This window comes from Lycorma delicatula, chromosome 2, assembly GCF_047948215.1.
Source record: "Lycorma delicatula isolate Av1 chromosome 2, ASM4794821v1, whole genome shotgun sequence".
NCBI lineage: Eukaryota > Metazoa > Arthropoda > Insecta > Hemiptera > Fulgoridae > Lycorma > Lycorma delicatula.
The window spans coordinates 124,076,781-124,198,676 of record NC_134456.1 but is presented as its reverse complement, the minus strand read 5'-3'; the positions used below and the strand labels follow the sequence as shown (position 1 = coordinate 124,198,676).

The following is a 121,896-nucleotide window of genomic DNA, read 5'->3' as shown; positions in this document are numbered from 1 at the left end:
AAAGCATTTTTTTAATTTATGAAAATACTTACTTTTTCATGGATATAAACTGAATAAAATAAATAATTTAATAGATAATAAAGAATTAATAATTAGGAACAAGTGTTTACTCAGAGGCAAACATAATAAAAAGTAATGTGACTAAATTTCTTATTTATTCAATAATCAAATTGAAACTGAAACAATTGTCATGCTTGAAATTGAAAGTAAATACAATTTTTTTTCCTCTGCTGGTTGTCATATGATATGCATTTTTGATCTGAATGATAACTACAAATTTAAAAAGAATCTGAACCTCAGTCAGTAGTACTCATCATATTTACAGCAGCGACTGCTCAGCTGAAATCAACAAATCTTGCTTCACTTCTCATAACAAATTCCCCCCCCCCCCATTAAAAAAGTAACAAAAATGCATGCAAGACATTCCATTAAAAATCAGGTACCAGATTTGGCATACGCATACAACCTGCAACTGCACATGGGAATCTTAATTTGGGAGATATGGTTATTAATCTTTCAACCCCAAATTTCATGAAAAGCTAAATCAAGCAATGTTGTATTCTTTCTTCCAGTTACTTCTACTATTGATTTATCTACCCTCTTGACATAGACTCCTAAGGTCATAAGCCACAAATAAATCCTTACAATGAAAATGCATTTGGCATTGTTTAATGACAATCTAAAGAAACCAGTTTTAATTATGAATGCTGGTCATCAGCATTTTGTCCTTGATTCACAATATCCAGGATGTTACTTCCAGAGACAATTCAGGAATAGTGGAGTAATCGTGATCATGATTGAAGATACATTTTTATAATCTGATCATATATTTTTTGATTACATAAAATAAAAGAGGAAAATAATGTAATCATTTTTACCCACCATAAAGAATTTCATTTAACATTTAAAAAATTAGTAAAACTGTGCTTCGAAACAATATTTCAGTTATGAACGTAGGTGGATTACTACAGTATATTTTATTATCATTTTGTGTATACATTGTTGGTAATTTCATATGTTTTGATCATATTAGTGTCTATAAATTCAAAAAGCTTTTGCAACAAGATGAAAAATGTTTTTCTTTTTTGTGTAAGGTGATTTGCAAAGGTTGATTCTGGTGTTTTCTACGTCTGTGGGTACAGTTTGCACGATGTATTTCTTCCAGTGAGTGCAGTTTAATTTATATACTGTTTTGGCTTGTACGATCACTATTAATTTCGTTTTTAAATCTACAAATAATATTATTAATAGTATCAGAAAATTTTCACGCAGGACACTGTCAACAATATTTTGTTTAATTTGACAAACAGTTCAATTTGAAACAAACCTAAAACAACACTGAGGAATTCTCTTCTAGGAGTGATAGTGAATAAGTCAATATTCAAGTTAGATAGCAGGTATGAATGAATCTAATTAGTATTAAATAAATAGTAGTAAATTGTCATCTGGCAGGCTTTGAACATCATTCTGCTGTAAAGGATTAGAAAGTAAAAGTATAGGTATAAAGAAAACATAAATTAATGGGTTATTACATTAACATTAAATTATCTAAAAAGATATTTTTAATTTTATCTTACAAGTAACTGCAGTTGACTAATTTTTATTTTTAACACGAAAGTAAACTTTCACAGGATCCAGCATCCTCAGTAATGACTGAAATGCTTAATTAAACTGCATATTAAAATAATGAAAATTACATATTTATTATATGGATGCTGCTATCTGTTGCAGCTTTCATAAGACTGTCTGATGTTATATAATTGAAATTATGTTGTATTTATATATGGAATATTTGTCACCTTTATTACTTTCTAAATTTGTGTTATATCAGAAATAGAATGTTTATTGTTTATTAGTGGTCTGCCATAGTAGGTAAACCTAATTTATTAGTTTTATAATTTTTATCATTTTAAAGAATCTATTTTTTTATCCTATATCATCACATTTTAATTTTATAAATTCCACACATTTAAAAAAAAATCTTATGAGGTTATTAGGTTTGTATGCTGGTTTAATATTTCTTTATTGTAAGTTTTAGTAATGTTTTCAATGATATTATTATTAGTGTAATATTTTTGCCTTATGTATTGGTTGTAAGGTAAGTTATATTTATTTCATATTTTACATAGTTCCTGATGTATTTAAGTATACCTAGGTTTAACCAAATTTTGTTCATACTTGCACCAATCAAACTTAATTTTTATCACAACACAAATGTTGTGTTTTTTCATATAATATATGACACTATAATATCAAAAAGAAAATATCTTTTTGACACTATAGTGTCAGAAATTTATTTAAAATTTAATTTTATTTATTTATCCAAAATTGTTTATTTCTATATTGTGGCCACACTACTTGACCATATCAATCCTTTAAGTTCCCTTTGCAAGGAGAAGTTTAATTTAATAAGTTTAAAGTTTAATAAGGTTTTGTGAAAATTTATTTCATTTTTTATTACAAGATCATATTTTTGTTCTGTCTTGAGTATATAATAATGACATAAATCCAAGAAAGTGTTTCTTTCTGAATATAAGAGCCCTTGTTATTACTTTCAGCAGATGGTAAGTTGAAAAATGATTGATTCCCACAAGGCAAATGTGAGTGTTCCAACATCAACGCTATACTGCCAAAAAAATGGAAAAATATTTTACAAAGTAGTACAATGACCAAGTAACTCCTCAGACTGAAACCAAATTGAACATTTTTTGAGCAATAGTCACAAAATGACTCTCAAAAATGAATTGTACCATAAAAATGACCTTATTAAAGCAATAATATTATGGTTTTAAAGCAATAATAACAGCTTTCTTTATTATGATACACTGCTATTTCATATCTACAAAATATAATATAAACCCCTAGTTTACAAACTTTATCTTAATTTCAGTGGATAGAGTTTAAAATTCAAGGATTCAAAAGCTTTATTTAATTCTGGAGGAAATTATATATATTTCTTTCTAAATTCATTGCATCTAACACCTTTACAGGCAAAACATACAGGTCTAAAATGATGTACCTAGTATAATTTTACAATTACTTATAATAGTAAACATAGATTTACACCAGGGATTGGCAACCTACAACACACATGCCATATATATAAAGAAAATTGGACAAAATATCATTTGAGAAAAATGAAGTCCTCAAAAAAGCTATTTCTGGTTTCAATAAACAAACTGGTATTTTGAGCCAAGCAGTTGGAACAACTGAAAAATAGATCAATGTGTGGCCTTAAAAGGTAAACCTTTCACAGATTGAGAATATATCAAAGAAACCTTTTTGAGCAGTGCTGAAGTTTTGTTTGGTGATATAACAAATAAGAACATTATACTCTCTCGAATTAAGAGAAATACCAGTTTCTGCAAGATCAATTGAGAGGCGCATAATTGGATTAAAACAATTCTAAGTATTTAGTGTTGCTCTTGATGAAAACACTGATTTAAATAAATGATTTGTCACGCCTAGCTGTAGTTGCGAGATATGAGAATAATCACATTTATGAAGAGTTGTTTTGCTTATTATCCCTTCATGGTACAACCAAAGCAGAAGATATTTTGACTGCATTTATTAATTATTTTGGTAAACATGACATCAACTTGAACAAATTAGTCTGTTTGACAACTGATGCTGTAATGGTTGGCAAGAAGAAAGGATTTGTAAAACTTTTTGAAAATCATTAACTGCAAATTGTTACATTTTTATTGTATAATTCACCAGGAGAGCTTATGTGTTTCTCATTCTTCACTGGTTTACAGGCCTCTTCTACAAGAAATGTGAATATAAAGATCTGTTATACAGCAATGTTTGATAGCTTAGTCGAGGTAGTTTCAACTAGATTTGTCTGTTGTCTTGAAGCTATTAAGATGTTTCTTGGCTAAAAACAGCAACATTTTCCTGAATTGAAAGATAAAAACTAGCTGTTAAAAGTTGATGTTTCTGACCTGATATAAACACACATTTAAATGAGCGGAATTTGAAATTACAAGGACAGGATCAAACAGTACTTGATCTTCTTTTCTTGATTGGAAAGCATTTATAATGAAACTCAACATTTTTTCACATGACATCAACATAAAAGCATTTCAAGTACTTTCCAAATGTGAAAATCATTCAAATCAATTTGGAGTGAACATAGATAAGCACTCAAAACAAAATTTAATAAACAAAGTAACAAAGCATGTTGCTGTTATTGAGCAACTGGCTAAGACCATGCAAGGCTCTCATTAATAATAAAAACTTAATATTATTGTATTATATTACTGTACAAAATATAGTGTAGAACAGGATATTGACCTTGACTTGTATAAAAATGTTGTTGGCACAGCGAATGATTTTAAACCCTTAGTTGGCACACTGTTAGCAAAAGGTTTCCAACCTCTGATTTACAGTATTTATTTTCATTATTACAGTATTTATTATTATTGAGAGCAAAAAAAAATTAAAGAACAAAATTATTTATTAATTATAAATATTTAAAAACTTTTTTCATATCAATAAATCAATTCAAATCCACATATCATGACTGTATTGCTTGCTCCAAATCATCACTTCAGTAGATCATCTTTGAGGTTAAGTAAATACTAGAAATTTCTGACAATGGAAAAAGGATGGATAAGGAGGTAAATTTCAATTTTCAAAGGCAGTATGAGGGTGAATCAAATAATTTTTTTTAATAAATTTACTGTTTAATAATATGCACTAATATAATAAATATGCATGTCATTAACAAATTGCGCATGCGTTCCTTGTTTTCGAATCATTTCCTTCCAAGCAATTATTTCAAGGGTACAAACAAAAAATAGGGACAAACCTGGACTGTAGAAGGGTGGTTGAGGGTTTCCCAGTGCATTTTTCCAATTTACCCCTTGTCAAAATCGTGGTGTGCGGCCTGGATTGTCATGTAGACGGACAATATCTCTGATGGGCATACCCTGTCTTTTGTTGACTGTAGCAACTGGCAACAGTATACTGCATTTCACAGTTCATTTATTGTGGAGAAAATCAACGAGTAAAATTCCCCAGCTGAAAGACAGCTTTTGGCCTTCACTGGGCAGCCCTCAGCTGCCACTGATTATTCGCCATTTTTGACTTGGGAATATAATGATGGACCCATGTCACATCACACATGTGATGTGACCCTTTGCTGCAAAAACTCAAAGATCTCCAACCTGACCTCTATTTGATTTTCGGTTAACAACCTTGGAACCCATCTAACACAATTTTCTAAAGCCAAGATGATCAGTGATAATTGACTGAGCACTCGCATAGTTGATACCCACTTCTGACGCAATTTCTTCAACAGTGAACTGGCGATCACCTTTAATAAACTTTCCAACAGCATGGATGTTGTCAGTTGTTAGACTTGACCTAGAGTATTGATCATGACTTTTGTTTTCTACACTTTCTTGATCACCCTATATATACTTGGTTTTGAGACAGGAGACAGTATAGTGCTCCCCAAACTGTACCTTTAAACGAGTTAAATTTTCCATTAAATTTTAGAAAATAAATTTTTTTTTAGACGACAGAACCTCTTCCTCATTCATGGCAGAACAGAGTAGAGGAGCTAATGAAGCTGGTTCCCCCTCTAACACACCAAACATTAATCCTTCAATCCCCCATCCAGCTTGGAACTGCTTGCTGTGTAGAATAGCAAAATTGTTGTTTAAATTTGATTCATCCTCATGCTACTTGCTGCACATGAAGTTTAGCAATATTATACTGTAGCAGCACTTTTTTTTTAAATTAGAATTTTTTTTGTACAGGGGATTTTTTAACAACTTTTAGAATTTTTAAGTCAGATTTTTCATTTTTCAATTGAGTCCTTCTTTAGTCTTTCTTCTTGAAACAACTGGTGTATATGTATTAGTTTTCCAGCTCTACCTATATTTTTCTTTGGCATATAACAGAACTTCACAAATTCAGAATGTCATTTCCCTTATTTATGAACTCAAAAAAGATACGTGCATGCTTCATGAACAGTTGTCATCAAGTTCTGTTAAAAAAGCAAATAATTTACTTTTCTTGATCAAAGGGTAAAATTGAACTATTTATGACTTGCAGAGCATTCAAAACTTTGATGATAATCTATATCAGCAAATATACTTTAGATGTTCTGCATGATTAATAGCTAGATTTTACACAGAATTTGATGCCCATTCAATATTGATATCTCATCATGAATTGCATCAAAAGCTGAGTTACATGATTATGATTTTATTGGGATAAAGAATGAACCTTAAACTATTTAATATCTTTATTACTTAGACAAAGATTGATTTTATGCAACAATGCAAAACCTAATTCAACAAAACAACAGCAGTAAAAATATAAAAGTAGTTTTTTTTCAATAAAAGTACAATATTTCACAATTTTATTAATATTAATTATACTTATTTTATACATTTTTTACTCTTAAATTTATATAAACTGTCTGGTTAATTTTATAATTATGTCCTTTGTTAATGCATAAAAGATTCACAGATTCCACATAAAAGGCATGATGCTACCATTCTGACATGGAGTAGAGTGGTCCCACTCTACCAAACATTGTGGCAGAGAGGTAGTGAAATGTGTTATTAGGTTATCTACTTATTGCCGGTGTTAATAATAACATATTATATTCAATACATATATATTCCTATATAAAATAAAGTATATTTATTTATTTTTAAAAAAATAATTAATATAAATAGAATTAATTATTAACAAATAATTTTTGTTAAATGTTAAGTCATATACCATGTAGAACAGTGTTGCTAATTCACATAAAGTCTAACTCTTATCTTTTGAGCTATAAATAATATTCAGTGACTAGAATAACATAATATTCCAATATATTTTTTTATAACTAAAAAAAATCCTAATAACAAATTCAAGCTATATTAAAAAAAAGTGCACCATAAAATATATTGCTGTATCATGCTAAATCTTAAAAACTAATACGGTACAAAGCTACCGTCCAATAATATTTTTTATAATAGCTCTATTACTGAAGCAATAACATGAATATCATAAAAAATATATCTAAAATTAATAAATTTTAATTGCAAAGCACAACTTTTTTTATTTAAAAAAAGTTATTATGGCACTTACTCATTTTAGAAATTAAATAGTAAACACTTTAAAAACATAAAAACTTTAAATTTAATTACAATAAGAATATACAATAAATTGACATTTGTTTTGTTGCATCATCAATTTGAAACACCATCCACAGCCAAATAAATCACTTTAAGCTTAAAAATATATCAGTTTAAGACAGACTGATTTTATAATATGTCAATAAAAACCTTAAGCAATTAAAAATAAATTTTAGTTGTAAAATTAAGTTATTACTATTAACAATTTTTATTTTTTCAGACTTAAAAAAATGTACAAACAGCTTATTACATCAAATTTTCAAACCTCACAGATGTTTAAATTTTAAATATTAAAATAGAGATTCAATATTAAAATCATTAACAAAGTATAAAGCAATAACCACCAAAATAGATGAGAGACTAAAGCAAAAGTTAAGTGAGAATTAAACAGCAAAAACTAAGAAGAAAATAGTTGTCTCTGTACTCACTAGAACTTAAATTACTACATTTTTAATGTTTGTAGTACATCTATTTTTGGACTAAACAAGTAATTTTTTTGTCAAATCTCTGCAAACCTATAAAATTGAGAGCTGAATTCATAAGTCGTCAAGCACAAGTTTTAATTACATAGTAAACATCTGATTAAAACTACAATTAAACTACAATACAGATCTATATTTACGCACACAAAGAATGAACAAATACTAATTTATATTATGTTTAGAATTAATTAGAACTAATAAAATTATTGTAGTAAACGTTTATCTTATTATAAAAAATGTATCAAAATAATTACTTTTTACTGACCAACTACTACCAAATTATTAGTTATGGTAAGTTTATAAATTAAACAATGAAATTATTACATGAATTACTTTATGAGTATGCAATAATGCCATATACATTAATAACCTTTCTTCATCCAAAGCAGTGTAGTGAGTGTATAAAAAAAGAATATCATGGTTTTAATTTGAGTATCTCTTGGATTTAAGGCTAGAACCAAATCGCAAAACAAACAGTTTTAATAGCATTCATGGCTATAGACTGATTCCATATCTTTCAGACACATAGTGTCACTAGCAAGGATGGTGACTCTTTAACAGAAAGCCTTTTTGTGTTTTACAGTTTGCTAAATGTGATCGACGTTCAATGTGCATTCTGTAGAAAGGTTAACTGTGATCCTCCAAGTGACAATAACATAATTATTAGTTTGAAATGACTGGATGTCTGAAAGTTTCCTGCACAGTCTTAAAAAGTATGAAAACACTTACATATGATCTATGTTTATTATGGCTGTAACAAGATTTCTTTCTTTCTCCTGTTTAGCCTCCGGTAACTACCGTTTAGATAATTCTTCAGAGGATGATATGTATGAGTGTAGTCTTGTACATTCTCAGTTCGACCATTCCTGAGATGTGTGGTTAATTGAAACCCAACCACCAAAGAACACCGGTATACACGATCTAGTATTCAAATCCGTGTAAAAATAACTGGCTAGGACTTAATATACTAGTATAATAATATACTAGGACTTGAACGCTGCAACTCTCGACTTCCAAATCAGCTGATTTGAGAAGACACGTTAACCACTAGACCAACCCGGTGGGTTTGTAACAAGATTTGAAGCCTATCAACCATACGTGCATGCAAACTTTGCAGTCGAAATGTTACAGTAATAAAATTTTTTTCTTGTTTGTATTCGTTTAGTAATAATGTCTATCCGGGAAGGGTCAGAAAATCCCCATGAACTCTTATAATGTGAAAGGGACTTGCCAAAGTTAAGCTTTGTCAGTGCAATATTCCAGTGGCAAGTTTATGGCAACTACAAGATGGGCTAGAAAATTTTATTTGGCCAAGAAGATGGTACCGTCACTGACAAAACTGTAATGGATTGGTTGAATGATGTTTATCCCAATCGCTGGATTGGTCAGCACAATCCTGATGATATAGTTAGTTTGTGGCCACCTCCAAGGTCACCTGATCAGACTCGTGTGATTTTTTCCTTTGGGGTTTTATAGTTGTGTACGTGCCTCTGATATGTAGTGATTTATCTGATTTGAGACAAAGGTTTAAAGCAGCTGGTATGTGATAAGAGATGCTCACAATGAATAGTTGTCAGGAAAACTATAAAAGTTACTCTTTCATTTTATTTGTGAATCATTGTTGTAAGTCAAAGTTGAGAGATATTAAATTAGCTTTAAAACCCTAATACTATTTTTTGTACACCGTATATGCATAATATAGGTGAAACTATATTTAGAAAAATTCACATTTTTCTAAAAGATAAATTATGTTTGTTAAACAAATAATGAGCACATCTCAAGGCCTTTAACTTCCATTTTTAGTTGGTTACTTCAATAATTATCTAAATTGATAATCTTTAATATATATGCAGTTTTGTTTACGAAGGTTTTTTATTTTGTTTACATGAATAGTAATAAAATGGAAAAATACTAATTCTATAAATTCTAATACAGAAAAATCTATGCCATAAAAATGGAAATACACTTATTATTACCATCATTACAATGGTAAAAAATGGCAACAAATATATGTATAAGCCAAGATGTTTGGTTTTAACCTAAGTTTTCCAAATGCATAAGAAGGGTCTGCAATTTTTTTAATAATTTCAGTTATCATAAAAAAATAATGGTAATAAAACAATAAATTTTTATTAGAAAAGTAAATAATTGTATACAAACAAATTTCATTAATAATAGTAAAATTATGTAAAAAAACTAACATAAAAAAAAGATGAGCAGAAAAATGCCCTCTACTCTCTTCCAGATTCCTAGACCATTTAAAGTCACAGCTTTCACTAATGAATTTGTATAACATATTTTCTTTGAAAAACTTGAAATCATTGAATGTACTGAGCTATGGCTTTCTGAATCTTCTTTCAAAGGATCCACAGGGCAAGTAATGAGAAGAAAAATAGCTATCTAGATAGAGATAAATTAGAAAAAAACTCTTTCATGGTTTTAAAAATTTAGAACTGCTGTGTAAATTGACAAATAAAGAAAAATAAATTGAGTCGGCCAAACTCAAATGTAATATAGGTGGCATGTTCATCATAGGTTGAAGTATGGATCATGACATGTTCCATGACATAATTTTGTTAATCTTTAACAATTCTTTTACGTAATACCTTTTCTTTATATAATTACAACTGAATAATGGAGATTTCTGCTTCTTCAGTATGGTCTTTTTATGAGCTTAATTAAAATTTAAAAAAGAATAGATATTTGTTTGCCATCTGAGTTATTGAAATGAAGGACAATAAAAATTCTAGAAGCATACAGTAAACAATTTGTTAAAAAGAAAGAAAAGATTACAATTTATTACATATGTGTAATAACAAAATACAAAATTAATCTATTAATATAATAATTTATACGGTATACTTTTGTTTTTAGTATTTACTTTTTATTTTTTGATGATTATAACTATTTATTACAAAAATAAGTCTGGACATTAGAACCTTGTTGTTGGCGATATGATGAAAACTGTCATGTATGACTGAAATTTTCAACATGACGATTTACAGATAGGATATGTTTTTCAGCATGATATGTTTTGAAAATTTGATTAAGCACAGGAGCAGCATCTGTGTCGTGAAGCCACATGTTTGCAGCCTGAGGATTTTCCAGAATCGAGAGAAAGGCTAAAACATATAAATACATTAAATATAATTAAACTGTACAAATTCTAAAAAACTGCCAAATTCAATTTAAAGAGGCAAAACCACAACTACATCTTTCAGAATTTTAATACATTACTTAAAAAATCTTAAAAAAATATAGTACAACTTTGTAATATTTTCTTTATATTTAAAAGTGCCAAATTAAAAACAACTAGCAACTTTGGTGCAATTTCAAAAAATAGACATTTAAAAAGCAACTGAGAAAGCTATATTTTTTTATAAAGGTCGATCAGTAATAAAAGAAACTAATAATTGTAGAAAAAAATATTATTTATTCAATGACAAATGAAATTTATGCTACATTTAAAAAAAAACCTTAGCTACATTTAGCACTTGTCCCATCTTTCTGAGTTTTCTAACTCTAGTTGTAAAGAATTGTTCACTGTTGTCTGAGCCATTCTTACACTGCTACATGTTACCAAACTAGATGCCATGTTGAAACATGGCTTTTTTTGAAAACAGAAAAAACTGACAGTCTAAGATTGAGAGACTGTGAGGTGGATGTGGCAACACTTCTCAAACCAACTTTTGAATAGCTTCTCACATCCGAGTGATAACAGGGTGGGTGTTATCATGCAGAAAAACAATGTCTTTTGGGAAAGAACCAGGACGTTTCTTACTTATTGGAGGTTTCACGCTATTTTCTGGCAGATCACAATAGTACTCACCGTTAATTGTATGATCTTCCAAATAATCGTAAATTTGCCCTATATTCCCAAATCACCATTTGCATTACTTTACCAGCTACATAGGTTTCAAATTTTTTCCTGGTGAGAAAACTTGGATACTAAACACGCCTAAAACTCTATAATCGGGTACAATGGAAGGAAAACAAGCCTTTTACCTTCTACTAAAAACTGTTATTTAAATCCATACACATGTGAATTTGGATGCCTGTTATTTTGTCTCAGAACCCACCGTGAACAAATTTTGTGATAATGAAGCTTATCATGGATAATGAAATGAACACTGCTCATGTTTGAATTACAATGTCACATATTTTTATGTGACTATCTCTCACAAATAAGATCATTAAAATGATTTTTTGAAGTGTCAATTCAAACTTCTGCTACAATGAAATCAATATCACTTGTTCTACCCAACTCTTTAAATTTAAACATTTATAAAAATGTGCATGGTTAATACACTTTTTACAATAAGATTTTTTTATTTTCTGAAGGTGTAAAAACATATCACAGCATACTGTTCTTCCATGATAAACCTTTTAAGAGAGCCAGTGATATTTCAAAATAAAAAAAGAGATTATAATGGAAATTATTTTTGAACAGCTGATATTTTCTAAGCCAGGTTACCAACTTGAACTTCAAACAGTTTCAGTATACTCTATTATGCAGATTTTTGCTGTTGCAATTTGTCTTTTATTAGTGAATGATTCTCATAATTCTTTCTTTATTTAAAATAAGGATAGACTTACAAAAACAGTGATACAAAAAACTGGAGTCAAATCATCTATTTAAAATTTCTTCTGGGGATAATATGATAAAAGAAATGTAATTTTTATAAAATTCCATTATACACAAGTTATATTAATAAAAATAAACAGTAATAAAGTATCAAGTGAGATAGGCTTACCTGGTATTTTTATATTTCAGAATAAATACTTATATTTCTTATAACTTATACAGATAATTTTATACATTGTATCATGCAGTATGATATTAATATGTTATAATAAGTGTATTAGTTACAAGGAACATTTGGAAGGAGGTAGGAAGAATTGAACACGTGAGAATGGTTTGGAGTTTGTTTCGGAATTTTGTACTATTTCTAAATTGATTAAAAGCAATTTTAAACAATAAAACAGAAAACTTCAGATATGAAAAACGCATTTTTTTTTTTAGTTTTAAATACAATAAATTTGTTAGACGACTCTAATATGCATTAATTTTATGCAAAAAAAACTTATAGAGAATTTAATTCGGAGAAAATTGATTGAATAAAGCCCTTCCAATTCCAATTGAATAAAGCCCTTCCTTCTAGCCCTATCCAATCTTATCTATCCAAGATTGGATAGGGCTAGAATCCTATCCAATCTGTTGCCTCAGTATAATAGGCAAACATCATACTACTCTCTGTGCCTACCAATATATTTCTAACATTTTAACAATTAAAAAGCCCAACAGTTCTACTTAGCAGAAAAGAGAGCAAGCATAAAATTATTGTATGACTTGGCATTTGTTATTCACCTAGGAATCAAATTCAGTAATTATTATGAGATACTACTGAATTTCCAAACCACATGAGTTATTTAATAATCACTATCTGCAGGCAGATATCAAAACCACAGACCCACTGGTTATCTTTTTTTTACAGAAAATTAAATATATGGCCACTGAAAATGAAAGTTCCACATGAAATCCAACGAAACCTAAACCATATCCTAAAAATATTTGCTATGTTTTTTTAAAAAAACATGCTGCAGACTATTATTTAAATGGCATTCATGCTTTAAGGAAGAAAATATTTCAGCTGAAGATAAGCTATGGAATACTGAATGACAGCACAACCCTGGAAAACACCATAAGAATTTGGTGAAATGTTTGTTGAGATCACTGTATAACCAACTGCAAAGTATATAATATGACTGGAATTAGACATGGAATCTGCTGTTGAATACTTGTGCTTATTCGAGTATGTATCTCCTCTTATTGTTGCAATATTTCCTGTGGTTCAAGAGCTTTCAAAATTATGAATGGTAATCTGTTCTTGAGGACTGTCAAAGATAATATAAGTTGTGTTTATGGATGTGATTTGAAACATAATTACAATTAATCATGTCGTTAGTTCGGTGTTTGAAATGTAACATAGTGATGACATTTTGGAAAAATTTAGGTATTTTGGACAAGGATTTACTTTTTGGGCAAAAAACCTTCAGTTCTCATTACCCTAATATAATTATATAATTTAAAAAAATATGTAAAACATTGAAAGAGAGTTAAAAAAAATAAAAGTTAAATCAGAATATCAACAGTCTAAATTACAGAATTAATTTATGAATTAAATAACAGTCCTGCAAGGAGGATGCATTACTAGCACCTAAATAATAATAACAAAAATACAAGGATTAAAATAAAAATAAATAATGCAGCAGAAGAAAAAAAATGATTGTTTTATTAAAAAATCAAACAAAGGTGAAAAAGCTCTTTTCTACAAAGCAACAATACAATAAGAAATTAAACAGATGACCACAATCATGCTAACAGCAATAAAACAAAAAAAATACAAACGTAAAGAAAAAAGGGCAGGGAGATGACAATCAGTGTTTTACAGTAAAATACAATCTAACATTTCTTTAAAATCAAATGGTGAAAGATATTGGGAATACCTCCAACCAATTTAAACAATGTAATGCTACTACATAAGTTAACACAACTGATCACATTATGATTGACTGATAGACAACATCCATGTAATGCACATAAGAGGATCATCAGAAGTCATGTTTTGTCCACAGATTAGTCTTGTGGGTACTACTATTAGTCTTGTGGGCATACTATACAGTAACTGATATAAAATTCATGATTTTTTTAAATTTAACTTTTTAGAGCAGCTGTTTCATCTATGTGCAGCAACAAGGTAAACACATCAGCTGATGTTCTTTACTATTTATAATAGTGTTTTTTTTTGTTATTACTGTTTTAGTACAATGCCATCATTGATTTGAGATGTAAAACACATTAGCGCAACATCTGTTCATTATGAAATAATACTATATAAGAAATTCAGTTAAAGTGATGTAAAAAGTAAAACAGATGGGATTTGGGGCTGGACAGCAACACAATATTGATGTTTTTTCAGAAGTTGTAAACAATTGGTAATTTTCTAAGTGAAACCAGAAAATACTGTCCATCTAAACTGCCAAGGGTTACTGTGATGTTCAAGAGAATCTTGGTACGCAAGTCATTAAGCAACTGATTCAGGAGAGCAAGCTTGTGCTTGATATGCCAGAGAGCTAAGTTAGGGCCATAAGTTGATGGCTGTTCATGAACTGTTCTACGGCTAAAAGAATGCAACATTGTCATTAATTGCAAGTGACTAATGTTGCTAATTCTGGCATACGATTTATCAATCAATCACCTGGCTCCAATTTTCTTTTTGCCAATATGCAAAGCACATGCATTTGGGCTCAGAAGAGAGAATAGTGGGTCTAAAATTTTTTATAAGTAACTGTGAACACCACAGATTATTAGCACATTTTCATGGAATTTGTTGAAGTGGATGAAACTGAACTACAAGGATACATTCTAGGATAGAGGGAGCCACATGTCATACATCATTGGAATCCATGGCTTTCATCAAAATTAACAAGTTCAGCTATGTCTCGAGGTGGATAGAAGACATTTTCAGTGCTTGATGTAAAGGTAAATTAGTCTCCCAAAGATAATGTAAATTTCAAAACCAAATAAATATTTGTAGTATCATTATTGTTAAAAATCATGTACCCATAGTTCTCTCTAAGCTGTGTGGGTGCACGGCTGCACAATGATTTTAGAAGTATTGCAGTAAATAAACAAATCCATTTCCTATGTATCTACAATCAACTATTGTAAATATCAAGATATACTCAATGACGCTGACCATGAATTGCAATTTCTTTTCTCCCGACTGACCATGAATTGCAATTTTTTTTAAAGAATACTTCAAATCATCTCCATTTAAACTAAACAGTGATAGGTAAAAAACTAAACATAAACAGGTATAAAAGTTCAAAGTTTTTCTCATGTAGTTACTGCACAGCAGGTGGTGGAAGGATTCCCCACTACACCATGGACACAGCTTGGTTGTTGAAAAAGCTTTGCTACTAATACTTAGTAAACTAATGCATTTGTAGTAGCATTTGAAGTAGCTGTTGTCGATGTTGACAACTTGTTTAAAATTCTGTTTATTTTTCATTTATTTATTTTAAATAGTTATATATATATATATATTTTTGTTTGGGATAAGTCATAAGTTTATAATTTACATTATTTGCTGTTACATTATTACACTTATAAAACATTTACAATTGTAAGAATTTAACGGCTCAATTCCATCTATGTTATTGTCTGCATCTTCAGCGGTTTCGCCATTCTCATTGCACACCCCTACATCCTCGTTGTAGTTGTCACTATCATCACCTGTTTTTATTACTTTTTCTGCTATAGTTTATGACTTTTTAAAGCTATAGTTGGCAAACAGTTCTTGGTTGAGGCAAAACTAAAGTAATGAAAAGTATTTCGAATAATTTTGAAAAACAATTAAAATACCATTTAAAACTGAAGTATTAAAAAATACTGTGAAAACATAGTATTGAAAAGTACTGTTAAAAATTTAACAAATAAGATTCAATCTAAGAAATAAGATACCATTAATTTATATCAAGAGTTGCTTCCTCAACCTAATTGTATTTAACACTAACCGCAGTCAGTACACTACAATATGATTATCTCCCCACTACGCAGTACATTCTCACTTCTCTGCTCTTCTTCTGCCAGACAAACGAGTATGCATTCAGTTATTGCGCGAGGTTAACTGTTATACAATATACGTGAGCATATCTTGTAATGTTTACTTGCATTAAATAGAGAGTTTGTTAAAAATTAATCAGCAATGCGTACAAGTATAGTGTGGTCTTTACTCTGAATTTTGTTTTTTATACCTCAGCAAAATTCTAGCGTAAAAATATGGTACCTTATTTTTATTATTTGTTTTACAGTATAATACAACACATTAGTTGTAATTATATTGATAATTTGTCCTTAAATATTCTGATAATGTCTAAACGAAGAATCAAAAGTAATTAAGCTTCTACATTTAAAAAGGAATGGCTTTCAATATTAGTAAAAACTGATACACCATCTTCAAATAAAATTAAATGATAATTCCGTTCTTGACGGAAAAATTTATTAAAACCACCTCAAAATTAGAGAAGCAAAAATTATGCGTTTAAATTTTTTGAATACATAAGCTCTACACTTATAAAAAATATATTTGATTATGTGAGAAAATTTAGTTTTCATACTCTTGCTATAGATGATTATGTACAAAAAGTTTTAACGTTGTATTTTAAATTGTATAAAATAAAGTTCCACTTACCTACAATTTTCAAATATATTTCCAAGTACTTTTGGAGTTCTACTCAATCACGGATTTCTTATAAGCTGTTAATTAAAAATTCATATGTTATATGCATAATTACATTTAAATTAAAATTTTATGTTTAAAATAGTTGGTCGTCAAGAAATAAAAATAATTTATACATCAATAAGAGTGTAATGTCATGTCCATAAGATGCTTACAACTATTATCTTGATAACGTAACAATTTTAATTTAAATATAATTATACATATGAATTTTGAATTAAAATTTTATAAGAATCCCTGATGGTGGAGTAGCAGTTCCGAAAGTATTTGGAAATATATTTGAAAATTGTTGGTAAGTGGAACTTTAATTTAAACAATTTTATTAATACGAACGGTGCCAAATGTTCAGAAAATTAAATTGTATTTTAAATATTGTGCTGATAATGAAGTTGCATATAAAACTCTATTTGGAGGTATAGTGAAACTCAAAAATTGTGATAGCTTGTTGATTGTAGAAAAAACTAGATTTGTAACAAAATAATATTGATACATCAGCTATAATTAGATTTACTGAACGTATATGGTTGAGCAGATTTCCAAATGAAGAAAATAACTTTCCAAAAAATATTTAGAATTTATGGCAATTAAAACATTGCTGTAGATAAAAATATGGAACGAATATTCAGAATTGAAATTTATAATTCTAGAGAAAACCAAACTAGGATTTTTCAAGACTTTTAGTGATACATGAACCTTTGTCCAATCTAATCCTGAATTTTCTAACCTTTCCTTTCTATAAAACATTATGGGAATTTTTCAAGCATCCAGTGGAGATTACGAATGTGGATTTTCTGTAATGAATTCCTTAAACAAGTTTATTTTTGAGTCTGTACCGAAACAGACTCAAAAATAAACACTTGAGTGACCTTATGAGAATTAAATTACATTTAGCCAATGGTCAAAAAGTAAATACTGATGAACTTTACAAAGAATAGATTTTTATGAGACAGAAGAAAAAGAGTTTAAAACTTAAGAAAAAGATCATCTAACAACTGTGAAATGAATTTTTTTTTTTAACATGTATACATATTATGTGAATGTAAAAATTTTTGTACAAATTGAATTTTGAATAATTTTTTTGACCACAGCTGATTTATGTGTGCACAACTCTGAAAAAAAATCATACGGGAATTTTGCATGTAGCATCATTTATTTATTATATAAAGTTCATGATTTTCTTTACGTATTAATGAGAATCATGAACTTTATATGAACCATATGATACAATTTCCTTCCAATGGCTACTGCTGCTGGAAGAACTTTACGGTATTAACAGCTCCTTAAATAGCATTGTTATTATCCCAGTCCAACTGTTATGTCATTCAGTGAGAAGCTTTGCTTAACAAAGTTAATGAAATCATATGTTAAAACACAAATTTTAAAGGTCAATTGATAACCTTTTTTGGAAGCAGTGTCAGCATTTTATTATCTGGAATTCCTATAAGACTGGGAACAGAGAAGAAGCTAACACATCTGTTCTGGTGGATCAACACAGCAATAGCAATATTTCCATTATTAGAGGATACCTGGAATAAAATTTCCCCAATCCCTTAAGATAATTCATAGTAGTACATAAAAAGTAAAAAGGATGTTACAGTATTTGGAACTAACAATGTTAACAGCTTTGTTGATTGTGTGTAACTCTGCCACAGAAATACTCTTAAAACATGGAAAGCCTCCTACTATTGAAGACAAAAGCACATTATCATTATTCTTCAAGCCATTAGCATAGAAACTGCATCTGGGTTCACAGAAGATAAAATTAAGTAGAGCTGCAATAATATTGGATTATTGCTCACTTGTTCTGTCATATTCATTTAAAGTAAAATTTACAACTTAGGAGGTAACAGCAATGGCTGATAGCAAACATGGGCAGGAAGCCTATACATAACAAGGAGAACAAATTTTTTATTTGGATCCGGATATGGAACTGTTATTGTCCATCATGTCATGAACTGAAAAAAGAAGTTGTACAGAATTAAGTTTAAAAATGGATTTATCCAGCTGGGATTTGAGTCTAGCCACAGAATGGTTTTGTTAACTAGAAAGAAATTACACTGTAGTACAAGCACAAATGGGAGTTTAATTGGAAGGCATCTGATATAAGCTAAACAAGGGAATGGTTTATTACACTGAGGCGTTTTTAATGCAGAAGAACATACCAAATGAATATACTACACTTTAGTAATCTAAGCAAGAGTGAGCATTGGGTTCAATAAAAATGTAATATACCATAGCTGGTCACTGTATCAAAAGGTATTTGTTAGATTCTGTAATATCCATGTTTTTAAGCATTTTACTTTCAATTTTTCAAATGCTTTACTTAAGTTAGCTGCTGATCAAAATGCAAGTATAAATATTTTACTTATTAGTCATTTCAACTGGAAATTCATTCAGAAGTAAACAAAAGTGAACAGTTTAAGATGAGAAAAAGGATACACCACACTTTGTTTTCTTTGGGAAATCATATTCTGGTGCTATCTCTCAGTAGTGATAACAAATCTAGAAGCAGTATAAATAAATAAAATATAGATTTTTTGCAAAGCACAAAACAAGCTTCTGCACAAAATAAGCTTTTGTACACATTAAATCAAACTGTTAATTGCAACTACAAAGTCACACTTATGACACTTATTTATAGCAGTATATTTTCAAATTCTAATTTGGAAACAATAAGTGTGCCAACTTCAACTTAGAAACACTGATTAGATGAAACACCTTAATAGAATTTTTAAAACTGGTTAATTTAATTAGAAATTATTCCATAGTGTAAAGGAAAGAAAAGTCTACATAACTGCAAGACATAATTTGAGCAGGGCTTCTGGTTAGCATCCGTGAATACTCAAAAGATGTAGCCTGCACACTGCAGGAGATATTCAATAGTTTATTTCAGTTATGGACTGTTAGTTCAAATTCTGAAGTGACCAAACAATGGTCACGAATCACTCCTGGCATTTGTTAGTCCATGACAGAATGAGAGGATGCTTAGGTTTCACCTACTGAGACACACTTGTCAGTACTGTTGCATCATAATGCTACCAGTTAAGTTGATCCATCACATTTGATCATCATCTAACTACTGGGGGAATAAACATCAATAGTGATCATGGTCTACCCTTGAAACAGTCTACCTCATTCGTCCATTATACAAAGTACCAACAGAACCAAAGGCTACACAATGGACCTGTGATCATCACTACCATAGAGATTGTTACATATGGTCAATAGAAGGTGGGAAGCAAAGGAGAGATGAACAGAAAAGTATATTTCCTGTCATTTAATAGGCATAATTTAGACTCTGTCTCATTTCAACAATGGTGTGTGTCCATAAAAAATGTGAAAATGGATAGTTTAAGATGAGAAAAAGTTACACCACACTTGGTTTTCTCCGAGGAAAAAAGATCAGATATGAAGGTGGGAAATAATTTCTTATAGAGAAATGGTGGACATGACGTCATTAGCCATGGAAATGGAATTTAATAAAGATTGCAAATATCTAATTCTAAAATCTGTAGGGGGTAAAAAGATGCACTATACAGATACTTTAAAAGATACAGAAACCTTCACTATAACAGCAGACGCATGACTGGCCAACTTTATTTGCCAAGTCAAAACTATATACTTTAAGAAAAAAGCTACATCTCCTTGAGTTCTTTGCAAGGCAGGAAAAATAACTTCTTCGAATATTTATAAAAATACTCTCACACGGAACACAGTCTTGCTAAAGTTCTGATCAGGATCAGGAGTCCACATCAAAAACTTTAAAATATTTTAATATTTTAGACAGGAGGGAATACCACAAATGTTCCATTGAACTAGTTGTAAATCCATTAAGAAAAGTAAAAATTACTGTAATATATTCCTTATGTGTGTAAATATATACATATATATAATTTTTTTTTTAATATTCAAACAATCATTAACATAAAACCCAAATATAAATAATGAAAATTTTATCAATTTAGATAAACTTAACAACTACAATTTAAAATTTACATACAAAATAGAAAAAACAGAAAAATACATTTTTGTGATACTGAAATTGAAATATAAACAATATAATGGAAACATCAGTTTATAGAAAACCCACAATAAATAATATTAAAAAACATTTATATTCTAATAATCCATGGTCACAAAAAATTAATGCATATAAAATCATGATATTTAGAAGAATTAATTATACAAAAAACTATAAAAATAAACTCAAAAAAGAAATAGATGAAATAAAACACATAGCAATATTTAATGGTTTTGATGATGAGATTATATAAAAAATGTATAAAAAGCAGAATAAAAAATACCAAAATAATTATACTAAAATATAACAGTAAAAAAATAATACATTGATTAATAATATTTTATACCTAAAATACAATAACACAAATAAAATAACATAAAAAAATTATTAACAAATATAAAAAGCATATAAACTAAATAATCACACTATAAAATATTTAAAAAATAAAAGAAATAAGAGAGGAATTAAGAGGAATATACTAAATAAAATACAACAAATGTAATAATATAAGAGTGAATCAAATTTAAATGGTAATTTTGCTATTCTTCGCAGCAAGCAGTTCCATGTGGATGGTGGAGTGGGGAGGTTAATGTTTGGTGTGTTAGAGAGGGGGAACCAGCTTGGTTAGTTCCTTTGCATTGTTGTTTCACAATACAGCCATGAGTAAGCAAGAGATTCCGTCGTTTGTTGTACAACATACAATCATTAAGTTTTTAACTAATGAAGGTGTTAAAATGCAAAAATTTGAACCCATTTAAAGGTACAGTTTGGGGACACTACACAGTTCTGGGACACAGTCCCAGAACTGTGTGTAGGAAACAAGTAATTATCAAAGCTTAAGGTCAAATCTCACAGCTGATAACATCTGTGCCATTCGAGAGCTTATTGAAGGTGATCCCTAGTTCAAGTTGAAGAAATCATGTCAGAAGTGGGTATAACAGCTACAGGAGTGCTCAATCCATTATCACTGATTATGTTGGCTTTAGAAAAATTAGTGCTCAATGGGTTCAAAAGTTGTTGAGTGAAAATCAAAAACAGGTCAGGTTGGAGATCTGTGAGAGACTTCTATCGATTTTGGCAAGGGGATGAATTTTTGAGGCGCATCAACACATGTGATGAGACATGGGTCCATCATTAACACTCCAGAGTCAAAAATGGCAAGTAAGAAGTGTTTAAGACTCAGTTTCATTTACTCCTTTTTTTATTTGTAAAAAAAAATTTTCACTCTTTCTTTTACTCTTTATAAGTTCTCACTTTTTTTTTTACTCTTGAATGAATTTATCTAATGCTCTATTGTTGGTCAATCTCGTTCCATCCTTCAAAGACTCGATATGTATTTATTATGAATGTATAATTAATAAAATAATTTTTATTATAAATAAAATAAGGACTTTTATTTACTTGAATGAATCAGCAAATAATAAAATATTTAGAATAATTAAACCTAATCAAAGTACTAACTAAGACGGCATATTATTTGACATTTTTGGTCCCTAGCCATGGATATAATCTGCAACTTTGAAGAATCATTATCTTGATCTTCCAGAATCAGGGATATAAAATAAAATTTTCTAGAAAATTAAAAATTTTCAAGAACCTTAATTTCAACAAATTATTACATTAATAGGGCTTGCAGCAATTTATCTACATCATTTATGTAATATCTTTTTAATTTATTATTACATTTAATTTACATTGTCTCATTATGTGTGCAATAACATTTGATTTATTTCATATTTAATTTACTTTGTTAATAGTTCATATTGTTAATACTTTGTTAATACTTGTTAGTACTTTGTTAATTTCTCCTTCTATGAATCATGAGACCTTGCTGTTGGTGAGGGGGCTTGAATGCTCAGCGATACAGAGTAACTGGACCGAAGGTGCAACCATATCGGAGAGGTATCTGTTGAGAGCCAGACTAATATAGTCTTATAGAAATATAATTTGTTAACATCAAAAATTAATTTAAACATCAGGAAAAGATTTTTGAAAGTATATGTTTGGAATGTCGCTTTATATGGAAGTGAAACTTGGACGATCAGAATATCTGAGAAGAAAAGATTAGAATCTTTTGAAATGTGGTGCTACAGGAGAATGTTAAAAATCAGATGGGTGGATAAAGTGACAAATGAAGAGGTGTTGTGGCAAATAAATGAAGAAAGAAGCATTAGGAAAAATATATAAAGAATATATATATATATATATATATATATATATAAAGAATATATAAAGAAGAGACAGACTTATAGGCCACATATTAAGGCATTCTGGAATAGTCGCTTTAATATTGGAGGGACAGGTAGAAGGAAAAAATTGTGTAGGCAGGCAACATTTGGAGTATGTAAAACAAATTGTCAGGGATCTAGGATGGAGAGGGTATACCAAAATGAAATGACTAGCACTACATAGGGAATCTTGGAGAGCTGCATCAAACCAGTCAAATGAAAGAAGACAAAAAAAAAACTGTTAATTTAAGTTACTATTATTATAGACAGGGAACAATTAATTAGACAAAGAGGGCTAGTAAAGGCCGCTACAACTAGGATTGGCACATTTACTCACAATTACGATCCTTCACAAAGTGATATTCCCACCTTACAAATTAAAATAGGAATCTTCTTGAATTGCGAAGCAAATATGACACCATTCAACCAGAAACTGAATTGGAATATTTTTAATATGTACTAGTATTTGGAATACTAGTCAAAGAAGACTTGTGTATTATAGTCCAAATTGCAACACTTAATAAATAAAAGTCAAAAATTATCAAATGAAGAATTTAGTTCAAATACAGGGGCATTCACGGGAACCAGATGTTTTTGAAGTGGGTTGTACTCGGGCGTTCGTGGTGGGAGGGGCACATGGCTGGTGTCTGACGTTTCCTTTGTACATAGCATTTACACATTTTAGTAGTTGAGATGGAGCCGTGGACGCGCTAAACCAACGCCTGTATGCGTATGACAGTTTTGTGCGAAATGACGAATCCGTAACTGCCGTTCAGCGAGATTTCCGCTGTCAGTTTAATATCCATCGTAATGCAAGTGTCCCTTCTCGTAACACAATATTGCGATGGGTAAACAACCTTCGAACAAGTGGTTCAATAATGAAGAAAAAACTACCGGGTCCCCGATGAACTGCTAGCACTCCGGAGAACATTGAACGAGTAAGGGAAGCCATTGTCAGAAGCCCACGCCTTTATTCAGAGGCATTCAGCAGCGCTTCAAATGACCAAAAGTACGGTAAGACGAATTCTGCATACAGACCTGCATTTTCATCCTTACAAGATAGCCGTCGTGCAGCAGTTAAACGAGCAAGATTTCACGCAGCGATTACAATTTTGTCGACAAATGTTTACCATTTTTGAAAAAAATGAAAATTTGTTATTGTTAATGAGTGACGAAGCCAATTTTCATTTGAATGGCTTCGTCAATAAACAGAATTGCCAGTATTGGGCAGAAAGAAACCCACATCAGCTTCACGAGAGACCACTTCTTTCCCCAAAGGTGACTGTCTGGTGTGCAATAGGAAAGGCTGGTGTTATTGGACCTTATTTTTTTGAAGAAAATGATGCTGCCGTAACTGTAACAGCTGATCGTTACATTGCGATGTTGAATTCGTTTTTCATCCCTGAGTTACGAAACCGGGGAATCGATTTTCAAAATGTGTTATTCCAGCAGGATGGAGCTACAGCGCACACAGCAAGGGCTGTGTGCGCTGTAGCTGTAACAGATGGCTGTTCTCCGTAACTTGTTTCCAGATTCGGCGACATTCCTTGGCCCCCTCGGTCCCCCGACTTGAGTAGTTGTGATTTTTTTCTGTGGGGGTTTCTGAAATCGCATGTGTACGGCAATAAATCGCGTACATTGGAGGACCTAAAGATCGCAATTCATCCATCCCGTCACCCAGATTTATGTAGACATGCTGCAAAGAATTGAGGCCAGTTACCGTGAAAGGCTACAACAATGTATTGCCCAAAATGGACATCACTTGCCGGACATAATTTTTCGTTCATGAGTAAGTAACAAATGCTTTGATTTAACAAGTGTTTCAGTACCAATAAAACTTTTTTAAAGTAAATATTCACTTTTTATGATTATTTTTAAAACATCCGGTTCCCGTGAATGACCCTGTACAACATTTAAACAAACACACCTACAACCCATTAATATACCTTTATTTAGATAATGTGTCAGAGTGGCAGCACTATTTTAATATATTTACTGGTTTAGTACATAATAGAGATGATTTATCTAATATTCAAAAATTACACTACTTACATTCCTCTTTGAAGGATGAAGCCTTAGTTATCATTAAAAATCTGCCAATAACAAATGAAAATTATGTTAATGGTCTAGAATTATTAAAAACACGATTTGATAACAATATATAATTGCATTTCATAATGCTGAGTGCATTTTAAGGTCAGATTCTATAAGAAGAGAATCCAGAGATACTTTATCCAAATTTATTAATGAAATTTCCTCATATGTGAATTTGTTTGAATCAATGCAACTTCCTGTAAACACATACATTTATTGCTGTCCAATTTCTAACATCAAGAATGGAATTCCAATACCTACCTCAAGATTAAGGAATGAAAAGTTGTCAAATCAAAGGATTCCCACCTTTAAAGACTATCAAATTTATTAATTCCAGATGACAACTTCTAGAGAATATTAATGCAAGCACACAAGTGAAAACAAAAAAAGGAGAGTGTCATAACAATTCAACCAAAGCTTTTAACAAATGCTTTACCTTGAATCATAACAAGCAATTTAAAGGAAATAATGTCAGTTTTTATTCAAAATTTAAGTCTAAGCAATATTAATTTTGTAATTCATTACAAGTACAGAATTCTTAAATTTGTTCAATTAAAACACAGACTTTTGAGGTATAATAATTGTTTTATTTGTTTAAGTAAAAATTCATTCTATTAATGAGTGATACTCAAAAAATTTATGTATGATTTGTACTAAAAAAATACAATACACTCATTCATATGGACAAAATTAATCATTATAATTTAGATGGCAGTAAGCCTGAAGGTAATACCAATTGTTCATTTAATAATCAGTCAAACAGTTATATGTAACACCAATGATATATATGGTAATCATCATTCATGTAGAATCTTATTAGAGTTTGGTAGCCTGGCAAATTTTTGCACATATAAATTTGCCGGAAAATTATGAGTTAAACTTACTAAAAATGATCTTCCTATTTCAGGCATAAATAACTAATTATCTCCATCCAAATATGTGCTACACTTACATTACACTCTCGATATAAGAACTTTTCATTCAAAGTGAAATGTGCTGTTTTATCTGACGTATCAGACAGCCTTCCATCAACCACATTTGACATTTCTGATCTTAATCTTACTCATAATATATTTCTAGCAGGTCGCAAGTTCAACATTGCAAATAACATTGACATGCTGATTAGAACTCAATTCTATTTGAAGTCTTATCTTGCCTGGAAAATTCATTTGAAATTCCAGATATCCTATTCAGGAAACTAAATTAGGATATATACTTAGTGGTTGCATTCCTAGAAAATTTCCTTCCTGGAAAATTTAAGAAATTAAGACTGATGCTTCAGTTAATGAAACTTCTTCATGTGAAAAACATGTTCAATCCAACACTACTCAAAAAAATCAAGGCAAATTTGCTATGTCATTACAAAGATAACATTCAACCAGGTGATTCTTTTTTTAATGCTAATAGATTCTTATCTTTAGAAAGAAAACTAATCAACAATACCAACCTTAAAAAGGACTACTCTACTTTCATTCAGGAATATTCATAATTAGGTTACATATCATTACTCAATCCCAATGATTTGTTAATTAAAAATCGAATGTGTGCTATTTACCTGAACATTCAGTATTCAAGCCTTCTAGTCTAGATACTAAAATTCAAGTTGTCTTTGAGGGTTCAGCTAAAACCACTAATGGCCTTTCCCTTAATGATATTTCATTAGTTGAGCCTGTAGTCCAACAAGACCTATTTTCCATATTGCTTAGATTCAGAATCCATAATTGTCATTATGTCTGACATAGCTAAAATCGTCAGGTGTTAGTTAAACCTAGTGATTCCAATTTGTGTAGCCAAACAGATTAAGGCAACAAACAGCCGCATCCCGTAATGATTCCAATTTATAACGTATTCTTTTGCATGATTCTCCAGCTTAAGAAATAAAACACTTCCCATTATGAACCATAACACATGGGACCACTTGTGCAGCATATTTAGCCACTACTAGATGTCTAATTCAAATAGCTAATGAAAATGAGAAATGAAAAATAGTTCATTCGAAATAATTTTAATGTTGATGATCTCATAACAGGTTCAGATAACTTAAATGAAGTTATTCAATTGAAAATTGATATTTCCAAATTATTAGAACAATATGGACTTCCACTCTACAAATGGTTTTCCAATAATACTAGGATGTTTTCTTCTGAACACAATTCTTCCATTCCTTCAAATCAAGAACAGAATTTATGTACTTTAACAGTTCTTTGGAATAATTCTTCAGACACGCTACTTTTCCAAATTACTCATTCTAATGATTCTAAAAAACAAACTAAAAGAAATGTTCTGTCCATTATAGTAGGTGTGTTTGATCCTTTAGAACTCATTGGTCCTATTGTTTTCTCACATATATTTTATGCAATTGTTGTAGCAACTTAAAATTAATTGGGACGAAATATTACCCAACACATTACTAACAAAATGGCTCAATTTATACAACCAGTAGCACTTGAATGAATCAAAATAAATTGTTCCATTAAACCTAACATTGATAGTAGAATTAATTCTATTCAAATACATCGATTCTCTGAAGCTTCTATAAAAGGCTATGGCTGTTGCATTTACATACAAATTGTATACACCAACCATACAACTTCTTCTAACTTACTTTGTTCTAATCAAAATTAGCACCCTTAAAACAAATTACACTACCAAGACTTAAACTTTGTGGTTGTTTACTACTTAGTCGTTTATTATGAAAGGTAGTTACTGCCTTAAACATGCGTTTTGATGAGATATACTTATACACACTCTACAATAGCATTATACAGGATTCATGGACATCCATCTAATTGGAAAAAATTTGTCGGCAATAAAATTTCTGAGAATTAAAAAATACTTCAAATGCTAATTGGCATTATGTCAAATCCTCTGACAATCCAGCAGATGTATTGTCTAGAGGTTGTACAACAGGTATATTACTTGACATGTCACTTTGGTGGCATGGTCCTCAATGGCTTTCACAATCTTCTTTCCCTTGCCAAAAGATAACATTACTTTTAATTACTGTAATATGAATTCTGAATGTTTAATAGAAAATCTCAAAAATATAGTAATATCATTTGTATCTACTGTTTTATTCAATTACACAGAATGATTTTCTTCACTACACTTTAATTTGCACATTCAGTTTCTGTTTTAGATTTTTCATAATGCTAAATCAATTAAATCAGAACAAATCATTGATTCCCTAACTACAAAGGAATTAAATCATATTCTTAACGTTTTTATTCAACAACTACAATGCAACCATTTTAGTAACGAAATAATCTTAAAAACAAATCAAACTATTTCTAATCATAGCAAACTTATATCACTTTATCCATCTTTGGATAATTTTAGCTTACTTCGTGTAGGAGGCAGATATAACACTCTGTATTACATTACCTTGTTAAACATCCTCTTATTTAATATCAAATGCAAATACTACAATACTGATTATTAATGCTCAGCATTTGTGTCTTTTGCATTCGGGTGTTCAATTAACACATCATTCTTTACATCAGAAATATTGGATTATAAATAGTAAGAAAATTATTTCTTCTATCATTCGTAAATATACGATACGCTTTTGATATAATGCAAAAAACCAGGTTACAACAGCTTGGTCAGTTACCATCTTCCAGAGTTATTTCTTCCTGACCATGCTCTACATGCACAGTAGACTACGGCAATCCAATTGAATACACAGTTGTTTATTGCAGTATTTAAAAGATTTATATCATGAAGGGGTATTCTCACTCAAGTCTTCTGATAACTGTTCTAATTTCTGTTGTGCTAAAAATATACTTAATAATTTTTATCAATTTTTAATTTCAGAAAAACTGAAATCAGACATTCAAGCATTTCACAACTAAACAAGGTATAATTTATTCCTCCCTCTTCACCCCATTTTGGTGGTTTATGGGAAAGCTCAATCTAAAGCAATTTCATATGCGTTGTGTAACTGGACAAACTACCCTTAATTTTGAGGAATTATATACAGTTTTAACACAAATTGAAGCCTGCCTCAATTCCAGTCCTACCTTCACTACTTCAACAGATCATAGAGATCCAGAATATGTATCCCTAGGATACCTTCTCATACGATGTCCACTCACATTCTTGCCTGAACCCAATTACCAAAAAATTAATCACTTAGGCCATTGGCAATTACTCTAAAAATTTATAAAATCTATCTGGAGACTATGGTCTAATGACTATTTACATTAATTACAACAATGCAATAAATGACGTTTTCAATCCTGTAATCTTTATATTGGAGATTTAGTATTAGTTAAACAACAAGAATTCTTCACCCATGGATTAGAAATATGGAATTGTCACCCAGGTTTACCCAGGCTCTGACAACCTAGTAAGGATAGTTGATTATTACCCAATTAATGGTACATTATGAAGACCTGTGCATAAATTATGCCTATACCAATCTCAAATGATTGATTAAAATAATATTTTTTTTGTTGATTTAATTATTTTCATACTATTGTTCTTGGTAGTTTCATACGATTTATATTCTTATAATATGACTGCCAACATGCTCATAAATATTGCATTAATATTTATAACCTAATTTACACATTTGTATTAATTTAATTATAACTTCACATCTACATTATACATTATATGATTATATATTGATTTGTATATTAGGTGAATAAGACACCAGTAATAATTTACTGATCTTGAGGATTATTAGGGTTCCCTAGATTTATTTATTATTTACGATTAATGTGAATGTAATTTCAAACTATTATAGGTTACAATATTCAATTGTATTATTATTTATTTAAATAATATGCTGATTATTATTCAAAACACTATTATTATTATTATGAATCTTTTAATTAATTCATTATACATCTATATGAGTACTATTGATATTATATCATAAATTAATGTAAATACTATTTTAACTAAACATACATATTAACAATTTAATTAGATTATTTTTCATTTATTCACAATTAAACTTGTTTGTTATTCTGCTGAAATGCAACATTATGGATTGTATCATATAGTAATTGCAAAAATCATATGATTCATATTATTTTTTGTAATAGTTTCATTTACAATGTTAAATTCCATACTTTTTGGTGGGCAGTTATGTTAAGACTCAGGTTTCATTTCCTCCTTTTTTTATTTGTAAAAATAAAAATTTTCACTTTTTTTGTCAATCTTATTAATTTGTCTAATGCTCCATTGTTGATCAGTCTTGTTCCATCCTTCAGAGACTCAACATAGGTTAATTATGAATGTGTAATTAATTAATACAATAATGTTATATATATGAATTACAAGTTCAAAGATTATAATAAAAATAATTTATATTATAAATTAAATAAAGACTTTTATTTATTTGAATGAACCAGCAAATAATAAAATATTTAGAGTAATTAAACTTAATCGAGGTATTGAACCAAGGTGGCACATTATTCGACAAGGAGTGGCGAGGGAAGGATGAGGGCTGCCCAGTGAAGGCCAAAACCTGTCTGTCTTGGAGAAACGTTGTTGCAATAATTTTTTTTGACTCCAGCGGTGTTTTACTCATTGATTTTCTCCACAATCAATGAACGGTAAATGTGCCTTACTATTGTCAGCTACTACAGTCAACAAAAGTCACCTACTGTAACAAAAGATGGGGTATGCCCAACAGAAATGTCATTCTTCTCCATGAAAATGCCAGGCTGCACACTGTGATTTTGACAAGGGATAAATTGGAAAAAATGCACTGGGAAATCCTCAACCACCCTCCCTACAGTCCAGATTTGCCCCCTAATTATTTTTTGTTTGCGCCCTTCAAAGAATTGCTTGAGGGAAACTATTCAAAACAATGAAGATGTTGAGGAGCACATGCAAAATTAATTGATCACTTGTCCTCAAACTTTTTATGAACAAGGAATATTCAAGCTTTCAAATCGTTGGCAAAAGTGTGTAGTTCGTGCAGGAGACTATATAGAGAAATGATGAAGGTATGAATTGTGTATATTATTAATCTACAAATTTATTTTAAAAAAATTACTGCTGATATTTGATTCACCCTCGTATTTATATTAGTAAAACCAACTGATCATTTAAAAAAATTGCACAGAACATTGTATAGCATACAAAACAAAAAAAAGAGGTGTATCTAATGAAGCTGATCATCTGTTAGTAGAATGCAAACATAGTATTACAGATTGAAAACAATTTAGAGATTTTGGAGATTTGTAATATTGATAAAAAATTAATATATTCAAGAAATATTACATTTATAAACATAAACAAAAATATAAAAGGATGAACCACCAGATCACATTTGAAGATAATGATTAAATTAAAAACGTAATAAAAATACAATCTAACAGCTGTTAAATTATTCTAGTACTGGACAGCAAAATTATATGTAGACTCATAATATCATTCAAAATTTCAGAATAGAAAACCTAATTTTAAATAAAATAGCAAATCATTAAAGGAATGTGTTTTAATGTAATAGATACAGAATTTAATACAAACTGAAGTTGCAGGATGTCTTGAATACCAGTCTTTGTAAATTAATATGGTAAGTTTAACTTATATCTAATACTAAGTTTTGGTGGTTTATATATTTTATATTATATATATGTATATATCAAAGACAAAAGTATAAAAACTGTTTACCACCAAGAGTACATAATTCGATGATGCTTCTTACCTTATTATTTTTTTTCTAATAGCGCTTTTGAGGTTTTCCCTCATCATCAGTTAAACTTTTTATTCTAAATCACACATTAAATTTAAACCATTAAGAATTATAACATAAAAATATGTAGTCAAAAAACATTTTTTTATTATTTATGACTACATATTTTTATGCTATAATTTTAATGGTTTGAATTTAATGTGTGATTTAGAATAAAAAGTTTAACTGATGATGAGAAAAACGTCGAAATCGCCATTAGAAAAAAAATAATAAACATAAGGTATTATTGAATTCTGTACTCTTGGTGGTAAACGATTTTTATACTTCTGTCTTTGAGATATAAGTACAGAGGGGAATATGAACAAATACAATAACAAAAGAACTGTTTTTGCTACGTATATATATATGTGTGCGTGTGTGTGTGTGTATGCGCGCACGTGTGTGTAAAACTTATGTATATTTAATAAAATCTTATGGCCTAAGAATCATGAGAATCTGTGAGGATTTGAATAACTGGGAGGTTAGAGAGGATGTCCATGATCTTTTATTGGTGATCTTTTATGGGGATTTTACTTATCTGCTGGTGAGAAGCACTAGCAGCAAGAAAAGGAATACTAGTAGTATATCAACTAACTAAACTTGCCATGTTTCTCTGTCGAATATAAAACAGACAGAGCTTTCTTTTATATGACAAAATTATATATTAGAAGTAATCAGTGAAGCAACTTGTTCAGTTAACTATTTGAGTTGTTCCAATTAACTCTGTACATGAGGTATTATTCATGTATAACCTTCTAGTGGCTTGGAACACACTGAACAGTTGGAGTGAAGTTAAGATTGGCTTTAACAAAATTTCTCATGTTAAGTGATGTTCTATTTTCCTGTTGTGTTGCAGTGAATGATATTTTCTGTTCTGTTGATATTTAAAAAAACTGTCTTCTCTTTATAAGAAAGGCACTAATAATATCGAGCAGAATGCTGGTGTTTATGATTACTCCAAACTTCCAGAGCATCACAATTCATATTGTCATGTTCCAGCACAGTACACAAGACAAAACTGATATTTAGTAAATGCAACTTTTGCATTATTAAATCTTTGGCATTAGAAACAATGCCAGGGACGCAATATAAATGGTCAAGCTCAGATAGATGATTTTGACTGTTAAGGTCGTTATGTGGTTGGTGCTATGTACCAACTGTTTCTCAGTACCAACTGACTGCAAAGGTAACAACAACTTATGATACTGCTCATCTTTGTTAAACTCAATCAAAAAGTTACCATTTCATAATTTTTTTATGGAATTTGGTTCTCTACAAGCCACATCAATAAATTTGTTTAAACAATGAGGGTCCACAAGTTCTATTGCAGGAAATGGTTCACATCCTCACTGAAAGTACATGTGCAGTCCTGACTGAGATTCCAGGCCTCCTATTCAGCAAAGTTTTCAAGAGTTCAACATTCAAATATATGAGCACTACTATAGCGAACTGTTGTTTCTGTAGGAGACTGAGCAATGACAAACATCAGCAAATCAAGCTCACATCAACCTGCACCAAGCCTCAGCACTTCTATACCTGAAGTGCTATTAAGGCCTGGTACTATCAATTCTTGGGAAATTTGTTTCAGCTCCAAAGTACTTCAAGCCACTACTTCCTAAAACATCCCAGATGAGGGAAAATCATGATGTAAAGTGAGAAACTATTTGTTGAGAAGAGGGAAGAAGTATGTATGTGTCTATATATAATGTTTGTAAGTTATACACATATTCACAACAGATGTATGGATATATAACACAATATATGAAGTGTAATAAAAAAGGTAATGACAATTATAATTTTTGTACAAAACATTTACTTATTTTTCTATACTGATATTGCCCCCTTCAACATAGTCCCTCTGAGATGCGACATATTTGTGGAAAGCATATTCTGGTAGTCTTAAGTTCACTTGGAGGTTTCATTTTTTATTTTTTTTTATTTCATCTATTGTCAAAATCATGGTCCTTTTTAATGTTCTCTTCATCAGTGGGAAAAAAAAAGTAGCAAGGCACCAAAACTGGAGAATACAGATGCTGCAGTATCAGTATGTAGTATTTCTTGGCTAAATTATTATAAGTTAATAGAGAAATGCAAGTTGATGTATTATCATAGTACAAAAATCCAAGAATTTTTTGCTAGATTGTTTCATGTAAATAGTGTAAAACTACTAAAGCTTTATTAAGACAATATCTTCTCTCTGTCTAATAAGATACTTTTATGGTTTCTTTTTTCAATTTGAACTTAAGCTTCTTTAGCACTTTAAACAAAATCTACTTCAAATTGGTTGTCAGTATTTGCAGGTCATAATATTTTCTTACATGTAAGTATTTTGTTCCTAAAAATAATTTGTGAATTTTTCTTCTTATTGCTACCTTTACAAATTCATTCATTGTATTAAATATAGTTTACTTTGTTTATCTGTTTCTTTCTTCTGCTTAATAAAAACACACTTCAAATGGAAACTCCTGCGGTTGCTACTACTATTTATTAAATATCATTTGTATGGCATTCAGGTTTTTCTTACTTTAGACTTATAAAGTTTTACGACCAATTCCACTGACCAGTGTGTACTGTTTGCCCTTTTTATTTTATTTTTAAAGGGAATGATTTGTATAAACCCTTACATAACTTATAATACTAGCATAATTTAACAGTTATAAATGTGCACATATAAATACTAAATAATTGTGATTTTTATATCACACTTAGTGAAAAAAAATGAGCACACAGCTAAATACGATTGATGTAGAAATTAAGATGTTTAAATACAATCTGATGTATTAAATTATACTATGTAGCATCTGACTGTTTGTGAACTGTTGTTGAGTATTAGGAGTGTCTGATTACATGAAAACATAGTCAACAGGATTGCTAGTAAGATTACGTCCACATGCAAAGTTTGTTTAAATCTTTTGCAAACACATTCCAAATACAATACACATCAATTTATATTGCAAATTTATATTTTTATTTTAATTTATATTTAATTAAAAAACTAAAGCAAGGAAGTAGCTTGACCAAAATGATAAAACACTTGTAAGTGGACTGATCTTTCTTTAGTAGTAAAATAAACAATAATACAATTCTTTTTTTCTGGTTAGATACATGTTAATATATATTGAAATAGGTTAACAATTTGAGCCCATATGAATAATATATCTAAAGTAAATAAACACAACACGCTCATGCAATTCAACTTTCATACAAAAAGAATTTAATAAAAATCTCAGAAAAAAAAAGAAAATGAAACATTTACCTAATAACAATCTTGGATTGTTTAGACCTAACTGAATTGCTGGATTTGCCAACAGTGCTTTGTATATTGGACCTTCACTATCTAAACCAGTATCCAGATCTTGAAGATTCTCTCCTCTGTCTCCCAAAAGCCATTCACACTAGGAAAAAAAGATATAAGATAAATACTATAATCATTCATTTGCAGAAATTCTATTTTTTAGATAATCCTTTTATGGCAATTATTTCATAAAATGTTTACTTTTTGTATATTGATTTCAATAAAAAAAGAGATGATTTGAACTAAGAAATTACAGATACTGTACATTTTTTTTAGTAGTACATGCCAAAAGAACAAAAAAGACTGGTTACTTACATACATACACACAAAATCCAATCTATAAAACCTCAGCAATGCTACTGAGGTTCGGTATAAGTTAAATGGTAAGGGTGATACTGGAAACTCTCATTTTGGCCAACAACATTTTTATAGATAAAACACAAATTTTATAAAGTATAACAGTTTTTACAATTTTATACTTTTTTTTAATAAATCACTAGAAAGTTCTTTTTTATATCTTAAAAATAATTTATTAATTAGATAAGATAATCAAATTTTAGTATTTCTATATCATTAAGTATTAGCTACTACCGATTATTTATTACCATTGACTACATAATTTAACTATTATTACTGACAACTACTGTTATTCTATATTTTCAATTATCAAAAGAAAAAATCTGTTAAGTATAACAAGTTACATTTAACATTGCTGCTGCTAATCCCACAGTTCTGCAGATAATAAAAGGATCCTTATCACATACTACACTTATTTTAAATTGCATAAATCTGCAATTTAAAATATTTTTTATTCTTTTGACTGTAGAGAGTTAAGGGAAGTTATGCATAGTTTTCTTGTAACAATTACTGCTCAGAAAAGTCCATTTTCATTACAGTGGAGTTCATTTGTGTTTTTTAAGATAGTTTCTTCCTATGAATCGTCATAACAAAAGCTCACATTTCTTAATCAGATGAGTTGTTTTTCATCATTATTTTCTTAACTGTAAAGGAGTTAAATTTTACTTTTTATTTAATGTGATATTTATTTACTAACTCACACAGTAATGCTGATATAAAAAAGAACTTACAGCAGATGCTTGATTATTTCCAGTGATTCTAAGTGCTTCTACAGCTTCTTTCTCCACAAAACCCATTTCTAACATTGCTTGTAAGGCTTTAGGACTAGGTCTAAATTCTTTACGCCTGAATGATCGAAATGAAGCTAGAAGTTTTGCAACAGACTGAACAACAGTAGGCTTCTCAGCAGCTTCTGCTCCACGATCATTCTCATTAGCTAGCATTTCTATAGATGGACATACATCAACCTTACTAGCTCCTCTTTCCAATAACCATTCTAAAGCTTCGTTAGGGTTATTTCTGAAAATAAATAGCATTAAAAAGTAAATTAATTATTTCATGTAAAAAAAAAAAAAAAACAGAATATTAAAGAAGTCTTCAGAACAATAAAACACTTACCTTTAAAGTAAATAATCTTTAAATTTATCTTTAATTATTTCTGATTATATTAATGTAGTAACAACAATACTCAATATATATATCACAACTGACCTGTTCAGCATATTATCATATACTAATACAGTCAAATCTCTTTCAGGACTAATGTAAAATAAGTTTAGCAAATGCACTATTTGAAAATCATTTTAATATTAAAAAACAAAAAATATGTCCTTTACATATTATGTTATATTATGTACATATTATGTACTTGATATTATGTTTGAATTTTAATCTGCCAATATTATATTTTTTCAAAAAGAAAAAGTGAAAACAATTTTTTTTAAATTAATTTTTAAAATAATAATTCAAATCAATGTTTTCATTTTCTTTTTGTTATGATGGACTTTCATCAAGTAATTGCTTCATCCATCGATTACACACAATCAACATAAAATTTAGAACCGAAAAGGAAATAGGTGTTCTATAGTATTTTACATGCTGAATCTGAATATGTATTCCAAAACAACCTATCATGTAATGTTCTAAGTTATACTCCTTAAACTTATTTATTTCATCATTCATGGAACAAACAATACAAATAAGTTAGTATGTCTGTATGTTTACTAATTCACATCTGATTTAAATTTTGATGCATGCTGTAGACCTATATTTGATACGTAACAGTCAAATGATGTCATTTCATGTCAAGCCAGATACGTCAGTAAGTCAAATAATGAGTAATTCAAAGTGATAAAATTTTCTTCAGGATTAGTTCTGCTCTTGAAATGACTTGCTGTATTCTTTAGTAGTGGTAGTGGTTTTATCATACAGATATTATAGATTGTGATGCAATAAATTTAGTGAAAGATTTTTATGACAGAACAACTTCTGGTATCATTTTATTGAACATCCAGATTTGTTAAGTTGTGTGTGCATGTTTCGTGCTGTTTTGTTGCAATTTTATGAAGTATTTTAAGCAATTAAGTATTTATAAATTAAAACTTAATTATTTTTAATAATTAAGTAAATATTTCAGTTTACTGTCATTCATTAAAACATTTTGAATTTTAACAATGAATAAAAATCGGCTTGTAAAGATTCTCCAAATATTTTTTTTTTATGTTTATGGAGAATTCACCAAGAAAAATCAAGAAAACCAGTATCCAATCTGCTGAAAACTGCTTACAAACATTATTTTGACTGTCCCTTGGGAAACCAAGATAAATCCTGGGCTCCACATGAACCATACATCACTAGTGCTATGTTAAACTAACCCAGTGGCTAAAAGGAAAAAAAAGAAAATCTGCATTTTGGCATACCGCCTATGATTTGGCAAGAGCCTACTAACTGTTATGAAGACTGCTATTTTTGTTTAACAAATTTTACTGGTTTCAATTCAAACAATAAAAGCAGCTCAGCATACCCAAATGTTCGTTCAGCTGAGACCAGTACTTCATGGTGTTGATTTACCGATTCTGATTGCTCAAACTTCTTGAAAAGAAATTTCTATTCCCAGAAGGCTCAACTGATGAATCCTCAACTTCAATAGAATTAATTACATTCCAGAAGAATGAAATACTGAACGAACCTCATCACACAAGCAGAACTGAGTGACCTAATTTGAAACTTGTATTTGTTAAAACAACATGCACAACTCCTAGGTTCATGTTTTAAAGAATGGAATTTACATTTGTTTTATGGAATGAAATTTACATTTCAGTATACAGAAATTCAAACAAAAATTTACTGAAATAAATTTACTGAAATAATTTAGAAGAGATGGTTTAATTTGTTCCTGCCACAATGTTAAATGGCTATGTCTGAACTGAACACTGAATATGTTATTCAAGATTAGCAATTATTTATAGAGTTGTCAAAAAGAAGCTTAATGGTAGTATTGTTGCACTGCAAAACTTGAATAAGTTTTGCAGTGCACATGCCGTAGGAATGAAAGAAACATATGAGAGTATGTCAAAAATTAAAAAAAATATTAAGTATGATGAACACTCATGGCAAATTGATGCTGACCTGAAAGTGATAGGGCTTGTTCTCCAGTTGCTTTACAAAACAGAGTCAGAATTGCTTTACAAAATATATTTGTTCCTTGTGTTTGTCCTTGGGATAGTCGGCTACAGATAAATGGTGTGCAGTTAAATGCAGGCCAAAAAGAAATCAGTTTACCCCAGGAAAGGAAAATGTTGTCAATATCCATCCCCACCCCCTTGTCAAAGCAGATTGTATTATTTTACAATCTCTACACATAAAACTACGATGAAGAATCTTGTAAAAGCATTAGATAAAGGCTTTAAACATTTAGCTGAGGTTTTTTTCACAATTAAGCCAAATTAAAAAAGTAAAAATTCACACGGCCATAAATAAGAAAATTAATTCATGAAAATATATTTGACAGCAAACTGAATCCTAAAAAACCAGCAGCATGTAAGTCATTCAAAGATATCATTATTGGTTTTCTTGGAGAAATAAAAAAGCAGAAAACCATGATCAGCTTATAAATGAACTCTGTGAACTGCAAAAATTAAGGCTGCAGAATGTCATCATTGAAAATCTGTTTTTGCATGACAAAGCACAGGCACATCCAGCAAATCAGAGAGGCAACTATAAAATTTTCATTGGAAAATCTTCAATTGTCCACTCTTTAGTGCAGATTTAGCTACCAGTGATTATTTTCTTTTTTAGCCTTAATGTTTAAGGCTTTGTGGCTTGCATCACAAAGGTCTGACAATAATGAATACAAAAATGATATTACTGTATTGTTTAAGTCACTGCCAGTGGAATTTCTTAAACAAAGATTTGTTCTTCAACAAATCTTTCTTAAATTTCTTAAACAGGTAATGATAAGCTAGTAAAACCCTATGAAAAATATGTTTAAGTTGAAGGCAGCTATACAGAATAGTAAATATATGTTTTTTATGAGAAGGTAATAAAGTTAATCATTTTTCACTTTTGTTTTTATTTCAAAACAGATCTTACTTTAAAAGCATGCCTCGTAAAATGTTGCCATATGATCACAGGCTCCTTTTACTAAATGTTAAAAAAAAATAATACAAATTTTTTACTATAATTAAAAATTAAGACTGAAGATGGTCTAAGATCGAAAAATTTCTTTCAATTGCAGTTCTGTTTTATTACTTTACTAAGATCCATTTTTAATATACATAATATCTCTGAAGGAAACTAAACTATAGTTCTGAGATTAGAGTATAGTTCTAAAAGTAAATTTTCAGGTAGGTATTTTTATAGGAAAGGTTGTTGTCCAAACATAAATGAAGTATGCTGCATAAAGAAAGTTATTTATTCATATACAACTACCTTCACTTTAATTCTCTGCTTATAGTATAACTCTTTTATTAGGCGCCTCTCTTTCCAGTCAACTCCCTTCTTTAACAAAATTAGCAGTAATTTATCCAATCTAACTCTGTCAAATGCCTTTTCTAGGTTGACAAATGCAACATTACTCGCTGCATTCTTTCCATGCATCTCTTACCTATTACTCTTAGCAGCCCTGTAGTGTCCCTTGTTCCCACACCTCTTCTTTACTGTTCTTCCTCAATACTGCCATCCAATTTATTGTATATCTTCTTGATATACAATAGGGTTCTATTTGGAACCCTTATTAATACCTTAGCTGCATGTGATATTAGGCTAATCATTCTACGTTCACACTTCTTTGTATTTCTTTTCTTTTATATTGGTACCATTATTATATCCAGGAAATCCTCTGACCACTTTCCTTCTTCAAGTATTCCATTGTATAGATCTAGTACTAACAATTCTCCTGTCTCTCCTAGTACGTTGAACAGTTCAATTTGTATTTCATCACAACCCTCAGCTTTTCCCTTTCTCATCATTTTAATAGCACATTTATTTCACTTTTTAATATATTGTACCCTTTTTGATGTTCATGAACTTTGTACCCTTCTTTCACTCCCATATCTATTTCTCTTGGCTTTTCTCCCAACACAATAAATCCACAACATATTATTCCCATCTCGTTTTTATTTCTACCTTCTCATTAAGTGTTTCCCCATCTTTTGCCTCTGTCTGATAAATTTCTTTCACCATTTCTCTTTAAAAACTATTTCTGATGCTTCTTTATACATTAGCTCATACCTCACTTCTTTTACCAAATTTTCTATCACTACACATTTTTTCTAGTCACTAACTTTCTCAGTTTCCCTTTTCAGTTCATTATTTATCATTCTATATTTCCTTCTACCTTCTTCTGTTAAACATTTCTCCACTTTTTCCTTTCATTCATCTTGTCTAACACTTTACTAGTAACCCACTCTTTTGGTATTCTGTTCCTGTTTTGAAACCCTATCATGTAATTAGTTGTTTTTATTAAAAAAAAACTTCTTTATTATTAAATGAAGAATCTTTTCTTTTTTTTTAGAAAAAAACAAAAAATTAATTTCATGCAGCATGTAAAAAAGCTGTGAACATGAAATCTTTTAAATGAAAGGCAAAAATGTGCAAATTCACCATGGATGTTGGCGAAGTGATCATTATTTCAAAAATGTTTAAACATTATTTCATCAAGGTACTGTATATATATATATATATATATATTTTTTTTTTTTTTTCTGAAGTAAATACTTATAAGACCCATATTCCTCTGTATCAATATATTGTATTTTTTTATAATGAAAAACCAAGTTCAACAACCCAAGTACAGAATTACAAGTAAATGAAATGGCACTTACCATATTTTTTTATTTATTCTAAAAGCACTTGGTGGGATCCAGTTGTATAATCACCAGTCGCATCATCAGTTGTATAAAGATATTTTTATATAGAATTACATATCAAACGTAAAATCTTTTTTTTTTCAATTAAAACTAAAAGATTCAAAATTACAATCATTTATATAAAAATATATGAGGTCAATTAAATAAATTAACAACATACATATAAATATGACATCGCAATTAAAAAAATTAAAAATAAAATTAATATAAAACTTATACTATGTAACCTGGCCAGCCAATGTTACATTACTCAGTAATGTAATGTCACACTTATATATATGTAGTTATTTCATTTAATTGACTTCATATGTTTTTGTACAAATGATTGTAATTTTAATCTTTTATTTCAATTTAAAAAAAAAATTTATGTTTGATATGTAATTTTGTATAAATATGTCTTATATGCAACGAAGATGCGGGATCCCACAAAAGCGCTTTTGGAAGTGTCATTTCATTTACTTTGTAATTCTATACTTGGGTTGTTCAAGTTGGTTTTTGATTATAAAAAAATATATATATATATTATTATTATTCATGAAAATAATGGAAAAAGTTCATATAAACATATGCCCTAAAATGCTTCGTGCGAGTTTCAGCTTCTGAAACTCGTTTGCAACTTTGCTCTGATTTCAGCTACCCCGAAGAAATGAGGTCTGTTGTACTGAAATTTTCAGAATTTTAATTAAAGGGCAGAATTAGTGATTTCTTATCGTTTTTGACCTGAAACATTGAATAAAATTGGCCCTAGAACTGTATCTGCAGTTGTTTTTGAGAAATATGGGGGTGAAAACCAATATATTGAGGTAAAAACTCTGTTTTTTATATCTGACATAGAATAACTTTGTTAAATGGGTAAATAAACACATACTGGTAGAAAACACATAAACTGACCGGTAAGAAAACATAAATAAATACATAACCTTGTTAAAAATTTTAATTCTGAACAAAATGGTGTAAGATAAGTTGAATAAAACAAAGAAAAGAAAAATTCAAATTAAAAGAGTACAAAAATTCAAATTTTATTTTAAAACAGAAACTAAACCAAAGTACATTATCTGTACCAGTTTATAATAAATGTTCAAAAATGAGCCAACCACTTTCTTGGCACACCTCTGTACTGCTTTTGTTGCTGTTTTAGTTCTTCAGGACTGTTTTAAGTTGCTTAGCTGCATCCATGATGCGAACAATTAATTCCTCATAAGACTGTATTTTTGTTTCATAAACAATATTTTTCATCCATCCCCAGACGCAAAAATGTAAAGGTGTTAGATCAGGCAAGCTTGTTGACCAGGATTGCGGACCTCTATGTCTACCAATCCATTTCTCAGGGAAATGATGATTTAAGTGAATGGAAATGCCACAAGAGAAGTGGGAAGACACGACATTGTACTAGAAGTATACTTTGCATCTCAGTGTTAGAGGAACATCTTCAAGCAGCTGTGCCAGTAATTCTTCTTGAAGAAAGTGCAAGTCGACCTCAGAATTTAAGCGATTAGATAATATGAGTGATCTAAACACTTGATTGTGAAGAAGGCTGTACCATATCCTGATGCTAAATTGGTGTTGAAAACTGCCTTCCACTGATTCATGATTTATTTAATATACCTTACCTTAATTGTAATTAAGGTAAATTAATGAACCTACTACCTTAATACCTACATAATTAATGAAATACCTACCTTAATTAATTAATCTACTTAATGTACATTACAGAATCATAAAACACAAATACAGTATTGTGCACTGATCAGCTTTTATTTATTGCCAACTTTGAAATAATTTTTCAAATAATCTATTGTATTCCTGTCATAAAAAAATTATTATCTAAGTATTTTTTATTTATTTATTTATATTTTACAATTTATGTGTAATTTTCAGTATTTTTTATTTTTTTATTTTTAACAGGAAATTTTGTTTTTGCAAATTTTTTACATCACCAAAAAAAATTTGGTTTTATTTTAAATAAGTACTTTTCTGACAAATGTAGTAATGGACTTAAAAATTCAAATTTTTCTTACTTTTCTTTATTTTATAAAACTTATGCACCATTTTGTTCACAATTAAATTCTCTACAATTTTTGTTTAAAAGTTTTATGTATTTATTACCAATTTAACAAAGTTATTGTATGTCAAAAAAAAACCAGGGTTTTTTACCCAATTTATTGGTTTTCACTCCAGATTTCTCAAACACTATTGCAGATAAGATTCTGTGACCTATTTTAGGTTTGATTTTTTAGGTCAAAAGCCATAAGAAATCACTAATTCTGCCACTTAATTAACATCCTTATAAATTTTGGTACAACCTCATTTCACCTCATTGCTCGAATTTCCTGAAATTCAAGCAAAATCTTCCACTAGCTGTAACTTGCAAATAAAGCATTTTAGGAAATAAGCTTATACGAACTTTTTCCATTATTTTTACAAATACAACAGGTTATGAAAGTCCTAGAACTTCATGACACACTCTATATATATTTATTATCCTACAGATTTCTATTATCAGGAATAAACATAGGACAAAACATAGGATTAAAATTATCTTTCTTAAGGTAATCGACTATATATTTACTTACAGTATGAAGTGCAATGTTTCAACTATTTTAAGAGCATCACATTTAACGTATTCATACAACATTTACACACCACACATTTATATGGAGATATTATTTATTCAGAGTCAAAATAAAATGGTGGTTAATAAAATTGTACAAATATGTTCTTGTAATATACTTCAAAAATCTTCAACGTGAAACATTATGTACTTTACTCCAAAATATAATAAAATATATGTATAGTAAATTTATACCTGTACAGTACATTTTTACTCAAAGAATAGTTAAAAAAACAGTAATATTACTTGGTGTTTTATCTTGTACATGAGAGGAAACCCAAAAATAACCAGAAGTTGAATATTCCCATGTGAATTAGACATGCATGATGTAACAATGTTTAGTCATAAGTGAACAGAATTCCCAATCATTCACACGACATAGTTGCAAGCTGATAGTTGTCTTTTTTTTCTAAACGACGTTAAGAAATTTGGTGACTTATAATGGCTGATGTTAAAAAACAAAAAGAGTAAGTTTCATTTTCCTTAAGGGAAATGAGCAGTTGAAAATTGTGTTAATTCAAGAAATATAATATTCTTTTAGGGCTAGTAGTGTTTAAAATGAGGTAAAATGATAGTTAAAAAAAATCTGGTCCCTCAACTAATTAAATTTGTCAAAATTTTTCAATACAATTGATGATGGTCTCTGTGGAACCATAGATGAGATTTCTGAACAGACTCTTTTGTCTTGGATTTCATAGAGGCAAAAAAGTAAATGAAAGGAAAGATTCAAAATGAAACTTTCAAAGTAAAATATTTGTAGAAAAAGGAAAAACAAAGCAATCACTTTTCCAGCTGAAAAAAGTCAATAATCTGAGAATAAAATTTTTTAATTTAACATGCTGGCTACAAAAGGGAACCCACTTCCATCAGTCCCAAGTATAGCTTCTTTGACAATGAAAATCTGGAGGGGAGTCAAAATCTGGACTCATTTCGGGATTTTGTATATTTTTAAAAAATATAACTATATCTTTTACATATAAAATATGCAATTCAAAAAGTTTAAATTTTAACAGGTACCCTTCCATATTGGACTAATGATGAACACCTCCAGCATCATGGAATGTCCATAACCCCTGGCAATGAAATGCAATTACACCAGTAATAAATATTACATCAAATGTTTGTTTGTTTTTATTTGATTTTACTAGAATAAAGGATACATTTTGACGAGTAACGAGAAAATAGTTTAAAAAATAAAATCATAATCCAGACTCAATTATGTTCACATGTCCAGTCATTGGAGCTATTCACTCAATACACACCCCACATGAATTACTGATATTACAGTAATTAATTTTTTTGTTAAAATTAAAAATAATGTAAATGAAATAAATAACTTTTTACAAGAACTTAATCATTCTGGTCATTCCACTAATAATTGCCAAAAATAAACTTATGTTACAAGTATAATTTAAAAAATAGAGAAATTATTCAACTTTCTTTTTTTAATTGTTCCATGAGTATTTGTGGTAGAAAATTATAAAACATGTTAATAAATAGTGCTATAGATTTAGATAGCTTGTCAGATAATTTATCCAATAGTGATGATGAATCATTTGATAAGGAAGATATAATTTCATTGGAAAATTCAAATGAAGGAATTGCAAATTTTGATTTCTACATCCGAACAACGAAGGATTTCTCTTGATACTGATTCAGGAAATTGAGATTATCATAATTCAGAAAATGAATGAAGAATTTGCAAAGACGTTATTAAGCACATCACCAGCATGTTCAGACTCTTAATAAACCATGTCAAATGTGCTGGTTAGTGGAATACATCTCACTGATTCATTCTGTTACAAACTCTTCTTTATCTGATGAAATTCTCCATTTAACCAAAATAAACTTAAGATTAATATTTATTGAAATTGGGACATAAAAATGTATGAATTACAAACTATTACTACAAATTTCCTTTCATGGATAACAATTTTTACAAAGCAGAAAATTTGTTAAAATTCATTAATATCATTTCACTGTTCTAAACAAATTATTTTGTTTACTTTATTGACAATTATTTGAAGTTTGTAGCATTCATTAAAGGCTCCAAATGCCTTTGTAATAAATGCTAATGTTAAGTAATAATGCATCTTAGGCAAACTCCCCACAACAATATAAAGTTTTGAGGCAAGGAAGTACTGCATAGATAACAATTAGTTTTGAATGTTGTCAAGAGACACTATATGTTTCCATCTTTCGATTGGCTAATAGATATAGGAGAGATAGCTTTAATAAACAGCAAACCCCAGGGACTAGTGTCAGATAAGTAGACAATGGGACACCAATGGTCCGAAACACAGCCTTTCAAGCCAAAATCATTAGCCAAGTTCTAAAATTAAATTTTATTGGGAAAAGTAACTGCAGCAAAAATATCTAAAAAAAAAAATGATACTGAAGATTAAATTTAAACCATTTTTAATCACCAAAGAAATTCACCTTTTAAGACGAAGAGCTAAAATTACTTTCTCCTCAGAAAATCCCATTTCCATTAAATTTCTTACAGCATTTTTGTCAGGCACTATCTTATCTCTAGTTTCAAGTCGATCTGTAATCGATGCAAACACTTCATCTGCATCAGGCCTTACTGTTAACAATTGTGCAGCTACTTCAACTAGAGATATCAATATCTTCCTAAATTCAGACTGAAACTAAACAAAAAAGTAATAAAATATTATCTGTCAATTTTTGTATTTAAAAAAAAATATATATATATATATATGTCAAAGAATAAATTATGAAACTGAATTAAAAGATTCAATAAACGATGTAAAAGAAACATCTCTGTATACGTACTTCAAGTAGTGTAATCAACTATGTATGAATAGTAAGTGATAAGAAGATAAATTCTTCAAGTAACCCATACTCTAGGGGAAAAAACAATATACATTAAACTTATGTGGGTATGCTAGCTGCCATACAAAATATTTATAAATGATCAGACACAAGACAACAGTCACCCTCAAAAATGGCATAATCATCCTTCAATAACAACAACAGTCACCCTCAAAAATGGCATAATCATCCTTCAATAACAACAAGCATCCCATGCCAAAATTATTAGGGAGGATAAAGATTGAAGCAATTTCCTGTTGCCTTCTTTATCTTTTAATGTACATCACAATCAGCATGCAAACCCAATAAAATTGCAGGTGTTATTCAATCTACAAGTAAAACCTTCACTTTTTTCACCATAGGAAATCTCTGAATGAATATTGTTTTCCGAAAGAACAACTTTTGAAAAATGCAGCAAGCTTGTATATCAAACACATTTAAATGAATCACAGCAATAAGAAAGGATGGGGCTGATAGTGCAAAGCATTGCCTTTCAGTGAGAAACAATAAAATTAATATAAACAATTTTTTAAAAATTGGTCTGAATATGATGATCATATGAGGACTAATCAGCAAGTACTAACATTTTAAAGACTGTGTAGCTGAATTCAGCAAACAGTGGCAGAGATATTTGTTTGATATTAATTTAATAACTGTTTAAAAATGTGAGCTGCAATTGAGCATCCCTTTCAGCTGCAAAGCACATTCAGTGATAAGATTCTTGTTGGCGAAAAACCATAAGTAGAAGAAATGGGAATCAACTTTGGAAATTTTACAAGAGATTGAAATGAATGAGGATGATAAGAGACAACAGTGTAATATGCTAAGAAATGGGGAGACCAATGTCCATAAAGAGAAATGGGCAATGGGTGACTAACCTTTAGGGATGATGAATTTAAGAAGATGATATATGGTGATTCAAAATTCAAAACTTTCTTATTTATTTCTTCAGGTGTTTTAAGTTCTTCAAGATGTGATTACAATAATACTACACAACTGTAAGTTTTGTGCTTGATGGGTTATTAAAATTCTTTCATAACAGGTACGATCAGTGTTAATTTTTCTTAAATGTTCAAAAGTTAATATTCAAGGTGATGTTTTTTGGATAAAATTTTTATAGACAATGAAGTATGGTTTCATATGTAAATACAGAGAAATAGTCAGTAGTGTGGAATTATACTCGCTTAAACACAAAATAAAAAAAGGAAAATGCCAGGAAAATTATGGCAAGTTCTTTTGGGACAATAAAATTTTCTTGGTTGATTTCAAGAAATGCATCATCACTACTGATTTGAAAGTGTAGTGTAAAACATTAAAAGTGTTAATAAAGGCTATTTTAAAATAAATGTGTGGCATGATGTTTGGTCTGGTATTTTTTTTTCTTGCATGACAATGTCTTCTTGCATGGTGCTGAATACAGTTGAATTTTTCTCTAACAATCAAGTCATAAGTATCTGATCATCCTCTTTAACACCCGGAATTGGTATCTAGCGATTACCATTGTTTTATGAACATGAAGAAATTACAAGCACCTAGTGCTTTGACAACAAGTTTCAATCCAGAAAAGAAAGGTGGCTAAAATCAGTTAGAAGAATTGTACAAATTTATGTAATTGAAAAATGTACAAGTGCCTCAGTTGCTGGAGATATGTAGAAAAGTATATAAAAATTATTTTAAATTGTATTTAACAAAAATGAAATTGTATTGGTTTCTTATAGATATATATAAGTTAATAGCTTCATATACCATACTGGTATATATTGGATGAGGTGTTTCCTTAGCTTTAGTAATCATTTTTCTCAACAAAGCAAACACAATATTATCTACTGACAAAATTTTTAATGTGAAGGTCCAGTACAGGAATCCTTTGATTAATGCAAGCTCATAATACTCTGCTTATATCAAAACCACACTAAAAAACCAAAGGAATACATACACTGATCAATATTAAAAACATGTATTTTTTTCTCTCCACAACATATTTATATTGCATTAAGGTACTTTAAATCACTGAGGAATATGCATATGTAGATATTTAAAAATTTATAGTAAGAATTTATTTTTCACAAAAAAATAATTATTTTTTACAAAATAATATATATTTATTTACAAAAAAAATTAAAAATCTATTCTTTAACAAAAAATGTTTCTGCTTCAATTGAACAGTAGTAGCTTATTTCCTTTGCTACATAACTTTGTGATACAAATCAAATTGCTTATCTTAGCCCTTGGTGAACATTCATACGTTTCTCTTCATTTGGATCAATCTCTAAAATGAGATCTTTTACTTCAGTTGTTTTGAACAGTTCCTCAAGTTTTTTGACAAAACTTTCTTTGGGTGTAGTTCCATTTATTCTGCTTCCTGTTTATCTTCTTCCTCATATGCCTGTTGATGTTCAATTTCTAGAAGATCATCTTGTTGCTTTGTTTTTGAGCGATTTCAATAATTCTCTAATATTTTACAAATCTACTTCTTCAAAGCTGAGATCTCTTCCTAATATAGTAATTTCATCACAGACTGGAATGTTGAAACCACCAAAAATGTTGAATGTGTCAAAATCATTGACACATTTACGTAAAAGATTCTGCTAGACTGCTCTCGTGCAGCTGTCTGTTACATCTTCCGAAGAATCATGAATATTTTTAAGAATAATATCAAAAATAAAATTGGCTATGCTCAAAAAACAAAATTGCCATTAAAAATTCCCTTAAAACTAGTTGACCTATAAAACATAAGCTAAGTTCCCTATTATTTAATATTCAAGTAATGCATATATAATATTTGTAATGGCTATTACACATTAGGTAGTTGTCATTCACACTGAATTTATTAATAAATAAAATTACGAAAGAATTTAAAATATAACAACTAGATAATGAAAGTCATAATATTAACAGAATTAAAAAATAAATAAATGTATTGCACTACTCTAATCATATGTACTACAATCCCAGAGATCCAGTTACCAACGCTTCAGTGTGTTAGAAAAAAAAACATTCTCACTTGTTGAAGCACATTAATCAAATTTGGAACCAGATATATTACTGGATTTTTTTTTAGCACTAATGCGCTAATCAAGGGATTCATGTACTATAATTCCAACATTAGCAAGAAAAAAATCATGTTATTAAATTTTAATTTTTTTTGCTTAACATTTTATGACAATGAGAAAGTTTTACTAATTACCAACCTACATTTGTGCAGGAATTCACCATTAAAAATTCTGCCTAATGCCAAAATGTACAGGGGAAAATGAATATAAAGAAAATTATTATAAACAAAATATTAAAATTTAAAAACTACAAGTTTTATTAAAAATAAAAGACAAAGTAAATCAGAGAATCTCTCAACTGAGCTACTTAACCTCTTCTTATCCAACAGACGTGAGCTCAGACACTGAAAACCTTTGGTAATAGAGATTTTTATCTTTGTAATACTACAATGTTATACTACCAGAAAACATAATCAATGGATGTAAAATAAGAACAAGCTATTTTTTTTTCTAAACCCACTATTATGAAATATATACTGAATAAGAAAAGTTACGATTAAACATTGTTAGATTGTTGGTATACTTTGTCTAACAATTTTGTTTTAATTCTACAACTTTTTTTTGATTACTATGAATGATGATAAAATGCAGCATGATCACACCAAATTGCGTATGATCATGCCAAATACTAAATTATTAATAATTTAATAATAATAATTTAATAATTTAATTATTAATAATTATTAATTATTAATTATTAATAAAGCCAGCACTTTTTAATCATTACTGTCCTTTCTGCATAGCTACTCTTTCACACTTATCAATCTCCACTTCTGATGTAAATTTATAACTGTCAACAAATTTGCATGTAACAATTTCATCATTATTGAATGAATAAATAGTCGCTTAATTCGTTTCCATATTAACCCAATCAATACAATTATTATGTATAATTAACACAGGAGGTAGAGAATTTCAACAAAATACGTTGGCTCTGAAAAAGAAAAACCTCCATACTGTGTCCAACTGTTCATACGCAACACAATATCAAAGCTATTCAACTTTCTGTATAAGAAGCTTACATAATTCAGTTCATTTAAACATTACACATTTGAAGAATATTGTTGTAGCACATACTTGTATCGTACAATACAAGTTGCAGATTATCCGGAATTCAAACCCATCTAATTTGAAGACAATTATGAGTGAAGAAACATAGACCAAGATTGAAGAGGAAATTGGTGAAATTACTGCTGTACCATTTTCATGTAACTTCAACGCATGTAAAATGTCACTAAGAGCAGAGATGGAGCTCACCTGCAAGATGTCATCTCCAAGAAATGAATTCAGGATAAGTTAGTATTAAATGGTATATTCTGTGCTATAAAATAAAATAATTTCTGAACAAATTTATTACTAATTATCCTCTGAAAGATATTTACAATCTAAAATTTCCTGTTTCCCTGAGACATACACAAACTTGCATATTAACAAAGTATGAGAAAGAAGCCTTACTACAATTAAACATTACCAGTTAATATAAATATCTGACCCATGATATCTGAACCCTAAAGCAATATAAATAATAATCATGAAATTATAATAATCAATTTAATAATATAAATTTAATCAATATATATATATTATATTCATACTGATTACAGAAATTATTCTATTATTATTTATATATATTATCTACCTTCCACCATGCTTGTTAAAGCAAAAAAAACAAAAAAAATGTTGTAAGCAAATTAATCTAAAACAGAATTTTTTTTTTGTTAGTAAATTTAACCTAATGACAGACTAAGAAACCTTATACTAGTAAAAATTGCATGCACCTTAGATGTAACAAACAACCAGGGATGGAGAAAATTTTTGTGAAAACAAATTTTTTCTGATTTAGAAATTAAGAGACTTGGTTAATTAAGTTATTCAATTGAGATAAAAAAAAATTCTTAAATGTTGGACAAATTAATAAATTGAATGGCAGTAAATATTTTGAATAATTCACAAATTTCTTAATCTGGGACAAATTTCTTAATCTGTTTTTTCTGATGAGATATTTCAGGAGAAATGTTGGAAATTGAGCTGAATAACAAAAAAACAAAATTAGTGAATCATATACATTAGGCAGCTAGGTTAGTTGATCTGGCTATAGAAAAGAGTTATAGAAGATATTTCACATTTTATTTTTAGGAGAACTAAAATATGTAACGATATAATTGAATATAAATGATTGGAGAAGTCATGATAAAGTTAAAAAATTAATATAGAATAAAAATGTTGCAAACTGACAGTACAGATATAGCACTACTGAATTATAGATGTAGTTGTTGAAAATAATGCTCGAAGGTACAAAATTTTGCTAAATGTCAACTTGCTAAAAAAGCAAGCCAATAAAATACAAATGAAATTTTCAATAAGTTGCATAAGTTTTTAGAAAAAAAGAATAAATGGCTGAAAAAGCCAATGAATGACAGGGCAAAAAGTCATAGTGTTTAAGTCTTATTTTAGAAAGTTTCTGAGGAACTCTGTTGAAATATGTAAAAAAAAAAAGCTCACTCATGGAAAAAAGGCAGATAAGACTTTAATTAAGGGTATAGTTTTCATCTGATAATAAGTAAACAAAACACATTTAAGTAAAGAGAGTATACATATAAATTTATACCCAAAAAAATTTTAAATAATTTATTTGAATTAATGTGCAAATAGGTAATACAATTTCCAGGAAAAAATAAAAATGTAAAGAAATGTGCATTGATATACATTGTATAGGACCATGGATCTTGTACACTGGCTGAGAGATGAAATGAAATTAATGCAGAGGGATAATTTCATTCTTGTGATACCTTTGACAACAGCAATGTGTAAAACAAACACTGATTTATAATTTGAATTCAGTTACAAAGCTAATTTACATTGTTTTATAATAGTTTAAAAAAATTAATAAATAAAATGTCAAAAAGATACAATATCTTTTCAATAAAATTTGGATTTTGTAAAATTGTAATTCATTTAGTATATCAACTGAGTAAAATTGCTAAGTCCATAACTTATGTGGCAATTATATTGATAAAATCATGCATTTAATTTTTACATGATTTTATTATTTTATGATTTAGAAAGATGATGTGCATTCAAAAGTCAATAATCTTGGCATGTGTTGTTTTCACTGAACTGATTGTAAATGTACAAAAAAGAAGTGTTGTTTTATTGTATTTTTTTGACTTCGAAAGATTTTAAAATGAAAAATCAAAAAATTACATATTGCCGTAGCAGCGATAGTGTTTTGAATTTGTATCAATAATCTTATGTTTACATTTTCATATAATCCATATCGAATGTTTATTATTCATTCTTAAATATACTTCACTGAAATTTGTGTCAACTGATTTCAGTTTCTGATAGACTGTGTTGAACTGTTAGTGCGATTAAATTACAAAAATGAAATTAAACAAGTTTCTGAACTTTATGCAATATCAGCAAACATAACCTAACGCTTACTTAGCTCACTAACTAACCCTAAGTATTTGATTGGCAGATTGTTAAGCTCAGTAAATAATTGTATGTAATAGCCAATTATTTAGTTAAAAAATAAAGTAAATGCACTTGTACAGTATTGAATTGTAAAGGTTTTGATGAGGGTGCTATGCAACTTACAAGGGACGTAACTAAGGGGAAAGGCATTGTATTGATGCTTTTTTTGAAGCTATATGCAAGTCATTTCATTAGAATGGAGTATATAAAAATATAGTTATCTGAATAAAAATATCTCCCATAACTGACTTTTATTCCCTTCTCATAGGTTAAGTAAAAAAAAAAAAATAATTATTATTTTTATTATTATAACAAAAAGATGGTAAAATTTAAAATTACAGTACAGTGATACTTTTTCTTATTTATTGATGAGTAACATGATGAACACATAAATAGTATATGCCAAGATAACTGACTTTTGAATGCGCGTCATTCTTTCTAAATAATTACCTATCATTTTTTTGACAAAATATTTTAACAAAATTTGGTAATGACAAAATTTGGTGTAAAATATTCTATTAAAAGTACTGTGTCTGATGAGGGGTTATCATGAAATAGTTTCCTACAATATTTTTTGTTCAATTTACAAATGAATCCACTACTACATAACAGACTAATGCAGAAACTGATAATGTTAATTACAATCATGTTTTTTTTAGCAAATGTAAATTTGTTACATAATTGTTAATGAATAAAGCTATAAAAATAATACATACGTCTTCTGAACAATCCAGAGGTGCTGGCATTTTTACTATATTTTTTGGTGTTAGGTGCTCTGTCGCAGCTAAAATTTCCTTCTGAGATGGTCCTTTCTGACTGTCATCATAAATAACTGTATCCTTTGGCTCAGTCAATCGACGTTCCACAAGTAAAATTTCCTCTTAACATAAAATTTAAGTAAAAATTATTAAAAGCAACTTAAAAAATATTACAAAATATGATACTAAACAACATATCCAAAATATGATTTTGCATCTTTCACTGACAAAATCAAACAAATGGAAACTGGCATTTTAATTTATTATACAACTTACATTTTCTGATTTTATCTTAAAAGCATTTTTGGAAACATCAGACTTACATCTAAAAAAATTTATTTAAAAATTCAAAAAAGGACACCCAAATTTGAATATTCAAATAAAATTTTAATTAAAAATAATTATCAATTATTAATCATTTTAAAGGTTCCATGGAAAGCAAATATTAATAATATTTTCTCATCATTTATGACCACATAGGATCACTTTAGTTAATTCATTATCAGTCTCTTTGAAGGGACTGCTAAGGCCTTGCGGTCCTCCTGGTACTTTTTCATACATTCCGACCTTTGTGCCCTTTCTGGTTCATGTTGTGAGTTTCTTTCTTGTAAGTATGAAGCGAGTTTTTGTCCTTAATTTTTTTGTTTAATTTTAACTTGTCTGTGGTATCTTCTGGTGTAAAGCCAATTTAAGAGAGGTGTAATCCTCTCTTAATTCTCTGATCCATCTGTATTCTGATTTGGTGTTTTTGAGTCGAGATTGCACTGTACCAGCTGTTTCAGAAGTCTCAAATCCTGTATTCTCATGGTATGTCCAAAGAATCCTAGCCTCCTCTTATGTATGGATCAGTGATGGGTTCTAATTTTTGTACAAGACTTTGTTGGGCAAAATCCACTAGTGCCCATCTTTTCATTGATGCAGGTTCTTCCAGTTCTTCTTTCAATTTTTGAGGTCTTTGTTTGTTTAGGTGAAAGAGTGTTTCTGCAACATATGTAGCTTCCAGTTTTATAACTATGTTGTAGTGTCTTATTTTTTCTGTAGGTGTATCAGACTATTTTTTGTGCTTTAGCTACTTTGTTTGTTCTTCTCTGAATTGAAATTTTTTCCTTTAGGCTGTTCATTATTATTTCTCCAAGGTACTTAAATTGCGTTATATTTTGAATTACATTACCATTCAAGTTTACTTCTTTTAATTGTATTGTTTTCGAGATGTAATTTATGTCTTTTCAAATAATATTTTGAGGCCAATTTTATTTGCAATATTTTGAAGTTCTAATATCTATGGTTTAGTTTCATTGCTGTCATTTGCTAGCATTGCTAAGACATCGGTGAAACTAACAAGTTATTTTGATTTTTTGGCCTTTTTTATTTTTGGGAGAGATTTTTTGAGCAATTCCCTCATTACCATTTCTTGAGTGCAGTTGAATAGTAGCAGTGAGAGTCCGTCGCTTTGGTGCAGTCCTGTTTGCTCTCAAATGGTGTTAGCCTCTGAAATTCTCTTTTAACTTAGTAATTGTAAGGATCAGTTTTATCATGTTTATTAATTTGTAATGTAGTCCGAGATTTCTTAGAAATTTTAGTAAGGATACTCTGTGAATGCAATCATGCTTTCTTGAAGTCTACAAATGTTACCATCATGTCTCTGCTTCTTTTTCCATTGTAGTCCATTATTAGCTTGAAACTCATGTCAATGTTTAAGAGTTCTGTCAGTTCTTTGAAATTTATGAGTTTGTTGATATATTTACATAGCATTTCTGCATTACCTTTATTGTTGCAGGCCAGATTTAAGTACTGGTACTACAATGGCTGCTGACCAGACAGGTAGGAAGACTTGCGTGGATAACAAACCATTATAAATTCACAATAGGTGTTATAGTGACAAATTGGGAAGGTGTGAGAACAAATTGAGACGAATGTTGTCAGGTTCAGGAGAGGTATCATGATAGTTTTTTACTGCATGTGACAACTAATTGAATTCATATGAATCCACAGACTGAATCACCTAGTTTAACAATACTATTTCCATCTGATTCTTATACCTCTGAACTTCATTAGTGTATGAAGAAGTGAGAGACACTGAATGGAAACAATCTACCAAGTTAGTTGTGACAGCAGATGATGATGAAAGAAGTTCTCCTTCATGAATAGGTCCAAGAATAGAATGTTTCTGTGATCTACAAATTGCACGAAGCCTCTTCCACACAGTAGATGTGGGAATAATGCAAGAGATGGTGTTTACGTACTTCATCCATGATTTTCTCCTAGCGTCTAAGAATACCAAATGGCATACCGCTCTAGCCTTATGTTACAAATTCAGATTTCCATTTGAAAGCCTGCAGTTAAATTTACGCAGTGCCTGCCATCGGTCCCTAATCATGTTCTGGCAGTTATCATTCCAGCAAGGAACGGAGGTGACATCTAGGTTTTCCAGATGTTTGTGGAATGAATCTACTTGCATTTTCAAGTACCAGGACATAAAAGAGGTAAGTTGATCAAGGGCATCTGCCACATCATACAGTAATGAGAAGGCTTTATGGTAACCATTCCAATTTGTCTTTTCGACAATCCATCTCTGGAATTTTGTTCACCCGATGGTCGACACCAAAAGCAATAATAATTGGTCTGTGGTCATTAACACATCAAAAGTCTCTTACACAGATCAATTAAAACAAGATAGTAAACTCAGTGAGCATAAGGAGCGGCTGATGTTGGACATTGTACCAGACAATAATGACATGAATGTGCATAATCCATTCAGTAGACAAAGGTTCCCAAGTCCTGTCTCACTCCGTTTATCATATTTACTCAAGAGGAGCAGACTGATGAGCCCTATGAAATATGGTGGGCACTAAACTCTACCACTATTAATGATGATGAAGATGATGATGGAATCTGTGAGAGGAGATGAGATTTGATCTAGAGTACTGAACTCAGAGTTCAGTAAGAAATACAAACTAGAGATATGTAATTTGAAGGGGAGACAAATTTTTATAGCAACAGCAGGAATCAGGGTATCTACTGGTATCTTTATAGCTGACACCTGGTTCCACATATGAAAATAGCAATTCCATCATTCTCTCTACTGTCTGCAAGACAGTCGTATCTTTTGCAGAAATAGCCTCTGTGTGTTACTGCATGTTTTAGAAAGAGCATTTCTTGGAAGCACATTATTAAACATTCTTGTGCACATGTCAATATTCTAACATCTTCAATCCGGGTCCAAAGACCTTGAACATTCCACTAGATAATATTCATAAATAAAGATAGCTATAGATATAAAATTACAGATATATATATATATATATATATATATATATATATATATATATAGACACATGTACAGAGAAATTAATTGAAGGTAATCCATTTTTCATTTTAGAATTTTTAATTTTAATAAACTCTGATCCTCTAGGGTTGGGCAGTTATCAACCATATCCTCAAGAATACAAGGTGATGGAGGGGGAGATTTTGAACAATAGGAAGTCGCAGACGACAACCCAGGGGGATGATTGTGTGATTACCGCTAGCTATATTTACTCCTGTCAGCAAAGACAAAACTTTACATACTAGAATTTTTAGAAGGATCCCACTGCTGGTTTCACTAGCTGCAACAACTGACTCTTTGTTCATCTTAATTAGCTCTGAAATAGTGGCTGTGAATGAAACAACTTGATCAGATAACACCTGAACAATTTCTTTTAGCTCAATGCAGGATCCGCACTGTTGATTACCTGCATTTGCAGGGGCTTCTCTTGATACTGTGACACAAAAAGAGATATCTGGTTTAATCAGGTTACAAGAGTTCAGCGTCTTCTTATATCCTCTTCGTGCAGCTGGAAAAGATAACTTTTGCTCAGTACAAATTTTTAAAATTGTCTTCTCTTCTTTAGAAGTTGGACTATCTCAGGAGCTTGCTCTATGTGATCCATCACAGTTTACACATTTTTCATCTTCTTGGCATTTTGGGTCATTGTGACTTTCTTTAGCACATCGAGCACATAATTCAGTTCTTGAGCAAGATGTAAAGTGGAAATATTCTTGGCATCTGGAACATTACAGTGGGTTGGGGATGAAAGGTGTTACTCCAACTGTTAGGTAACAGACTTTTATTTTCTCTGGTGGTACAGGAAGTTAATATAAAGGAAGGTGTAGATTCTTCCATTCCGCTCTGCCATTTCATTATTCGTTTCATTTCTACAACTTATTGGGGGGGACGCTCATCAGCTATTTCAGTGAGATCCATACCTAAAAGGTCCTGGCAAAAAATTACTCCTTGGCTGGTATTTAAAGTTTTGAGGCACATTGCACTTACATTTATACAACCCATATTAGTAAAACGTAAGAGAGATCGACTCTGCTCATCATTACATTTCAATCTGTATTGATCCATCTCTTAGTTTACTGATGTTCTTTAGAGAACCACATAAAACCATTACAACTTTGTTAATCAGGAAAGGTGAGGCCTTATGAAGGGAGCTTCCTTCCTGATTATTTTGAAGAACAACAAATAGGCTATTTTTATATTTAGATGGAATGCATCACAATTTAATGTACTATCTTCTGCAGGTTATATTCAGGTGCACCTTGTGGAGGCTTTATCTGACTTTTGTTAAAGTTGTTATTTTGGAGATAAATTAAAAAGTCTGATCCTAAACATTACATCCAAATATTAATAACATTAAAAAAAAATTAAGCATACATTGGTCTTACAAGAGCCAGGGCTATCTGATAATTCTTATTTTGTTATCATTAGTGTGTGTCACATATATTTTTAATTTACTGGTTTAGTATATGTAGATAAATATAATGATAAATAACCTGATGTCATCCTGCTACTCAAAATATTTTAGTCTGAAGCTGAAGAAAATTATGTTGGAAGAATAAATAAAGTACTTAAGATAAATAATTTGTACTATTTATTATTGACAACTTTTTTCATGTAGGCAGCATTATTTGTAAGCCTATTGACATTTTACAAAGGATAACATTTTTTTTTTTAATTTAACATTTAAAAAAATCACAAAAATAACATAAAATAATGTAACATTTTTAAAAATAATACTTTTTAACTTTTATTTGACTTCTGCCTTTGAAGTGTAAGCCAAATTAAAGATTAATAAGTAAAAATGGATTATTTTTAATTTGGTGTTGAATTCTTAAACTGAGAACTGAAAAAGCCTGATGTTTTAGCATAGTTTCAGCATTATTATTATTATAATGCTTCAGCATATTATGTTTCAGCATAGTTTATTAACTCTAGTTTTAGATTTTCTTTATTTGTGCCTGTAGTTTTTACACTTTTCCTGATATTAAGTGGGAGATATACCAGGATTTTTACAACTTAAATTTTTTCTGAGAACAATCGATAGCAACACATGTTGTAAATTAATGGTCAACATCCATCTACTAATCATTCTGTCTTTTTTAACTTCAGTGCTCCAGTGAACACAGATGGGCCTCTTACAATAGAAATTTAGAATGTTTATATTTTATGTTAAACCCATAAAGTTTGGGGTATTTGGCTCTTCTTCAAACTTCAAAAACTATAAGATTAGGTTGTATAAAACATTTTCTATTTGTATCTATAAAGAACCACATATGTACATGGATATTATATACATTAAATTTTCTACATTAATTTAAGTAAATCTCATCATTATAGCCTGTTACATAAACACTGTTAACATGCAGAGAAATAAATTATACACAAACAAATCCAAATAACCAGTAATTTACAAACCTAAACTTATCTTTTTTTTAAATCACAATCCATTAAAAAAAATAACACACGATTAGGTTCTAAAGTAAAAGATGCCTTTACACAAATGAAAAATGTTGATTCATATTTTTCATATGTATTAAAAAACTTTTCTAAACACCTTTTCCAACAGAGGCCAGTAGAAAAATGCTATATATATATATATATATATATATATAGAGAGAGAGAGAGAGAGAGAGAGAGCATTTATATATATATATATAAAACGACTAGCACTAGATAGGGAATCTTGGAGAGCTGCATCAAACCAGTCAAATGACTGAAGACAAAAAAAATATATATATATATATATATATATATATATATAAATTCAGAAAGGGATATATACTGACATAACCTGAGACATTAATATTAACTGAAAATACAATTATAATAAACATTTCCACAGCTAACACAATTTTTTTGTACAATACATTTCCCCTAAGCCAGGCAAACTTGAGCAATGTGTCATGTCTAAAAGACAATACAATGAGATTTTTCCAATTTGTAACAAATCCAAAGCTCACTGCCAATTACCGTGCTTCAGAATGCACATCATTAATCATGGAAAACGTTTGGGATCACTATCAAAATGTAGAATGTAATAAAAGACGTACCAGTTTCCCAAAATATGGAAAACCACAACACTGACAAACTTGGCAATCAAGATATAAATTATTCTGACAAGTCATTCCATAAAAAGGAACAATAGTCTTAACATAGTGATTTCTTTTTCTTTACAAAACAAAGATAATCAGCACCCATTAAATTATCTGTGTAAACAAGAATGTAGGCTTATAGAGAATGTATAAACTGTCATAACAATACAAGAACTTACCATCAATAGTTAAGCATTCATCTTGTACCGAGTTATCAGGATGCAACACACGTTTTGTTGACACTGCAACCAATTTGAAATTATTCTGTAATTTTGTGCTTTCCACTGGATTAAAGAAGTGAGTCAATGCCATAGATTTTAAGTTTGCAATACTAATATCTGGTGGGGTATTAATAGTCCAGACTGATCCATCTGTACCAATAATGTGTAATTTTATATGTTCATTAGGAAATAAATTTGTGTCCTCCACTAACATTTTCTTACTGAAAGAACAACTATTTTCCGGCGAAATTCCACAATCATTTGAACCACGACGATTTAAAACTTTTCCAATTTTTTGGCGGCCTACATAAAGCTTATCTCGCATCCACGAGAGCATGAAAACGAACTAAAACAATTCATTTACGTAAAACGACATATAACGTTTCAATACAGGTTATGTACGTTAATACGTTTGTACTCAACGACCGCCATAGATGGCAAAATGCATAGTGACCAACACTGATTACTTCATACAACGAAATCGTTTAACATTTTTATAACCATATTGGATTTATTCTCTCACTGCGTAAAAGTAGCTGAATAAATAATTTTTTAAAGGAGGTATTTGAAGTAGTTTGAATATTGCTGTTAACTCAACATGATTTACTAATTATGACGCATATGGACCTTCTTAGGCTACTTAATTTCTTCCTCGTCCTTTATCGTAAAATTATTTCATTTTTATGAACATATGTTTCACTATCACAGATACAAGATTTCTCAGTATAATACCGGGTTATTCAAAAAGAAGGAGCCGATTTTAAATATTTATTTCTAATGGACGACAATAGATAGAGAAACATGTTACATCACTGAATAGAGGAAAGTTCAAAGTTTTAAGTATTAGTTCCATTCAATGCTTTCATTGGCGCTGTGGTTTTTCAACTCATAAACAGACCCGCCTGGTCATAAGCAGATTTACAAATGATACAAAAAATTCGTAAAGATGGTCGCATATGCAAAGGGAAAAGCGCTGGTCGCCTTCATACGTCAGATAAAAATGTTGAGCGTATCTGCTTTCAAATTTATCCCTAGGAAATCCACAAGCAGAGGAAGCAGAGAACTTCGAATTCCGCCAACCAACAGTTTGGCGACTGCTTCAAAAACGGCTGCATCTGAAGCCATTTAAGTTGCAGTTACTTCAGGCATTGCATCCTGGCGATCATGAAAAAAGGTTAGAATTTTGTAAGATTTAGAAGATGACACTTTTTCTGAAAGGCTAATTTTTATCGACGAATCAACATTGCATATCCCTGATAAAGTGAATTCACAGTTTGGGAGACTGAAAATCCTGGTGCAGTAATTTAATATGAAAGAGACAAAAAAGTTTAATGTGTTGCGCCATTACTGTTAACAAAGTTTATGGCCCTTTCTTTTTTGTAGAGGGAACTGTGACTGGAATTACATATCTGAACATGTTCCAAAACTGACTGAACTGGTTGTTTCCAAAAATTCAACAAGATCAGGATGATTTTATCTTCATACAATGCAGCGCTCCACCTTGAGATATGGCAATTCCATATCTTGATGAAACAATTCCAGGATGATGAATTGGAAGAGGTGGGCCACACGATTTTGTTCATCTTAAGTGGCCTCCAAGGTTGCCAGATCTTACTCCTTGCAATTTTTATCTGTAGGGGTACATAAAAGACAGCATGTGTACCACCTACACCTGCTACTCTTCAAGATCTGTGAAATTAAATTATTACAGTAGTGAACGCAATAACCAGGGACCAGTTAATTCGTGTGTGGCAAGAAATGCAGTACCGATTTGACGTTTCTTGCATAACAAATGGTGCTCATGTGAATGCATAAAATGAAACTTTGAACTTTCCTCTATTCAGTGATGTATCATATGTGTCTCTCTATCCATTGTCATTCATTAAAAATAATATTTAAAATCTGCTCCTTCTTTATGAATAATCCCCTGCATATTTTGAAGCTGATGCAGTCACCCTTCCATGCAACATTCCAATTTGCTTACTTTCAGTTTACCTCCAAGCTGTCAGTTTAAAAACTGTGCATTATAAGTAATTTTTTATTGAATTTTCAGGGACATATGACACCTATTTATATTTTCTTAATAATAGATGAATTTTTTATAGTATATGAAATATGCCTAGGCTGATTGAGGTAAGACTATTCCAAATGAAACGAAGAGACGCTACCACTCTGTCTAATGTGAGGATATGTCCTTGCTCCATTTTTGCGTAATGGGGATAAATAACAATAAAAAGTATTATTTTATTGATTCAACTCAAAGTTCAATCAAAACATAAATGAGCTACGTGGGCAGTGAAGACGTCTTGAAACAGAGTTTGATTTTTTTTTTAGTAGATATGCCAAGATAATAAATAATAAAAGCTTACTGTTACAGTATATTTACATACAAATTGGCAGGTTATTATGTTTGTATTATTTTTACTTAAAACCTACATACTCGCTGAGCAGCCTTGTTTTATTCTTTTATCAACAAATTTATTATGGTTTTTAACAGTAAATTTAACCAGATTAAGCCATTAGTTAAATTGTAATGCTTAAGCAAAAAACAAGTAATATTCTACAATGTCATTTTTTGTGTAGTCAAGATTTTGAATGACAAAAATATTTTTACCAAACGACAGTTTGTAAGAGATTGTCTCCTTAAATGAAGTTTGAAAGTAGAATGAATTATACTTTATTATTTCATTTATCAAGGCTGGGTAAATCTGGTGTATCAGCTACCTAATATATAATTTAACAGCTAAATTCTATTAGTAACCAATTTTTGTTGGTAGGTAAGAAAAACACTTGTCAGGAGTGGTCGACCTGAGACTGAATACTTCATTCATATTCATACATGTAATCCTCATTCATCTTCTGAAGTAATACTTTATCTTGAAGTATTACTTCAGAAGGCTAAACAGAAAAAGAGAGAGGCAAGAAATAAGTTTCCCATAATATTTTTAACACAAATTCATCCAAAATTATCAACAGAAATTTAGGAGGTAGAATTATTTAAGAATTTTTGTTTAATTGGAATTATTATTTTTACTCAGTTAACCTTGCCAAAATTTTTTCCACTTCTGTGATGGCTGCCTTTCAGGACGCATCTCTGCTGGGCTCTTTTCCGGACTTCTGTCCGTGAGATTGGGTCGAGTAGAGGGTCTTTCTTCTTCTTCCTCTTCTTCTTCCGATGACCCTTCTCTATGGGGCCAGCAGGGGTTGATTGACAAATTTGGTGAATCTGTTGGGGTTAAAAAAAAGGATGCTTGAATCAGTTTAATTCTGTGTAGTCTGTTTCTGAATGATCTATATGATAACTTTTATGATGGAATTAAAACAGTTAATATAATCATTAAATTAATTGCATATCCTGATGATATAATCTAAGCAGATAACTTTGTAACTTTGATGGATGTATGGTAATTTAGAAAGTTGTGATAAAATAGAATCTGCATAAAAATTTAATTGAAACAAACACTGTAATATTCAAGCCAAATTCAGGTAAATTAAAAAAAAAAATTAAATACACTTTTTTAGAGGGGAGAAAGTTGAAATAGTGGGTGATGTGAATAGAAAGTGGTTGAGGCTAAATCTTATGTGTCCAGTTTTATGTGAATAAAACTTCTATGTCTACTACATCTGGATTTATCTTGGATTTCCTGGATGGACTAGATATGTCTTAAATTGTGGTGTGAATAAAGAGTAGATTCTGCTTCTTCAGTCTAGATGTATCTCTTCATTTTATAAGACTGGTGGGGGACGTTACCTTTGTAATGCTTGTCAGTTCAGTTCTCATTCATCTTCATGGTTCATGCCAGTCAGAGAAGAGAAAATATACTGTGTTCGAAAAGATATAAGTAAATATAAGAAACTGTTATGTTATGATAGTGGAAATGTAACCTTTTTGATAATGGAATCTTTGCCAGAAACTGAAGTAATGCGAGGAGGAGCCTTGACTCCCAGAAAACAGATGGAAATACTTCTGTGTTGTATTTGTGATCCAGGCTTCCAAAGTGTAGTTGCACAGGATTGTGGAGTTGGTTGGACAACAGTTTTTAAAACTCAGTTTCATTATGGGTAGAGTTCTTGACAAAGCCCACATTTAGATAACTTTCCTATATACAGTGCAGGAAGTTATTAATGCTAATTGAGACTGCAGACACATTTTTGTCTGCCAACCATAGTAGGCACACTAGACTGCACACAAATAGAAATAAAAAACCAACTGTCCACAGCAATGAGGTTCGTAAATCAGAAAGGATATACCAGTATCAATGTGCAAGCTACAGTCGAAGCTAATTAGAGATTTAAAAGTATAAGTACAGAATGGTCTGGTAGCATGTGGGTATGGAAAAATAGTCCTATTAAGAACATTATTTCTCAGTATGATGGAAATGCTTATTTACTTGATGATTCTGGCTTCAGAATACCTCCATAGTTTGTCACTTCGTTTAAACCACCAAGTATTGGTGTTTTATAGTATTGTAAATACTAGAAAACTGTTTAAAAAAAAAAAAATGTTATTTTGTTCAAAATAAAAGAACATAGGAGAAATTGCCATTTTTCCTAAGGATATTTTTTGTTTAGTTTTGCAAGTAAAATCAAAAAAAGTAATGCCAGCCCACCATTTTAGAAACAACCTGTCTATATATATATATATATATATATATATATAATAATTGATAGTAATGTACGATGGTAAGTCAATTATTATCCGCAATGTAGTTATAAACTTTATTGCAATACAAATAGGAAACTTACATTACATCATTTTTCAACATAGTCCCCTTGCATTTCAACGCACTTGGTTCATCGTTGCACAAGCTTCCTGATGTCCGCTTAAAAAAGGTTTTCGGTTGAGCTGCGAGCCAGGAAGGTACTGCTTCTTTCACTGTTTCGTCTGTGGTAAATTGATGGCCCCTTAATGTCTTGAGTGGATCAAACAAGTGGTAGTCAGAAGGGACAAGATCAGGACTATATGGAGGATGAGCCAGTACTTCAAAATTGAGTTTCTAGAGCATTTAAGCAGTATGGGCAGCAGTATGTGGACGGGCATTGTCATGCAACAACACAATACCATCAACAGCAGTCCTCAGCGTTTGCTTCGAATTGCAGGCTTCAGCTTGGCAATAAGCATCTCACTGTAATGCGCACTGTTTATTGTCGTGCCCTTTTCCTCATAATGTTCCAGTACTGGGCCTTGTGAGTCCCAAAAAACCATAAGCATCAGTTTTCCTGCAGTTGGTTGGGTCTTGAAAATTTTTTTGCAGGGCAAATTTGGATGCTTCCATTCCATACTCTGCCGTTTACTCTCCGGCTCGTAATGATGGATCCATGTTTCGTCACCAGTGATGATTCTGTCTAAGAAAATGTCCCGTTCATTACCATAGCCACCCAAATGTTTTTGGCGGATGTCCAAGCGTGTTTGTTTATGCAACTGTGTGAGTTGTTTTGGGACCCATCTTGCACAGACTTTATGAAACCCAAGTCTGTTGAGGATGATTTCGTAGGCAGAACCGTGACTAATTTGCAGACGATGTGCCACTTCATCAATAGTTACTCATCTATCTAAGAAAATCATGTCACATGCCGCTCAATGTTTTTCTCATTTATGGCAGTAAACGGTTGTCCGACTCCTTCATCGTGCTTAACACTTGTGCGACCATTTTTGAAACTTTCAATCCATTCGTAGACACTCCGTTGCGGCAACACACTGTTCCCGTATTGTACCGAAAGTCTTTGATGAATTTCGGCCCCTGATACATTTTCCGACCACAAAAAACGGATCATTGAAATGTTACTCTTCTTTGGTGCAAAGAGAAAGCAGCGCAGCCATGGTTAACGTCAAGGCAGCTATGATGGAGCTAACCTAGCAGCATCAAACCTGCACAGACATAACAACAATTAAACCACGCATGCGTCATCTACGCAACATGACAGTACAACCAACATAAACAAAAATATAACTAAATTGGGGATAATAATTGACTTACCCTCGTAGTTCCACACTAGTGATATTGGTTCAGACTGCATTATAACTTCAATTAATGATGTTAAATTTGATTTCTTTTTCATTTAAGTAAAAAGGTAGGTTTATATAAAAGATAATTTAATTTTCCTTTGATCTAGCAACATTTTTCATATCACCTTCAAAATAAGGCACATTTTATATTCTTAGTGTCGTTTCTTTTAAATTTGATTTTCTACTATATTTTAAAATAATTTAACAATCATTTACTAATAAGTAACATATTGACTAGCCCTTTGATTAATTTTCCAACTAAAATTTAAACTTTTTACAAACTAAGTCTAACAATAAAGAAGTTTATAAATGAAACTACATATCATTCATTATTTGGAATATGTTTAAAAAGTTATTATATACTGCCTAACCTGAAGCCCTACCATTATTTTTACAATTAAAATTGAAATATTTTAACACTATATGTATTATTACTTATACAAGTATATAAATTTCATAAACTTTATATCAGGTAACAGCTAATACAAAGCTAATTTTAGACTAATATGGATAATATTTCTATTTTCAAGAATTATAGAGTTCATTGAAGATTACAATGAAACATATTAAGGGCAATAAGCTTTTTTCTAACTCACAGTTAAAATTCAGAGCTGGATGAGGTACAAAAATAGGTCAATAATGATACAGATTGTGGAGTCCAACAACCAATCTTATCATTGCCTCAAGATACATCACATTCGATGAAGGTGATTATGTTCATAACCTGAGCAATTTTCTAGAGTCCAGCAACATGACAATAGGAAGTGACAATGCAGAAGCTGAAAAATCTCAGAATGTGACTAACAATGAAAACATATAATTAAGTGATATAACTTTTCCTGAATCTTTAGATAATAAGGAAACTAAAATAATAACAAGTAAACAAGTTGCAGATGAGCCACTTCATAAAGGTAACAGAAAAATGATGTTCCAGAAAAATTTAAAGAAGACTTTGAATTGTATAGGTATAATGACTTTTATCTTTTTTTTTTTAAGAAGAGGAAGAAAGCGAAAATGATCTTCATTTAGTATATTGTCTGCACGCAGGAATGCCATATACTTATGAGGAACAGTAAATTTAAATGATGGTTGGGAAGAAGCCATACAAAATGAAATCAGTGCACTTGAAAACCATGAAACCTGGGACCCAACAAGTTTACCAAAAGGTACCAAGTCAATAGATACACAATGGATTTTTAAAGTTAAATCTGACTGTATTAAATAGGCTTGCTAAAGAATTTCAAGTAGTATCTTCAAATTTATATGCTCCTGTTACATAACTTCCTATAATAAGAATACCATTGTCCATTGCACCACAAAAAGGTTGGGATATTAGACAACTGTATATTCCAACAACCTTTTTGAATGGAAAATTGGACACAAATGAGTACATCAAATTACCCAAAGGAGTTGATTACCAAAGTGATGCCTCAAAGGTAAAGAAAGGTTCTACATTCTGTACTCAGAAAATGGAACAAAAGATTCTATAAAGCCATAGAAAAATGCTAATATATATAAAAATATATATTTACTTATATGGGTCAACAAAATCATAGGTTCTGGTGATCAATGCAAGTACAATAAACTAATCAAATTCTTAAAGAATGAATTCCAAACCAAAAATTTTGGGACCATTAAGATTTTCTTAAGGCAGAAATTACAACTGAAAAGGAATATATTACTATATCTCAAGAAGAACTTATATAAAAAGTAATAAGCAAGTCTTATATAGAAAACTGCAAAATATCTAGCGCACCCACAGAACATAATTTTCAAGTAGACATTATACAACCAGTTGATAAAAATCTGTCCTAAAAAGAACTGGTTGCCTCGTTGAATTTCAGCCAATCCGCCAAGTACAGAATTAAAGAAACATTCTTACCTTTATTTCCTTTACATTATAGTGCTTTCAGTATAAGCCCATTTTCAGTAATGTTTTCTGATTTATCTTTATTTCCATTTACACATACAACTACTGTGCAACATCTTTACACTTGATTACTTTTTTATAACTTTGGTTATTGAGAAAAATGTAAAAAACTTTAAACATTTACCGAACATACATTTGTTCATTCAAAAATAAGAAGAAAAAAAAGTTAAAATCATCTATTTTGATTGCAATTAAAGTTAAAATTTTTTTACTAAAATTATTTAAAATTTCTTTCAATGTTGCTTTACATAATGTTAGTACAGTACTATAATCAATTATTTAATATTATTAAAATCTTATCAAACATATAACCAACTTAAATAATTTTTTTTAGACTGTCTCCAACAAATTCTGTCTGCAGATTCATGAGGCTAAATTCATATTTATATTTGTATATAAAATGTTTAATTTTTTATTATTATTTTTGTGTTTAATATTTATTTTTTCAATTGTTTCTAAATTATTTTCCAAATTAGTTATATTATGTTTATTGGATATTAAATGGTCAGCTACATTTGAAAAATCTATTTTTTAATTTTTAAATGATCTAAAATGTTCATTAAATTTATTTTTTAAAAATCTATTTGTTTTTGCAATATATATTTTTTTACAATTATTGCATTTTATTTTATAAATACCAGAAAAATCATATTTACTTTTTGTTTTATTATTATAATATTTTAAATGTTTGATTACATAGGTTTGTAAGCAGATTTATATTTTTTATCATTTATGCATTAACCAATTTTTCTACAATTTTATTAGTGTAGAGTAATTTATATAAATATTTTCCTTAAATTTATTTTTATTTATAGGTTTTAATGTAGTGATGTTTGTATTATTTAAATATTTTGAATTATATTTTTTATATATATTATTTATCAACGAGGTATCATATCCATTTTTTGTGGCAGTATTTCTTATATTATTTGTTTCGTTATGCAGTTCCTTTTTATCATTTGTGAATTTTACTGCGCTATCATATTTTTAAAAAAGGATGGTTAGAATTTTTGTTTAGATAATTTCATTTGAGGTAGGTTTTTTATTTACTGTAGTAATTATCTGATTTTTTTAATTTATTTTAATATTTATGTCTAAAAAAAATATTTTTCTATTATGTTCTATTTCATATGTACATTTTAATGTTTTATGATAAGAATTTAATTTATTTAAAACTATTTCATACTCATTATTTATAATTGGTTCATATATAATTACCCATAGCAGCCATGTACCTCACCCATAATAAAATTCTATGTACTTGATTTATATCATGAACTACTTTACTTTCAAAATCTTGCAGATAAATCTCCGCCATTACAGCGGATAATGGAAAAGCCATAAGTAAAGTGTTTTCTTGTGTACAATAAGTTTTATTAAATTCAAAATAATTTTGGAATATGGACTATAAAATAAAATGCCGAATAGTATAGGCGAAATGAGCTTTCAGTCAGAAATATAATTTGTTTACATCAAAAATTAATTTAAATCTCAGGAAAAGATTTTTGAAAGTATATGATTGGAGCATCGCTTTATATGGAAGTGAAACTTCCATAATTGGACAATCGGAGTACCTGAGAAGAAAAAATTAGAAGCTTTTGAAATGTGGTCCTATAGGAGAATGTTAAAAATCAGATGGGTGGATAAAGTGACAAATGAAGAGGTGCTGCAGCAAATCTATGAAGAAAGATGCATTTTGAAAAATGTACTTAAAAGAAGATACAGATTTATAGGCCACATATTAAGGCATCCTGGAATAGTTGCTTTAATATTAGAGGGTCAGGTAGAAGGAAAAAATTGTGCAGGCAGACAACTTTTGGAATATGTAAAACAAATTGTTAGGGATATAGGGGGTATACTGAAATGAAACGACTAGCACTAGATAGGGAATCTTGGAGAGCTGCATCAAACCAGTCAAATGACTGAAGATAAAAAAAGGACTATAAAAATATTAATTTAAATAAATTGATATATTATATATATATATATACATATCAGACCAGATGTAGTGTATGCTACATCAGTTTTGAATAGCTATTTGAATAAGTCAAACAAACAGGTATGGAAAGTAGCTAAAAGAGTTCTGCACTATTTGAATCACATTAAAAATCTGTGTTTGACATTTCATCGAGGACAAGATACTGGATTTTTCATATATTCAGATGTTGACTGGGCAGGCGACAACACTGAGAGAAAAAGTGCAAGTGGTTGTGTTGTATAACATTGTGGTAATCCTATCTCTTGCTATTCACATAAACAGCCATATGTTTCACAGTCAACAGCACAATCAGTATATATATATATATATATATATATATATATATATAGCCTGTGCAGCAGAAGCAATGGATGTTGTCTATTTTCAGAGAATTTTACTGAACTTAATGTTTGAATTTAAAGTTCCTTTAATCTAAGTACACAATCAACCATAACATGTGTGAAAGTAATGAGAACAGGAAACGCATCAGGTATATAGATATTAAAGTTATTTTTAAGGATCTTATCTCTAAAAGGTTAATATAGTTAAAGTAGATAGAAAGTAATGATAATATAGCTGATATTTTTATTAAATCTTAGTGCGGTGAGATATTTCTAACATTTTCAAAAAAACTTATACTGTATTATTTTTTTTTTAAATCAAATTAAAATTGATTTAATGGAATTTAAATTAAGAGGGAGAGTCAGAATATTGTATGTTTATACAATTTAAAATGGTGATCAGTACTACTCATATATGTACCTGTTATACCTTTTGTTTATTTCTCTTCCCTTTTAGTTTTATATAAATTATGATTAAGTATTCACATGCACAATTGTATTCACCTTTATAATCCTTATATAACTTAATTATTTATAATTTTTCCCTTACTTCTTCTTTCACGTCAATCATGTTGTCCTATTCTGATACACACTTAAATGTTACCAAAAACATTTTCTCTAGTAATACTCTTTTAGGAATTTTCTAAATCATTGTAATATCTGAAGCAATCCAACTGTGAGATCTTTTCTGATATCACCTCCTCTAAACTTATTCCTGCAGGCTTCACTTTTAATTTAAATTTTATGTTCTTTGGTTTCTTCCTTTCTTTCTTACAGCTTCAATTGTCAGGAATTGTCAATTTCATTATAAACAAATAGTGATTAATTTTGAGAGTGTGTACCCTCATAACTCTAGAATATTAGCTATACTAAAACATTCTAGGCAATATAATGTAGTCAATTATGGCAGAATTAACCTGTTAGTTTGTGAATGTCTTTAAGAGGAGTAAATATTTATTATACTAACACATTATAATAATACTCTTGTTTCATTATCAGTTATTGCAATCTCTCTATGGGCTTCAATTGGTGTGATCCTTGGATAAGAGCAAGATCTTCTCACTGTACTATTCAAATTGCCCATAATAATCACTGTCCCTAATGCTTCATCTATTGTGGTGTGAATTCACAATCAATTTAGCTAGAGAAAGCAGGGATATGGTATACATTTCTCCTAGCCAACTAATTTTACAAGAACCTCTACCATAATTAACAATGTTTTTGCAAATTCTTTCAAATAACTTGAAGATAATTCTTTCACTCTATGGAGATTGTAATCTTCAAACCACAGCTATCAAACTGCAGACATATAATTTATTAATGAAAATATATGACTAAAGAACAACTTATTTTGCCGTTTTAAATGGATAGTAAATAAAGATTCAATTAAACAGTCTTCTTGCAGGAAACAAGTAATGTTAATATTGGAAATGTATAAATGCTTTAAATGACAAACAAAACCAGATTTAATAAATACAAAATTTCTAAATTTCACCATAACATTGTCATTGCTTTTGTTCATACAATAACATTTTCACTTGCTTTGTCTGTATCGTCAGTGACTGTTGGTGTTCTCACACTGTCAGCAATAAAATTAGCTGACAGTTTTCTGAGTTATAGTGACATAATTTTGGTTATGCTAAATGATTGGATTTAAATTGAGTACATTTATTTGCGATTATAAGTTTATCATAGATAAACTAGTTTGTAAGATTATAAGTTGATCATTGTTTTGCGATTATAAGTTGACCTCTCCAGAAAACAAAATGAGATGTAATATTGGTAATTATGTGGGTAGTATTTCTGTTAATGATGTTAACAGCCTCTGTTGCCAACATTCTTAATATTGGATGTCTTGTTAGATGTGTGAATATCAAATTCAATTTGTCAGTAAAAACTTAAATCATACTTTTATGTTTCAAAGTATCTTAATAATGTTCTATGCTTGTCATCATTATTAAATATTTATTATACTTATGTACAATCCCAAGTTAAATACCTCTTTAGGATCCTTCAAAAAGTCAGAATGACTTTTCAAAATGAAAAAGGTCATTGTTTGGCGCTCATAGATATGAAAGTATTGTATTCAAAATTTTAACTAATTTTTATGTTTAGTTTACAGTAGATTACGTGTAAATTTTTAATTCCACTGACTTGTTCATTAAATATTTTAAATTAACTCATTTCTAAGATTTTTTAAAATTTAATATTTTAGTAGTGATTTATCACAGTGCTGACATAATCAATATCTCGAAATACACATCAGATATAAATGGTGGAGTTAAACAGTACATTATTTTTCTACCGGGTCTTTGAAAGATAGACTTTTATTGCTTAATAATATTTTAAGTTTTATAACTTTTTTCGATTAATTAATGTAAAATTATTTCGTTTGTTTTTAATAATTGTATAATGGTCCGTTAAAGTGGGCAAAATTATTCGTAATATTTTCTTCGTTTATTACAATCTCATTACTCCCCGACACAGATAATGAATTCACTGTAATTCTGGTTAGTCGAATAATTGGATGATTATTTAGCCCCAAAATATAATTCATTCATACGATATTACCCCATTAATTTAATATATTCGTATTACATATAATCACTAGATAATTATTGAAATATGAAATAAATGGTTAAAATTACAGTTATACGACTTGTTTATAAAACTTTAAAGTTGATTATCTTTTGAGGTACAAAAACAGATGAATTATCGAAATTAATAAATTGATGAACGTGTGAATATGAATGTAAAATACAAATACTTTAATTTTCTCTGAAAATTAATTTCCAGAATATCACCTGGCACTTTTGCGATCTTAAAGATTGGATACAGATTATACTCAATGTTTATTTACGCTATGAAAAGGATAATTTAATATTATCTTCGTCAAGAGTGTCATTTTTGGATCGATAAATATCACAGTGGTAGCGAATATTTCTGGTCGGTGTATTATAGATGCAAGATGTAACGTGAGCTTATAGGCACTCTTAACTTATTCAGTGAATTTTTGTATTAGTTTTATTTAGTCATAGAAGATGGAATAATTTATTTTTTTAATAATGATCCAGGTAGTACCATAAAAGATCTGTTCAATAGTTTTATGTATTTACTGTGTAAGTAATATGTAAATTTTCACGGTTGCAGAACTAGGTTAAGGTAACTTTGAAAACGGATAAGGGTAGTGATTTTTTTAAATTTCTTTTGATATGGTCTGTTTTTAGTAGTTGTCTATACGGAAGCCTTAATTGATAATTTTTTTTTTTACAGGAAATCTGGTAAATGTAGAAAGCTTCAAATATGTATTAAACGAAATGTAACTGCAAAAAAAATTTATCAGCATTTTAAATAAGTTTTGCATGTGTAAAGGACAGTTGTATCAATTAAGTGGAAAATATTAATTAGCATCTTAATGATTTTTTTAACTGCATTTCAGTTTTTCAGCCTCTTACTTTGGATATTTTGTTAATTAGTTTTGTCCCTTGTTACATAAACTGTTCTGAAAACAAATGTAAAAGAAAGTTGGTTTCTAAATATACAGAAGTATTCTAAAAGAACTGTGCTTTCATTTAACTCCTGCATTTGCGGTGTTTTTTATGGCATCTACTTTTTTAAGTGATATGGAAACCTTTTAGTATTTACTCAAACTCTATATCTGAACTGCCTTGTGTTTGTTCATTTAATTTGTTTTTATGTTTAATCTGCAGTCATAAATTATGTATTGTTCAAGCTTTTTTTCTTGAGTCACTTTTTATATGCAATAAAATTTGATACTTGTCTGCTATGGAGGTAGGGCGTTAGTTATGATATGGCCTGTTTTTAACAGTTGTCTATACGGATGCCCTAATTGATAATTTTTTTTTTTACAGGAGTTGTGGAAAATGTAGAAAGCTTCAAATATATATTAAACAAAATGTATCTCTGCAAAAATATTTATCAGAGCATTTTAAACAAGTTTTCATGTGCAAAAGACATGTTGCATCAATTAAGTGGAAAACTTAAAACTTTAACTTTATTAAAACTTTTTGTTCTAATGTTTTGTTAGTTTTTCAAAAACTATCAAAATCAGCGATATAGTATTAGTTTCTTATGATGTACTAATGTTACATAACAGTTACTGGTACTGTGTTGTTGGTGGCCAAAAGCAATTCCTTTTAAGATGTGCCCAAACAAATCTTTACAAAGTGCCAATTCTGCATGATTGTATTCTGTTCCACTACTTTTTTTATTTTTTCATTTTACATTACCCCGCAAATGTTTTAACTATTTTAGTGTTCTCTGGATTTGGGGTCCATGAAAATTGTATTTATTAGAATGTGCACAGCCTACTTCCTCTAATGCTTTTGCACAGTAAATCTTCCAGGAATAAATAGTCGATTTTTCAGCAGTATTGGTGACAATGGCTTAGAATATTTTTCCTGATTTCTATTCTGCAAAACTAGAAGAAAACATTGGTTTGTTTGTCAATAGATTTAGAAAAGAATGAACTGACCAAGAAGCAAACAATGGCCCCATTACTAAACAAGTAGTCAAAATTTATAAGTTGGAATGTTTATATTTATTCTAATTTTTTGCAAGGTGATCTGAAACCTGATACTACTTTTGTTCATAATGAATACTTCTTTTTTTTTATGTCAATCATTTATTCTGCACCTAAATTTTACAGTTTAACATTTTTTATAGTCACTGTAGTATGATGTGAGTTCTTCTCGTTTGTTGTGCTAATTTTTTTATTAAGTTAAGGAGTTTAATGGAACTGAACAAGTTTGATCACTTCAAATGGAAGTGAAAGTTTCCATAAAAATTATGTTATGAAAAAGATCATATATGAAACTTTCTGAACTGTAATCCCCATATACTGGTCATTATTTTAAAAGATCATTATAAAAAACAAATGCTTAAGTGAAATGATAGAATATTCCAGTAAGTTATGATTACAGATATCTGAGGGTTGAATTAGTAGTTTAAATCTTATATTAATTGTTTTATCACCATCAACTTTGTTTTCTTCCTTTCCTCCAGCCTCTGGTTTTTTTATCTTATTTCTAATTAATGTCTTTTATTTTTATTTTCTATTAACAGTCATTTATTTTTCCACTAACCAACATCACTTCATCTTAAGTTGTTTATAATTTAATAGCATTACAAATAAATTTTATGTTAATATAACTATATTAATTTGTTATATTAATATAATTTTCATATGTATTATATGATATATATATATATTTTTTTGTTGATATTTTCTAACAACTTTAAAAATAAAAGATTTTTGTTCATTTCTAAAAATACATATACTAATCCTGTATATTCATTATGAATATACAACTTAACTTAACTTTTTTGGGTGAAAAATGTTGTATTCTGGTATAAAATGGTGGCATATAACGAATGAAATCTGATTGGTTTGATGCTGATCTTCAATAATTTCTGTTCTCTGCTAATTTTTTAACCCTATCAATCACTAAATCCTATGTGCTCAGTTATCTGTTTTATAATTTGCCTTCTCCATGCACATGTTCTACTAATCAAATTTACAAAAATGGTTGTCTTGATATTTGGCCTACCAACGTTAGTTGATCTCTTTTCAAGATTCTGTTAACCTGTGTTTTTTCTATTTGTCTTAAGACCTCTTCAATGTGCACTTTATCAATCTGACAAATTTTCAACATTCTTCTGTTACAAATGTCTTTGTAATTTTTTGTATTCAATATAGACTTTTTTTTTAAACAAAAGCCTTCCTTTGTGCCAATTTGTTTTTAATTGCTATCTTCATCCATTCTTTGCAAATTTATTCTCTAAACAATAGAATTCTATTCTAAAATGTTATTTTTCCATATCTTAATATTCAGTTTCTCATTATCCTGCCAATCATAATTTTTTTTTATACTCAGATAAATATAATCTCAAATCTCCCTTCAATTCCTGTAGTGCATGTTATTATTATCTTTTATGACCGCATAGGATCACTTTAGTCAGTACATTATCCAAATCTCTTTGATGGGACTATTTGGGCCTTACAATACGTTTTTGTACATTCCGATCTTTGTGCCATTTCTAGTGTTGAAAATGTTCATGTTATCAGTTTTTCTTGTGAGTGTTTTTGTTCTTGATTTTCTTGTTTAATTTTATCTTATCTGTGTTGTCTTCTGGTGTAAGGCCGATTTCCTTCAGATCCTCTCTTATTTCTCTGATCTATCTGGATCTGTCTTGGTGTTTTTTGAGCTAAGATTGTACTGTACTAGCTGCTTCAGAAGTCTTGAATCTCGTATCCTCATGATATGTCCAAAAAAGTAGTCTCTTATGCATGGTATCAATGATGGGTTCTAACTCTTTGTATATAACTTTGTTGGGTTACTTTTTATTGATGCAAGTTCTTTCAATTCATCTTTTGATTTTCTGTAGTCTGTCTGTCTGTCTTTGATTGTTCGTTCAGGTGGAAGAGTGTTTCTGTTGCATAAGTGGCTTCTGGTTTTGTAGTGCACTGTATTGTAGTGCATTATTTTTGCATTTATTGATAGGAAATTTTTATAGTAAGTGTACCAGGTTAATTTTTGAGCTTGAGCTAGGTTGTTTATTATTTCTCAGAGGTATTTAAATTGGGGTACAATTTTGATTTTATTACTGTTAATGTTAACTTGTTTAATCATATTAGTTTTTGGGACATAATTTCTGTATTTTCGAATGACATTTTGAGGCCAATTTTATCTGTAATGTTTTGAAGTTACAATATCTGTGATTTAGCCTCATTGATGTCATTTGCTAGCAGTGCTAAGTCGTTGGCAAAACCAAGGCAGTTTGGTTTTTTTTTGGCCTATTTTTATTTTTGGGGGCATTTTTTAAGTGATTCCCTAATTACCATTTCTTGAGTGCAGTTGAATAATAGCGGTGAGAGCCCATCGCCTTGTTGAGTCCTGTTTTAATCTCAAATGGTTCAAAGAGCTCGCCTCTGAATTTTACTTTTGAGTTGTGTTTGTGAGGATCAGTTTTATCATGTTTATTAATTTGGTTTGTAGTCCAAGGTGTCTTAGAATATTTAGTAGGGATTCACTGTGGCTGCAGTCATCGGCTTTTTTTGAAATCTACAAATGTTATCACCATGTCTCGGTTTCTTTTCCTGTTGTAATCCATTAATAGCTTGAGACTCACGATCTGGTTTGGACAGCTTCTCCAGGGTCTGAAACCTTCCTGGTATTCTCCTAGTCCCTTCTCAAGTTGGAACCGATCCTGTTGAGGATGATTCTTGAAAGAATTTTGTTTGTTGTGTCTCGGAGTTAGATTCCCCCGTAATTGTTAGGCTTTGTTTTGACTCTATTTTTTGTGTAGCGGATGGATGAGGGCTGTTGTTCATTTTTCTGGTAGTTTTTCTCTTCTGCTGATCTTTCTACGAGTTTCCAGATCTCTAGAAAACTGGTCTTCTCCCTCTGCTTTGTAATTCTTCATCTCAGCCAGTGCTTGGTAAACTTCTTTTATTGTGGGAGTATTAATATTTTCTGGTGGTGTTGTTATTGGGGTGTTGGTGTTGAAGTGTAGTAGTTCTGTCGGTTCTTCGCAATTTAGGAGTTTGTTGTAATATTTAGCTAGGATTTCCGCATTGTCTTTATTGTTATGGGCCAGATTACCATTTTCGTTCTTTAATGGTATGGTTGGGGGTTGCATTTTTGGAGCTGATTTTTGAAGTTTTTGTAGTAGTTTCTTGACTGATTTATTGAATTCTCTTGTTGACTTCAGTGTGTCTTTGTGGTGTTGTTTTTTTATTCTCTTTAGGGTTTAGGTAGTTTCTATTCCTTGTTTTAGTAGATTTTGGAAGGATGTTTTTGATTTTTGGGATTGGTAAAGTAGCCATGCCTAATGTCTTTTCTCCACTGTTTCGTCACCTTTGCTGTTCCACCATTGATGTTTTTTATGGGATCTTATTGGGACTAATTCTTATGCAATTTGTTTAAGGTTATTGATTAGATCTTCGAGTTTATCTGTGATTGTTATTTTTTCAGTTGTGTTTCGGTAATTTTCATTCTTGATTAGTTGGGTAGGGTCCATTTTTCTTTTAGTTTTAGGACTTAGTTTTGTTGCTTTCTTTGGGCAATAAATTTAATTTTAATTTTGATTACACAGTGATCTGAGCCTGTGTCTACTCCTCGGAGGACCTTTACGTTGTAGATCTCCTTGTGGTGGTGTTTATCCATGAAGACTTGGTCTAGTTGCCATTTTCCTTCAGTCTAGTCAGGGTGTTTCCAGGTTTTGAGTTTTTGAAGTTTCCTTTTGAAATATTTGGGTTTCGAGATTAAGTTGTGTTTCTGCAGAGATGAACGCGTCTGTGTCTGTTTTTGTTTGTTTTCTTTTGGGCGGGCCATTTTGCGATGATCTCACAGTACCTTCTTTCTCTGCCTGGTTGAGCATTAAAGTCTCTGATTAATTGTTTAACATGGTTTTTGGGGATGTTATTTATAGTCAGGTCAAGTAGTTATATTAGATATGCTTTTAGTTGTTTTTTAGTTGATGCTTTTTTGGTGAGTGTTGAGATATTTGGGGGATTGTGACTTAAATTCTTGTATGGAATTTATTATTGTAGTCAGCCTTTTTTGTTTTTTTAGTGAAACTGGGACTGTTGAACATTTTTCATCACTCTCTTCCCTGGTATACCTTTGTAGAGCCTATATCCTTGAGATTCCATGGTGTCCTGGTTAGTGTTTCTTATTTCAATGCATATATATATTATGCTTACATTAATAAATAACTATATATTTGTGTGTGTGTGTGTGCACGTGTGCGCGTAGTCTGTTCAAAAAATAATTGAACTTTTTTAATTACGCACCAATGTAGATATTTATTCATGTGCGGTTGGCAGCATTGTGTTCCACATAACCCCCTCTTTAACCACATGTTTATGGATTGTTGACATCTCGTTCAGTTTTCGTGTTATTTATTTGAGTGCAACGTGTTTTAGTGTTAGTAGTGATTTTTGTAATGTGGGTTTTTCGGGAGCAACGATACAACGTAAAATTTTGCATGAAACTGAGCAAAACTTTCACAGAAACCTTCAAGTTTTGAAACAAGCTTATGGAGATGATGCTTTGGGTCGTACGCAATGCTGTGAATGGTTTTCACAATTTAAAAGTGGTCGTCAGTAAGTTGAAGATGATCCTTGACCAAGAAGGCCTTCGATTACAAAACTCACTACTAACACTTAAACATGTATTAAAACAACAATAACAAAAACTAAACGAGATATCAACAATAGAAGAAAATGTGGTTACAGAGAAGGTTATGCAAAACAATACTGCCAACCGTATGTCACTAAATATCTCCGTTGGTGCGTAATTAAAAAAGTTCAGTTATTTTGTGAACAGACCTTGTATGTATGATAGTGACAGTCTAATCTTTGGCACACAACTGTAAGAATCAGTACTTGCCTTTCTTCAGATTCTATGTATGGTTATTTGATTCCTTTATAGCTCGTGTGCAAGTTTTCTTCCCCTGCATTTCAGTTCAACTTTCCTAAAAATTTTAAACATTTTGCTCTGCCCTATGTTAACTAATATTCCATAAGATCTACATTCTGACAGGGTGTAGGTAAATGGCTTTCTTCTTTTCTTACACCTGCCTTCTAAGGGCTAGAGTGACTCTCTGTGCCTATTGCTCTTCCTGTAATCAGATTGACCAATTTGAAAGCATTAACCATTGTTAGTGCTTTCTTGTCTCTCTAACAATGGTTTTCTCTCTGCGCTTCTTATATTAATGTATTTGACTTCATTTTCTCAAAGTTTTCTCTTATTTTTCTATACTCTGCAACTGCCTTCCCAGAGATCATATTTTTTTCTTTTCATTATACCTCTGCATTAGCCACTTTCCCTTTGATGTTCTGTACCTTATAATAATCTATTTTTTCTGAAGAGGTTATACAGTTTCCTGCCTCCATTTTCTTTAGAATTTCACTTTTTAGACGTTGAATGAAAAGTGCTTGTTGACTGATTAGAATACCCTTCAAACTATCACTGACTGGAACAGATGGTAGAGTTCTTACATGAGGGAATCATAAAATTTGTTCCCTATCTCAAAAATGCTTGGATTCGATTGAATATTGCATGGAAAAATAATTTAAGATGTATTTTCTTTGTACAAACAAGGATTTTGGGTTACAATTAATTCTTTGTTTTTTGATAAAACAGTTGTTGCTTAAATATTATGTTTGTTTATCATTAATTTTTTGAATTACATACACATAAAGCATTATATATGTAATTTAAAAAACATAAGTGTAAGGTTTTGTCTCCATAATAATTTTTGTTTATTGTCACTTTCGCTTATATAAGCTTAATATAAATAATGTCATATAGTTTATTGTTTAATTTTTTATTTAAATCATTATTGTGATTACATGAAAAACTGATCAAATCTTAACATTGTTTTTTCTTTTTTAACTAGTATATACACTTGATGCATTTGACTATTTTTTAAAGTTATTTTCTGCTACATTTAATTTTATTTGACTGTAGTTATTGAAATTAAACTACTTTTCATTAAAGCCTAGATTTTTTTTATCTTTCCTATTTCCAAATTTTTTGAAATTTACATTTGCAGGACCAAATTTGTGATTTATATTGTGTAAAAAAATTATTAGCTGTTATATTATTACAATAACTGTTGACAATAAATGTTCCATGCTTAGTGATTGATGCTATTATATATAATATTCTCAAATTTCCATATCTGTTCTTACTGCTGACAGTTTTTTGGGATTAGACTGGTAAATGCATATATTTAGAATGCAGTTGAAAAATGTATTTGATTTGAAGTGTATCTGTTCTTATAGTATTCATTAGTATGTTTTTATAGTTCATAATGTTAAAGATGTTAGGATATAAGAGTTCATATGTGTGGAATATCAAGGTTGTAATGTTGATGGATTTGTCTGTAAGATGGTGGACAAATATTGATTCAACATTGCGATGGAGAACCATCAAGTGCTACCAACATTGACAACAATTTTGGTAGTCAATATATACATAAAAAAAGTATATGTATTTACTCATACATAGACACTTAAACATCTTAACACATTTTAACATTAAGAAATATATAAACATACAACTGTATACTATAAGAACAGATATAATTTGGATCCAATACACTTTTCAACAACATTCTAAATAATGCATATTTAGAATGCCTGCCTATTTAAAAAAAAGAAACTACCATCAAAGAATGGCATCACAATGATGCCATTGTGAGGACAACAGCACTGAGGATGTCACAAAGACAAATAAAAACATTTAGAAATAAGTTTTAAAAATCTTATATAATAAAAATAGTTTATTTTATCATTGCAAAAGTCTGTATTTTTAAATTAATATCATTGCTGATAGATAAATATGATAATTTTTTTTGATTTGCTGTAAATAGGTAAATGATAATTGTGAAGATATTTCACCTTTCAATCTTCATATATGTGCAGCTCAAGGAATGGTAAAAGACTGTAAAAATATTATAATTACTGGAATCAATATTAATGAGTCTGATGATCTTGGATGGACACCAATTATGTGTGCTGCTCGAAATGGACATAAGAATACTGTAATGCTTTTGTATGAACATGGAGCAGATCTTAATACTTCAAATCAGTATGGTACAGTTACAATATTTATAAGGTTATTACAGTTAACATTTTACAAAACCCTATGGAAGATTTAATTTACAGATACAGTGATATAAATAAATCTAAAAACTTAGCTTGTCTTTTTTTTATAGTAACAATTCACATCATCTCTCAATATTCTAATTCAAATGTAGTGTTTTAGTTCATAAATTTTCTTTGTGAAAATACAGACTTCATGAATGTTGGGTTTAGAGCATGATTTAAATAAAAATACTTACAGTTGTGCAGTTTTGTTGTAGTCAAATTTCAATATGTGCACCCTTCCATGTGTTGCATCACCCAGCAAATATCCAGTTGATTTACAGTTTCTGCCCATTTATGATGTAACATATATTCTGTTATGGTTGTAATTGTTTCTTTAACTCTTTATTTTAAGTTATTCAGAACACATATTTTTTGCGAGTAAACAATGTGTTTGATGTACTTCCACAAGAAAAAATCCCAAGGGATTAGGTCTGGACTTCTTGGTAGCCAGGATGTGCCTATCCATATAACAAAAACATTTTTTATCCAAAGTTGGTTGATAAATGCATTAAAGTACAAAGGTGTACCATCTTGTTGGAAATAGGTTTGAAAACATTTTTGAGTTAAACAGGTTTGAAAACATTTTTGAGTTAACTGTAAGCGATATTGCATTTGCTCCATTCTCATACAGGTTTTTTCTTTGAGAATGTTTTTTGTTTAGTGTTCCGACTTGATATAATTCTATTTTTTATCTTAGAGAATTGTATTTATTGTTTTGATGCAAGTATATATTTATTGATGAAGTAATAATGTGAGTTTAAAGTAAAGTTGTATTATTATCTGTAAAATAATAATGTGTATTTAAAAAAAAACAATGTTACTGTTCAGACATCTTCTTTTTATAAAGATGTAAGTTACATGTGCTTTCTCAAAAATTACATGTTGGTTTTCAGATATCCATATTCATGAATTGTGCCTATTAATGGATCTGTTAAGATGAAGAGTAATTTCATCCATAAAATTTATATCATTTAAAAATGATTTGTTTTGTCTCAAATTTCAATAGCAAACTAGAAACATTTTTCTGTGTCAGATGGTTTTATTTCTTCCAGTAGCTGAATTTTTTGTGCACATAAATGCAACCTTTAATGTAGAACTTTTATATAATTTGTAACTCAAGGCTTTTGGGTATATTAGGACTTTGGTTTATCTGACAATTTCTGTTTGAGAACAGATCCTGTTTCTTTGATCTGATTGTATCTGTGTCGTATATTGTTTTTGTGCAGTGGCGGCTTCTTTTCATGTTTATCAAAATGCTCATTGAAGTAAAATTATTGACTTAAGACATGCTTTAAAACATCCTGTGTTCTTTCTTGAACAGAAAACATAGTAAACAAAAAACACATCTCAGCAACAATACAATCACTTTACAATGTTTAAAATGATTACTACATAAACCTTTGAAGTGGAGGCTTCCTTCATAATTCCTTAAAATACCCTTATTGCTTTAATCTAAGCTACTGAAACCTTACCATTCTTTTATGATTACCACTATTTAGTGACAATTTATTGTTACTGGTTTTAAACATTTTCAGCATGAAAATGTCAGCAGCAAATGTTATAAGTACTTTTTCTTAAATGAGTGTTAAAACAAGTCTTATTTTTACCTTACGTTAGGAATAGTAGTAATTTCTTAAATCTAAATTGATGTGTGTTATTTAAAATATAACAACAAAATGAATCAAATTTTTGCCAGTCATTATTCTGAAGTAGTCAGAAATAATCATTTCTGACTAATTTTGAAATAGTCAGTTTGTCATTTCAAAAGTTTACAGCTAAGGGGAAACCATAACTAGAGAAAGTTTGTTTTCACTTTTTGTTGTTTTCATTTTATGAAACAGCATAGTTTTCTGATTGTTTTGCTGTGTTATGTTTGAAATATTTTGATTTTTATGCGTAAAATTAAATTAATGAAAGAAGTCAATTTTTCATTTTTGAACTTTTAGGCCAAGATCTTACAGAGACTCAAAATTGCATCATTCTTGTATTTCCCACCAGAATACAATAATTCCATTATTAAAATTTTTGCTGTTTTATTGATTTTTCAATAATGTATATAACTACACTATCAATTGTTCAATATAAGGTTATACATATTGTTTTCAGAGTTGTGTTGCGAATTTATACTGATCACATTATGAAAACATTTTTGTGCATAGTGTGTTTTTTGTTGTAAAACATACTGTAGACTGTAAATTGGTATCTATCTTTGCAATGGGTAATAAAAAATTAGTGGGGAAAGTAGTTCAGCTTACGAGAAGAAGAAAAATGTTGGCAAGCCAAAATTGCAGAGTGAGGTTACGGTGACACCAAGTACATCACAAGTTCAAGATGAAGACAAAGCATCTGCATCAAAGGTAAAACTGTCATCTAATTATGAGTTCTATTTCAGACGACGCATAGTGCCTTGGCATGTCTGCAGAGTACTTTTGACATTGTGTCACTCTGATAGTCATAAATAAATAAATAACAGCAAAATTAACAACTCTCAGTTTGAAACTGTTGATTTTGATATTTTATAAGGTGTAACTGCAACTGTTTGTAAATTCTGCCGCCACAGTTTAGTACTTGACGTAAACAATATTGAAGGTCTAGCAAAAGAATTTAAATTGACATGTTACACTTGTAATGAAACTGAAATCTGTTTTATGAACTACCATAAAATTGTAAAATGTTATTATGAATATAGTGATAAAGATTTCTATGATTTAAATCTGAGATTGGTATGTGGTCTACATGCTATTGGAAAGGGCTTTAACTTGCCCAAGTTTTGTGTGGTGTCATGAATATTCCACCTTCACCAGCTATATTCAAAAAACAAAAATATACTTTCTGCTGCTGTGAAAACAGTTTCCCATTAAAGCCCAACAAAGCAAGGAATGGGGCGAGGGGGTTGTGGCAACCGTGGAACGTCACTAGGCGGGTGGGTGTCTTCCCCTTTGGGGTTGGGATGCCATGAAAACAGTGCAAATTATATATGGAATAGTCAGTTGAGGAAGCTATTTTGGAATGAAACAGCAGGGATTTATGTGTTGCTCTAGACGGTTCATGGCAAAAACATGGACACACAGCATTGAATGGTATTGTTTCTCTGACATCAGTTGATGCTGGTGAGGTTCTCCACGTGGCCATTATGAGTAAATTATTTATAATTGATATTAGTTTTCAAAAGCATGTTTACAAAAGCTATGATTCCAAGCTGCATAGCAGAAATTTATGCATAAGTAAATGAATTATTTTCAGAATATAATACATTTTTCACACTGATAAAGTAGCGTTTCTTTTTTTATTTTTTTAAATATTTGTATTTAGTATAGTATTTTATGAAACTAAAACACAAAATGAAAAAAAAACCCTTGAAATTTGGTATTACTGAAAACTGTGAAAGTTTGTTGGATTTGTGAAACCCACTAAATTTATTGAATCTTTGAATCTATCATTAAATGCTATTGAGTACATCATACCTTTTGTTGTAAATGGTAGATGAAGTGATAACATTGGATTAATATAATAAGATTATGCTTAGGTCAAAAATAAAGCTAAATTATAAAGCTCAAGGAAGTGGCAGGGTTGTGAATGAGTTAAAAAAATATTGCACGTATTGAATTGTTAGAAAAAAATTGTAGTTTATTTAACAGGACATTACAATTACATTTAATTTTACTAACACAATATTCCTTTTACATAAGAAAGACAATTATAATATAATTTAACATTTTTACATTACCTTTCATGGACGTGACTGCAAAATTGTGTACCGCTATTTTACAAGTTAGTTTAAGCAATTGGCTGAAAGAAAGCTTCAGAAGTTTCAAACTTGGCACCAAAGAGGATACTTTACAGTAGATTAGATTTTTTTTTTTGAAAATATTATTTACTGAAAATGGTCCCAAAATAAATCAAATAAGGAAGAGTTATGGTTTCTGTTGACTTTAAAGTGACTTTTGACTGGATAGATTGGTGAGGACTTTATTGTAAATTGTGTAATGTGTTTCACTAAAGTGGTGAATGCTTAAAATGGTTGTTTTATAGAACTCTAAACGGTCTTCTCTATGGAATGGAATGCAAAGTTGGCGGGCATTTATAGATTCTCCCTACGGATCGCAGAACCTGGACAGTCTCCCTTGCTGCTGGATGATTCTATCGGGCGTGTTTTTAAAGGTTTATTTTAAGTGACGGGTCTAATTTTTCAATTTTTGTCTTATTTATTATTTTGTGTTTTTAAGGACGGATTTAATTGCATTCCAATCCGTTGTTAAACCAGCATTATCAAACCCAATTTATGGGCCGACTGCGGAAGGCTAAGCTTATGAAACCTGTCCTCCCGTCGTAATTCCCCTTCAGACCGTCCACTGAAGTCCTTTTGGTGCTAGCGCTTCATAGGCTAGCAGGAATATGCCACAACGGGGCACTAACTATATGGAGGGAGCAATGCGCCCCCTTCTCCGGAAGAGTCGCAGTTGCTGATTTAATTTAATTTAATTGTAAGTTTTAAAAGGAAAGTTTGAGCAGAAGCTCTTCATCCACTTCTGTGATGGCTGCCTTTCAGGACGCATCTCTGCTGGGCTCTTTTCCGGACTTCTGTCCGTGAGATTGGGTCGAGTAGAGGGTCTTTCTTCTTCTTCCGATGATCCTTCTCTATGGGGCCAGCAGGGGTTGATTGACAAATTTGGTATATCTGTTGGGGTTAAAAAAAGGATGCTTGAATCAGTTTAATTCTGTGTAGTCTGTTTCTGAATGATCTATATGATAACTTTTATGATGGAATTAAAACAGTTAATATAATCATTAAATTAATTGCATATCCTGATGATATAATCTAAGCAGATAACTTTGTAACTTTGATGGATGTATGGTAATTTAGAAAGTTGTGATAAAATAGAATCTGCATAAAAATTTAATTGAAACAAACACTGTAATATTCAAGCCAAATTCAGGTAAATTAAAAAAAAAAATTAAATACACTTTTTTAGAGGGGAGAAAGTTGAAATAGTGGGTGAAGTGAATAAAAAGTGGTTGAGGCTAAATCTTATATGTCCAGTTTTATGTGAATAAAACTTCTATGTCTACTACATCTGGATTTATCTTGGATTTCCTGGATGGGCTAGATATGTCTTAAATTGTGGTGTGAATAAAGAGTAGATTCTGCTTCTTCAGTCTAGATGTATCTCTTCATTTTATAAGACTGGTGGGGGACGTTACCTTTGTAATGCTTGTCAGTTCAGTTCTCATTCATCTTCATGGTTCGTGCCAGTCAGAGAAGAGAAAATATACTGTGTTCGAAAAGATATAAGTAAATATAAGAAACTGTTATGTTATGATAGTGGAAATGTAACCTTTTTGATAATGGAATCTTTGCCAGAAACTGAAGTAATGCGAGGAGGAGCCTTGACTCCCAGAAAACAGATGGAAATACTTCTGTGTTGTATTTGTGATCCAGGCTTCCAAAGTGTAGTTGCACAGGATTGTGGAGTTGGTTGGACAACAGTTTTTAAAACTCAGTTTCATTATGGGTAGAGTTCTTGACAAAGCTCACATTTGGATAACTTTCCTATATACAGTGCAGGAAGTTATTAATGCTAATTGAGACTGCAGACACATTTTTGTCTGCCAACCATAGTAGGCACACTAGACTGCACACAAATAGAAATAAAAAACCAACTGTCCACAGCAATGAGGTTCGTAAATCAGTAAGGATATACCAGTATCAATGTGCAAGCTACAGTCGAAGCTAATTAGAGATTTAAAAGTATAAGTACAGAATGGTCTGGTAGCATGTGGGTATGGAAAAATAGTCCTATTAAGAACATTATTTCTCAGTATGATGGAAATGCTTATTTACTTGATGATTCTGGCTTCAGAATACCTCCATAGTTTGTCACTTTGTTTAAACCACCAAGTATTGGTGTTTTATAGTATTGTAAATACTAGAAAACTGTTTAAAAAAAAAAAAATGTTATTTTGTTCAAAATAAAAGAACATAGGAGAAATTGCCATTTTTCCTAAGGATATTTTTTGTTTAGTTTTGCAAGTAAAATCAAAAAAAGTAATGCCAGCCCACCATTTTAGAAACAACCTGTCTATATATATATATATATATATATATATATATATAATAATTGATAGTAATGTACGATGGTAAGTCAATTATTATCCGCAATGTAGTTATAAACTTTATTGCAATACAAAACATTTTTCAACATAGTCCCCTTGCATTTCAACGCACTTGGTTCATCGTTGCACAAGCTTCCTGATGTCCGCTTAAAAGAAGGTTTTCGGTTGAGCTGCGAGCCAGGAAGGTACTGCTTCTTTCACTGTTTCGTCTGTGGTAAATTGATGGCCCCTTAATGTCTTGAGTGGATCAAACAAGTGGTAGTCAGAAGGGACAAGATCAGGACTATATGGAGGATGAGCCAGTACTTCAAAATTGAGTTTCTAGAGCATTTAAGCAGTATGGGCAGCAGTATGTGGACGGGCATTGTCATGCAACAACACAATACCATCAACAGCAGTCCTCAGCGTTTGCTTCGAATTGCAGGCTTCAGCTTGGCAATAAGCATCTCACTGTAATGCGCACTGTTTATTGTCGTGCCCTTTTCCTCATAATGTTCCAGTACTGGGCCTTGTGAGTCCCAAAAAACCGTAAGCATCAGTTTTCCTGCAGTTGGTTGGGTCTTGAAAATTTTTTTGCAGTGCAAATTTGGATGCTTCCATTCCATACTCTGCCGTTTACTCTCCGGCTTGTAATGATGGATCCATGTTTCGTCACCAGTGATGATTCTGTCTAAGAAAATGTCCCGTTCGTTACCATAGCGATTCAAATGTTTTTTGGCAAATGTCCAAGCGCGTTTGTTTATGCAACTGTGTGAGTTGTTTTGAGACACATCTTGCACAGACTTTATGAATATGAAACCCAAGTCTGTTGTGGATGACTTCGTAGGCAGAACCGTGACTAATTTGCAGGCGGTGTACCACTTCATCAATAGTTACTCGTCTATCTAAGAAAACCATGTCACATGCCACTCAATGTTTTCCTCATTTATGGCGGTAAACAGTTGTCTGACTCCTTCATCGTGCGTAAAACTTGTGCGACCATTTTTGAATTTTTCAATCCATTCATAGACACTCCGTTGCGGCAACACACTGTTCTCGTACTGTACTGAAAGTTGTCGATGAATTTCAGCCCCTGATACACCTTACGACCACAAAAAATGGATCACTGAATGTTGATCTTCTTTGGTGCAAACAGAAAGCGGAGCAGCCATGGTTAATGGCAGGGCAGCGATAATGGAACTAACCTTGCAGCATCAAACCTGCACAGACATAACAACAATTAAACCACGCATGCGTCATCTACACAACATGACAGTACTACCAACATGAACAAAAATATAACTAAATTGTGGATGATAATTGACTTACCCTCATACGTAAGTTTATATATTTGTGGTAACAAAATTTAATAAAAAATGTAGAATCCAAATCATCTTATGTAAAGATAATATTATTACCAAGAAAAAGGAAAGCAGGAAAAAAATAATTGTAATGAACTCATTATTATTTTTGTTGCATGCACGTGCGCATGCACTAGTGATTCCAAATGGCATGGCAATCTGTTGGGAGATAATTCTATATCCCCCAAAAAAAATGTCCACATAAACACAGGTCAGAAAACGGTTCATTACAGAGTTTCAGCTTGTGAAACATTTATTCCTGCTTTCTGTTCCGTCTGTGAAATTAAACTGTATTCAAATTCTTGGGTTACAAATAAAGGGGTAAATTTGGTGCTTCCTTATGGTTTTTGATCTAAGAAATTGAATAAAAGTGGTCCCAGTAGTCACCTCTATCTCATTTAGGTTTTAAGAAAAACAGGGTAAAACTCAAAAAAGTTTGTCAGAAAATACACTTTTTTAGGTTTGGAATAAAATAACTTTGTTTATTTACCATTAAAAATTTTTAATTAACTTTGTAAAGAATTTAATTCTGAAAAAATTATTGTAAATAATGTCTATTAAAAAACACAAATTTTAGAAGTTTAGCTTTAATTAGAAAAAAAAGGATCAGAAAAGTGATACGATTTTAAACAGAACAATTTTCATCAATGTTTGAACAACATAATATCAAATAATGTAAAAATAGAAAGCTTATAGGTAACAAAAAATAAATGAATAGATAAAGATTAAAAAAAAATAAAAATCACATATTTTTTGGTTTTTTCTAAAACATATTGAATATCAAAATGGTTACTTGATAAAGCTGCAAACATCTGACAGAATATTTAGCATTAAATGAGGTTTAGAGAAAGTGATTCAAAAGCCCCCATATTGAAACAAAACAATATTTAGGTATATTAAGTGGTTTGAATTTGAACATTTCTTGTTGTATACATGCAAAATGCAATCAAGAATGTAAAGATTAATTATTACATTACAATTGTACAGATTATTTTATTATAATTTCAAGTTTTGTTTTGTTTATTTTTCTATATTATATAATTTGCTGTTGATATTTGGAAAACTCAATTGTACTTAATTTCCATTCTTCATCAGTACAAATTAATATTTAAGGTTATTTTATCTTATTAATATTATTTATTTATAATATTAAGTATTATTTATATTTTATAATGGTTTTTTTTTTCATTTTAATTTCAGTTTATCTTTTGTTATTTTCGTTCTTATGTTATCAATATAGTAGACATTTTATTTTTGTATACATCAGGCAGGCTCTCTTATTTTATTTGTAAGATTAGATAAGAGTATTATTTTTGTAATTTAAATTAATTTAATTTTGTAAGATAGTTTGTTGTAACGGAACTCACCTGATGGTCTTATGACTGGTTAAACATGAAAATGCAACAACTTTTAATGTTAATATAATTTAATGTGATATTTAATTATAAATTATATTTCATAAATATAAATTGTATTTTACATTTAAAAAATACTAACTGTATTTATAATTAAATATATTAGGTAAGGTACTGTTTGCATATTTTATCAGTAATATTGATAAAGTATCACTAGCTGTTGATAATTAATTGGGAAGTGAAGTGGAATTATTTTAATTTAATTGTAATAATCCATAATTTTCTTCCCAAAATTATTGGTAGAAATTTCATATCACTGGCTTGAAACAGTCTAGACTATTGAAGTTTGAATAATAGATTTATACTAAATATGTTTAGCTCCAGAATGTCATTTTGTAGTAATGGTTTCATGAAATCCACCAGAAATGGCTAATACATTATGAATAATTTTTACTTAACTATATTGAACATCCAATAAAATCATTTTGTCTAATTATTTATTTGATGCTAACTGGATGTCTTTATTTGAAGACCATGAGATTAGTTTTCATGTACACTTTTAAATTATGAAGATTGTTTTAGTTGAATATTGCAGACTTTTATTGACTCAGTCTCATACTTATTTTCATTGTAAAACTATTTCTTTATTTAGGCACACTATCTTTTATTTTTTTCCATTCTCCTTTTTGGTGATTTCCTTCTACAATCTTCATTTTTGGCTATTGCTTGTTATTTAGAATATGGTGTAATTTAGAATATACTTTATATTCATTTTTATTTGAATAATGTACCAATTATTATTAGTATCTATTTGCCAACTGAGAAGAAACTTGTCAATTATCTGGTAATTCTTAACTGAAAAGAGTACATTCTATTACTGGATAGGCCTTTTGTAATAGCAGATGCTAGTATTTGACATATCACTGTAAATGATAATCCAGCATGTTAAAAGGGCAAATGTGTTTCTAATGTAGACAGCATTAGGTAGGAGCACTGATCCTTAATAAATTTTTCACTGATCTGGAAGAATAAAATAGGAGAAAATTAATTACCTCAATATCTAATCAACTGAACTTTTTTGTTTTGTTTTTATAAAAGAACAATTTTTACAAGAATTTATTAACTGTGACAAGATTTTTAATATAAAGAAAGGTAAACTGTAATATAGAAAAATGTGTTAAAGAATTCTACTCTTGTTGCTAATTCATTTATATGTTGAAGAAATAAATAAATGGCATTGATTTGGTTAAAATAAATAAAATTTAAACAAAAAATTTTGAAGTTCAGTAGAAAGAAAAATTATGAAAAATTAGATGTTACAAAATTCTGCAGAATTTATTTAGGTTGTAAAAAAAAAATTGTGAAGATTAGATAATAAAATATATGAAAAGCAGACTGGTTTGAGGAAAGTAACCTTTCATCCAAAAGAAGTGTGTGTATGTTAAATGTCATAATTGTAATGAGGGTAGGTGAACTGTCATGAGTCACAGTTCAATCCAAAAATGACAGTCATCCTTAAGAATAACAACCATTTCATGGCAGTCTTTCAAGAGAAAATGAGGAAAGAATTGGTTTTTTTTTTGCCTTCTTCACTAAATCAAATATACTTTTATATATCATCATTTCAAGCTCACTAAAATGCAGGTGATATTCAAGTGTACAAATGATATTTACATTCTGTTCACTGCAAGAATTGGATATGTAATATAACAGTACAAGGTGAAAAGATAAAGATGGTATGATTTGCTGATGATATAGTAATTCTAGCTGAGAGTAAAAAGGATTTAGAAGAAACAATAAATGGCATGGATGAAGTCCTCAAGAACTATCGCAAGAAAATAAACAAGAACAAAACAAAGGTAATGAAATATATTAGAAATGACGAAGATGGACCACTGAATGTAAAAATAGGAAGAGAAAATATTATGGAGGTAGAAGAATTTTGTTATTTGAGAAGTAATTACTGAAGATGGATGAAACAAGAGCGATATAAAATGCTGAATAGCATAGGCGAAACGAGCCTTCAGTCAGAAATATAATTTGTTTACATCAAAAATTAATTTAAACATCAGGAAAAGATTTTGAAAGTATATGTTTGAAGTGTAGCTTTATATGGAAGTGAAACTTGGACGATCGGAGTACTTGAGAAGAAAAGATTAGAAGCTTTTGAAATTTGGTGCTATAGGAGAATGTTAAAAATCAGATGGTTGGATAAAGTGACAAATGAAGAGGTGTTGCAGCAAATCGATGAAGAAAGAAGCATTTGGAAAAATATAGTTAAAAAAGAGACAGACTTATAAGCCACATATTAAGGCATACTGGAATGTCGTTTTAAGATTGGAGGGACAGGTAGAAGGAAAAAATTGTGCAGGCAGGCAATGTTTAGAATATGTAAAACAAATTGTTAGGGATGTAGGATGTAGGGGGTATACCGAAATGAAACGACTAGCACTAGATAGGGAATCTTGGAGAGCTGCATCAAGCCAGTCAAATGACTGAAGATAAAAAAAAGTGAAAATCATACTCTTAGTTAAAGCAACTGTGACTGAAGCACTTGTCATATATACCTCAGTTATTCATCATAACCATATGAAACATTGGGCAGCTGTGTAAACAATAAATTAATGTGCCCTTTTTCTGTAGTGAAGCAATGCGTTGTATTCATTGCTGGGATCAAGTACAGATCTAGGAATAAATAAGAAATTACTTAAAACATTTGTATGAAGTATTATGTTTTATAGTACCATAAAACACAATACTTCCTTTTTTTGCGTTCAATAATATGGAAAGCAAAAAAAATAGAGGTTTTTGAAGTGTGGTGTTACAAATAAGTTTGGTGAGTTGATCAGATGTAAAAAGATGAAATATAAAAGGGCAGGTGAAATTAAAGAACACAAGAGGGAAGTTTATGGACCAGTTGATAGGGAGAAGTAGGTTGGGGGGGGGGGGCATAGATTAAGACACCTTGATCCAGTTAATTTGGTAATAGAATATTATGTATTTTTAGTATTAGAACAACTTGTTTTAGTAAGGAAAATTAGATGACTGAAATGATAGGTAATAAAATATCAAGATCCTTACTGGAAACTGATCCTGATACTAGATGATTTAGAAATCAGGACTGTTTACATTTGTGTAGAGGAAATAACTGCAAAGGAAGACAAAGTCAATTAATTCAGGATGTAGTAAATCGCTTTTTCTGAATTCGTGTTTGCTTATTTTTATACGGTTGAAAAATTTAACTAAAAACATCCATAATTGTTGCTGGTGCATGTTCTTGAAATGTACTTAAAAGATTAACAATAGCCATACCAGTATGAGGATAGTATTTTTGTGTTTAAAGAATCCAAGTAATGATCTTAGTCATAGTCTAATTGAAATTAGATGTAGGAAAAGCTTTTGTGTGAAACCTTTGGTGTTAGAGGAAGGTGTGGAGATTGCACTTCTGTGAAATGATTAATTTGGCAGTTGAGGGTTGTAAGTTATGGTAGGTGTTAGTGGTTAGAAGAGGCCATACGAAGGTGATAGTAGGTTGTAAAAGTACATTGATAGAAATGTCTGCTGAGGCATTTGCATCCATGACATCCTGACAGAGGTCACACTGATGACTGTGTTGTGTTATCAAGTTTAGAGTGTCTAAAAAATGATCTCCAGTAAAACCTACCAGGACTAGAAATGGAAGGGGTGGTGTAGTGACTGAGATTATCACAAGACAGGTGTGTTACCCTCTGGAGCTCAGGATATGAAATTTATTATAATTACAATTCACATGACATTTTCAAAGCCCCTTAGAAAAATCGAATGACATGGTAAATCATTCTTGTTTTTTTAAAACTTGTTATGTGTGATCTTTTTATATTTAATATACGATATATTAAATAATGTTTCAAATCCTTTTTGAATTTATATAATATTGACTTATTACATGAGGTTGTGCTTGTTTATCTTGTTTTTAATTGATTAATTTGTGGTTTTGCAGGGTAATCTGAAAAAAGGCAATTTTTATTTTGTTCTTTAATTATTTAACATCTAAGGTTTGGGAGTAGTGCAGAAGAGATAGTTTTTATAATACATATTGATGTAAACAGTTTTAATTTAGTAGTAGAAATAAATGTGAATTCTTTCTCATCCAATTTCTGTAACTAAAAATTTTCATCATACATTCTTTGTTTTCTTTTAAATTTAAATATTACTATTTTTAAATAACTTTTTTAAGTCATCTGTTTAGAAGAATACAATTAGTAATCTGGTAGTATGTTTTTTAGGTTACACACCTCTTAGTTTAGCAATTGCTAGCAAAAATGAGGAGACGTTTCGTTACATCTTGGACAACATGTACACCAAATCATCAGATTTAAAAGAGGATTCACAGTCATTTGGATTAGCTTGTTTTATGGGACAAACATTATTTGTTAAATTATTTTTGTTACTTAATATATTTCACATTAATCAGGTTGTATTATTATATGGTAAGTGTAATCATTTATTTAATTGTAATTTAATTATACACCCATACATAATAGTCCAGGCGGTATCTGTTTGGGGTTGGACTTTTTCTATATGATCACTAACTTTTGATTTAATGCCTCTGGAATGTCATCAGAAATGGTTATTTCATTATGCACCAGTTGAAAAAAGTGTGCTTAAAATTTTATTGAACAGAATCTAAAAAAATTACAAAAATATCCATTTTTTCTTCTCCGATTTTCCTAGATAACTGATCACTGTTCATTGTAGATAAAAGATCAAGAGAGAAAAAAGTTTTGTTATTAAATTTTACTCCACAATATCATCGGTTGTAAATAAAAAAACACATTATTATTGATGCAAAAATAGCAGTGACTGATAAAAAAAAGAATTTTTTGAGTACTTACACATAGGACCCCCAGAGTTTGCCTCAAAGAACTTTTTGATATGATAAAAAAACATGTTAAATTTTAAAAAAATCAGTCTCAGTTTTTGCAATCCAGATTTTTTAAAAAAAGTGTGATATTTCCAAATTGTGTAGAGCCTGAATAAAGTCTCTAGATACTTAAAAAATTAAACACATATAAAAGAGCACTCAAACTTTCAAATGCATTTTGAAAAATTTAAATCAGTTGATTAGGAGAGCCTAGGGAATTTTTTAAATATACTTCTACTTTTAACACAATTGCAGTTTTAATAAACAAAATTATTATATTTTTTTAAAAATTGATGTCTTGTAAGCTAAATGTTCAAATATCATACTAGCAAATATGCTCAATATAAAAATGCTAGTATATAAAAATTGCTAAATATTGGTCTATTAATTTATTGATAATATTTATTCCAGAAGTTGCACAATGATGGTTAACTTTGATCGGTTATATCTCTGTAGATAATTAACAAATTGAAACTTTTTTAAAAAAAAAAAGAAGTGTCTTCCTGAGTTCTTTTACACTGTGCTTTTTAAAATTCATTTAGATAGAAATTTGTGAAGATATTCCATTTTTTTTTATAAGCAAAAAAATTGCAAATATGTTTGAAAAATCCCTAGGCTCCCCTATTTCACCAGTTAAAATTTTAAAAATGCATTTGAAAGTTTGAGTGCTGTTTTATATGTGATTAAATTTTCAAGTATCTAGAGATATTATTTCAGGCGCTACAAAATTTGAAAAAATTGCATTTTATTTTTAAAACTAAATTGTGAAATTATTGTGTGAAACTGTCAGACCGATTTTGTTGAAATTTGGTATGTTGCTTTATCATACCATAACGTTTTTGAGGTTTCCCAAAAAATCTTGCTTCTTTTCTTTTTTCATTCTTTTGACAGTAATTGCTATTTTTGCATCAATAATAACATATTTTTCAATTTGCAGCCGACGATATTGTTGTGTAAAATTAAATAATCAAACTTTTTTCTCTGCAATGAACAGTTATCAGTTATTTAGGAAAATAAGAGTAAAAAATGGATATTTTTGCGATTTTTACATTTTGTTCAATAAAAATTTATTTTCAACTGGCGCATAACAAAATAATCATTTCCGATGATATTACGGAATCAGTTAAGCAAAAATTAGCGATTATATAGAAAAAGTCCAATTATAGATAAGAATCTGAACTGATGAAAGTAGTCAAAGCTAGTGTCTATAATACCTTGATAAAAATTTAGCTGATTTTTAAGATTCATTCATCACTTACTCTAAATTGGAACATTATATTAATTTGAAATTTCTTATAGAACTGAAAACACTTGTAACATAGTTATATTCTTAAAAGATAGATATTAAAAATAAAAAATCTGATGTAGGCATCTCATGACTTCCTTGAATGCCGATTAAATTACATAACACATTTTTTAAAAAATAACTTCTGATATTTTTTCTTATTATTACTTTTTTTTTTTTTTACAATCAGATGTTAATGATTATTAATAAATCAATATATTTAATTAAAAAAAGGAGATAGTTTGATTTGAACCGATGTGCCTTCCCTTCTAAGATCCAAATATTTCATTAAATAAAATTTTATTTGGCTATAAATCTGGAACCATTCAGTCAATTTGAATCAAAAAGAGAAGTGCACAACTAGATGTTACAACAGTCCTAAATCCAAAATTTCAACATACTACGACTTATCCTTTTTGAGTTATGCGAGATACGTACATATGTCATGCCAAAACTAGTCAAAATGGGTATTTCTGTTGAAATCTAAAAATCGAGATTTTTCACAACCACAATTCTTCTTTTACTTCGTACAAGGAAGTAAAAATATCTTAAAACACATATGCATGCGCACAGATTATATATATATATGCCCAAATTGACCAACTTTATCAGAAACAAAAATTGAAAAATGGTTATGAATCTATATAAGCCAGAGAATCAGAATAATTTTAAATGCAATAAGAATAAACAAATACAAAATAGAGAACATTTACACATTGAATTGACCATGACAAAGATGTGGAAAAATTGTCCAAAATATACTCATCTTCTAAGTTGGGAACAAGAGAAGTTGGGTAGAGGCAGGAACAATGGAAAGTTGTTTCTTTCTACCAAACAAATGAAAATAATTTTTGCAGGTTTCCAAAACCAAAGAATAAAATAAAAATTGAAGGTGATATTGTCACTTGATTTTTTCAAACCATATAACAAAGACGATGACTGGAAGAATCCCTGATGGCCAGATTATAAACTAAAAATAATACAATAAGGTATAGATAAAAGTTATATTTGAATATAGAAAGTTTAGTCACTAATCTTTGGATGAGAAACCGAATGAAACATTATTCTAACTATGAAAGATTCTGTAGTTATTTGTTGACAGAGAGTAGGATTATGCTGAGGATAGAAAATTAAAAATTTTCTATGATAAAATAAAATACTTTTGTCCTGTTTAGAATACTTATCTGCTTAAACATTGCTTATTTAAAACTAATAATATAACGGATACAATTTATTATGTGGTGAGATTGTTCAGAAATTAGCAACTGATGATTAATATGAGACATTCTGAAGGTAACTCTGCCTTTCATTTTTTGTTCCCCATCATTGAGTTAGTAATAATTCATTTTAATTCTTCCGATTTACCATGTTCATTATAATTTTTTAATGCTGACAGTAGTTTCAGTTTATAAAATTATATTTAAAAGTAGGCCTGGGAATCACAAACCTGTAAAGAATTGATCTTTCTCATCAACATTTCTTACTACAATTCAGAAGTACTAAATCAGTGTCTCATAAAAAAAAAACAAAGCAAAAATTATACTAATAGTTTGATTTATACTAGACTTATTCAATTTCCTCCAAGATAAAAACATTTGTAAAAATTTATTGAATTTATCTTATATATACGTGATCTATATAATGCACTTTTGTTCTGATCAGAATAAAGTTTTAATTGATTGGGAGCTCTGCAAAGGAAGTTTGGTCCCAGAAAAAGAATTTTTTTAAAACTACACCCTTACTAGTAATTGAGAAGCAAGGAATATATGTTGATACAAAGTTGTTGAGTTTCCACATCAGTGTGGTGTATCATATCTACAGAATTATTACAAGTATTATTATTTTTTAATGATATTGTTAAGATTAATTTGGTCAATATAATATTCTTAAAATAAAATTCTTTCAACAAAAGAAAACAAATATTGTATTTAATTTTCTAGTTAGGAATTGAAAAATAATTTCAGTTTTTTTTTTTTTAGGAATGACACCACTTTTATTAGCTGCTTCAAATGGAGCTGTAGAAGTAGCAAAGGTTTTATTGGAAACAGGAGCTAATAAGAATGCTACAAATTTACAGTCACAGACTGCTTATGATATTGCTGTTTATAGAAAAGACACTAAGATGCAAGCTCTTCTGTCAAGTAAAGCTTGTAATTCTCCTTTACTACCCTTGACCCCTTTAAATAATCGATCATTCTTTTCTCCTTCTTTGGAAGTACCAAATTCATTAAATTGGAGATGTTCAAATATAAATATGGGTTATAGTCCATCCCATAATTTAAAACCTCGTAACCTATTTAATAGTAACCAAAAATGTTTTAATGATTCAAATGACAACAAACATGAACAAGATCATTCATACTGCCAGTGTCACTATTTAAATGGCCTTATATCGCCTCAAGTATTTCGACAAAATAAATTTTATTCAAGTAGAAAACTAAATTTTGAATCAAAACTAAAAAATATAAAAAACAAGTCAAAACTTTATCAAAATAATAAAGATAAAACATGTTTACCACGGTTAATAAAAAATTTTTTTTTCAGGTAAGATTATCACTTTTATAAACTGTTTACTCAATATGAATATTTTCATTGATAAATATTTAAGTGCAGCAGTATGCAGCTCTGCTTGCGTAGAATTAAACTAATTAGCACTGAAATGTAACATCAACATTTAAATATTGTAAAATCAGGTAACAATCCAGGATCAGTGAAATATAAAATTGTTCTTCAGAAGATTGCTTCTGTGCAGAAGTGATAAATTTCTAGCATGTTTAAATTAAAGTTATAACTCTGCATTTAAAGAATTTTTATATTAGTGAGCACACAATTGTTACTACTGAGCTAAAGTATACCCCAGTTGTAGAGAATCCCAAGTAATGCAGATTCTTGATTGGATTTACATTAAATTCATTTGTAGCAGCAAGTAGCATTAGTTTTCGTGCTGTTACTTCCCACTGTTAATAAATACTTCTTTCTTTGATTCATATACTTTATTTGTTTGAGGTGGGATTCACAATTACAGAAGAAGATAAACTGAATTAAAACTATGAATGTATTACTTAAGAGCATTAAGAGAGTAATTTACTATGTGCTTTTAATGTGACTGTGATATTTTAATAAGTTTTGTTATGTTCTCTATTTGTTGCTCTGCAAATGTCAAATTGGTATTTTGTGTACTATGCCATTACAATTTTTATGACAACATCAATTACTTTTACATGACATACAACATTTGAATGTATTTATATTAAAACTTTTTTACTACCTTTTGTTGGGATAAGGTTAGCACAAGGCTAAGAGAGAATGAAACAGTCAGGGTTTAGTATGCTGGATGGTTGAAATGATGTGACACACTGTTCTGTTTGAAAATAACAGATATTTTTTTCTCTTCAATAACTTAAATTAGAAGTACAGTCCTACAACTACAGATCTATGTATATTTGATGGCTTTTTTGGTGAGATGAGGTACCTGTAACTGTCATGTAGTGATCAACATTACTTTTGAAGAATTTTAAACATACTTGAAAATTATGTTCATTTGTTCAGATTGTATTGCAAAGTTAATCTATCTATTATCATGAAAAGCAGCTTCATCAAGATATGATGTGAATTAATTCAAATCATCTCTGATGAAGTGAAGTGAAGTGAAGTCAAAGAGGACAATGTCAATGTCTTGTTTCAATTGCAACAGCACTGAAGAGCTGCATGATATTTCCAAAAATATCTTGTCTCATTATCTCATTATTTTATCAGATAATTTATTATTTTATTCATATAAAATAATTCATTATCTATTTTACAGTTTAATATTTCAGTTATTAAAATTAAAAATTTCAGCCATCAAATGAGTGTTGAAACTAAAGAAAATGTATCTAATGAAAATATGGTTAACAATGAAAATATCAGAATGAATGAAAACTTAAGAATAACAGAATTACTAACAATGTTAAAGCTTGAAGAATACATTTCTCTTTTCATAATGCAAGAGGTAACTAACATAAATTAATAATTTATTTTATAAAATATTTGAAAGCGTTTTCAATTTCTTAAATTGGTTTAAACGATTAAATTGTACATGTAAAACTTAACTGAACAGAACTCAGCAGATGTTGAGCATGCTTCATGGTGCTATTATTTTTTTTGCATCTATTTGATACACAATTCTGATTTATTTTAAAGTTTGTTGGAATTAAAATGTATTAGGATGCAGATGAAATATAAGTAGTGTATTATTAAAATTTGAATGGTATATTTGAATTGCCTGTTTTAAGTAATCAAACAGTATTGAGTGATGTTTGTATATGGTAGCTGTTCATTGAAACCCACCGGGTTGGTGAACATGTCTTCTCAAATCAGCTGATTTGGAAGTTGAGAGTTCCAGCGTTCAAGTCCTAGTAAAGGCAGTTACTTTTATATGGATTTACATATTAATTTAAACAAATCTGCTAGCTGTTGCAGTTCTTATAAAAGTGCTACCCTCAAAAATTTCTGAGGATTTATCAAACTGAAATCTTGTTTGCATTTAAATATGTAATATTTTTCTAATATTTAAAATTTTATCCTTTCTTTATTAATTTCTAATATTTGTAAATTTACGTTAATATCAGAAATAAATTGTTTATAGATGGTCTGCCATGTAAGACCTTTTAAACTAGATTTCTTGAACATTATAGAAATTATAAAAATTTAGTTTATCCTGTATTTATACCTAATTTATTATTTTTGTAAGTTCTAGAAATCTAGTTTTAAAGGATCTGTATCCTATATAAATACCATCACATTCATTACATTAAAGTTTACATATTCCATTCAGATAGAACAGTCTTGTAAAAAGTGTAAAAAATAGCGCAGCACTTGTTTAAATTAATAATTAATTTTCATTTTTAAATCTTTATTATGCAATAATGGAATTATTTCAATCATAATTGAGGATGTGGGATTTCACAAAAGTACTTTCATGAAAAATTAAGGTGAGAATGTTGTATCTCTCACCTCTCTCTGTACTAGTTGGTTTATTTAATAGCATTTAAATATATATGTATTTCCTTTTTGTTTAGTTTGATGTAGATACTATATTTACACTGACTGAAGAAGATTTGACTGCGATTGGTATCAAAGATAAGGAGAAATGTGATGAGATATTAACAAAAATTTACTCTTTTAAAAATTGAAAAATATTTATATTTCTCTTTTTTGAATAAATCCTATACTGCAGCTATTAAAAGTACTGCTAAAAAAAAAACTACAGGTACATAAATTATGCTCAATTTAAAAATATAATGCTGAATAACACAATTGTAATTAAAAATTGACAGATTACTGGAAAAATGAACGAAATACTTATATAAACTGTTCAAATAAAAAAAATCATTCTGTGCTGCTGAATCTGAATTTTACGTTGATTTTCTTTATTCACTTAAAAAGGTGTGGTTTTATCATCTCAAGATAAAGAGAATGCATAAGGATCTAACACTAGTGACTCTTCGAATGTTTAGCCCTTAGGTTATTTTTATATGACATTAATTTTAGTTTTTTAAAATCATAAGCTTTATTTGATTTCATTGGTGAAACGTGTAGAAAAAAAAATTATACGACAAAAAGACATGCTTCAGACAAGAAGGCAAGGAAAGACAAGAAAGGCAATCATCATTGCCTTTGGTTTACATATATTTAAAATCAGTAATAGAATAAAAAAATTATCTGTAAATCAATCTTTAATATTTTATCAAAAAGCTTGTATAATAATTGATACATAAATAAAATTATTACATTTTTAACAGCTGCACAAAAATTATCTTTATAATTTTTTAGTGAAACTTGATTTTATTAACCATTACTGGTTCTCAAATCAGCCATTACTAAACATACAGGTTAATTAAGTGTTAAAAGTTACCAAAAATTATTATTTATTGTATTATTTTAATTAATTACATTGGCATAATACATAACTAATTATTATATACAGGAATTACATATAACTACAGTTTTTCAAATAATCTTTCAACTTCACCTCTTTGACAGGTTTCAGATCTATTTTTTGATTGTGCAAATTTCAGTCAAAAGTTTCAGTAAAAGTTCATTTAAAACAAAGCACTTAGTTATTTACTTAATTATGTAAACCAGTTATTTAAACATTATTAAATAATTGGATTATTAAAAATTCCACAAATGATTGGAAATTATAAATATATAGTTCAGATTTCTTTTGCTTTAATTTTAAATGGATTTCAACAGTCACCTTAATAAAGGAATACCAGTTAGTATTGTTCAATAGTGCTAGCAGATTGGTTTATTAAATATGACTGATATTTATCTTTATTTCAAGTGATTTTATTTTCCAACATTCTAGTCCCTGATATATTCAAATTATTATGGAACCAACCATGCAAGTAATATATTCAGTTTACAGTACTTCAATTTAGAGCACCGACTGAAAAAAAATCCCATAATAGAGTTAGGAAGGTGAAGGGTCTGTAAAAAAAAAAAAAGATTTAACTTTTTCTATTGTATTAATCATTTCAAATGATATGTATTATTTGAAACCAACTACAGCTCTTGAAATAAAAAGTATGCTGGTAGCAATTTGATAGTGGTAAATTTCTATTTGCTATCAAATAAAATCTATTCAATAAATAAGTATTCACCGAAAATTACTGAATTTTCAATGAAAAAAGAATGTAAACTTTGCATCTTTGAAGCTCAAAAACTTGCAAATGCAAGAGAACTGCTTACAAACTGCATCCTTTCATACTGTACTTTTAGTAACCAAAGTATTCAGTATACAGGTGGTCATAATTGGGATTTCTAAAACTACTTATAAAAAATATTTAAAGGAGCTGAACATCCTATGCTTTCCCATTTTAATTTATGTATTTTTACTCATTTTCTCAAAAACTACCAGCCCTATCTTGATGAAACTTTTTGACAAGATTGCCACTAATGTAGTAATTTTACTGATTTAGAGTCATTCTTTTTTAACTAAATCTTTAATAAAAAAAAATTGACATGTGTATTGTTATGGGAAAATTTTACAAAAAAAACTGAAGTCTGCAACACAGTTGTAGCTCCACATGTTGCCCAAGCTATGCTTTAGCACTGGTACAAATTTGACCTCTACAGTCCCAGTACATTTTGAGATAATGGGTCAAATGTATTTAAAAATGCGATTTTCAGGAAAATGCAAATAAAGTGAAAAAATAAGTATTTATATGACTTACTTGTTTTAAAATCCACCTGCCTCACATTGATAGCCATCATCCCCTTCAAGGGTTTCACTTTTTCTTTTTCTAAATTTTCTAGCTTCTTTTATCATTTGTTTAAATGAAAATTCAGCTTTTGAAATTCTTTCTGCATTCAATTGCTGTAGAACCCAGTGTTGCCACCTAACCAGTTTTCCCCTGGACAGCCCGGTTTTTTGAATAATTATCTGAAAATTTATTATCCAAATAAATAATTATTCGAAATAATTATCCATTTGTTTGGTTTTCTTCAAAATTGATAATTTACAACAAAAAATTTTATGATAATTGAAACAAAAAAGAGGAGATGAAGTTGCAAATTTAATCAAGAGTGGTTATAAAACACAGATTATAAAAAGTGGTTGCAAACAGTTCAAGAAAACGATTAAAAGACAAGATGCTTGATGTGCAATATAACCTTTAGTGTCAAATGGAATGGCTTAAAATCGCATATGGAAGCAACTAGTCATAAAAAGAATGTAACTTCACTTGATTATACCTCTAATTTGGAAAACCTTTTTAAATCAATATGTTCAAAGTTTGAAGATCAAGTAACAGAAGCAGAATTATCAAGAAATGGTGTTAAGTCACAATACAGCTTTTTATCGATGACGCGTGAAACTAAAGTTAATGGTTCAACATTTCCTGATTCTATTTGCAAAACATTTAGGTAGACAAAAATAGTGTTTCTGGTACAAAATGTTTTGGTTCCCTATGCACTTGAAATAATTTAAAAAGTTGTGGAACATTTACCATTTAGTATTGCTACTGATGCTTCTAAATTTATCCTATCCATTTCCCTCTTTAAATTTCCTAACCTACCAACCTTTTTTAGACTTCTAAAATTCCGCGCTCCACTCGTAGAATGTTATTTTTTAATTTTCTGGTGACCCCTTCCTTAGTAGTCCCCACTCGGAGATCCGAACAGGGGACTAATTTACCTACAGAATATTTTACCAAGGAAGGAGCCTCCATCATTGCTATATGAAAATGCAGAGAGCTACATTTTCTTGCAAAAAAAGCAGCTGTAGTTTTCCATTGCTTTCAGCTGCGCAGTACTCAGAAGACTGAGTGATGCTGATGTGGCCATTTAAGTCGTCCTGACCTATGCCCTTAACAACTACTGAAAGTGCTGCTGCCTTCTTTCAGGAATCTTTCCTTAGTCTGGCTCTCAAAAAATACCTCTCCGATATGGTTGCACCTTCGGTCCAGCCATTCTGTATCACTGAGCACTCAAGCTCCCTCACCAATGGCAAAGTTTCATGATTCATAGAGGGAGGATTAAAGAAAAACAAACCAACATACTTGGCATTTATAGATCTAGAAAAGACATTCAATAATGTACACTGGAATAAAATGTTAAGCACTCTAAAAAAAATTAGGGTTCAAATACAGAGACAAGAGAACAATTGCTAACATTTACAGGAACCAAACAGCAACAGTAATAATTGAAGAACATAAGAAAGAAGCCGTAATAAGAAAGGGAGTCCGACAAGGATGTTCCCTATTCCTGTTACTTTTTAATCTTTACATAGAACTAACAATTAATGATGTTAAAGAACAATTTAGATCATGAGTAACAGTACAAGGTGAAAAGATAACGATGCTACAATTTGCTGATGATATAGCAATTCTAGCTGAGAGTAAAAAGGATTTAGAAGAAACAATGAATGGCATGGATGAAGTCCTACGCAAGAACTACCGCATGAAAATAAACAAGAACAAAACAAAAGTAATGAAATGTAGTAGAAATAATGAAGATGGACCACTGAATGTGAAAATAGGAAGAGAAAAGATTATGGAGGTAGAATTTTATTATTTGGTTAGTAGAATTACTAAAGATGGACGAAGCAGGAGCAATATAAAATGCCGAATAGCACAGGTGAAACGAGCTTTCAGTCAGAAATATAATTTGTTTACGTCAAAAATTAATTTAAACATCAGGAAAAGATTTTTGAAAGTGTATGTCTGGAGAGTAGCTTTATATGGAAGTGAAACTTGGACAATCGGAGTACCTGAGAAGAAAAGATTAGAAGCTTTTGAAATGTGGTGCTATAGGAGAATGTTAAAAATCAGATGGATGGATAAAGTGACAAAATGAACAGGTGTTGTGGCAAATCGATGAAGAAAGAAGCATTTGGGAAAATATAGTTAAAAGAAGGGACAGACTTATAGGCCACATATTAAGGCATCCTGGAATAGTCACTTTAATATTAGAGGGTCAGGTAGAAGGAAAAAATTGTGGAGGCAGGCAATGTTTGGAATATGTAAAACAAATTTTTAGAGATGTAGGATGTAGGGGGTATACTGAAATGAAACGAGTAGTACTAGGTAGGGAATCTTGGAGCTGCATCAAACCAGTCAAATGGCTGGACAAAAAAAAAAACTGATGCTTCGAATAAAGGTAATAAGTTGTTTCCAATCGTGATTAGTTATTTTAATGTAAATGATTACGAGTAACCATTCATGCTCTCATTGATTTTAACAGATATGGGTGAAACTGCTGAAGATATTTTTAATATTATTCAATCAACAATTAACCACGCAGAATTAGATATTAAGAACTTTACTTCATTTGGAGCTGATAATGCATCTGTTAACTTTGGATGCATTTCTTTAGTTTTTAGAAAATTATAAGCAAGTAACAAAAATGCAATAGTAATTTTTCATAACATTAAATACGCATTAAAAACAATGAAATACGATGTGGAAGCATTAGCCTTAAAAATTTCAGCGAATTTTCGTCCAGCACTTATCATACTAAAGAACTAAAATACTGTTTTGATTCCTACCATCTGGAAATTCATACAAGAACATGAAAATGGTATTACTGATACAAAATCGCTACCAGAATTGATGATTTATTTTGTTCACTCTTTCTTACATATTTTCGAAAAATACATCCTAATCGTTGAAAAAGAAGACTGTGAAGTAACCGAGTTATACAGTGTGTTTGTAGGGCTTAAAAATGATATACTGCAAAGAAAAGAACAGCGCTTTTATGGTTTTATAGTAAATCAAGCACTCTTTGATTTTTCAGAAAATAATCAAAAACGTTTCAAATAGATATGGTGTACACAAGAGCGTTAAAATATTTACATGATTGGTATGATTTTAAAAATCTATTTTACATTTCTGTTCAAAAATTTAATTTAAAACATAATATTCCCTCCTTTCAAGATTGTTGCAAAATAGAAAAATATATAAACAAAATAAATTTAAAAGAAAACTATGATGATGCTTTTAATGAAATTTTCACTATTAAAGAAATAATGTAATATTTGGAAGAGAACATTAAAAAGAAGAAAGTAACCCACAATTATGGGCATTTTTTTTTGTCTTCAGTCATTTGACTGGTTTGATGTAGCTCTCCAAGATTCCCTATCTAGTGCTAGTCGTTTCATTTCGGTATACCCCCTACCATCCTACATCCCTAACAATTTGTTTTACATATTCCAAATGCCTGCTTGCACATGTTTTTCCTTCTACCTGTCCTTCCAATATTAAAGCGACTATTCCAGGATGCCTTAATATGTGCCTATAAGTCTGTCCTTTTAACTACATTTTTCCAAATGCTTCTTTCTTCATCTATTTGCCCCAACACCTCTTCATTTTCACTTTATTCACCTATTATGGGTACATATGTTACAAAAAGACAATTTTCCAACATCTAATGCATTTATAGAGAATTTTCTCTTCAATGAATGGATTATGGTGACATAAAAGAAATAGATTAACAACAGAAAAAGTAAAAGCAGGATTATTAATCTGTAATAATTTAAATATCAATTGTACTGAATTTTTCTATAAAATAATAAAAAGATTTTGGAACCAGCACCGAGCAATAAAAATATATTTTTAAGGCAATAAGTAAATCATGAACCTATTATTATTATTATGTTCTTGATTTTGCTTAAAAATTATTTAATATTTACATTATTATTTATATTTTTGTCAGAAGTTAACTATTTCCATGTTTCTATATTTTATATAACTAATAAACATTGTACAAAAAAAATTTGTTTAGTGTCCGGCTGTCCGAGTTTCGATTACTGACTACAACTCTGGTAGAGCCTCTATGCAGGTACTTCCAACATCTTGAATTTCCATGTCTTCAGTCTACTCGCCATGCCCTCATTAAATGTAATTACTGCATCCCACACAACTAACTGTAAAGTTTTTCTTCCCGCAAAACATTTTTTGCGAATTCTTGTGCATATAACATTGTTGAAAGATTTCTTAATATTTTGCGTTTTGTATGTAAACACGTTTTTAACAGATCTGAAGCTGAAATATTGCTTTAAATAGGTTTTATTTCAGGTAATATTAGGTTTTATTTCAGGTAACAGCTTTAGAAAGTGATTGTTTATATAACAGTAATTCTACGTTGCAACATTTCAGAGCTAACTACGGATTTTCCCCTCAGGTATGAACTAACACCACAACTCTTCAATGGCGTATACCTTCAGTCTGATTTGGTTTCTTGGATGGTGGTCATGACTCTAGATATGCTATCTGCAGTTGACCTACCCTTACGGAAGCCAGACTGGAGAATGCTAATACTGCCTGCGGCCTCCAACTCTTGGTTGAGCCTTTTAATCACAATCTTTCAAAAAGCTTACTCAAGTAATTCAGAAAGCAGATCAGTCTAAAGGAAATAGTCTCTGTGGAACTATATTGAGCAACCCTTAGAAGGACAGGAAGATGCTTACCAAATTTTTTTTAGCCGTCTCTCCAGATATCCTAAGATATTGTCGAGACACGCCAGGAATTCAAAACCTCCTGACTGACTGCAGGACGAGGTTCCTTCTGCTGCCCCATCTTGAAAGGACTGATAGCATACAGAATCGCGGTGTGATGACAGCGTCTCTTCTTTCAGGACTTCCCTCTTATGGTTAACACTAGTTGCCCTGGGTCTCAGAATATTACATCAATGTATGGGGCGGACTCACCCCTGTTAAAAGTAGGGGCATCGCCTTGATTCAGGCAGGTGAATCCCACCCCAGCCATCACCTCGCAGAAAACGCGACTGCGATGACCACTACTGTTCCCACTCATAATGGGTTTTTGCACTGTCCTACTTACCTCTACCATTGAACCGTCCAGGCAATGCTTGTAATCATCGAATAAACAGTTTGGCGAGTTATAGCAACTAAAAAACAGCGCTATCCAAGTCTTTACCAGGCAAATCCTGGGCCGCTGCCGAAACGAATTACCGGCAAGGTTCCAGAGACTTCAGTAATGGTGGCGCTGCTGACATCATCACAGACCTACTGCCTCTCAGCAGGCAATGCTATATTTGGCTCGCTGCACAACATGAAGTCGGCTTTTTACCGTCTTGCGACCTCTGTCCTAGGAACCCTCTGGCTTGTTTGAATTTCATTTTCCATTTTTATGGCATTTCTACCAGTCCTGTGACTGGTAGTTTGCATATTTGCATTAATTTCTTTTGTGGACGGCCTTGCCAAATTGAAACAAAGCACTGAGCGGTCATCAGGGTAACTTGCCTTACTTAGAGGCAACGTAGCTCATATCACAGCATCTAAAGGACTTTGATTCTTCCTCTCGTCTGGTGACAAGGCAGCAGCTGCGCCCCCCCCCCCCCCCCGAGGTTTGGATCCTGTCCATTGTGAGCAGTATGCACAGGGAGCACCAGCCAGTTTCTGGGTATTGCCGAGAATATACAAGACTACACTTCATTTACACTCATACATATCATTCTCATTCATCCTCTGAAGAATTATCTTAACGGTAGTTACCGGAGGCTGAACAGGAAAAAAGAGAAAAAGAGAGGGTATTGCCGAGAGCCGGCCTGAGGGACTAACTGACACAAAGGCTTTGTCCCTAAGTACACGCGAGGCGCTATCTTGGGGCATAGTCTCGGCATCTAATTCTTTCACATGTATGAAGGACATCTTCCCTCTAAAGGTCTTTTAAAGGAGGGAAGGCCTTCCCTCTAAAGGCCACATCGCTACCGCAACCTTTTTAGTCTCGTGGAGCAACTCGACAGCATTGCCTGCACGTTTAACGCAGATCTGTTTCTCATCGTTCCTGCCTTTCCTTATGAATAGGATGTGTTTTACCTCCTTATCTGACCTCAGCTAGTTTGCGAAGGACTTCCTGCTAGACTTGATAATCAATCTTAGTGGCGTCTTTGCATAGTGGCCACTGTGGATTTGTTGGGCCTCTCAACAAAAACTGTGAAATTTTTGTTCGACAACCTGCCAGGAATTTTACAAGGTGAACACAAAGCTTGATCTTTTGGATAGGACCCCAATACTCAGCCTGGCCATATCTGACGTTTCCATGATTATGGAGAGCTGCTTCTACATCTCCCTGACGGCCAGTTCATCGTATGTATGGTGAAACCTGCCCATTCCAGCTGGGTTTGTGGCTGTGAAGTAATTTTTATACACTCCATTATCACTTCTTTATATCATTTATCTATAATAAAAATCTGAAAAGAAATTCTTGTATAGAATTAATCATACTATTTTTCTGAAAATAGACTTTCATAAATTTGTTAACTAGTTTGAATTTAAAGGTTAAAATTGAATGTGTGATATTATATGGAAATATAAGTTATAAAGTAAATAATTTAAATACTTGAACATAAAAAGCTATAAAGTAAATAACTGAACACAAAAAGACATCCTATAATAGTTCTTAGAATTATATTTGATAACTTGTTTACCACACCACGATGTGACAGTTTGGGTATCTAAAGTAATGTTCAAAAAAAGGCCAGAGTAAAACTCAGTTTAATATCTTCAAGATAAATAAATATACATAGAAGATATAATAAGTACAAGTGAGTAGTATAACAAAAATAGGTTACTATGAAGTAACACTGGATGACCAATGACTTTTATCTGCAGTTATCTCATGGTAAGCTGGAAGGGTAGGAAAATATCTTATATTACTTATTTTAATGAGGAAAATGATAATGAATTAAAATGCCAGATCCTTGCTGAAAATTGAACCAAAGACCAGTTGATCTTGAACCAGCTTGGTACCACTTCATTTTGTGACTGCAATTGGTATTAATTATACTAATGACATGTTGTTTAGTTGAGACATGTTAAAAAAAAAAACAAGGAATTCACAGTCAGCTATGGGAAAAAGGAATAAAATGTTTACATTTGACATTATATATTTCCTTGTGTATTTATTTTTATCGTTAACATGTATTACGTCATTCTTTTTATATATGTTTATGATACTGAAACATCAGTTGACAAATTTTGACAATTAATTGTGAATAATGACCGATTATACTGTTCTGACTAATACAGAAATCTTTTTCTTTACATTTAAATTTCCTTAATAGTTATTTTTATACTTAGTTATTATATTGTAGCTATCACATATGCTGTGACTGATCTTATACAAAATTTATCCTTTCCTTAATAACATTTAGTTAGCTACTGTATTTTGCTGAAATTGGAGGCGGCATAAAGTTTACATATTCATTATTAATTTCATGACTGTGTGATTTACATACCTCATAGAAAGTTTATTGCATATACTGTTTTTTAAAAATTGTTTAATCCATTTATGCCAAATATTTAGTTTTGTTTTTAATTTACTTTTACTCGAAATGAGTTCAGCTATCATTAGTGCCCATAAAAAAGGAAAAGCCAATCAAGATTAGGGAAATGTTACGTCTATCTTATGTTAATGATTATATTTTAAAACAGGTCCTTTGGCCAGTATTAATTCCATAGTTGAGAAAACTTGTGAGGCAACCAAATCTAGCCAACCAACTGTGTTTACAAGTCTAATGAAAGACGAAGACGAACAGGGTAATAATCCCACAAAAACAAGGAAAAAATTTTTTTATACAACTAGCTGTAAAGTTAAACACAATTAATTTGTAATGAGTGCCATAAGGACATTTGACATTTATTTTATAGAAACGCAACCTCCAACTATTTCATAGAACCTGTGAAATTATCTAGCAGAATTAAATAATGATAGTAATCTTCCTAACTTCAGTTTAAGGACTTTCTATAGTTTAGTAAAGATATTGAATTTGTTTTTGGAAAAAGAAATCGTATCATCTGCGATGACATAATTTGTAGGCAGCATTCGTATTTAAGAGACAATAAAATAGTATGGAAGACAGAAGAATTGTATATTTGAATGAAACTTAGGAGCATATAAATCATACTTGCAACAAAAAATATGGCTAAAACACTGCAGAAGCTTTTTTTAGCATGATTATAGACTGGACTGAAAACTGTTTCCAAAGGACCTTGATTTGTTGTAGCCATGCTGGAGGAAAGTAAGCATTCTTGAAGGTGCTGATTTAGTTTTCCTGGCCAAAAAGTAAGGTATGATGAAACACAGAGCTCATGTTTTGAAAAATATATGATAGATAACATTATGGCAGTACTTCCTGAAGGAAGTGTTATCGTTACGTATAATGCCTGAATCACTCAAGGAAGAAAGAAAAGATTCCCACTACTGCTTCTAAGGGTTACATTAATAAGTGGCTTACATCAAAAGGAATTGGTTAACCAGAAGGGGTTCTGAAAAAACATTTCTTATTGAAGAAAACATAAATTTCAAACTTGTCACTGGCTAAATTACCAAGGAGAAAAAAATTATAGTGCCACCATGTATATATATATTGTGTACTCAATCCTAATGAACTTGCATGAAGTCAGATTAAGAGATTTGAGGCTGAATAGAGCCAACACAATTAAAATGGATGATGTACGGGGCATTTGCTACAGTGCTTCACATTGGAAAAATTACTGCAATCAAGTGAGAAGAGTAGAAAATTAAATGTGGTAAGCAGACAACCAGCAAGATGATATAGAACTACGATTTTCCTGAATGATGAAAGTGTAAGTCAGGACGATGGTAATTCAGATAGCAAGTGCTCAGGCATTATGCCATTATAATAAAAATTTAGTGGACAGTAAATATTTAGGATAATTAGTGTAGAACCACCGAGTTGGTCTAGTGGTGAACGCGTCTTCCCAAATCAGCTGTCCTAGTAAAGCCAGTTATTTTTACACGGACTTGAATACTAGATCATGGATACCGGTGTTCTTTGGTGGTTGGGTTTCAATTAACCACACATCTCAGGTATGGTCGAACTGAGAATGTACAAGACTACACTTCATTCACACTCATACATATCATCCTCTGAAGTATTATCTAAACGGTAGTTACCGGAGGCTAAACAGGAAAAAGAAAGGATAATTAGTGTAACATTTTTACTGAATAAATGTATTCAAGTTTATTCAATAAATGTACGTAAGTGCGTATAATGTTTGTATGCTAATAGAATATAAATATGTATGATGAAAAAAATATTCAGTTATCTTGCATTAATACAGCCACCCGGATGGTTTTTTTTGTTGAAAATAAACGATTTCAAAATTGCCTTTTATTACGTTATAAAAAACCATTTTAAAATTAAATTGACAACTTAGGCAGTAGTGTGAACCGCCAATAACTCAACAGAATGTTTTTATTATGAATATTAGTTATAAACTCCTAAAAGAAAGTATGGTGTACGCTACTCTATGAGTATACACTATTAAGAGTATTAATTACAATAGTTGAATGTTGTAGTAATTTTGATGCCGATTTCAATTATGTATTTCCTTTCTATAAAGCGCAATTTTTTGTAATTACCATTTTTTATGATAAAAAATTGTGAAGATGGTATAACAGTATTATACATCAATTTCTACAAACCTAAAATCTTTCTTTTGGATTTTCTGGTGTAGATACATCAATCTTGAGATTCCAGCATTCTTGGGCTCCATTTTCCCTGGTAGCATGTTTCTATGGTGAAGTGGATATATCCTAGTGAAAGCGTTCTCCATATTCGTTGCTCACAGCTCTAAGATTGTAGGGAAAAAATCCCGATTAGATTCTAACAAATGTATCTTTAGTTACATCCATGTGTTTTTTAGTTTTTAAAAAGCTGCGATTTGTAAGTTTTTTGTTGTTACCTGCTTTATGATTTCCAAGGAAGTTATTTACAACCTTTTTTACAATATTTCCACACAGCAATCTCAGTCATTCAAATTCAATATCATTCATTAGTTTTATTTCCAAATTTGTTTTTTACAATGTGAAATCTAGTCCCACCATGATCCATTGCTAAAATTTCATTAAACATATATTAATTTTATAATTAAAATAAATTTTTTTACCTATAAAGTACTGCTAACTTGTATAATAATTCTTCTAACTTGTACGCTAGCGTAATGTGTAGTGGTGGTAGGTAAAGTTTTCAGGTTTTACTACATTCTTTCCTAGTTAATATTTTTCTGGCCACTATTTTTTAACATGATTCTTCCTACCTCTGCTGTCCAATATACACTGATTTTACAGGGAAAAATAAAATAAATTGCTAGGAAAAGTAGTAGCACCACTAAATGTTAAACATACAAGAGCTCGCACTTGTCTGATGTTGAGATTTTTCTTAGCCAGGATGATAAATTGTTTACAGTATTACATTCAGCACTGAGTCACCAAAACAAAATTCACATATGCTGCACAATGTCTGAATAATACTAGGCAACTTAATAACAGTTAAAAAAAAAACGACATGAATCATGCATGTAGCATTTTTAATCATTTTAATTACTATGTAAATAGTAATATTGTATCTACAGCAAACTACACCAGCCAGTTTTCATGGCTATTTATCAATTCAAATAATACTTTTTAGCAACTGATCTGTTGCAATATATATATATATATATTGCAAAATTTGGTATTTATAAGTATTTTCTTATAATCGTTAATGCAAAATTCTTATTTGTGTAAACTGTATATTTACAGTTTACACAAAAAAGAATTTTGCAATCACAACGTGATTGACATCTTCAAATGAAATACGCATACCTGAGTCATAAGACTTGACTAATAACAACAAATCAACTATTGATTTTATATTCACATGAAATAAAAATTTTAATTCATGAAGCTGTGATTATAAAGTCTGCTGAACTTCTCAATAAAAAAATAAGGCTTTGAATTTTATTTTAAGTGAATAAAACTGAAATGTGTTCTAACTAATAAAATGCTAATTTAACAACTGAAATTAAACTTTTTTGAAAATAAAAATTTTGCCAAATCAAACAGCCTTAACTTGGGAAAAACCTCTGAATACATTAAAAAAATTCTCAGTTCCTTATTTTCCTACATTATTTTTAAGAATGTAAACTACAACAGTTCCCAAACAAGTATAAAGTGTTCATATATTTAAGACTAAATAACATGTTATATAACATTCTCTAAAAATAATAATAATAGTAGTATTAACCCTTAGCTCTCAAATTTTTAATACCTCGTCACCTATATACTATATAATTTAGTGGAAAATTTAACCATCTAGTTGTATGTAATTTCTAACATTATCATTTACTATATCAATATTACATTTTTTTTTATAATACAAATTTGGGCAATTATTTCTATATATAACTGCTATTCTAAGTAGTTCTTTCTTTAGGGTATAATAGTTTTCAAAACACTGCCCAGAATGAAAGCCAGAAAACCATGCACATGTTACAGAAGAAAGCAGTTTCCTTTCTTCTGCTGTTTACTAATTCATTCTGAGTATTTTTATCTGTCCACTACGATGACTAAAACTGTCAATTATCAAAAAACTGCATTAATAAAATAATCATCATTTAGAACACGGGAACAAGAAATCATCACGTTTAAATTAAGAAGTGGACGCCCATAGCCTAAGAAATAATTCTGTCGCCTTATAATAAGCAACTAAGTTTTTCAATTAGTTCAAAAGATTACTTCTGTAGTCGAGTTATTATAGTTCAAATATGAGCATGGGCGTCGCCCGACATTTGAGTAAAACAGGACAGCAGCAGTGTGAGGCTCACACAACAGTCAAGGGTTAAGATTAGAATTTTTATATATTACATGAATAACAAAAAAATACATACTTTTTTTATGAAATAAATTTTTTTGGATGGTATTTTAATTAGTGCACAATAAATTGAATGCAGGTGGAAATTCTGATTAAAACGTACAAAATTTATTTTTTTCATAAGAGCATAAATTAATATAATATGGTCCGATTAATTAGTTTTTGATTTTATTTTATAACTTTTGTATAGAATTTATGGAAGTCAATGAGGCAGAATAGCAATATTCTGACTATCGATGATAGTAGTATATTTACACTGCTATTATTTAAATATATATATATATAAAATCAATACCTTTTAATCCAGAGTTGACATTTTGAAAAATATTTTTCTATTATTTTCAAACTTTACTGTAATAAAACCAAGAATCCTTGAATATAATCAATGTATTCAAGGATAAAGAACTTCTACAATACAATATAAATATTTCCATATGAAGCTAAATTCTGCCTATTTTAAAAACTTCTGTCAATTACAAGACCATGTATAAATGGCATCATATAAGGTAGGAGCTGTTGAATTATTACATTTTTATAGATTTGTGCATTTAATATCACTATTACAATCAAATTTCTTTGATTAAAATGATAGCTTCTACAACACATTTAAACTTACAATACTTTACACTACAAAACATATGAGGTGTGATCAAAAAATACGGTGAATGAATTTTTATAGAGGCAACTGCCGACGCTACATCCATATGCTGTAATTTGTCCAATAGCATGATCAACTGAGACAGGCAGGGACAAGTTGTAACATGTTCGAGCTTGCCAGTCAGCTGCCAGAGCCACTAGAGTGAGGTTGTGTTTATCGTGTCTGTCGCGCAACATGGATTTTGAACAACGCATTAAGTTTTGTTTTAAGTTGCAAAAGAGTGCCAAAGAAGCACACGAAATGTTAGAATCGGTGTACGGCGATAATGTGGTAACTTTGAAGACTGTGTACAAGTGGTATGGCCGATTTAAAAACGGAAATGAGTCTGTTGAAGACGAGCAGCGTGCGGGACGTCCAGTAACCTCAAAAACAGTTGAAAATATGCAAAAAGTGGAAACAATGGTTCGTTCAAACAGGCGAATGACTATTCGAGAGCTATTGGAAGACCTTAACATCTCGTACGGATCCGTTCAAAGCATTTTAACTAATGAATTGCAAATGAGACGAGTGAGTGCAAAATTTGTTTCCAGACTTTTGAGTGATGAACAGAAGGAAAATTGTGTGTCAATTTGCACGGAGTTGAAGGGTCGTCTTCATGCAGATCCGGACTTCATGGCCAAAATTGTAACTGGAGTTGAAAGTTGGGTCTATGGCTACGACCCTGAGACCAAAATGCAGAGTTCCCAATGGAAAACCAGTTCATCTCCTCGCCCTAAAAAGGCACGTCAGTCAAAATCCAACATCAAGGTCATGCTCGTTTTTTTAGATAGTGCGATCAGAGTTCGTTCCAAGGGGAACAACTGTAAACTCTGAATTTTATAAGGGTGTACTGCAATGCTTGCAAAACGAGGTACGAAGAAAGCGACCAGAAAAATGGACCAATTTCTTCTTCACCACACGCGCCGTGTCACACCTCGCTTCTCATTCGCGAGTTTTTGGCCGAAAAAAGTGTTCCTGTCTGTCAACATCCGCCATACTCATCAGATTTAGCACCACGCGACTTTTGGCTCTTCCCAAAAATTAAAACTGTGCTTAAAGGAAAACGTTTTGACACCATTGCTGACATTGAGAGGGGCACGACCGAGCAGCTGAAAGCCCTTCCGAAAGACGCCCTCCAGTCATGGAGTCAACATTGGGATAAGTGCATTGCTAGCCAAGGACAGTACTTTGAAGGAGATTAAATCGAATTCTATGTAACCTTATTACTTTTTTTAATAAAAAATTATTCACTGTATTTTTTTTATCACACCTCGTAGTTCTTCTAAACTCAAATGAGCATAATACAGAATAAGAACTTATTTATAGTGATGAGAAACTCTTTTTAATTATGCTGCATTTAAAATTTGTATTATTTCAATCAGTTATTTATACCATACATCAATCTGTGATTAATAAAAACAAGTAATTTACATTTATGAATTGTAAAAGCAATAAGTAATGCTTTACTATTTACTCAACACACAGTGTGGCTATATTTCCAGAAGTACATCAAAGACTTTGTTTTTCCTCTTTCTCTTATGTTTAAATCCTACAGCCTCAGTAACTTCCTTTAAAATATCAGTAATAATAATAAAATAATGTTTAGTCAGACATAATATCTTACGTACTCTACTAATAACAGTTCCAGCCTAGATGCTGCTGTTTCTGTATATGGACTTGATACTTTTAATCTAATAGATAAATAAAAATAAACAATGTAAATTATAACTATCACTTCCTTTTTAAAATTTTTCACAATTACGTTTTTCTCAGACATTTCATTCTCACAGGTCTTATTCTTGAAGAGAATGGACCAGTAGCTTTTTACTTTCTTCAAGCAATTAAACATAATAAAGATATACAGAAATGTCCCTTCTAAAGATATGGACTATAATAAAGAAACAAATGTGTAGCTCTAAAACTACATTTTTACAGAATGAAGTTCAGCATATATCTGCAAAATGAAGCCTTCAAGAAATTATGCTTAGTATATGTATTTGCCAACAAAGTTTTATCACTTTATACTGAAGTTTAATAATTATTCTATCACAGTGAATGTATTAATACAAAGCAATAAATTAAACTTCACTTGAACTGAACGTATACAAAAAAAAAATAGATGAAATAAAAAGTTCTTTTTCAGTTGTAAATAAACAGATTTTTTCTTTTTGTTAATATTATTACACAATAATAAATAAACAGTCTATAAAAAAAATAACAAAATATGTAAAAAGTTATTTAAATATAACAATAAAAGAAAGAAAGAGTTTACATATTTATACATAACTGTACAATTATACAATTCAATTACTTTATATTACAAAATAATAAAATGTCATACTTTTCATATAATTTTAAACCTGAATGACAATTTTAAACATTTCGATTAAAAAAATTAACTAATTATAATATTTTATCATACAATATTTATATACATTTATTTCATTAACTTTGTACTTATATATAAAATTAAAAAAAAACCTTCCTTTTTCTATTTTCTTTTTATAAAGAACTAGATTAAAAGAAGTAAATACAGAAACACTATACCAGTCTTGCACTTACATTATTAAATTACAATCCTATAACGTCCTGATTCAAGTATAAAAAAATTTAATTTATAATGGCACTGTGGAATTAATTTTCATTTTTTAGATGAGCCATTACTTTAGCTACTAAATCTCCCTTTTTGTCTTTTACTTTGCATGGTATTCCTTGAGCTCTTAAATATGCAATTAATGTAGTTGTGTTGACACGGGCCAAACCTTCTGAAGATCGAGCCATTGCACTTACATCCACATCTAACTGAACTTGAGGACGGCTCCTTTTTTTAACTCCCTAAAACAAATTAGTATAATAAAGTTAAACAGTTTGAGCATTTAAAAAACAAGGATTAAAAAAAAATATTTTTTTTTAAGAATTCATGATTTTCAAATATGTTTCTCAATTTTTTTTTTGTCTATCTTACAAAGTAGCAAAGACATTGAAATTTGCATAAAATTGTTATGTACTGTTAATTTTACATTTAGACATTTGAAATTATTCATTGCTAGTGAAGAAATGAAACTAAATAGAACTCAAGATAATGAAATAAGGAAAGGAAGATAATGAGAAGCTAATTATTAATGTAGAACACATTAAATGAGGTGTTTGTTATTTAGCAAAATTAGAAAGTATAAAAACTATTACAAAGCCAGCTGGTACAAGTCATGATAGTTTTTGTGCAGAATAGAAAAATGCTGGTATAAAATATAGTTTTTGCAATTAAAAGAATTTCTACTTTTTTTTTAAAGAAAAAACCATAAAAAATGTTGTGCAAACTAATACTTCGACATTTAAAAAAATGAAAAATAGGAAAAACAGAGTAGGCTTTTGAAAAATAGTACTATACAATGGGGATAAAATCAGGCTGATAAGAGTAAAAATAAATCATTTTTAAAAAATGCGAGGTTAGCTTTACGGCAGAATCCTATAAAAAGAAAATTAAGGTCAATGGAATGGATAAAAGACACTCAGGGTTAGTTAATTTGGTTGTAAAAAGATTAGTGCAGAGTAAAAAATGTAAGTAAGCATAAAATAAGAATAAAACAGATAACCGACACTAGAATATAGGAAATACAACAGGTCATTGAAAAAGGTTGCAGCAATTTAAAAAAATTATATCTCAGAAACACTAGAGATACTCAAACAAACATTTTATTTTTAAAAATTCATCAACTTAAAAAAGTTTTTTACATACCTTAGAATGTTTCAATATGAGCTGCATTCATCGCTCTGCAAACATCCAGCCAATAACACTACTCAATAAAAAATTTTTTTTTGAATGTTTCCTTCATTCACGAGTCAAACGAATATGACAAAGAAAATGTTTATTAGCGCCAGTTTCTGTGATATACAATAGGTGGAAGTATTTTATTGTAACGGATTAAGAGAAAATGATAAAATTACTTATACCAACAACATAGAAAGTCAATTTGACATTTATTTAATGATAGCTACATTCTAATTGTTCTTAACTGATGGAAGAATACCTGGTGGTTGGGTCTGAAAAATATCATGTGGTGGCTTCATGAGATCGTAGTCTTTTGGCTTTCCTCTTGTGAGTTCCGGAGTATCCCACACAGACCAGCAGTAATCCATACGCATTGCTTCATTTCAACGGCCCAGATATCTTTAATCCATTACAGAAATATTCTGATGGTATCTTTCTCTGTGTTCATCACTGACAACTCCACAACTAGGAGGGAAAAGTCCAGGTTTCAGTGGAGAAAATGGATTTGAAGGGACATAATG

General features: G+C 30.2%; 3 protein-coding genes across 12 annotated transcripts in view; 1 reads left to right on the top strand and 2 right to left on the bottom strand.

Moving 5' to 3' along the window:
- Positions 1 to 304: 304 nt before the first annotated feature.
- On the bottom strand, positions 305 to 61,316 carry Kpc2 (Kip1 ubiquitination-promoting complex subunit 2). Of its 7 annotated transcripts, none has more exons than XR_012755134.1 (7): positions 60,825 to 61,316; positions 54,187 to 54,350; positions 46,545 to 46,756; positions 36,356 to 36,644; positions 35,229 to 35,367; positions 10,509 to 10,749; positions 6,246 to 7,660 (listed from the first exon to the last, which is right to left on the bottom strand). XR_012755134.1 is itself a non-coding variant. In XM_075356197.1 (7 exons), the coding sequence occupies exons 1-6, from the start codon at positions 61,201 to 61,203 to the stop codon at positions 25,267 to 25,269; spliced, it is 1,191 nt and encodes a 396-aa protein (XP_075212312.1). In that variant the 5' UTR covers positions 61,204 to 61,316; the 3' UTR covers positions 10,620 to 10,749; positions 25,234 to 25,266. The 7 variants fall into 7 exon arrangements, 5 of the variants coding, with proteins under 5 accessions (XP_075212311.1, XP_075212313.1, XP_075212309.1 ...); XM_075356197.1 differs by lacking the exon at positions 6,246 to 7,660 and adding an exon at positions 25,234 to 25,274 and having other exon boundaries at positions 10,620 to 10,749; XR_012755135.1 differs by lacking the exon at positions 6,246 to 7,660 and adding an exon at positions 25,128 to 25,274 and having other exon boundaries at positions 10,631 to 10,749.
- A 12,498-nt stretch (positions 61,317 to 73,814) lies between these two features.
- Positions 73,815 to 103,582, top strand: LOC142319196 (uncharacterized). 4 transcript variants are annotated; one of them, XM_075356190.1, is made up of 6 exons: positions 73,821 to 74,196; positions 82,529 to 82,751; positions 95,880 to 96,083; positions 99,782 to 100,346; positions 101,643 to 101,793; positions 103,121 to 103,582. In XM_075356190.1, exons 1-6 carry the CDS (start codon positions 74,188 to 74,190, stop codon positions 103,151 to 103,153), a joined length of 1,185 nt encoding a protein of 394 aa, XP_075212305.1. In that variant the 5' UTR covers positions 73,821 to 74,187; the 3' UTR covers positions 103,154 to 103,582. The 4 variants fall into 4 exon arrangements, with proteins under 4 accessions (XP_075212306.1, XP_075212305.1, XP_075212304.1 ...); XM_075356189.1 differs by having other exon boundaries at positions 73,822 to 74,196; positions 102,863 to 103,582; XM_075356191.1 differs by lacking the exon at positions 95,880 to 96,083 and having other exon boundaries at positions 73,815 to 74,196; positions 102,863 to 103,582.
- A 13,055-nt stretch (positions 103,583 to 116,637) lies between these two features.
- The window catches only part of LOC142319942 (uncharacterized), a 32,513-nt gene continuing 27,254 nt past the window's right edge, over positions 116,638 to 121,896 (bottom strand). The window contains exon 5 of the mRNA XM_075357619.1: positions 116,638 to 120,441. Within this exon, the coding sequence (XP_075213734.1) occupies positions 120,241 to 120,441 (201 nt within the window). The 3' untranslated portion in view covers positions 116,638 to 120,240. The remainder of the gene's footprint in view (positions 120,442 to 121,896) is intronic.

Bases quoted from the DNA above. Each gene is read 5' to 3' on its own strand.
- LOC142319196 (XM_075356189.1), top strand. The intron at 96,084-99,781 runs GTAAGTGTAATC...TTTTTTTTTTAG, and splicing joins TCAGGTTGTATTATTATATG to GAATGACACCACTTTTATTA. The intron at 100,347-101,642 runs GTAAGATTATCA...TAAAAATTTCAG, and splicing joins ATAAAAAATTTTTTTTTCAG to CCATCAAATGAGTGTTGAAA.
- Kpc2 (XM_075356194.1), bottom strand. From the start codon at position 61,203: ATGCTCTCGTGGATGCGAGATAAGCTTTATGTAGGCCGCCAAAAAATT. The intron at 36,645-46,544 runs GTGAATTTCTTT...ATTTATTTTCAG, and splicing joins TTAGCTCTTCGTCTTAAAAG to AAATAACCCTAACGAAGCTT. The intron at 10,750-35,228 runs GTAAATGTTTCA...TATATGTTTTAG, and splicing joins CAATCCAAGATTGTTATTAG to CCTTTCTCTCGATTCTGGAA.